Raw genomic sequence first — 144,179 nt, 5'->3', positions numbered from 1 at the left:
ACTTCATGTACAAGATGAGTCATCAGATACTTTCAAATGTTTTTCAGATGTGTCTTTTGGATATCAAAATATCTTAATGCACGCCAAATATGTATCTGCTATTCCTAAATTTCTTGCTGCTTCTACTTCACCCCTCTCGCTTTTGCATTTATAAATGGTAAGAAACTCTAGTTTGCAGGTAAACAGAATTGAATTTATCTTTTTGCATTTAATTTATCTACACCTTGAGAGCTGAATTATTAATGAGCTGAAATTTATAACCTGATTATCAGAGAAGAGAATAATTCTACATACATGAGAAAGGAGTTATCCTGGAAGAGCCATTACGGCTTTCTCTTCCTCTTTTGTGAACTCACTTTTCATATGCTCCAGGGTAGCGACCAAAGTGGAGTTTCCGGAAAGGCACAAACTTTCTGTCCATATGTTGCTTGAGCCTCAAAGGGCCATGCCAGAGGTAGTGGCCACTCCTCTCATAAAACACTACCAGGTGAATAGCATGAGTTGCCAGTTTAAAGATGTAGTGCAAGGGTATTTCAGTCCCAGAGAGGTCATCCATTCCCTCCAAGCGGGGGTCTTTGTTTAGAATCTTTAGCCATTGGAACCCCATTTTCTCAGCAGTTCTAAAAAGGTCCATCTAAAAATGAGAGAGAGAAAGAAAAGCTAAAGAAAACAGAAACAAAAATTGAATGCTAAATGCTTATTATAGACTAATGTTATTCCCAGTTTTCATGGCTTAGAGGTAAGCATAAATCACTCCAAAATAAGACCTTACATACCAGCTATAACAACCTGCAACTGCTATTTTTCCTTAACTTTTGTCCCTCAAATTATTCAATAAAACATCAAAATAAATGCTGTAAGGTTTTTTTCAGTCACTATTTTGTGTTGGCTTTGCTGAAACTCTTCATTTGATACAAAGTAGAATCCAAGATCTTTCCCACAATTAAATTCTACCTTCAGTATTCTAAGAACACTATCCATGTGCACAGATCGCTACCAAGATATTTCACTCAGATTTTTTAAGTATATTAATGGTAAAGTCAATGACACACATTACTAGAGATTCTACTATTCAATTACTCTGTACCTCCCTGAAAATCTCAAGGCCACGAGTTTTACAGTCTTTGTGACTTTGGATATTCTGTTCTATGCAGAAGTTTCTAAGTAGAGAAGTATATATTTCTAAGAAGCATTCTAAGCAGAAGTTTCTCTCCTAGATTCAGCTTCCGTCATTACTTCTTTCTGGGTAATTTTCTTCACACATGCACTTTGCTTCCCTCCACTTTCTGCCTGCTTCAACCTGGCTATACAGCAACTTCCTCTTAAACTGACCATTTGAAGACGTGCTCTTTGTCACAATACCTTTTATTTTTAGCTCAGATTTTACATTTTTGAATCCAAGACCAAAATCAAGAGTTCCCATACTTGGACTAGGTCTGCTCCTTCACAGACTACCTGTTCTCAAAAGTTATTGTTGAGTTGAACTTGGCATTTCTGAAGTCCTGGAATAGTGATACCACTAATGCATACACAATTACTGAAAATTCTTATTTTATGCTTTACACAAATACTAGTCTAAACGTCATCAACCACCAAACATTAACATCAGGTAACAGGCAAGCCAGCAGACTTCAGTATTTTCATGGAAAAGATATTGCAGACAGCTATTAAAAACTTCTGGTTATCTGAAATAACGCTTAGTGTATCCACCTTGAAGTGTATTATACAGGTCTATCCACTTCTCCTCTGGATGCCACAGGTAGGATCAATAAACCACAAAGCAATAGGGAGGTGGCATTATAATGGCGTTCTATTATACACGTGGCCTCCTTCTCAATTTAAATCCTTAACTGCTATGGGAAAAACAGCTGGTTGATCAGATTCTGCGTGACACCACACTTCACTTTAGTGGGATTGCTTCAGTAAAACAGCATTAGCCCATTTGAATGTTTCTTGCTTTAAAAAGAGTTATCAGTGTCACCTCTAGTTTGTATATATTAGTATATATTTCCAGCTGACACTTAGCTGCTGAAGTAATCTGGGATTCCATTTTATCCTGCATCATATGCTATACCTCTGTTTTTATCACGTCCATTTAAAAATCTCAGAATATCAAAGTAAAGCATAGGTCCTAACATATTAAGTGACAAAATAAAGTCTTGTAAGTACAGGGATGTACAAAATGAAGTAGTCCTAAAGCAAACGTAAGCCTGCAGCCTGCGTTAGTTTTTCTAGCCTTGTCACATCCATTCCTCTACTTCTGCTTTGATTGATTCCTTAACTCTAGACTTACTATGGCTATATCTCCATCATGGACTTCAGGTTTCCTTCTTCCTCTCTAACAGGCCACTTTAATTTTTCTTTTTGAAGGTGGCCATCTTCTTACAACTGCTTATGAATATCGCTGACTGCCTTTAAAAATTTCTGGTTATCTGAAACAACTCTTAAATTACCCGTCTCCTAAACACTTCCTTGACTTCCTTCAAAGCATCAGGGTTGCTATTCTCTTCTGATGACTCATGTGCTTCTAAAACCAAGCAGACTACTGCTTGAATACCTTTTATTCCAAAAAAATGATTAGCAGAAAAATCTTTCTCTACTCTACTTTTTTACAAGATTTCCACAGAATGTATTCAGAGTCCTTAATACAAACATGAGAGCATTATGTCACAAGATCCTACATTACAATACACAAACGTGAACTGGAGAAGAAAAGGCACTTACTTCATGTTTCCACATTTTGTCCAGTAGTGCAAATGTAGTAAAGTCTCTTGGAGCACAGAAATACTTGCATTCTGGGCTAGAGCCATCAGAAGAACTTCTGATCTGTTCAATGTCTTTACTGATCAGTCCCAGCACCAAAGGATCAATCAAATACACCGGTATATTTTGACTGGATATTAAACCTAGGAACTTCCTAACCACATGCTGTTTGATGGAAGAGAAAAAGAGAAGTTAGAAACATTTTCTTTAAGTGAGCAAAGGTTAATACCTTACAAGTATACACTGATGGACACAAGGAACTCTTATCTCCCAATAAGACTCCAAACTCTTGAGTATGAGCTTTACTTCCACAAACAGTTGTGGATAAAGAAATTTTCTCTTTCAGAAGAACGGTCTGGTCTCAGGCCTTCCAAGTCCCTAAGCCTAGAGGATAAACATTTTAGAGTGGTACATTTCCAAAAGTTAGAGAAGCACTTACAAGACTGAGCTGTTGAGCACTTAAATAAATAGAGATAATAGGACGAGATGGGATGCACCTGTAAGTGCTAAGGGAGCTGACTGATGTTGTTCTGAGGCTGACCTCTGACATCCTGAAAGGTCACAGTGATCCGGAGATGCTCCTGAAGTGTGGGAAAAGGCAAACACCATGCCATCTTCAAAAAGGAGAGGAACTCTGGTCAGCTTAATCTCAGTGCCCAGGAAGCCTCAGGAGCAAATGCCCCTGGAAAGTTGCATGCAAGCACATGATGGGCAAGAAGATTGTTAGGAAAGCCCAACAGATTTACCAAGGGCAAAATGCACCTAATCACCCTGATTATCTTTGAGGAAGAAGTCACTGGCCCTGTGGACAAGAGGAGAGCAATGCATGCTGTTCACCTTGACTTCAGCAAGGCTTTTGACCCAGTCCCCTATAGCACCCGACACCTAAAGCGCTGAGATATGGACTGGACAAGTGGACCATATGCTGCGTGCAGAACTAGCTCCAACAGGCTCACAGCTGGTGAACAGCACAAAGCCTGGCCACTCCTTGGTTACTCCCGGCATCTCAACAGTGATCAATATTGGTCAACGCTGGTTCATAGCTTCCACAGCAATTGGCAGGATGGCAAGCGCTGCACTCGCAGCAATTTGGGGGACCAGACCACACCAAACCCAGGCAGCAGGCAATATGCTGCAGGGCAGCACTGCTCTTCAGAGGCACCTCGACAGGCTGCAGAAACAGGCAGATAGGAACAGCACCAAGGGCAGCACAGGCTAAAGCAAAGTCCTGCCTCTGCAGTGGGAGAACCCCATGCAGCAGCCCTGGCTGGGGGATCCCTGGAGGAAGAGCAGTTCTGCAGAGGAGCAGCCGGCAGGCCTGCTCCACAAAAGCAGGAGGCTGCAGCACGCCCCTGCGTCCTGGGCTGCATCAGCAAGACAGCAACCACTGGGTCAACGGAAGCCATCGTTCCTCTCCTTCTGGCCCTTGGCAGGCCGTGTTTGGAGTCCTGTCTCCAGGTCTCGGCTCCCCAGGACTAAATGGACACTACTGACACACTGGAGCAAGTCCAGTGGAGGGCCCACAGCCCTCCAGTTAAGGGACCAGAGCGCAGGAAACGTCTGCGACAATTGGGTTTGTTCAGCCTCAGGGCGACAAGAGAAGGTGATCCAATTTCTGTCTTCAACTACGTAACACAAGGGCACAGAGAAGATGGAGCTGGACTCAGACTATGACAAGTTGAAAGGTGCTTGTCATGAGCAGCAATACAGGAAATCCTTATCAGATGTTAGTAAAATTTTTATGTCTGGTCAGACACTGGAACAGGGGCCCAGACAGGTTGTGAGATCTCCATCTTTGGAAATATTCAAAGTTTAGCTGGCGAAAGGCTGGAGTAATCCAGTCTAGTCATCTCTGCTCTACACAAAGGCTGGAATCTTCATAAATACATTGAATAAGGACCTCACACAGCTTGAACAGACTTTACATGCAATAGACTGGTCATGGCAGATCCTTAAAGCAGGCAAGTAAGAGCTCTCCTATCTGAACATTTTCTATACCGTTCATGCTTTAGATTTTGTTAGGCTCAACAGAGACATCTGCTGGAAAGAAGGAGGTTAGACTTTCCGGAAAAAAATAACTGCCTAACAACCACGAAAAAAGAGTAGTAAAGTGCAGAAAACGGGAAAGAGTACAGTCTTATCTTATAAAGGGGTTTAAAAATTACTACCACATCTTCAATTTATAGGAATAGTGCTAAGTCTTCATGAAACTGCTCTCAAAAATCTGAACAATGACTATATGAAATAGTCACTGTATACCATGATGTGGCTAGGCTTATACTTAGCAAATAACATGTGGTAATACACTTAAGAGGTGGATGCATCTTAGAAGCTATGTATACTTTTACAAATCAATTACTTTCTTGACAAAAAAAATCACTATTCTGATTTTATTGATGCAGTGAATGAGTAGAATAAATTTTATCATAAAACATTCTTGGCTAGCGATGTTCTTCCACAGCTTTTGCTGAGGGACAAGCAAAGTCAGCTATGTGATCTATTATAATGCTGGACAAGCAAGGAGAATTAGAAGATCAATTAAAGAACAATCTTGAGCAACCAGTATTGTTTGCTCCATTATACAGAAAGAGGCTTCATGTTATCCACAGTGTATCAGCAGTACCAGCTTTGCTGCATATGAAGGATGATCCGGTGAGAAGGTAGGAAGTGAATGCCAAAGACTGCTATCCAGTCTTTTGATATCAGTATAGCAGGGCACTCAACTGTGGCCACATTGCATAAAGAGCTAAAACTGGTAGTAAGAAGATTCAGTGCCTAGTAAGAGGATTTATTACTCAACTCAGTGGAGAACTTCAGTCAAGTACATTTAAATGTCCATGAAATACAAAATATTTATAACAGTCATAGCTGCCCTGTTATTAAAAATGTAACTGATGTATTCAAATGTAACAGCTACATTTAATGACTTAATGTACAGCTCTAATAAAAAAAAAGATTTGGTTACAATAGCACTGTGAGGCTTTAAGTTTGTTACATCTCAGGGATTCTATACCAAGTGTGATAAGGGAAAATGATGGCCCATTGTCCACTTACAAGTCCAGGAAACTGATCCTGGCTTTCTAACTCAAGCTCTGATCTTCTCCAGTCATACTCCGAGTCTGTTTAACCAGATTCCACAGGCCAATTTCTGATTCTGGTACAAGGCTTTGGCTTTCAGGAGGGTGTAAAAATGGAAGTGAAAACAAGTGGATTGACAAACAGAATTTAGGCTACATGGAGCTGAAAGGCAAGCGATGTGCTAACCTTATTTCTGTGATTAAAACAAGCAGCTCCTGAAGAGCAGCAAGCAAATCCATGCAAATATATCTATTATTTTTTTCTGTCACTTTCCCAGGAAAATGGCTCCTTTAAGCTGGAACTTAAAGAATCAGTAGAAAGAGATGGTCATGATGTCAAGCATCTAAGAACAAATTCATTCAAATAAAATATTCTGGACTCATCATGCAAGCGTTTAAAGAAAGGTGGGAGTGGAACAGGTGCCTGGCAGGACTGAGGAGCACTCTGCTTTGTTACTAATAACCCTGTAAAATCAAGTTAGAGCTTAATGAGAACTCAGTCCACGGACTGGTACACTGGAAGCTCGTTCTGGCCACTGCATGTGACACAACACCCTGCAGGCAGTCCCAAGAAGTTCCACTTTTAAGAGTGCTGAGAAATTCCTGGTGCCAGCAAGCAGTCCACAGAGCAGTCTGTTTGGATCATCCCCAAGTACAGCTCTCAACAAGAGCATCTTTCCTCCTACTCAGCACAAACAAGTCTTTTAAATGGCTATTTCGCTAACTAGCAACATATATCAGATTGCATTTAAAGCAAAGTGCACACCGTTCTTTCTCCTTAACAATCTGTGCTCTTCTTGGGAGATCCACTGACAAAACGACTTCCGTAAAACCGGTTCCAAACAAATGCTAACTACAAACGTTATAATTGAGCTTCTGATTCCCTGAGGCCAGCATGATGTTTTGATTGCCCTCAATCTTGCAAACCTTAAATAAGTCACAATAAAAATTTCCCATGAGAGTATCTAATGGCATTCTAACGCTGCTCCTGAACACTGGAATAAGGCAACTGGTAAATGCTGAAATGTAACATTTTTCCACTTGTGAAAAGCTTTATGACTCAGAACAAGCAAGTAACATGAAATATGAGTGGCAGGTCAAACAACTGGAGCTAGCAAAGAGGTATTTTGTGACCTGGGAACTGCAACTAATTTTGTTACCATGCTAACCCCTGTCAAACAAGCTGCAAGTCAAGCCAGTCAAGGTTTTCAATATTCAGTCGAAAAGACCAAAAAAGCCTTGATCAAAACTTCTAGATCAGAAAGAACAGGTTTTGCTTCTTAAAATACAAACACTACTGTTAAAGGCTGCACAGGCAAAGGCTGCAAAGCCGTAACCTTGTCTCAATGCCCTTTTAAACTGATCTTTACAAACATTTCATAGCTTTATTCAGTGAAGAAAATATCTTTTAGGCCTTAGTATTACAAAATATCCAATGAAGAGGAAAGAGAACTAGACCTCTAATTTGCAATTCTGCATGAGTTCTCTCAGATTTGCAAAGGAACCATATGAATCAATGATGCTGTACATACCCATCTAGCGCTGTCTTGACCCGACTGGCTTCCTCTGCCTTTTGAAAAAACTGCTCCATTCTATCAAAACCAAAGAAGGAAAGGAGGAAAGAAAAGAAAAGAAAAGTAAGTTTAATCTGAATCACTCTTTAGGATTTCTTAAAAAGACTTTTAGAGGCATGTATGCAGTTAGCACTTTATAATGATGACTGTGGTTTTGCCTGTCATCTTAACCAAAGTATAAAATGTGAAGTCACAGCCAACTGTTCTCGCTTAGTATATTTAGAAGGACAACACGAGCCTTGGGGACTTACATATATGCAAGGACTGCATGAGCAGGCCTCAGGTTTCTAAGCCAATATGCCACTAAGTGTAAAATAGGAAGATGACAAATGCAAATAGTGTTAGGCAAATACCATCAGCGGAAAGACATGAGGACCATTCCTCACTTTTTCCAGATGTAATCCTAGAGAATTAAATTTGAAAGAGGATATACTCATATCATGAAGCCAAAGCAAGTTAATAACTCAGCTTTTGACTTTTGAAAAATACGAAGTTTCTCATTCACAACCTTATTCATTGTTCCCAATCAGAATACACAAGAAAGAAGCCAAAGCTGATTGTGTCCTCTAGCACTAAGGACTGCCTACATTTATTAAGAATACCTTCACCAAAAAAAGGAAAGCCAGGAAACGTGATACCTACAGGTTCTTCTGCAAAAAGAAAATGAAGGCATGCACTTGCAAGAAGCTCCTTTGCTGAATCTGCCTTGCAACTGAAAAGTACAAATTCCTCAAAAGAAGAATATTTCATTTCTAATAACATTTTCCCCATTACAGAAAGATTACACTAAGCTAATCATTTTACATCACCACTAATGGTATGAAACCAGGATTTGGTCTTAAATGCCTTGAAAATTATGAGTACTGAACTACAGATAAAGCATTAAGATGATTACTAAAAAGTTGCTTCTTTTTTTCTTTTAAAAACGCTGCTACTGAACAAGATGAAGAGACTAAATTCTCCTTTCCCCGATTCCTTGGGGAGGGAACCCTACAGATAGCAATTAGTTTGACTTCAGTATCAATAAAAATCACTTAAAATCAAGCACGAGAGAATTAAATTAGGAAGGCCTATGAAGAACAGCAGTCTTTTGGCGGCTCGGACGCGCAGCCGAGGACACCGGACAACATCCCGCGCCAGAACTACAGACCTCCGCGCAGCAATGACGTGCGCATCAGGCTGAGAACTGAAATCTAGCTTTTCCCTTGCTACCAGCAGCTAGCTTGGACTATTCGGCTGTGTCACGTCAGCACTACAGGAAATGTTAACAGCATCCTGGATTTTTTTTTTTTTTTTTTTTGGGGGGGGGGGGGGGGAGCTATTAATACTCCAAACGGAGCAAGTGTTACATTTTGCCAGCACCCCGTGAAAGCCAAGTGTCTGCAGCCCCGCCCTCTTTTACCTTCTGCGCTAGGTAGAATCTGTAATAGTACAGCTGGAAGAGGAGGAAAACCAGGCTGGTGGCGGTAAGCAGAGCCAAAACCACGTTCCTGTTGATTTTCTGCATCAGTCTTCGGGGCCCTCTCGGTCACCGCTGGAAAGCAGCTCGGCGTCTCTCATCTTCCCCAGCCCGTGACCTTCCCCGCCGCCTCCCTGGCGACAGAGACGGGCAGAACTCAGCACCACGCACCGCACCGCACCCCCGCCCGGCGCGGCGGCCGCGCGGCTCCGGGGGCGGCCGGGGGGGCCCGGGGGGTCCCGGCCTTACCTGGGCTGCGGCTCCCTGGCAGCGCCGGGCCCTGGCGGCCGCCCTGAAGCTCCGCCCGCGCGCGCATGCGCCGCGCCGCCGCCCCGCCCCCGCCCGGCGGGACTTCCTCTGCCTTTACAGCTGCCGGGTGCTGGTTTTTTCTTTTTTCGTGGGGGGAAATCTAGCTTAGTATTTGCTAAATACCAGCTTTCCAGTACCACCTTCGTGCACAAAGGGGAAAAAAAATCTTACAAATCTATAGCCAGTCACAACGACAGAACCCCATTAAAAAAAAAAAATCAAAAGAAGCTGCTCATTAATTACACAACTTAGATTTCAAAGTTGTTATTTATTAGTACAAAATGCTTGCATCACATACAAGTTAAAGACATTAAAATACTCTGCGGGCTCTAAGGCACCCCTGTAATTCAGTGTGGATAGTGAGAGGTCTGCTATGCACAGCTACTTTCCAAAGAAAAGAGGAATGAAGCACTGATTACAGAATACCTGAGGTACAGTCAAAGTGATGTTTATGGAGACCCAGTGTGTAACTTGGTAAATAAAATGTGAAAACACAAGATCTTTAGCATGCTTAACAGTTTCAGCCAACAGATGATTACAGCTTTACTTCTGCAAGGCACATGCAGCAATGGGTACACCAAACAGTGGAGGAAGAAATTGTTTAGCCTAATATTGAAACACGCATAAAGCCTACTTTACAGTGCCTGGGAAAAAAAGAGAATCCCCTTTACCATGTTTCCCTTCTATCATTTTATTCAAATCAGTTTAGTTTAACAGTAAGCAAGGTTACAGGAAAAATTCTAAGTAAAATTCTGATGAAAATATCTACCAAGCTATGTTTAATATTCATAACCTATGATGCTTAGAAGAGCAGAGTATTACTTAGGTGTTTTCCCTGAGGGAAATAAGTTTCCTCAGTCTGTCTCAATGTGAAAAGGAACAAAAATTGGGGGGGAGGGGTGCAGGGGGGAGGGGGGGAATTGTATATCGTATATTACCTTCTACTTTTTTTTCTTACAGGATGGCTGAAGGAAAAACTGTCAGGCTCTGCCTTCTATATTTCACTATTTGAGGAAATACTTATCATCTGGACACTTTTAAACAATCTTTGAAAAATAATATTCCTTGTTTCAATTCATATAGCTTTCCATAAAAACAATGAAAGCCACAATTTATTATAGTAAGGACTCGGGAGAAAACTTCTGCAGTTCCTTACAATAGGTTATTTTAGAAGTAATGTAATCCTGACAGAATACCAATAATTAGTTTACTAAATAGCATTAATAAAAATTCTTGTTTTGGTAATACAGAAGAAAACTCCTGATTAGCCACCAGTCTTTGACTTAAGAGCAGAAAAGCTCAGTATTTACATCACTAGACATATTATACTAATGCCAACTATCTGGCAAAACTACAGACCTTCAGAAGGTCAAACTCATTCACAAGCAAGAGCAATCCATTCAGTCCCTGAAGCTATCTCAAAAAGTAACTTCACAAGCTGCATAAGTCTCTTGTGTAGCTGCAGAGCAAGTGCTATTTTTTCAGTTTACTTCCTACAAACAGTGTGCCAACTGCTACAGAGTATCACTAATACATTGGTACTCAATTTGAAACAGATACTAGTTCAAAAAAGTCTAAAAAAATCTAAAGTGCTTAAGGCAATTCCTCTTCTTCATGTCCCATTTACTAAAAATAATGGGACTAGCTGTTAGCAGCAAAAAATTGACATCTGTGCAAACTATTATATAATAAATCCATCCTTTAAGGGTAAAATAAGTCACACGTTAAGTTCATCTAGGATATCAGTTAAACTAAACCTTGGGAATCAAATCACAGTACGAAATACTTCAAGCTTCTTTCAAACTATGGTACTATAACAGTGTTAAAGAAAAAACTAAGTTTTTATACTTTGTGTATAATCAGATTTACCTTGCATGTTTCACTACATCTTGCTAAAACAAGTTCATAATTTAAATGTTCTTATGTAGTGTTGGAGTTTACCCATGGTTATTCATCATTCACTACACATTTCACCTTATAGTAACATTCACTTTCTTTCCAGAAAGGGAAATGCAATAGGAACTGCAGCTGAATACCCCAGATAAGCAGATGGCTGAGCAGTATGAACAGGCACTAGCCTATTTAGAATCCTGTTTATCACAGTCACTCAATATAACAAGTCTCAAAACTAGAAGCATTAGTCTTAACCCTCCTCTCTCTGACCACCACCAGGATCCAAGCACACAAGTCTCACTCCCTCACCTCACACTCAATTCATTGAAATTTGAGACCCTATAACCATCAGTCAGGTGTTTATTGCAGTTAAAAGGAAAGAAATGTGGAAGAAAGACTTAAGATTACTACACAGGCTTTGGGATAACAACATCTGTAGATGCAGTATTTGTGATAAGCAGATTCAGATGCTGTTCATTTAAGGACCATGTCACCTTCCATAACCTTTAAATTTCAAGACTCAACATTTAACTGACCAAGGAGGGTGCAGCTCAACTGGTAACTGTTTTTACGCTCCTCTGCAAAAGAGATTACAGCTAGCTTTGTTCATAATGCAAATGTTTAGTGATGTTCAAGTTTCATGTATGAAATGAACATTAAGGGCTCAAACTTACTGCCAACCTCAAAATTTCTCAAGAAGAACAAAACTTTCTAAAGCAGGTACTGAAATTAAGAATCAAATTTAATTTTCCACAGAATATCACTACCAGTTTATTACAATTTATTTCAAGCAATTTCTCCTCTTGAGAAGTTTTGATAGAGGAAAAGGACCCATTGATGTTAACAAGCTTTAACATCAACAAGATGGTCATGTTTTTATAGCCTAAAAGATATACAGAATAAAGAACACTTTGGCCCTGTAGAAAAGGAGCTGATTCACTACAGACACTATCAGCATGAATTTGAAACAGTTTTCAGGTGAGAGAATGAAATATCTTCAGTAAGGAAACACAATTCAAAAATACATCTGAAGATTACTTCTAGGCTTCTTGACTTGATTAGAGGAAAGAAAACAGACTTGAACAGTAGATAAAACACACGTAATTCTAACTGAAAAGGTTTAAGACCTTCCACAAAGAATAACATGCTATCTTTTTTCTTTTTTAGCTTTCCCACTAATGAATTATTTGACTATTACTAATAAGTTTCCAACTAAGAACTGAGATGACAAAACACTCATGCCCTGTTTCACTTGATTCAGAAAACAGCATGTATAAATGCAGTTCCAAGAGCAGATCTGATGTAAGTTTGCAAAGCACTTTGCTTTAGACTTTTCACTTGCCCTAAAAGAGGGAAAGGGGTGAAGTCTGAGTCTCTGAACAGAAACTTTAGAATATGATCCTGTGAAAGCCAGTCTCATAAGTCCACACATACACAGCATATGGTACAAGCTAGTATGTTAAGAGTGGAATGCTACAGATATGCTACATTTTTCTTAGATGAATAAATCATACAATTTTTGGTGGTCTTTGGCTGTCCAGAAAGTTCCAGTTGCTAAGCTAGTCAAAACATGGATTGCTCAAATGTCTCCCAGGGCCAAGATCACAGTCCATCACCACCAGGAGTTTAGATACCACCTCTGCTCAAGACCAGCTGTGATATTGACACAGCTGTTTAAGAAGTCTTAGCCAGCCTTGACACTGCTTGAGAAAAAGCTAGAAGACGCTTTAGCAAGAGCTTCCTCCTTTCTGGAGGGCATTATTCAAGTTCACACTCTCACCTCTGGTCCTTGCCTCAGCTGCATTGTAGTTATGCTACAGGCAGACAAGGACAAGCCGTTCAACTTGTCGTTTCCATCTGACAAACAGTTTGAACAGTGCAAACTGTTGATTATCAAAATCCAACTACAATAAACTCACAAAACTAGGAAGTCAAGAGTTGACTCAAAATTAAGGATATCTTAGGGACCACGCTGTGGCTTTAAAAACTCTTGATTAGCTATGAGGTTCATAACCAAAAAAGTACTACTTAGCTAAATAGTTCGCTATTATTAGCCTTCATGGATGACAGACAACTGTGTTTTTAAATGCCTTTAAATTTTTAAGTTTTCTGTAATTGGAGATAAACATGAGCTGAACTCACTCTTTAAATACATGATACTTAAGTGATTCATGGGAAACAAGCAGTGCTTTATCAGAAGCAGACTGCTCATATTGTTTATTCACGGCTGGCCCATAACCTCTTACATGAATTAAGGTATTCTTCCAAAATGTGTTTGTCATCTCTAGCTCTATTTGGAAGCTCAGTAGCAATAAAATACAGTCAAATGTTGCATGTTAGGACAGCTAAGAAAATAGCATTTATCATATTCTTCATAGAAAAATAAAATTTGTAACACAAAATGAATATTCCAAGTCCATAACAAAATACAAGTGCAGTATTAGAAAAGGACATAGCTACAGCTCTTGATTTTCCCACGTTTTACAAATAACAGTATTTTTCTGTCTAGCTCTGTGGATTCACAGCAGCCTCTTCCTAACACTTTAGTCCAGAACATTTTCACTATCAGTACCCTGGCCTTAAAACAGCAGTGGGTAGCAAAGCCAGTTTAATCCAAGGTTCACAAGCTTCCGTGAGTAGCAACTATACAGAAAAAAACACTCAGCAATAGAAGTGTTTAAATGGAGAGGTTATTGGGTAACATTATTTAGACTGCCAGCTGAACCGCTCAATCCATTTTCACTTTTCTGGAGCGTTTTCACAGCACTTGGCACCTGCAGTCCAGTACTCACTGTAAGCCCACCACACCAGACCTAAGGAGGGGAAAAAAAATAAATCAATATAGAACTGAAGGTCGAGGTATCCACATCTCGTTTCCTCCCCTCCCCCAGCAGAATTGACACAAAACCTCTCCTGCAACCACATTTGTTCTCTTGCTCTCTAGTCACAGCATTCTGTAGAACATTCTAATCATGTAGAAGCTAATTTTGATTAAGATCATGAAGTCCAAAATGCTTCATATAGTTGCCTTAATATCTGTCTAATCTTACAACTGTCTCTAAACTAAGATCTAACACCACAAGACTTGCTTCTATTATGAAGAATTCTTCAAGAACTGATGTGCTAGGAGCAACTACTTAGAATGACAGTTGAAAGAAATGCACATGTGTCTGAAAGCCAATGCTTAGTTCTAGTATGACATGATGGAACTATGACAATGTAGGTTCAGTATGAATAATTAAATTGAGATGCTTCAGGTACAGAGGTGCAAGTGATCCCTATTCTACAACTGAGAGAAGTTAAAGAATGGATCTCCATGTTTATGAATAAACTGGAATAGGAGCTGTATTAAGCAGTTTGTCATTTTTAAGTATTCAAGCTAAAACAAAGTGTCTGTAAGAGAATGCTACCATATTTATATTAAAAACATAAGTAACACGCTATAGTCTGTACAAGACAGTATCGGGCTGAACTGTAGTGTTTCCCTGAACACCTGGGGAATGGACTTAAGAGTCAGCCTTAGCATTATATATAATCAAATACCAGATGGATTACTAAGACATGTATTCCAACAGTTCTGAAGCTAATCTGTTCACAATATTTCAAAAAATATTAATAAGGCCACTTACTCAGTGGCCTTCAAGTAAACAGCTACTAAAATCTAGACATACTGTCAGCGTATCTAGTCAACAGCAAAAATTGAAAGGCATATTTCTGATATAATCAAAAATTCCAGGTGTTTGGATGCTAGATGTAAGGCTGCCTTGGCAAGTTACTTCTTTTCCATTCTTCCTGCATACCAGAAGAGAAGAATGTCTACATGAACTGGTTCTACCACAGTTGAAAACTACCATGCTGTATTTTCCATGGGCTGAATTAAGATTGCAAAGGGCTAATATTAAAGTTAGAGTTCAGTGCCTAGGCAGCTGAGCTGTTAGTATGAACCAGCACATCACTCTCCTTCAGATCGCTAAGTCTTCTCAGACCTACACCCTGCTCCCACAGCATGATTCACATCCTTGGCACTACTTGATGTAACTAAGGCCTCTAACTTAGTTACTTATATCAGTGATCTAAATCAATAAAGAAAATGTGTAAAGAATCCTTCTCTCATTCGTTTTTGAAAGGTTTGAATCTTTAGAATTGCAGGAAGTCTTCACTGCTTAGAGTCAGAAAAAAAGCAAGTTATGATTGGCAAGAAAAATCCCACTGAGCTTTTCAGTATTTTAAAAGCTAGAACCTTCCATCTCAGAGGGAATGCACCTGGTCTAGCTCTATCTTACGACAACAGCTCTGGAAGCTTTCAGCATCCTAGGCTCCTAGCTTCATCAGTTTGGATCAATTACTGTAGCAGACTCATCAGCTACCAGAACATGCAATTAATTTACTCTACAAAGATTTAATGACACTTTACTGACAGAAGAGACATCTACATGGAGAGATCCCCCTGTTGAAGTGAAGGGCTGTTAAAAGTACCATGTGAAGTCAAAAAGAAACAGTCAAGAAACATTTACATAGTATAAATCAAACTGTTCCCAGTTTCCTCCTTTGTTGAAGACTAATAATTGTAATTTAAAGAGAATTCAGTGCTATAAACTGAAAAAAATTTCAGATACTGACCATGAAGCCTGGTAGTAATGGTTGGGTAAATTTTGTTCTGAAGGTATATAACAGTTGCTTTGAGTTTGCGTTATAAAATGTGAGCTGACCTAAAAGAGGCAAAAAAGAAACATTTACAAAAACCTGCCCAGCAAAAATATGTAAGATTTATGCTTTTCCAGGGAAAAGTCCCTAGGATATATTAAGTACAGATCTTGTCAAAGACCACACTACTGAAAAATTCTTAGTTAGTTGCTCTGTCACATAAATAGTAGTGTCATTTGACACCACAAGCAATATTACACAAAGTGCTCAGTTCCTTATTTTTGTAAGGGACTATCAGTCAAGGAGTAACACTAACATATTTACAGGCTATTTATAACCTAGTATTGCTTTAACACGATAAAGTTAGTCAGATAACCTTTTACCTAGATTTCATAAAATCGTAATTTACCTCCATCAAAGTCGCAGTACACTCCTATTCTGTCTGGAGCAGGTATGTCTAGAGTCCTGGCTTTGTTATTATGTTTTGCTGAAAATGTGGTTTGCAGCCAGTTGTTGATATGGATGCACCAGCTCGAATTAGTCTTTCCCAGCTGGTCAAATTTCCCCAGGTTTTTATATGCTACTCCCACACTGTAGGATTTGCAGTCCTTTTGGGCTCTCACCTCCCAGTAATGCTGTCCACTTTCAATAGCAGTGTCTCCTACAAAAAAAACATTTTTAGCCATGATAATTAGGTATACCTTAGTATTTACATCCTTGCAGGCACCTGAGGTCTGCTCAGTTTCATTTCAAGTTGGAGACTTAGAAACATAAAAATATCTAAACAAAAAAAAAAAAATCTAATTTACAAGTAAATAGAATGATACAATTGTAAAGTAGAATACAGAGACAGTTTACACTCACATCCACAAAAAAGAGTTATATTTAACATGAACCCATATTCAAAGCAGTGACTGTCAGTCACCAAGAGCCTTATAACAGAGATCTTAATGTGAAAGACACCTGCTGTAGCAAGATATTCCAGTGTTGCATAGGCATAACTACATGTGTGCAGGACAGCATCAAGCTCACAGCCTTGAATGAACTCAAGTTTTCCTTCAGATTCCTACCTAAGCTGCCCTTCCACAGCACTACACACCTACTAGAAGTGAGAGGTTCACCTTACCCAACACTGTGTATGATTCACCAGTAAAACGATCTCTGCTGCCCCTCATTAAGGATCTTGAGCTAACAGATGTCCTCTTTGGAGATGGTGTACCACTTCTAAGGAGGAAAGAACATGCAAGATTTGCATGCTATTACAGAAATGCAAACTAAAGAAGTTTTTCAAAGCAAGAGTCAATTAAGTTGCAATAAACATACAAAAGAAAACACAGAAGTGACAGCCATTAGCTGCAATCAACACCTAGCAGTAGTGAGCTAGTACACATGCACAAGGAGAATGGAGAGGGAAGAGGTAACAGCCAGAAAAGATGCCAGACATTGTGGTGAAACAAGTCCAGAAGCAGTTAAGAATGGAAACAGTAATAAAAAAAGACAGGTGTGGCACAGTTTGAATGCATGTCTGCATAAAAACTTAGAAACCTAGAGAGCTCAGGTGGCTGTTTTTCTGCCTAAGACTTCTAATAAACCTTGTAGATCAGCTATAAGAATCAGGTAAGTATGAATTCACTGCAGACACTCAATGCAAAGATGCCCAATTACTTTCAGTATCAGGGAATGAGAAAAGTAATGTCAATTGTGTTCAAGGTAGGTTTTTCAGCGCAGGTATGGCTTTTATAAACAATGAATGAAATCCCAGGAAAAAAGTGCAACCCAAATAATGAAGAACTTCAAAAAAGAATAAAACATAGTTTTATTTCAAAATACACACACTGAAGAGGATACAAAAGCCAGGAGTATCAAATCCATACAAAATTTATAAGGAAAAACACAAGGTGAGACTTCTGAATTTTTAAAATGCACCACAACCCTCATTTTATTCCTAAAAAGATCAGATATCAGAAGTATGAAAGGTAGGGATTTTATTTGCTTACATTCCTATTTCTTTTAAAGATTACAGAAAATTGTGTGACAGTAAACTGTGCTGAGAAGCACACAACAGCTCTTTAAGAGTAGTTATCAAATTTAAGTACCAAATCCCAATCAAGAAAGGCTTACATCTTCTAATCCTACCTTCCAAGTAGGAAAAGCAATAGCAAAATAAATGAAGAAACACTGCTCTGGAGAATATTCTGATTAGGAATCACTTGCATAAAAGAACAATTTTAATCGAATGAGTTTTTTAAAATTTTACTTTGGTCATGGTCTCAAAAATAATTCCTAGCAATTTAATCATTAAAGAAAATTAAGGCACCTATCTGCAAATTATAGTGAAAGTTAAAGCTTGGTAGACAGAGAAACATCTCAGGTTTTTGTTTTTAAAGACAGGAACAATTTTTAACTTCTCAGAAGTGACTAAGCAGTCTACAGTTTAGTTTCATTAATAAAAATTCTAAACAATATGAAAAGCAGATATCATGCTGAAATGCACAGAGGAAGTCATTTTTAAATGCTCATCCCCTGTAGTTTATCATACATTAACCCTTGAAGTGTTACCACAAAAGCTTTCTCTCCAGCTTTTCTTAAACTTCATGGTATTACTATCATGTTACAACTACAATTTGGCAAAGTTGTTAACTTAAATGTCTAGGACTGTTACAGTAAAAGTTTAGCTTGCCTCCTTTTAGATTTATTGAACATGGATTTCAAGCCTTCTAGAACTGTTTTCAAACAGTATTTCAAAAAGAGACAAAAAAGGGCCTTTTGCCCAATACCATTACCACGACATAACATGGAAAAAAATCAAAAGCCAAGTGGCATAAAATTTTCACACAGAAGTATGCTAGAATCTCTGGTTCTATCTACATGACTAAATTTCTTTTAACTCAATTAAAGAATCCTACAAGAAATCAATGCTCTCAAAGTGCTGAAAATATTTTTACCTTAACATCCATAACTTAGCATATAAATTTGCCAGTATTGATTAAAGCCATGTAAGCTTCTAAATTGCTTCCGAGAGTTACATGAAAAGGGCAGGTGTGTACTACGCAACAATGTAGACCACAATGAATGCTTTTGAATTGTGTTAACAGGGGAAAAAAAGGGGAAAAGCTGTAGTTTACTTACCAAAAGAAAAAGAAGCAAGCGATTGCATGGAAAAGAAAAACAGCAAAGCCAAGAATTAAAGCATAAATTAAGCGAAGACACACTCATTGCAGATTCCACCCTACTTTAAATGAGCCACCACAAAGACCATTCACTTGCACTCCCATCAAAAAAACCTGAGACTTTTCTTTTAGATCAGGTACAAATGAGTTATGCAGAAAGCAATGTGGTCATTTAGAGAAGTACCATAAGAAAAAAGCAGGTGCTGTGCTAACTTTTCCACAACATTAGGAAGACATGAACAGGTCTCCAAAACCATTTATTTTGTTCAAATCATCTGTAAATGGCCACTGAGTGGGCTTTCTCCATTCAAGTCTAACAGCCTTTAACAGTTCAGGCAGTGACATTTAGCATTTGGCATAAAAGTGCAAAAAAACACTGTGTTTTTCTCAATGGTAAAGTCTCTCTTCTAAAAGAAAAAAAGCAGAAAATTTCACAGGAGTCAGTCAGTTTTGTGCTGATTTTCTAGTCTAGCACAACAATTTTCATTAGCTAGAAGAGTAAATTGATTCATTTTTTCCACTATTCAGTGACAAAATATTCTAGTCTTATGACTAGGATTGCCATCTACAGCACTGCAGTTAAACATAGTTTTCTTACCCATTTCAGATAAGAGCATACATTTTAAGCAATACGTACTCTTTCAGAGAAGAAAGTACAAGAACAGATATTTGAAGCCATATAGAGCTTTATTCCAGTATATTAGATCTGTTAATTTAGTGTTTTATGGGCATTGGTGTCTTCCCAGGCTTTGAAAGCCACACACTTGATGTTTAACATATAAAATTACACTCCAGGATCAACTTTTCATCAAGCATGAAGCTAGCATAAAGTTTTCCCTCTAATGTAAAACATTTGTAAAGATATTCTTTACAGGGAACAAAAGCCTTCTGCAAGAATGAAAGCTCATCTAAACCTCCTGATAGAAAAGGTCAGCCTGAGATGCAAAGTTGAACAGATGACTGTCTCTTCTACAGAAGCAAAGGCCATAATCAGAAAATGTCATTACTGACAAATACAATGAAAAACAAGGTGTAAGACCAAGTTTGTGGAGCACATAGTGATATACAAGACAATTTTAAAACCAGATTTAGCAGAACTGGATATGCTTCCTGAAGTAGATGATGTGCAGTGCCTTAGTTCAAGAGCTGGTTTTGCCTATGCATACAATTCATTGCTACTGATCTCTCTCAAAAAATATGACTGATGAATATAAAGAGTAAAGACAAGAAATTAGAACCTGTGCATGTGGTTTGGTTCTGCAGTTTCTTAATCAGTAATATTACAGGAAAAAAAATGAGCAAAAAGGGGAAAATAACTTTTTTTATAGAAAAGTCATGAAAAAAGTTTATATTGAAAACAACTGCACAGGAAAGAGCAGTTAAACATTTTAACTGCTTTTAAATACTGAAAACATGATTTCTCATGTTTGAGAAACAGTTGAGTCAGTAACTGGAACTGCCATGAAGTTCAGCCTGTTTGAAAGTAAAATTCCATGCTAATTTATATTCTCTCTGATGTTTAATAGCAGATATGGCAAGAGTTCATTGGCAAAAAGTATCTGATTCAAAAATAAGAAAACAATTTATACTCACAGAAAGAAACTCTTGACTGCTTTTGTGAAAAATCTAGCATGCCATTGTGTGCCAGAAGGCTGTAAGCCTCACAGGCCTATGAAGCAACAGGCATCTTCATACTGCAGCTTCAATATATAATGTACTCTTACTGCAAATCAGGTCCCATACTCTAGGAAATATCCTTCCAGGAATATTGTTTTCTAGTCACTGGAAAAGAGACATCTCCATGACTCCAAACTAAATTTCTAGAGTATTTTAGAAGCACATATGTACTGCCTTAATTACTGACAAAGGCTATTAGATTGCTTGATCTAGGGAGAGAGAGAAATAAAGGGAAAATACTGAAGACTGCTGCAAAACTAGAAGCTAGGTCCTAGGAATAAGAGGTATGTTATCACCTTTTATTACTCTTCAGTACAGGATTCTGGCCGCTGTCAGACAGAAATAAGCAGTTATTAAACAACGGTTCTGTTAGATATAGTACCTTATCCCCAGTTCTAAGATGTCACTAAAATTTTTCTACCATGCCTCTGGGGAAGTATTTGTCCATAAGTTACGCCAATCCAAGCTACCCCAAAAGGGCAAATTTAAACTTTGGGAAGTTTAAATGGAAACGGAAACTTAACAGCAAATCATGCTTGATCAATTGTCTTTGAGAAAAAAGTCACTGGTATTGTCATCCAGATTGAACGAGTGGACCGTATGCTGCGTGCAGAACTAGCTCCAACAGGCTCACAGCTGGTGAACAGCACAAAGCCTGGCCACTCCTTGGTTACTCCCGGCATCTCAACAGTGATCAATATTGGTCAACACTGGTTCATAGCTTCCACAGCAATTGGCAGGATGGCAAGTGCTGCACTCGCTGACAGGCTGCAGAAACAGGCAGATAGGAACAGCACCAAGGGCAGCACAGGCTAAAGCAAAGTCCTGCCTCTGCAGTGGGAGAACCCCATGCAGCAGCCCCGGCTGGGGGATCCCTGGAGGAAGAGCAGTTCTGCAGAGGAGCAGCCGGCAGGCCTGCTCCACAAAAGCAGGAGGCTGCAGCACGCCCCTGCGTCCTGGGCTGCATCAGCAAGACAGCAACCACTGGGTCAACGGAAGCCATCGTTCCTCTCCTTCTGGCCCTTGGCAGGCCGTGTTTGGAGTCCTGTCTCCAGGTCTCGGCTCCCCAGGACTAAATGGACACTACTGACACACTGGAGCAAGTCCAGTGGAGGGCCCACAGCCCTCCAGTTAAGGGACCAGAGCGCAGGAAACGTCTGCGACAATGCGGTTTGTTCAGCCTCAGGGCAACAAGAGAAGGTGATCCAATTTCTGTCTTCAACTACGTAACACGAGGGCACAGAGAAGACGGAGCTGGACTCAGACTATGACAAGCACCTTTCAACTTGTCAGGAGTAGCAATGCAAGATTTCTATCAGTAATTGGAGTATTCCTCTCCTCCCCAATAGGGTGGCCTAGAACAGGGGCTCAGGGAGGTAGCAGATTCTTCATCCTTCGAGATACTCAATGCTCAGCTGAACAAAGGCTAGAGCAGCCCAATCTAGCTGGCCCTGCTTAAAGCAGATTAACTTCAAAAGGTCCTTCCAACCCTATGTATTCTGTAATTCTGAATAGTAACCTTTTAGTGCTTAACACTCAAGAAATAATACTCAAGAAATAATCTAAAGAGAACTTTGTTGAAGCTACTTAAATATTTTTCCTAGATAAAAATACTTGGAAAATATCTTTAAGCCTGCAATTTTTACAGGAGTTATGTTCTATTATCACCAGCTTTTGCTATTGGTTTTTTTTTATTGTTACCTTTCCAACGAGAGCTCCGAGATAAACTCAAACAACCTCCTTTTGCACTATTTATTTTTTAACTTTAGCTTTTTGAAAAAAAGACAACAGCCATCCCATTCCTTATTTGGATAACAGAGAAGCTGCCACTCATCAGTACTGGCCTGCAACACTACTTAACACAGAATATTACAGCTGAAGATCAGTTACTCTGACATTTGCCTTTTGCACGATTTTTTTAGCACCTTGAAAAATACCCTAACAAACCTATTTTTAAAAGACTTAAATTCTACTTACTGTTTAAAAAGCATTTTAAATGGATTACATAATAAGCTTCTTGACATCTTCATTCTTTATTTCCCTCCTCTGTAATGAATATTTTTTCCAGAGAAAAACATTGGGTCACACTTCCTTTGCTGTTCCACTGTTCTACTAGTCATATGAGTAACCAGGGAGCTGAAAGCGTTTTGATTTTCCACTGCTCTCAGACCTTTACCTTAACTGCCAGGTAAGACATTCCAGGCAATAAAATCTTTACAAACCAAGTCAGAATTCTTACCTGCCTTTATTCTCCTTTCCTTTTACTTTTTCTTGGCCTTTGCCTCCAGTAGGATCCCATTCAACATAAGTATCTTCAACTTTCAAGTTCAGATGAGATGAAGTATTGTCCAAATTGAACACAAATGCTGGTCAAGACAAAATATGAAACAGTGAAAAGCTACAGTGTTCTCTTCTCTTGATGGCTGTTTATACAAAAATAGAAACATTGGAAAACTTCTAGCACAGCACTATACAACTTAACAGAAATGTCAGCTTATTTGTCTGATACTTACAATCAAGGTAAAGAGCCCCTCAAATAAAGGGCAGTTGTTTATCTTCAGCCTATAGCTTATTAAATTCAGCCACTAAACCAGTGCTTTCTGCTATCTGCAGCCTATTTATAATTGTACGAATCTAGGGAATGATTTAAGGCTATGCTCTTTTTCCATACTCTACAGCCCTGATTCTCTAAAGCGCTTAAGACTAATAATGATTTTTAAACCTGGAGAATACTAAATTGACAGGACAGTACATACATGTATACTGAACTGTAGAGCAGGCTGCAGATATTAGAGCAGTAGAGCATGCATGCAGGTAGCAGACTTTTTATTACCCGCAGCCAAATCCTTCATCCAATGAAATAAAAATAATAGCATGCTGAGTCACTTTAAGACATTTACAGCCTATTTTGTAAGTGTCCTAATATCAAATATGACAGGCTGCTGCAGAAAAAGTATATTTTAGATTTTGTGATTTTGGAGCTTAACAGTATGCAAGTCTGAAAAAAAATAAAGTAGGCACGTGGACCAAGTACAGAATTTCTGTGGGCCAAGTATTAAAGAAAGTGAACTGGATTCAGTGTTAAGGTGCACACACACACACACACACACACACACACACACACACACACACTAAAGTTAACAAGGGCAGCATGATAACCACAGAAATAATCAAAATCAGTGTTGTTTCTGATACAACAGTAAGGAATGGAGGTGAATGGAAGTATTGAATTCTGAATACCATACTGTGCCTGCTGCTTACGAGTATTAAAACAAATTTAAAATATTTTTAGAAGTTATCAGAATGCACATAAGCTCATGCAGATTTCATACAGCTTTGTTTTTAATGCAGCAGCATTTACTAGAAACAGAATTCATGTTTTAATTATCTCATGCTTAGCAGTCATCTTGCCCTTTTTATCTTGCCACAATGAAAGCATCAGGACTATCAGCTCCATCATGAAAATAGTTAAGATTTGTGTTCTCTTACAAAGCATCAGTTCTGCTTCAAGAGCAGAAAGCATCACAGAATTTTTCATCTAGTTTATTTACAAATGGATATCAGGAAGCCACCACTCTGAGATCAACTGATGTTAACACAATGGCTTAATAAACATAGCGGTGTAAGGCTGTTTATCTTTTAGATGCTGACCATGACCAGCATCTATAGCTACAGTGTTAAAAAATGCTTTCAGTACCTTCTATTTATGGAAGGCCATTGCCTGTCACATGCTAAGTACCAATCACCAGCCAGCTACACCAACTGCTTAAATGCCATAAGCATCCAACTGGCACTCAGCCACATAGTTAATCTCCTCTTGCTACATTCTCAGCATGATTTAGCGGTAGATAATCTCAAATACACAGTCCAAAATGATGCACATCAGGCTCTCTTGGAGAAAGCTACATCACTACCTCTTTTTTAGTGTCTGGATATTAAAAGAACCTGCCATTTATACCACTTTATAACAATATCCTTCCTAATCCTTTATGAAAATGGTTGCCCAAGTACTGCTGAAATACGGCCATTAACATGCAACTTCATATATGAAGGCAGGACTAAGTAACTTATGCACAAGGTTTTCAGTACATCTCAGTTTAGAGCCTTTCAAATGTTACCTTTGGTCTCTAGAGTCACAGGATCAGAGTATTCCCCTGCCACAGCCTTGTTGCAAGCTTGTACTCTAAAGTTCATGTACTTTGTATCAAATTTCAGACCTAAAAAAGTGGATGTTTAGAAAATTGAATTGAGATTAATCACAGAAAATCTTAACAAGACTAAAGTCTATTTCAAATAGCTCTTATTTCAATCTGCATAAAACAAACTAAAATATATCTGCATGAACTTCATTTATGACTTTTTTTTTTTTACATAAAAGCTCAACCTGAAAACATGTGGCAGAGCCTTAATTAAACAAAGCATTCAAGATTGATATGAAACAGTGGAAGCTTCATTAAATACATAAAAAGAGCTTCTTTTTTTTCCCCCCTGAACGTTCCAAGGGTAAACAGTTAGATGACTATTCCTGTTTTTGAAGAATAAACAATCTTTACCCGATAACGTGTATTCAGTAGTCTTAATATAGTCTACTAGCTCCCAACACTGCTCATCTTTTACTCGAGGAAGCCCATCAAAGTTGGTTTTCCTGTACTCCAGTACAAAGTGATCAATTCTGTTGTCTTCTTCAGGCATTCTCCATGATACTGTTACACAGTTATCAGCAACCAGACATGCTGCAAGATCTATCTCTGGAGCTTTAGGGACTGCAGAAAAGAAAATAGACTGCATATTAATTAGCTCTCCCTGGATCATAGAGGTCATAATTTGCCTTCAGCTCAGTCACACAATCCTTTTAGGGGATATATTCCAACAGCAAAGTCTGATAAATGACTGAGCATGTCACTTTCACTTAGCACACAGTTTACAAAACAGGGGAAAGAAACTTGCATTAGCTCTAGAGTTAACTTTCATATCACAATTTACAGCTGTTTGTGTTCTGTTAGCAAGTTGGGTTGGTCCTCTGCTGGAAGCAGTAAGAAGTACATGCTAGAGCACAGAGGACTTACAACTGCGAGCTTACATTTAGGCTAAGAATAAATATGGAAAACGTTAAGGAGTCAACTTTGTCTTTGAGTTTGTGGAAGGTATATGCAATTGCAGCCCTCAAACAGTATTACCACTTAGCTTCTTCCAGCACTATAAGCAACTCTAATGGTATAGCAGTTTCTATTAGCCAGTCAGCAGTTATCTAGTTTTCTTTCCTCCTCACTGTTCGCCTTGACAGAAAAAGAAAGAATTCCTAAGATTCACAAAAATTTTTTTTAAAAGACAAATATCTATTCTCATGAAATCACACAGCACTTAAGTCACCAGACTAAAAAAAAAAAAAAAAAAAAAAAAAAAAAAGACATTTACACACTTTAGTATCTGAAGTACAACAGGAAGACTTGTTGTTTGAAGTCTAAAGGAAATGTCTTTTTGTTTACAGTTTTTGGGAGGAAGGGTCTGCAAAAGCTTTTCCTTTGTTTCGGCAACAACTTGAAATAGATATAGAAGTGACCTCCAAGTCAACTTATCAGGCAAGAACGTCAAGAACGTACAATAGTGAAACATCTCTGCAGAACTGGTAGGCTCACAGATTTCATTTGTCAAGTATCACCACATCTCGTAACACTCAAACCCTTACTTGAATATCGTTTCTTCTCCATAGTTATCATGCTCCAGTGACCAAGTCCTAATTACAAACCTCTCACCTTTACAAGTTGAAACTACTGTTTCTTGAAGAGGCTGATTGTACAGTGATTCCTCTGCATTCAAATTAATGCAAGTCATCATAGTTAAAAATCATGTTTAGATGTGTGTAGCTACAGCAGCTCCAAAAGACACAAAAGCCTAGTTTGCTTTATTATGCACCATACTTCACACATTCCAGTGATTATTTGTTCAAATATTTTAACCTAGCACTGCTCAAGTGTATCCTTTTTTCTCCCACTTCTCTGTAGTTGAAACCAAGCAGGAAACACAAACTGGCATAGGTTTAAATGCTTGAAAAAAACTGTACAGAAGTGACTGCAGTCAAAAGCAAGTTCTAAGGAGACATTCAAGTGCATTTGTTATCAAATTTCAAAATCATCCAATCATAATTAAAGAATATCAATAATATCCCTTCTTAAGCAAAAGAAACTAAGATGAGGACAAATATTTCAGAACATATACATATAAGTTTAAGCACCTATTCCCACCATTTTTATCTGGTGCCTTACACCATGACAAAGTCTTTCATGTGTTTAGAGTGACTAAGTTTTCAGCATCACTCCAGCAAGCAGTGTTCAAATGTATATATTACCACAGCACCAAACCTGCTTCCACCTTCCTGCAACAGATCATTAGTATCTCCTGATGTATGAAAGTCTATCAGTGATCAGTACAGTTCTACCTACTATAGTTTGAGCTGTGGTAAATACCATCAGGATTCAGTAACTCGATAGCTTGGAGCTACAGTAAAAGGAATCAAGCTTGACATCATGCAGTTGATTTTGTTTATAGATCAAAGCACCAAATAATAATTTAATAGACTTTCTACGTCTTTATTAGAAGAATGCATATACTAAAGAATATCCTCATCTAGATAGAAGATTTCGTTCATGCTTCTAGTCACATCTTAACACTTACTCATATTCCTGTCAAACAGGTGCACTGATCAGCTTATCTAGCTTGTTCCCTTATCTACAAAGTGCAGAGCTGTGATTGCCATCCAGAGGCCAAGAATAGAATGGGAATTTCTGCCTGGACACACTGCTAGCTGATCACTAGGAATAACACTGCTAATTCACTAGGCCTGTTACCACATACTGTATCTGCAGCATAGAAGGTAAATGGGCAGAAGTGTAAACTGATACTGCCAAGTCCGTAACAGATTTGGAGCGATTAACATCCCTGCCAACAGTCGTCTTGCCAAGGTATTCTTAGTAAGAGTCAAGGGCAAAGTGGTTTAAATATGAAGGAAATTTGAATGAAGAGACATATCCTGGAACACTAGGTTTACTTCCATTAAACTGGTAACAAATAGCAGTGTCAATAATGATTTTGTATTATGCTAACATCACAAGTTTCACTGTTCTAGTTTATCACTGTCTTGTATTTTAGACCTCTTTATTGCCATCTTGAAAAGTGACACGTTAGCTGGCAATTTCATGCATAATATTATTGCAGATTACTGAAACTGGACTGCAAGGTATCACTAAAAGCCTGAAGCTAGTAGGTACCATCTTAAGAAACTTTAAGCATCTCCAGGAAATACAGGAAAAACTGACACCTCAAGAATGTATTTAAGAAAAATTACCTCTTCAAGACTCTCAGAAATTGCACAAGACAGCTGAAAAAACACTGTATGGAAAACCCACTCTCACTTACTTATAAGACTAATGTTTTTTGAAGTACTAATACAATGTGAAAATTAACACAATAAAACCAGAAAATTACTTAAACCAGGTATTCAGCTTAACATCCAAAATATAAAAACAAGTTCAGGTACCCTGAAAAATTTGCTAATTAGGATGTAGGAGTTGTTACTACTTGAATAAATTACTATACAGAAACTAAATCCCTTGCATACAACTTTACCTGGCAAAAACTTTACAGCCTGCAGTATCCGCCTTTCCAGGGAGAAGTCCACCATTAGATGAGTCATACTATCACTGACCTTTGGTTTCAGAGAAATACGGAATGCTGAAGCCATTGTAACTCTAAAGTCAAGAAAACAGCATTAGCAAAATACAGTTTGCATTATTTAAGTACTGTACTCACTTAAAAAGACAGTAATCAGATGATCTGTATCATTGATTTCACACTGCTAGCCAAAACCCTGCTCTCTGATCAAAGGCCAGCAAATTTTTATAATTATTTAATGTTTAGCAAAAATTCCAAACTACCAAGTTTTGCTAACGTGACTGCCTCACTAAAAGAATATGGCGTGAGCTCCCAGTGGTTCCATCTTACTAGGACAAAGATACTAGGAGTGAATGGAGAAAAGCTTTAAGCCTTGTCTCTTCAATAGCCCAGAATTTGGGTTCTTTTTCACTAGTGAAGCAAAACAAAGAACTACCATTTGACACTAAAAATCACTAAGTACGAAAAGACCAAAGCACTAAAGAATCAGCATCATGTATTACATACTCTGAAATTTCAAAGTAAAATCTTTAGATTAAATATATACAAAGACCCTCCCACTAAACAAGATCACTTACTGCCTCCCAAGTGGAATGACTAAGTGTTAGGTACTACTCAAAGGGCATTTATAAATACCAGTGAAGAGGCTGAATATTCTGATTTCACATTCACCTTTTGCCTTATTTGGGGAGGAAGAAATATTAGATTGCAGACACCATGTTGTTCTGCAATACATGCGAGTACTTGATCAGTCTTACAAGAGACACTGAAGCACAGTACAGTTAACCACTCTCATTTCCCCTTTTGAAATGTTAGCTTGGTCTTCATCATGATTACTCCTCCAATAGCATCCCCATGCTGTAGGGGCTGATCAAAGCAAAATGAGAGCAAGTCTCTTATTTAATTTTTTTATCTCCTAAGACACCAGGCCATGCAGTAGAATTTCAGTAGAATTGAGACAGCGCACAGGTCCTCTCCCTGTTTTAAAAAGATTCTTAGCTAGAAAGCAACATGCATGCCACAATAAAAATAAAATAAAAATACAGTAAAAAACCTATATACACCACACCCACAGATCGGTGACATCTTTGGAACATGTAATGCTTATCATTTCCTGTGAGCTATGAACGACCAAGTACTTCACTAGCATGTAAGAATGGTCATGTGTTAACTACAGTTATACTAAAGAACGGTGAAAAAGATCAAAATTTTAGGCAGAGACAAGCGGAAGGAAATAATATGAGGCTGGACAGCAAAGATGTGCATGCTAAAAATGATAAGAGTTACTGTTTGGGGAAATAGAGGACAATTATGAGATTGAAAGAGGCATAGAATAAAAATAGGTAGAATGGTTTCCCAAGACAGAACAGACTTTCTGCAATCCGGTATGGGCCACCTACTAGATTGCACTGTTCAGCCAGACTGTTAAAGCCAGTATTTCACCAAGGAAGAGTAATTCTTTGATTAACAGTAACAGAACATTGAGTAGTCAACTACAGATAGCTTTTAACTTCTGTTTAGGTGCAGAGATTCTACACAGCCACAGCTGGATCAATAGCATTAGACTACAGAGCATTACAACAAACTGGAAGGAATAAGAGGACATTTGTTTCTGGTCAAAATGTCTGAAGATTCCTATCACTGTCACTATTGACATGATTTGTTAAGGACTAGTTCTCTACCTATGGAGAAGCAAAGACTAATTTCTCTAACAGTTACTAATTTTACAATAAACTTCAGAAAAACTAGACAGATTCCTCCCTGAAAACCTATAAATTAAAGCAAACTTATTTGGTCAATGAGTAGCACATGCTGGAAACACCCTGTGGGCTGTCTCAAAAATATTACACAGAGCATGTAAGTTTTCCAAACTGGAAGACCAGAGTCTCAGAGCATAATTATCATTTTTCCAAGTGAGGAAAGATAGTCTGAGCATTTATTGTGAAGTAGTACGAGTTTAGCTTTCTGAACAATGCTTTGAAGGAACAAAGAAAAACAACCAGACGTAGTGAATTCACCGACGTCAACCCCAGTGATGTCACCAGAAGCATTTTAACAGCTACAAGACTTTACATTCAAAAGGAACATTAGCTAGCAAAAGCTCATCTTAAGTATTAAGAAAAGATCAAGGTTCTATCATAATTTAAAGGGATACAGTCAACTTGAAACATTATTTCATTTCAGTCATCAGATATTAACCAACCTTAAGTTTTGCTGTTTCAGAGCTCTATCTCCCTGTGTTAAAAACATCTCTCTCCTTCTTAAGGTATGAAAGGCCCACAGTCAGCAAGGAACAATACTAAAAGTTAAAAGGATACAAGTTTTCACTATTCTTTCATAAGCTGTGATGTCAACACGAACATTTAGGAAGGAGTAAAGAGTCAGAATGAATTTGATTTAAGTTGACTGTATCACTTTAAAAATACATGCAGTTTCAAGAACAAGATTAATCTAAAGAGACAAAAAGTGTAGACTTTGTACTGTACCTATCTTTGATCTGTCTGGCAGCCTTGATGCACATCAGGGAGAAGAGAGAGAAGGTAGTTAGTGTTTCCATGCAAGTCTCAGAGGCAGTAACATGCAAGAAGACTGAGAATAACCTCAGAACTGTGGTGCTCAGATTTGAAGATCAAAAAGAGTTTAACATTTGTATCAAAACAAATTTTTCTATAAAGCATGTTAATGGTACTGGTTAGAACTGCAACAGTGGATCACCTGATAACAAATAAATCTCAAGAGCCACACCAAACCAATTCCAAATTACTCCACTTCCTGAGTATAACTTCTTTGTCTTTTTACATTTCCCTGTCTCCATTAAGTTTTTTTTCCCTTCATATTTCAAAAGAGATAAATTATCAAGTTCATAAAATTTAACTAGCACAGTACTTTCAATGAAACTGTAAAATGCTTATGCGTGGCATTTCTCCATACCAACTTGTTTAAGAGGTAGGTATCTTGACAAGTGAGGAAAAAACGTGACTTGCTTTCATGTTTCCTCTGAAAATTACAGTACTAATCAGATAATGCTTCCTAAAAGGTTCTCTCCATATGTCTATATTCAAATTACAGAATCCTGGAGTCTCTCACAGCATTTAAATGACACCACCGAAGCAGATACAGAAACAGCGACGGCATAGTTCAGAGGCAAGCCTTCACCGGCATTTAGAAAGACAAAATACCCTCCTTTACCAAGAGGAACTGCAAATGTAAAACAAAACGTTATTGCAGAAAGTTAAGTGATGGCTAAGACAGACCTGCTGAATCCATGTTTGGAGTTAACATTGCTATTTGATCTAATGTGCCACTCAGCTGAACTACTTTCCCTTCAAAGAAAGGACAAAAAACATCAGGTAAGTTACAAGTTTAAAGTTACAGTACTCCAAAATATTTAATTAGCTATAAAGCACACTCGAGGAGGATCACAATTGCCTCTGCTGTAAAACCAATTTTATATTCTCAAAGCAGAAAGTGAAACAATGTTTAGAAATCATTTAGCTTAAGAGATAACTTTGTCTTAATATAAAACAAAGCTATTGTAGAAACTACTAAAGATTCTCCTATATGACAGCTGTAAACAAGAAAGCACTTCTTAGAAACTGAAGTCTTCACAATTCCTACATCTTGTGGAATATTTGATACCCAGGATTCAATGAACAGTCCCCTGCAAGACAGATCTGACTTAGGTCCTTTGAATTTTCTTTGTTTCCAAGGCCGCTGACAAGGAAGGCCCATCTCAGGTTAGCTGCACAACAGTGTCAAACTACATCCTATCTAGCCACTAAACCCTCCCTTGTGCTGGCATTCATGTTCTTTTGACTTCAAGATGAGCTCATTCAGGGAATGATGCCATCAAAAGTCTAAGAGAAGAGACAAAGAAATGAATGTTTAGTTTTATGCTAATTTCTCTTGAACTGAATTACTGCAGAAGCTAATTAAAATTGATACCAATAAAAAGGGGCTGGGGATGGAGCTGCCCCATCAGCAGCAGTTGGTATTTATATTAGTTTAGAGGTAGCTTTAGCTAGCCAACAGCCAAGGCAGTATTTTCTTAAAATGCATGACATAACTGAATTGTTTTTGTATCTTCAGCCTCAAACTCTAGATGTTAAAGAAACATTCCCCTAGCAAGAGCTCAAGAATAATTTTCCTTAGAATATTTGATTGAAAAAAGCATTAGAGATGACCTAAAAATAAACAACTTGCAACAATTCCAAAGCAACATTTTGCACAGTGCTTAAGAGCTAATTAAGTCATCATGTCACTTTGACAAGCCACAGAAGACAACTCAAACTGAAGTGCTAAGAAAAACACTTAGTTTAGAAACTGTCATTCTTCAAGGCAAATGAATCAAAGCTGAGACTCAAGAAGCAAGCAAAGCAACACAAACATGTTGCCAAAAGGTGTAATTCACACGTTAAGACAGCTTCTGCACATTAAGACACTGTTTTGAAATAATTTGTGTCCTTGCTCCAGTTAAAATGCAGAAAGCCAAAAGTAATTGGTTCTTGGATTTGGTGTGGCTGAACCTGCTACTAATGCAAGATTTATTATAGCAAGTTACACTAAACAGGGCCTACCTGTACTGAGGGAAAGTACTTCCAGAACTATTTTATTAGTTTTTAAGTATTCTCCTCCAGTTAGACACATTTTCCCTCTCATTTACAAGTCTGCTGTGGTAACATACACATTATTTGTATTAGAATCACAATGCAAGATCCCAAACAGGCTCTTGCTTTCACAGTGATAAATACATTACTAGCTTTTTGGAAATACAGAAAAAGTTGCCATGAGTTCAGCTTCATAAGATCTTTCAAAACAGCTACAGAGTTCAAAGTTACAAATTAAAGATCCACACCTTGCATAAAGTTCTGCAAAACAAATTAATCTCGTCATCTATGGATGGCTATAGACACAATATTGAGATATGCAGCAAGTGTCACGTACCAGGTTAGGGCAACCAACAGGTCATTTGCCAAAGCTTTGAGGGCTGACCATCATTTACATTGTAAGTTTTAGTTCTGTCCTATATGGATTTATTTTAGCTTCACTTCCGAGTTCACTTACCTAGCATCGACACAGAGTCACTTAACACTGATGGTTAGCTACCCAGGAGAAGGCATTTCTTTCCCTCCCCCCTCACTCTGAGTAAGTTAAAAACCCTATTTGTTAGAGATTGCATATATTAGCCACCATGAAGGACAAATTAAGTTTGGCCTCACAGTGGAGCACGTGAAGTCTCAAATTCTTTTGGTATTTGTGGTTTTAAGTGACGCTGGTACTTAAACTGAAGACTGAAACAGGCTAGCATAGTAGCCTACTTAAATGGTGACTGAGCATAGGCTCTGCAGCTTGTAATTGTTTTCCCACCACAGACTCTAAACATTCACAATGCAGCAATACGTATCTCGGATTTGGTTCCACAATGGGCAAAACTGGAAATTATCTGCTACAGGCATTCCCAAGCCGATCTCATACTTCTGATGGACTTACTAAGCCTGCAAGGTAGTACCCCGGATGCATGGATACTGCAAGCTCCTAGTGCTAATTAAACTACAAAAAACTGACTGGACTTCAGTTCAGTCATGCACACTCTGTGGATACTCAGTCGCATTAAACCTTGACTATCGTTAAAAGTTCTGTGAATACTGGAGCTACTTAGACCAGTTTGACAAAAGCTACTTTAAAACTGGTAAGACTATAGCACTTAGACCCAGTACAGAATTAGTTATATTTTTGTATGCCTCATCCTGTACTGCCAGGCTCTGCAATGCAAAGGCTATTTAAAACTGAGACAAGTACCAGTACCTGCCTTATGCACATCAGTTTAATGTTTTTTACCTTTGAGAATTCTACAGGGTCCTTTATGTCCAGTGACTGTGCAGCAAGTTCTAGCAGTTCTTCAGAACTCTCCAGGGCATTACTACACTGGCTAAGTTGATTCTGAAGCAAAAAAGAAAATACGAATAATTTGGTGTATTTGCCTTAAATAGTGGTTTGTAAGCTAGCAAGAGTAGAACTACAGGGCCTTGCTATGCCGTTGTAATACTTAGAGTTACCTTAGCTAAACAAGGCTATTACAACCGATACATACTATGTTAATTAGAATTTTACTGTGTCTGACAAGTGACTATATATACACAGTGCATCCTATAAAATTCAGGAAAGAAATAGTTGAATGGATGGAACTTACATAATTCAGATTTATAAAGCCAGATTTCATTTATAAACCTATTTCTCCCAAAAATCAAGATTTCAGAATGGCTGCTTAAGCCTGAGTGCACCTACATTAATTTGTATTCACAGAACTGCACTACATTAGTTAACTGACATTGTGTAATGTAACAATAACCTTGAAAAGGGAAAGGATATTTTATCCCCAACCAACTCTAGAACTGGTATAAAACACAATCCTAAAAATGGACATGCCAGTATAATGGACTGGGGATAGTGGGGGAGGGAGAACAGAGGAAGAAGGGTAGAAGAGAAACTTCTTTAACCAAGATTACCCAAAACCATCACTAAACTAACATTTCAGGTAAATAAAGCAGTCCAGTTTTCAACATAATTTCCTGTATTGCCTACTACTGATACTTCCCTAAAAGAAGAGTTTTGAATAAAGTATAGGGTCCTAAGCATACTGCAGGTCCAACATGATTCACATTCAAACAACAGTCCTGCCAGCAGCTTTGGTACTGCCATTCGATCTACAGCTATTTTTTCCAACCACATGATACTTGTGTACCTTCATCTTAGCACAAATTACCATCATGTAATCATTTTTCTTCAAAAAAAACCTTTTAGGAAAAACCTTCTCCTGAACTAGTCACTGTCTCAAGAGCAAGTTACATCAACTTCAAGAACAGACTGCCCTCAAGCACTTCAGAACTGTAACTAGTTCTGGCAAGACATTAAATGCGCCTCAAACTTAACACTCAAGGATAAAACAGCGGCAAGGAAAAAAAATCAAGAGCTAGAAGTTTATACACAGTTTCTAGAAGACTTTCAGAGCATGTGATTAATGCAAGCTGTCATTCATCTAACACAGCTGCCTCGTCTTTGGAGGATATTCAAAGCTGACAAAGTCAGATAGAGCATGACACTGCCAAAATGTCCCAAGCAAACATCTCAAAAAAAAAAGCAACAAATACCAGAGGCACATCCAGTTTTCCAGAAGTGACTGGTAAACAGATGCTAACATTAGCATCTCACTGACATGTGTCAGGATTTTAGAGTGAAATTAAACATTTTAGTGTCATTAAAAAGCACTGTCCTAATATGAAGCAACGTACTATCAAAGTTCCTTCTACAGGAACTGAGTATTTGAGAGACATCAGTCATAAAATTTATTCTAATCAAGTGTTATGTAGCCCCTATTTTAAAAGTTACCACTTAGCAACAGCATCTAGTCAGCTACAGAGGAATCTAACTTCGGCACAAGCACTTTAAAGGGACAATAAATTAAGAAAGTCACCTCCTTCAAACAGCAAGTTTAGACCTATACGTAACAGTTTATCTTGGTTCCCACATATAAAGTTAATTTTCAATCCCAGTCTAAGACAAGGATCTGAATAAATCCAAACCCAACACAACACAGTTTTCATCTATTGTTTGGTCTGTTAGATTCACTGTTATGAGAAGTACTCTTTGCATAGATCTGCAGTGCCTCAGTTCCAGAGGAAATTTGCTCTGTCATCAAGTAAAGAGAATGTCCTTTGGGCATGCAGTTGGATAACAGCCTCAGCTGAAAGACAAGTAGGGCTCTTAATGACTGTGTCAGTCATCTGTAACATTCCACTTGTCTTCATCCTCTTCTGATTTTAAGTAACAGCTCAGCTGTTCGGCACATGGATATCAGGCAGCAATTCTCGGTACAGCTGTACCACACAGACAAGCTTTCAGAACTTGGTTCAATCGCACTTGAATTGTTAATCTAATCTGATAAAAATCAATCTAGCTAAGAGAAAACTTCTACGCAGTCAAGTCAAATAGCCATATGAGTAAGTGTCAAAATGGTCTCCAGTTCCAGAACACTTACTTGCAACATGAGCATTATTCTTTCTTGACTATAAGGTAAAATAATTGATGCATGTCACAGTTGAATTTTCATTGAGAGTTGTTCACTAAGAACTATTTATTCCTCAAGTCTTTTAGTTCCAGGTGTCCCCACAGACCTGGGTAGGCCTCTGTCTTAAGCTCTGACCAGCCCTGGCACACTTTGGAAGGAATTTCTAGCTGAGAAATAGATCCCTACCTCTGCGAGTCAGCAATATTCAAGGCACTCTTGTGCTCAAGCACTCTTCCTATAGTTTCAGGTTATAGTTTTATTCACCAGCAATATGTAAAGAAGCAAATAAGCCTGCATATTAATTTGTAGGTTATCCTACTTAAGTGAAACAAAGGAATCCAAGTTTTATTGAGAATCGTACAGAAATTCAGTCATCATACCTCTCAAGTTCTGAAATTCTATCACTACTCGGACAAGGTCTATTTCCTTGCCTCTAGACACTCCAACAGCTAAGTCTTTTTTCTAGACTTTGCAAGACTCTTGCTCAACTTTTAAAGTGAACTCTTTAGCTTGTTCTATTATAATGAGTAGTCTGCCACTCTGCAAACATCCTCCTTCAACAGCAGCTGCCAATGCCTCTTTTCCACTGGAAAGTGTTCCTCAAACTGTAGGTACCCTGGAAATTGATTCGCCCTTCTGCACACACATACATCCCTGGCACACCACTGTTTCAGGCTGCAGGTATTTGAACAGAAGACTAAGGTTAATAGCTGTCATCTGTTAGTGTTCTGCCTCCCAGTTTCATGAAGGCACCTGCCAAACACTGTCAGGAAGCTGGTGGATCAATATACACTGGTGCATTCACCAATACAATTTGCAAAACTCAAGATAAATTCAAAGTTTTTTGTCAATATCTATGGTATAAAAGACACTACGAAGTAAAGACCAGCAAGACTTGCTGTACTCCCAGATATACTAGCAGAAACAATACTACACCAGTATGTAGATGAACATAGCATAAGGAATAAACAACCAGTGTTTTAAAATAATTTTAGCTGGAGTCAAAGCAAAACAACAACAGGTGACCAGGGCAAGGTTGGCAGAATTAATTTGGATGTATGATTAACAAGAGATGTCTAAATTAGTCAAAGTACAATAAAGTCCAGGACTAGCAACTTGCAGTGAAATAAACACTGATGAGAGCGAAAGAGCGAAAGAGCGAAAGAGCGAAAGAGCGAAAGAGCGAAAGAGCGAAAGAGCGAAAGAGCGAAAGAGCGAAAGAGCGAAAGAGCGAAAGAGCGAAAGAGCAGTGGTTGCTCCAGGATTGAAGGGTTGCATTTGTTCTAGCCAGGATATGACAGAGACCAGACAATACTCCAGGTTGCTAACTGAGAAACTCCAGAAGGATCTAAAGCAGACACAGGAGCAGGGCAGGAGTGGAATGAAATTCCAAGTAAAGTGAAATTGAACATAAACTAGAAGAAAAATGGGTAGTCGAACAGCTGTGCAAACTGTCGGTTAAACAAGAAACATCAGGGATACCTCAGTAAAAATCTATTAAGTTCTGACTAATGCAGCTCTTCAGCAATGTCACGCTGCACAGAATAGAAAGTTTGCTGTTGTTGTTTTTTCTTTCTTTTTTTTTTTCTCTTAAATCTCATGTTTATGATGTGAATTCTGTGTCAAATTGAGCATGGTCACTCTTAGAAGATGGGATGGAATATACCAAAGAACCCTCCTTAAAAGTTCAAGACGTCTATTTTACTGTAGCACCTTTGTGGGGTTATTCATCCAAGAATAAATATTCAGCTGTTATACAAATGGCATTTAATGGTTTTTTTAAACGTATTTCTTACTAAAGAAAGCCATATTGAAAGGAGTTTTCCCCACTGAGTTGTATACAGATAACAATATTTTTGATAATTTTGGAACATAGCCAAAAATTTAGGATTAAAATAAATTCATATTAGGAACAATTAGATTTTCTAGCAGCTAAAGTTAACAAGAAAAACTAATACTAACAATCACATCAAGAGATGAATTACGCAATATGAACTGTATACTGCAAAACCGCAGAGTGCTGAGGATACCTGTACAGAGTTAAAAATAAGTCTGCATACACTGTAATGAAAGAACAGTTTTAACACACACATTTAACATGACTGTCCTATGTCAGTGAATCTTGAACTATCGAAATGTAGGGCATAGATCTTCCAAAATCAGGTGCGAGGGCTAAAAAAAAGTTGCCTAAGCTCTATATTTTAAGTCATGAACTAATGAAGAGACTGAGCTACGGAAGGTGCTACAGAAGCATGTTCAGATCACCTATATTTTAAGCAACAATACTGACAAGTATCAGAGATGAGGCAGTTAAGAGTATTGGTCTGATTAACCATAAGGACTCTTAACTGGTAAAGAGTCGCTTGCTTTCATCAGCTCTTCCATTTTTTCTGTAAGCTGAATACCTCTGCGCTCCAGGAGTTTCCTCCACACTTTATCCAGAAGTAAGACACAGCCTTGTTTTATAGCTGGAAAATTGCAGCAAGAGTGTTCTGAAGGATACCATTTGTGAACAGAATTTGAAAAGTGAAGCTTAAGTCCTACTCCACAACTGTAAACACTTGAGGCACTTAGTATGAAACTTCCAGGCAGAGAGCACATCTCGCATGTCAGTCTTCTTATTCCCATAAACAAGCACTAGCACTGCTACAAGAGAGCTGGAAAGCATGAAATAAAGCACTTAGCTGCTTCAGTCGGAGGACTAGCAACTTTGCAGGAACCCTGGCATGAAGGCTTGCATATCAATACCCAAAATGCTCCATTATTTCAGGGCAGAACAACAGAGCAAACTGAAATGTTAAATCTGTTCTAATATTCACCCAGAAGTTCCAAAATGTTTTACACCCACAGCCTTTAAGCGTAGACATAAGAAAGACCTTCTAAGTAAGCCTATGGAATTTGTTTTAAGAAGCAGTTCCTAAAGCTTCTTTAACCAATTTAGAGGAAAGCTAAGGGAACATGATGTTTTCAAGAACAGATACCTTTACTGCTTTGTGTAAGTGAAAAGAATGAGGCAGAACTTAATTTCTTATACTCCATTCTAAGATGGATACAAGTAGGACTGTAAAAAGAAAATAAGCTAGAGAAATAGCCTGTTTGAAAGATTTAAATTTGCCTGTGGTTCCATGCAACAATACTAGTCTTTCTGAAAGCAAAGTTAACTTGCTACAAGTTACTGGAAAAATTACAGACCTTACACCTATTTCAGAAAGCCACATTTTTGCTTCTATTTTTCTGAAACCTATTGCAAAAGATTCTCCTACATTAAATTACAGAAATACAAAAAAATGAAGTTCATGTAAAAGGTTTAGTAGCAGACACCAATGTAACATATTCTCAAACAATTCCCAAGCGTGCAGCACCTTCCAGAGTGCGTATGTAAGTCCCTAGATGTTAAGAAGTGGAAGATGACCAGCTCTGTCAATAGGATGCTGGCCTTTGTCCTTAACATACCTGATGTTACTCCTGACTCCGAGCTCAAGCCTTAGCAAATTACTTAAATATATCTGTATGTTCCAATGCTGTTCTGCTCTAAACTGGAGAAAAAAAGAAAATTCCAGTCCAGATACCATTTCTTAGTTTGAAGGTAGTAAAGACACCCAAGGCCTGCTCCTACGCAGGCATTCTCCATTTGTAAGCTATGGATAACACCACTGCCTTTCTGCATAACATTAAGATAAACATGCCAGAGACTATGAATTACCGTAAGAGAAGGGACCACATAAGTACTTAGATCAAAGAACACACATTTAACTGGGTTGTATTTCTTGCAAACACATCCGAAATAATTGCTTGCAGTTAAGGCCTAAACTAGCAGTTTAAAATTGTTTTTATTGAGCTGAAAATGTTTACTTTGGCTATGCAGTTACCTGTAGAGCTTGAATTTTACGAGCCTCTTCTTGCTGAATAGTGTTGGTCATAGTCCCCTTCATCTCATCCAATATGGAATATAGACCATCAAATTCTTCATCCAACTCGGTCATAACATTAGAAGAGTTTGCCTAAGAGAAATGAAACTGTTGCAATTAGTACTAAAACAAGGCAGAGTAGGTAGGTTTTTATAGACAGAAAATTATACTGTCTGCCCAAACATACCTTGCCATGACCACTATGCACCTTACCTTCTTATCACTCCTCACTTTACCAAGGGGAAGAAAACATTAAGAATGATTGGCACCCCCTAACTAGACTTGACATCAGATCATTGAAGAGTGAAATCCATGGAAGACTGACAGTGATACATAGCAACCTGCACAGAATGAATGTATTTGGCAACTTTGTTCAATGCCACAAGGCCTTCATTTCTCTCTCATTTATTGCTACATGCTTGTAAAGAAGTAATTATCCAATACCATAAAAATGGTTTCATTTGACACTATATAAACCACATTGAAGAAACCACCTGAAAAGTCTGCAAGGTTATTTCCATTTCTATAGTCAGCTTGGCATTAATAAAAAAATAGCAAACCACACTGCTTATTGACAGGACAAAAACACCTAAACCTTGTTCTGGAGCAGAAGTTCTAACAATTAGATCTAACTTTGACATAAACACAACAACATGCAAGTGCTGAGAAGGAAATGAGCAAAGAATTCTCTTTAGTATTGGAACAGTCCTGTTTTGTAACCTGCCAAACAGAATAGAACTTTTAAAAAAAGAGAATACCTCCAACTGAGAGGAGTTTGAGATCTTGCGTAATAGAGAGATCAAGTCTCATGATAGCTTTTCATAAAAAAACCCACAAAAACACACACACTACTCCTTCCAACTACAGACAAGCTTCAAAAATAAGAAGTTTTTCTAGCTGGTTCCAACATGAAGATTTGCTTTAAAGTCAATTCATAAGCCCATCTCTTGTAAGTTGCGCAAAACTTCCCAGTTTTCAATCTCATAATGGTTACCTCCCCTCCCAAGTGCCACCTTGAGCCTTAACATATATACCTGAACATTTTTTATTGTATGGTTCAGCATGTCAATGAAGTTGTGAATTTCATCATTTTTGTTCGCTAGAGTAGAGACAATCCTTTGCAGAGTCTCCTAGAATTACAAAAACAAGTAAGAAGTTGCGAAAGAATCATGAAATTTTTTAACTATCACCATTTAAACATACATGTAAGTTATCACTGATTATTTCCTAGAGCAGTAAAAGAACTTCATCATACGCATTCAAGTTATCTTCTGTTCTCACATAAGAAATACTTTGTAAAAAATAAAAATAAAAATAATAATAATAAAAAAAAAGAACAAAGGCCCAAGAAGCTAGAAATCTTTGGCAGTTATTTAAGAGAAACCAGAAGTCTCTTCCTCAATACACTGCTCTTTAACCTGTTTGACAATACATATTAACACATTTAAGTCATCCAAACCAGACTAACTTTGGCTTCCACCCTAGGCCCTACAAACTTCTCCAGATGATAGAACTAGTGCTTGTGCAACTGAGTAGAGAAACAAAGGCAACATAGCAGGTAAAGTCAGCCCAGAAGAAAAGTTAGTATTTTCTGCTGTCAAAAGAAGCTAGCATTAAACAACTAAGTTGATGTTTTACAGATCACTTCCACATATTTACTCAACAGATCACAGAGAAGAGGTTTATTCTACAAGTGTTAAAACAAATTCTAGTAAATACTTCATATTCTCCAATTAAAAGTGACCTCAAAGACAGAAGCTTACCAATACCTGGAAAGACTACACAAGGTCATCTTTATTACCTCCAGTTACTAAAAAGCAGTAGAATAAGCTTAAAATATGTACTAAGCAGGCAAAGTTGTTAAGCATATCAAAATGTATTTTAAATTAAATCTGACTACCAAGTCTAACTGTGTTAAGAGTTATATGTTAACGATTCAACAAAAAAATATACCAATGCTTGGCACTAAGTCTAACTATAAAATTATGAAGTTCAGAGTACACCAGCATACATAAGTTTAAAAAAAAAAGTACAAGGTGAGGAGGTAACTAAGTATTTTATGTTATTTAGTCCAGGCTGGTTGATAAAAAGTTGTGGTAACAGAAATCTGACTATAAAATGCTGGGTTTATTTGTGACTTAAAAATAAATTAAAAGTTGTCTTAATTGTAACTAAGGCGTATTATTAATCAGTTGAGGCTTGAAGTTTCAAGTTGCTGTTCTTACATTACTTGACAACATTTGGGAATTCAAGGAGACTGGGTGAGCTTTTCAGCCCTCAAAAGCAATCAGACCGAAAAGATGTTGCAAAGGTACTCCCATTAGCCCTGTCTTAATAACCATTTACTACTTAGCTGCATTTGTTTGCTAAAAAGCAGGAAAAAAGAGCCTTTATCCTTTCACATCAACTTCTACAATAACTCTTGACACCACCTCTCAAGGAATTTCTCCACTAGTCTTAAGCCATGCTCCTACCTGCTTTTTGGCCCCTTCATCAGCAGTTTTTAAATAACCCTGTTACGATGTGTTTCTTGGTTCTCTGACCCATTGTTTGTTTCCATAGTGGCATGCTTTAGCTCACATATGAGACCACAAACCGCCAAGTGAAGTTTTATTGCTTTTACCAACATGTACCACAAAACATGCACCGTATTAAGGAAAGATACAGTACAATTGCTTGCAACAACTGAAATTAGGACTCGCTAGCAGGACAAACAAGTTGAGGTGATGTCTTTCAGACACTGAGTGTAGTAAGGCTTCATTACAGAATCCATTTGATGTTTCGTTAAAATTGTACATATTTAAAAACAACTTTGTCCACATTACACTAGCAGATGCAATGCTATAATCTAACCAGCTGCTTCTGCATTCACTACCAACCAGAAGCAATTGTTTTGCATGTCAGACAGCCCATAGTTAAGCCTTAGATCCTATAAACATAACTGTCAATTTGGATGAACAAGAAAACTCTCAATCCTCTTTCAACTAGGATTTTAGGGCTTACTCAGTTCTACCATGTGGAAAAAATTAGTCTTCTTGTACATAGCTATAAAACCCAAAAGCATTATTCAGTACTACATAAGACTAAAGGAAAAGGTCTACATTTGAAGAATGCTTAGAAAGCCTTTATACAAGCTGTCTAAAATATGACAGAAATTAGAAGATGACCAGTAAACAAGGTTTCCCAAAACATCTGAAGTTAAAGTCAACAACCAATCAAGGATCAGTAAAGCTCTTTAAGCAAGCTACCAATTTCTCCAAACAGGAATTCCACCATCAAGTTTGATCCAACTTGACGATGAACAGACATCATCTACAAATGGATGAAATAGGCGTAAAAATCCACTAACAGCACATGGACTATTTCTTAACCCCCAAAGCACATGGCACTACAACAGAAAGTCAGCTTTTAAGAACCACTAATATAATACACAGATTTTCTTCCAAACTTACCAAGACATATGACAAATTGAGGCCACTGCATTGTTTCCCATTTCTTACCATGGGAATTTCTGTAGATTCACTACAATTATGTACAATGACAAGCACACTAGGAAAATTATACATTTATAGAGCAAATGAGGCTTACACAGTAAATTACTTCATATGACAATGACTACAGCATCAAGTTCAGTAAAAGTTCTTGGTATTTATTTCCTTAAAGATCTTTAAATTCAATTCCCAGTGATGGATGTAGTACTTCATCAAACATTAACCATAATCCTATTATAAATAACTCTTAATTCCCTCTGACTAGCAGGTCTAGTAACCTCCCAGGTGTTAATGAATTTGAAACTGACTTTTAGGACCTCAGTTTTTCACAGTATTGCGGCAAGCTTATTACACAGAAGTTGAAGTCATTTTCTCCTATCACTCAGCATAATAACACTTTTCAATTTCATAACCTATTCTTATTCTCCAAACCTAAAACTTTTTAAAAGTAAAAGTACATAGCAACAGTGCTGATGTGAAAAGGATGACAAAGGTTAAAGGACAGAGCCCTACAGCACATGGTGGCATAGCAGTCTTGCCAAGAGCATGAAGGTAAACAATAACCCCTCCTTGAATAGCCAACAACTGGCATTACAGCACTCTATGGCATCTGTTGAAGCAGCTGGGCACCTCCAATGTTAAAGAGTAAACTTCAATAAATTAAACTATTACATCATTTTTATCTGATAAGAATCAAGTTAAACTGTTCAAGATCACACAAGTCTTATGGCTGGATGCAGATGTGAATTTCCAAAGTAGCCAAGTGCCTACGTCACACTAACTTTCATGAGTGGATTAAATTTCCAACAAAAAGGAAAACATTAACTTAGTCTTCTGCAGTTCTTTCACATATTGGAAATGCCAGAGCTTGAAAAGTTACTTAGAAGAAAATGCAGGTACCCTCACCCATATCCATAGCTTCCATGCTCTTATTTGTAACATGTTATTGGTCAAAAACGAGAGACCTTCCCAGTTTTAACCAAACAAGTGACACTAGTGTCAGTTTCAGTTACAGAGCTACAACATTTTAGCAGAGTCATGGACAGCAGCAAATCAGCAGCAGAAGTATTGTTAGCTATGTGATCAGTAATGATTTTGCTACTGCATTCAGAACCTCTGAGCAGCACTGAAATTCAATTACGTCCAGTGATGTCACCGAGGAATATCCATGCAGAGCATCCGTGTGACAGCTGCAGCCATCTCATTTATGCCAGCCACTGACAGGCAGATTCAAGTTCATGTAGTATCTACCAGAGGTACACTTTAATGGAAGTTCACATCTCACCTCCTAAAGCATAGATGACTATGAAGTGCCAGTAACAACTGCTAAACTAAAAAAACTAACATTTCTGATGAATATACTTCAAGCCATTAGCAGTGCCAGTTATCCAGACTATTCACAAAATGATTTCCAAGCACAGAAAAACATAGTTTTCAAGGAGACAGTAACTGGAGTAGTTCTGGACTGAGTCAGAAATTTCTGCAGAGACTTTATCATTTTTTAAAAAGCCAGGCATGGTCCCTTTACCAGGCACATCTCTGCTCCTCAGTGATTTTCCTGAGAGAACAGACAGCAAGTGAAGAAAGCAAGAAATTATAGGACAGCAGCCACATGATGATAAAAAAAAAAAAAACTAAAAAAATGCTTCCATTAATTAGGTCCCTTCAGCACCGTTTTGCATGAATGGGAAACAGAAGTGCCTATGCATGCAGCATAATTGCTTATGACAGGAACACACACTATGAAAGAGCTCTATGCCAGAGCTGTAGTTTATTAAGCTGGAGTAACTGTAAACGTAAAACCAACATCCCAAAAACACAGGCACTGAGAACTTCTCAAAACTCAGCATTCAGCCAGGCCGTTCTCCAGCCTCTCCACATCCTCTCTACAGATTAATGCTCGGCACAACACTTAAAATAGCCAAGAGGAAAAATACCTTTCCAGCACTGCTGCCCTCCTAGCAGGAATATTACAATACGGTAAGTTACTTAAGCTTCCTTAACCGTTGTCCCCTTTCCTGACTACAGCAGGCCGAACAGTTCGGGAACACCGGCCCCGTGCGGGCTCCGGAGGAGGCTCTCCGGGGCTGCTGCAGGCACTTGCAGCCCCCCGACAAAGCCCGCCCGCGGAGCCGGCGGAGGGAGGCTCCCCCGGAGGGACAGCCGCTCTCCTCTCTCGCTCCCAGCCGCCCATGCCGCCTCAGCACTTCGCTCCCCGTCGCCGACCCACCCCAGCCCACCCTCCGGGGCCGAGGGCTGCGGCCGACACTCACTTTCTGTTCGTCCATGGCGAGGCGGGGCGGGCAGGCAGGCAGGCGGGCGGGCGGGCAGGCAGGCAGGCAGGCAGGCGGGCGGGCGGGCTCAGGTGAAATTAGCACCCCGCGCACCCCGACCGTTAAAGCAGGCAACGGCCACCAACGGCCGCCGCCCGCCCGCGAGCCCGCCCCCTCCCCCCCACCCACTACTCCGGGGCCCGGCGGCTGCGCATGCGCGCTGGCACGCCGGGCCCCCTCCGGCCACCTGCGCATGCACTTCCCGCCCTCCCGCTCCAATGCACACACACACCGGCCTGAGGCACGCGCACGCCGCCCCGCCGTCCAATAGGAAGGCGCCGCCGCACGGCCCCCGCCCCCGCTGCACGGCGGCTGCTTCTGGGCATGCGCAGGGGAAGAGGCCCGCCGCGGGCAGGGGGCGGTGCTCTCGGTAAACGCGAGTTCGAGTCCCGGCCCCGGACGGAGGGTCCAAAGGGGTCACCGCCCGTTGGGGGAGGAGGGCGCGGGGGTGTGCAGCGGGGTTTGCACATAGCCAGGGCGCTAAAGGTGTTTATTCCAGCTTCAGGAGCTCAGAAAATCCCTAGCAGAGCTCTCAGATTCGTGCAGCTGGGCCTGAAATGGTTGTTCTGAAGGAAATTGAATGCTGAGAGGGGCTAGGGGAGGAGGTGTTGCACAGAGCTCTGAAAATCGGTGTGTTTCTGGGCAGTTTGAGCCCCGTGACAGCCTCTGCAGTCCTGAATCTTCAGGCTTTTCACTCGCTTTTGTGCCGCTCCTCAGCAGGAAAACCCCCGTGTCCTGCAAGCGATGCATTGCAGGAAGGAGGCAGCGTCCTCCCTTGATGTTATTTATATAGCTGGTGATCCTGTAAGGCAGCTTTGCTTTATCTCAGGTCTCACTAATCCAATTAAAAAAAAAAGAAAAGAAAAAGCAAGCTCCACAGTGCTCGGAAGGAATAGTACGTAATGATGACATTTTGCAGAGATGCAGCCACAAAACATCCGCTGGGTCGAGGTGTAGCTCTGCAGTTTTTTAGCACCTGCCTGAAGCTTTGAGCATTGCCCTGCTTTCAGAAAAAGTAGGACTATTCATGCTGGGCACAGAGCTACAGAAGCCAACTGCTAAATGTGGAAATTCACCTCCACGACTGCAGTTTTACCACCTGATGGTGAAGGTCTCTCTTTAAGGGCATTTACGTGCCTGCAAGCCCTGCTTACTCCTGGTTTAAATTTCTCGGTGTCTGGGGCTGTGGTGGGGACGTTGTCAGGCCGTGGGGAGGCGGCAGACCTCAGTGAACACCCGGGTTAACCAAGCCGAGAGCCTTCTGCGGTGGGATGACTGGCTGGTGGAGGAGGGCAGAGCAGTGGGTGTCGTCTCCCTTGACCTCCGTAAGGCTTTTGGCACTGTCTCCCATAACATCGTGCCGGGCAAGCTGAGGAAGCTGGGGCTGGATGAGTGGACAGCGAGGTGGACTGAGAGCTGGCTGCACGGCAGAGCTCAGCGCGTTGTGCCCAGTGGCGCAAAGTCTGGCTGGAGGCCTGTAGCTAGCAGTGTCCCCCCAGGGCAATACAGGTCCAGTCCAGTCCACCGAGGCATCAGTGAAATGCTTGGAGGGACGGAGCCCCTCAGCAAGTCTGCTGATGCTACAAAACTGGGAGCAGTGTCTGATACCGCAGAGGGCTGTGCTGCCATTCAGAGGGACCTGGACAGGCTGGAGAGTTGAGCAGAGAGGAACCTCATGGAGTTCAACCAAGGGAAGCGCAGAGTCCTTCCCCTGGGGAGGAATAACCCCATGCACCAGTACAGGTGGGGGCCAACCTGCTGGAAGGCAGGTCTGTGGAGAAGGACGTGGGGGTGCTGGAGGACAACAAGTTGACCGTGAGCCAGCAGTGTGCCCTTGTGGCCAAGAAGGCCAACGGTGTCCTCGGTTGCCTGAGGAAGAGCATTGCCGAGAGGTCGAGGGAGGTGATCTTTCCCCCTCTGCTCAGCCCTGCTGAGGCTGCACCTGGAGTGCTGTGTCCAGTGCTGGGCTCCCCAGTACGAGAGAGACATGGAGCTACTGGAGCGAGTCCAGCAGAGGACTGCTGAGGTGATGGAGGGACTGGAGCATCTCTTATATGAGGAAAGGCAGAAAGAGCTGGGACCATTCACCCTGGAGAAGAGAAGGCTGAGGGGGGATCTTATCACTGTGTAGAAGTATCTGAAGGGAGGGTATAAAGAAGATGAGGCCAGACTCTTCTCAGTGGCACCCAATGACAGGGCAAGAGGCAACAGGCACCAACTGAAACACAGGAAGATCCATCTGAACATGAGGAAAAACTTCCTTCCTGTGAGGGTGACTGCGCAGTGGCACAGGTTGCCCAGAGAGGTTGTGGGGTCTTCTTCCTTGGAGATATTCAAAACCCACCTGAACACGATCCGGTGCAACGTGCTCTAGGTGACCCTGTTTGAGCAGAGGGTTTGGACTAGATGATCTCCAGAGGTCCCTTCCAACCTCAACCCTCCTGTGGTTCTGTGGTGGGGCTGATCCTCTGCTCTGACCGTGGCTTACGTGAGATGACAACACATGCCCTGAGGCTCTCTGGGGCCAGCCCATGGTAAATACGAGCTGAGATGGTGATACAAGCTAAACATGGTGATACAAGCTAAACAAAAACTAAGAGGGAATAACTGAAATAGGAAGGTGGCATGACTTGCCCAGGTTGTAAAACTCCAGTTTTCTCGGATCCATTTGCAGGTCTCATGGGCGTTACCTGCCATGGGCTGGGCTGAGCTGCACTTTGAACCTTTATTGCACATTCCCAGCATTTGATCTGATATTTTCTCTTTTTTTGTTCCAAGCAACATCCACAACCTATGCTGGTAATTACCATGACTGCGTATGCAAAAATCATTCTTGTCATGGTGACCTGGTCATTATACACATAATTAGCCATTTTTCTCTCCCAAAGTAATAATTTCACACACACTTCTATGTTAACATTTGCCCCACTGTTTTACAGAATCTCTTCCCTATTAGCAGCCCGTGGGCCCGAAAAATTTATGTAGAAATTCAGAGAAAGAGCCCTCACTTTGTAAATGTGATTTTTTTTTTTTTTAAATCTCTGGGTTAGATGGATCACACCATTCATTCCTCATCCACTTATTGCCTTCCACTCATTTTATCATTCTCACAAATGGAACCTTTGTTTAAAAGAAAGGAAAAGCACATCTGTCGCCATTTCGCCATGCTGCAGGCTGAGAGAGGCAGGGGATCTCCCTCTGTGAGTCCTCTCTCTTAATTTCTCTTATTACAATAGCAGCAGGCTGAACGACGCTCTCGGTCGGAGCTCCCCAGCGGCTCTGCTGCAGCGAGCAGATCCTGCTAAGAAAATCGCTTGGGTGGGTGGAAGCAGCCTGCAGTGTGGGAGCCCAGCCCTCCTTACCCTCTCGTCTGCGCTTCCAGAACAGCATTCTGCTTTCTTATGTCTGCAAGCAAAAAAAGAAAAAAAAAGAGAAATTATTGCTAGTACCAGGTCGTACCTGCTTGCTACCTGCTACCTGCTTGCTACCCCCTGCAGAGTGGCAGGCTCTGCCTTGCGTGCCCCCTGATTTTGCTAGCCCTGAATAAAAGAAGGAAAATAAACCTTGGTTTCAGAAATCCCCTGAAATTATTTTTGGCATTTGGAGGCACAGGGTGGACAACCTCCGCTGCAGTGGGCAGTCTGCAACCACTGGTGGACACGGCTGGTGGTGGCATCCAGGCGAGCTGTAGGACTGAACGACAAGGAGGACTGCTATGTACCCTATAACCCAGCTGGCCATCTTTGCCTCCGTAGGCATCTTTCCTGCTTCATACCGTGCCAGCAGCAAGCTGTTTCAAAGTTGGACCGTCTTCATAATGATGACATCCTTTTAGAACGGGATGTTTTTAAAGCTTCTTTTAAAGTTTAAAGTTTTAAACCCATCATCTTAAGGGGAGAAACATGCTAGAACTTTTCTGAGAAGACCCACGGTACATACATGAATCTTGAAATAAACTCAGTGCCTACCTTTCTAAACACAAATTCCTGAGGGGACTGCAGACACACCATGACCTTATGGCATGTGGTATGGTATGTACTTCGCGGACCACCATGAAGTACGGATAAGAGGTGTCACTATCGTTTTCTCCAAAGAGTGTAGAAATGAAATACCAGAACTCACAAGACTTTTCAGTGACTTGGCTTGCGGTTGGCTTGGGAGAGAGGTAAGCAGCTCGGTCAGGAGTGGTGCCTGGGGTCGGACACCCGGGGTGCTGGTGACGCCAACCACAGCAAGCAGCACGTTTGGTCTGAACACCTCTGGGGGCCACAGTCTGGTGGGGCGGGCGGTCACGGTGACTTCTGAAGCCTTGGATCCGCTCCCTGATTTGTGATCTGGATTATGTGGGAAGATCCAACCGCAGATACGCCTTGTCACTTCAAAACTGAGCTAATGCGAGGGACAGCTCAGCTTTGGGAAATAGTTCTGTAGTTTTGTGTGTTCCTTCATCAATGTAGTAAGCATAAACTAACCCAGTAAATAAGTACTAAGAAAATTTCCGTGACAGATTTCCAGTGTTATTTATGTTCTTTTTTCCATAATGGGAGATTTTAAAAAGAAGGACTGATGAGAAGAAGCCTTTTGAATTACTAGAACTTGCTGTAACAGAACCAGTAATGGCCTTTTAGACTGTATTGTATAGACTAGGGCAATGGGGCAAAAAACTGCATCTCTATTAGCTTTCTCACCAGCAGGAGCAACTCCAGAAAACTCCACAGAGATCCCTTGAACTTGTCCTGGTAAATTTCAAGTTGAATGAAATGATACAATAAGTCTTAAAAAGGTGCATATTAAAGAAAAATTTTCAATTAATGTTTGCCTCAAGCGGTGTTCTTTCAGAATTGCAGGATGACTTACATTACAAAGGAAGACAAAGAAACAGAATGGGTTAAACCTTTTAATATCATTCCAGTTTCAAGGAACTAGTATATTTTCTAATTTACTGAGTTACTCCTCTGTAAAGCGGAGAATCCTTAAAAGCGTGGTGAGGCCAATATTGCTTTATTGGCCCTGTTACAAGGTTGAATAGCGGCACATGACCTATGCAAAGCCCACCGCAGCGGGATGTGGATCTTCAGCATCCCTTTGGAGCCCCAGCCATGGATGAAAACTATATTAGCCCAGTTGTCTTACAAACAGATGGTTCCTAATCTAAAGTATGAGTAGAAACTCTGCTAGAGGGGATATAGACTGTCTTGTAAGCTAAGGCTCTTAGCCTGATTTAGGCCAAAAAGAGATGTCAAGGGAAGAAGAATCAAAGGAAACAAACAATGGTGAAAAGCTGTTGGAGCAAGAAATGCTTCAACTCCATAAAGCAAGAACAGAGCAGTCTGGGTAATCAGAGAATAATCCAGATAAAGGTTGGATCTATTCTGCCTCCACGGGAGGTGGTAAATTAGAAACATCCGTTTATCATATTTGTAATAATGCAGCTTTACAGCAGAGATTAGAAAACAAAGGAAGGACTTTGCCCCAGAGCAACTTTCTTCTGGCACTGAACCTCCTGCTCGCTTCCTTCAGTTTGATGTCTTGGTCGTAGAGCAAGGTTTAGCCCAAATAGCCTGACCACCTGCACGGCACTCTTAATGCCCTGAAACTCGTGAGAATTACAGCGTGGAGATTCGTCTCTTTCTGTTCCAAGTATAAGATTGTGCTGGGTTTCGTTGTTGTTGTTTCTTCCGAGCAATAGCTGGACTGCAGCATTTCAATTCATCTGCAGCAGGAGGAGGCGGCAGGTTGTTGCATTTCCAGACGGAAGAAATGCTGCGAGAAAGGTAAAACTACAACTCTGGCTGAGGGAGCGAGCGAGGTAGGAAGCCGTCCAGGGGTGGCCTTCGTAACGGCACGTAACTGCTTTTCGCTGGACCTGAGCACTACCAGACCCAGCGGTGACTGTTAGAGATGCAGAAGAAACTGCTGCTGAAGCGGGGCTGGGCAGGAGGGTTGTCGTGGGCCTCTCCGAGGGTCTCCCTGGGGGTGGCTGCAGAGGGGCCGGGCGCTGGTGACAGTGTGCTCCTCCGGTACTGAATTTATCACTTACTCTTTGGTGAACCCCAAGGCCTTAAGAGCTAGTCCAGCGATTATACTAAGCGTAATTGCCGCAGTGTTTTTATCATGATTCACCATGAAATAAGACTGGTCACATTTCTGTCTCCCTGCTAACAACTTCTAAACTTTTATTATTTGAAACAAAAGCACATGCTAGCTGCAGTTAATGAGCCGAACTGAGTGTTTTTGATTAAAATGCCCTCCAGTACTTCAGAAGTAGTAGAGGTCTGCCTCTCTCCTTGCATTTTGATTCGTATGTGGACAGAGAAAAAACAGGCTTTCCTGCGGTTCTCTTTCAGCTTTGAATCCGCTAGTCACTGAACTGGATGAAGCACAAAAAGGTCTTATGCACAAAGAGCCGTGGCTGTCAAAACTGCTTTATTGTTTCACCAGGCTCCTGGAACAGAACTAAAATGTGCACACAAACAGTGCTTTGGGTTAAGAGCTGCTTGTTAGATGCGTATCTTAGTACAATAGGGCTGTGATTTTTGATTAATTTTCTTTATAGTCTTTCTTTTAAAAAGGGAGGGGAGCAAAATGCGTTCTGAGGCTAGATCAACTGATTTTCCTCCCCTGGAACATACATTAAAATCTACTGCATTGCTATTTTTGTGCACACTGAAGCATTCATTGGTTTGGAAACTAAAACTGAAAACGAAGCAGCAGCAAGACTTGACTTGCTCCCCACTTAGTGATGGCCTCATGCCCATGTAAAGAAGGTGTCAAATGATGTTTCGGAAGTTTTTTTACGCTGTTTTCCTCGTTTAAAGCCCTGGAAGTCAGTGGTGAGTCTGTCTTTGAAGGCACCGAATTACGAGGCGGGAGGAAAAGAGCTTGATGTGACTGCTGGCAGAAATGCTGGTGTACCCTAATAAAAACCACCACGGCCACGTGGCACCCCATAAATCAATAACCTTGCAGCAGGGTAAGATCTTTTTCGTTCCCGCTGTCACTTGACATGTTCACTCTCGTGGAAGAGCTTGGAGCCTGAACCCGTTAAGGACACATCCTGTCCTGGGTAGCCCATGTCTGTGCTGGTTCCCTCTCCCTTGCCACGTGCAGCCTGGAGTTCGATTCCTGGATGTTTCTGCAGAGGGAAAAGAAGAAAAAGAAGAAATGTGGCCCTGAGCATCTCCTTGATCCACCATAGCATCTGGATTTGGAGCTTTTACTTCCCACCTGCATGGAAACATGAGTTCTCTGAGCAAAGCTGGTCCTGCCATCCTGAGAAGACCGTGAATGCACAGTATGGTCTCTGTCCCTAGTCAGTAACGACATTGTATAGACTTAGAAAACTGAATGCTAGCAGTATTCAGTTACTTTATACCGCTTATACAGCATGTGTTCTTACAAAGGTTATATAGCACATAATCTTACAAAGGTTATTATCTGCACATTCCCCAAAACCTGTTTTGAAACACCTCTGCAGACAGGAGAAAATCACACCACAGCTACCCAGCTTTTGTTCTTCTCTGAAGTAACCTTTCAGTTTGAAATCTTGCATCTCTTTTCCTTCCCACTTACGATTCTCATAACCACATTTCAAACACTCCATACTGCTGCCATGCGTGACCCTCCCATGGGTGACACCCTATCACGTCCCCGTATTTTAAGCCAAATTCTGATTGTCAGATCATCTTCCCTTGTGGCAGGCTCCTACACCCCCCAGTTTCCAGCTCATGCCATGGGGTCGTAAGTATCACAGAAGCCTTCACAGCCAGGTCCTGGGTCAAGGTCTTGTCCAGGTCATAGCACTGTAATAAAAATGTAATTGGCTTCAGAGGAAACTGCATGGAGACAGGTCATGCAGAAATGACTGCAGAAAACACCATTTCAGTACCAAAAAACTGTCAGAGTTCATGGTAGCAAGGCCTGAAAGAAAAGATCCCTCCTTTACTCCAGGAAAGTAGCCTTATGTCAGAGAGAAGGCAGTGCAGAGAGCATTAGCGGCCATCCACTGCCACCTCGGTGGAAACATGGGTCTGGAGACTGAAGGTCAGCACCAAAGTCCCACTGCAGCAAAGCTTTGACGTGAATGTGGACGTGCAAATTACGGGGATGCACATGGGCAGAGTTACTGCCAGAGAGCTCTCACCTCAGCAATGTGACGGACAGTGATGCAGTTCACTCCCAGCATTCCCTAAAAGGAAAAATACATGAGCTGTGGGAGCAACAGAGCACCTCAGCCCAGGGAAACCCTGTGTTTTGTTAACCAAGTCCCACGGCAGGCCATTGCCCCATGCAAAGACGCTGTCTGGAAGTACGGTGATACCTCAGCGCTGCATCAAGCTTGCTCCATCTCTGGGACCCAAAGTGGCCCTTTCTGGGCAAAGAACAACTTGCGCTGTAACATCACAAGGGACTGTTTTGAGGGGAACATGTACAGTGGCAGCTGCACTTTCTGAGCAGCCCCATGCTGCCTAAAAATACGCTAGAAGGAGCTGGACTGGAGCCTGGATTTCATTTTAAGTAGCTGGAGATTGCCTTACTTTTACTAAGTCATTGCTTCAAAACATGCTGGCTCCTGATGCAGAAGCAGAGACCACTTCATTCCTGCCCTGCTGTGAATTTGTTCTCCTTCTGTTCAGCCTTTCTATCAAGCATGGTAAGTTTCCAAGTGACCCAGTCTAGTTGAGTTTGGCCTTCAGTTTAGGTTAACTACTTCAGTTTAGGTTAACTCCTTTTCTTTCTTTTTAATGTAGAAGAAATCTTTAAGATACAGGGTATACCTATATAAGTGGAATATACCTAAATACTCCACTCAAATATAGCAGAGCCAAGAGAGTTCATGAGAGCTGCTGCAAAGAAAAGAATAGCCCATTACAGAAAAACAAAGTTAAGGATATTGTTCAGGAGTCACCTATCAAGAAGATGAAAGCCAAGTTCTTCAAATCAGATCAGTTTGTCAGTCTCTGATGTCGGTCCTCTTACCGCAAAGTGCCCATTGCAACCAGCTTTGACCCATGTCTAAAAGCAGAAAATAAGTGAATTTTCTTAGCTACCACATACGAAGGCTTGGCCCAGAGTCACGCAGTCCAGAAGTCACTTCACATTTTAAAGCAATGTTTTGAAAAGCCCTGCAGCGAGGAGAAGAAAGAAGAAAGGCAGTGTGAGGAGATAAACTGGAGAGGACAGAGAGATTGGAAGGAGAAAGAACAGGGAAAGGGAGCTTTTTCACATGGTGGAAAAGCAAGCTGACCTGGGAAAAAGGGCCTGTGACTGTCTTTTTTGGTAGATGGTGAGTGGGCAGAAGGTAAGAAAAGATGATCAAATATGAGCTTTAAGCTCCAGGGAAAGACGTGCTGGTGTACTCTGGTGGAGAGATCAGCCTGCAAGTTGCAGCTTGGAAGATAGGGAGCATAATTAATAAGCTTTTAAGGCTGACTGCACTTTGCTGGGTGATATGGTTGAGTGCACTCCTTTGACCGTTACCAGAGAAGGCATACTACTTTTCAGGCTTGCCACCTGGGTGTCTCTCTTCTTTGTAAAAGGCTCTGAGATCGGATCGCGGCTTCTCACTCCAGTGGCAAATTGCCGCTGGTGCTGTCACCTCGGCTGCCCTCGGCGGGCACACAGGTGCTGGCGGATGGCGGTGCGCGCGGCGGAGGGCTGAGCTGTGCACTCAGGAAGAGCGCCAGCTTTCCAGGGCCATTTCGTAGCGGGGATTAGCCGCTGTCCCCTTAATGGGCTCCGGATCGCCTAATCCTGTTTTTGTGCTGCACGCTGGCTTGCCCTCGTCACCTACTGGGACGCAACGCTCGCCCACTCTGCCTGCACCCTCGGCACGGCTGTCTGCTGCAAAGAGCCCTTCAAACATAAAAGCTCTGCTTGTCTGAACCCGCAGCCTCCGCTGGGAAAGGCAGCTGTGCCGGAGGGACGAGCGAACGCCCAGCTGATGGCACTGTGTCTTTGAGAGTCTGCCTGCTGGGAGGGGAGCCACGGGTCCCCTGTGCGCGGTTGCTGGTTAATAGGAACGCTGTAGCTCCAAAACACGGTGTGTGACCTGCCTGTCGTTTTCAGCTCAGCCAGAAGAGCTGGTTCCACTGAACTGTGCCGTCTGGAGGCTTTGCACGGGAGGATGCTCTCGCACAGGTGGAGGCTGCAGCCCGGGCATGGTTTGAGCTATCAGCCATGTCCGGGAAGGCGACCCTGCCTCTCGGGCTGGGGGTTGCAGACGGCATGAAAGCCCAAGAGGACACTGCTGCAGCCACCCTCTGCCCCGTGAGTTGTTCTCCCGGGACTTGCAGCCACTGCGGGGGAAGGAGTGGGGCTGACGCACCAGGCACCCACTGTCTGCTGCTCTAAGGGACAGGGTTCAGGAGGTGGGAAAAGGCATGCTCGAGGGATGCCAGTGCACGTACCAGGCTTCTGCGGCCGTCGCTGCTGTCAGGACCTGGTCCTTTCGTTGATTTTAAATCACGGCTCTGTGCAGATCAGTGAAGCTCCACTGGTTTATGACCTGCATAAGCTCTTATCTGACAAGTGCTCCTCTGGCAGGGTACAACAGTTGCCAGAGACCTGCAGCAGAAAGGAAGCTGTTGTGGTCCTTGAGAAAATGTGTGTGCGCTGGGCGCTCCTTTGTCCAGGGAAACAGCTGCTTTCTGCTAGTGCAATTTGGATGGGCCTGGCTTGAAGAGCCCGCCGTTCCCTGGCTAAAAAAGCATAGCTCACTGATCACTGACAGAGGCGTGTATAATGGTGGCGTCTGCCCAGTCTTCTTGAGGGCACGTCCCCCTGTAAAGTAGCTGCAATTTTGCTCAGGCCGACTGAGTTTACCAGAGTTGCTGGGGATGTCTGGAGAACTTCATAAGAGGTTTGAAGAGTGACGACAAGATAGAGAGTGATGGAGGATGCAAACTTGTGAGCACTTTCGGTGGCTTTGCAACAGCCTGCATCTTCCCTGGGTTTCTGCCCTATCCCCACGAGCACCCACAGGCCTGAGTATCAGCTTTGGCTGCCCTGCTTCTCTGCTCTTGCAAGGAGTTCCCCCTGTCCGCCGCTGCTCCACGCTGCTGCAGGTGTCTGGCCCCATCCCTGCTCCCGCAGGTACCACTCCAGTCCTGCATCTGTGCATCCATGCGCCTGGGGTCCTGCCACCCTTGGCCGTGGTCTATCCGGAGGACACGTCGGTAACGGTGAACACTGCAAGTGGCACTATGCTCTGCTGATGTCATTAACTAAAAGAAAGTTTTAATTACAAAATGCCAGCTACTGAGAACACAAGTCACATTTGTGTGCGCTTGCATTTCAGTCTAAAGGTGCAGTGAAATCCTGCAGAAATTGATGTAAATCTCTCCGCATAAGCTGAACTGGAACCAGTGTGGAGTACACAACTTTCTACTGTCTTCTCAAAGGGAATACTTTAAATAAATTATTGTATTCAAGTTATAACTGCATCCAAGGCAGAACACACACTAGAAACAAATCTCTGGGGTTGTTTAGATCTCGATCTGAGCTGTGTTGATGAATGAAATGTAAGCAGATTGCTGCCTGTATTTATGCTTATGTTACTGTGTGTATACTGCTATGCCAGCCATGGACCTTGCATCTAGCACTTTCATTTAAATGCTACTTGAAAAATGAAGTTGAAAACCACCATGCAGAAGTGGGGCCTTGGGCTCCTTGTTCAAATCATTTTATGGTGAGACTTTCAGAAGTGCCTAGAAGTGCATTTCTATTCTCCACTCCACTTGCAGCACAGTTAAGGGGGGACAGAGCCAAGTGCTTTTGAGTTTCCACTAGTAGTATTTTGTATTGCAGTGAGAGCTGTGCGTTCTCAAGAGCGTGCAGAGAAGTAGCAACATAGCTGTCTTCTCTGTCAGCGTCCTTTAACTATGAAGAAAAGAGATTATAGCTTAATATAGCACCAGAACTGCACGGTCATCAACTGATCTTGTAAATGGCAGGACACCGATTAAAGCTGTCGTTCATCTGCCTACCTTCACTTAAGTTACTGGGGCAAGGCAGAGTTGCAGAGTGGAGACAGCTTTCATTTTCTTTCCCCAAGGGACTTTTAAATTCCAGGATAAATTCCAGGATGGACAATGTTGATATCCATACTAGCAAAGGGCAGAGGTAGGGGAAGAGGGGGAAGAGAAGAGGAGCATTCCTCCGGGGAGCAGGAAGAGGAGGAGAGGTGGTGAGCGGCCATGGCCGGGTGCGACCCTGGGGGCTGCGCTGGGTGTTGGGGAGGACACAGTTAGGTGCTAAGAGGTGGGACCCACACGTGTCTTCAGGGCTAGGGCCAAGGACCTGGTGTGGGAAAAGCACAGCAGACAGTGAAGAGCCAGAGCGGTGATCAGGAGGCACATCTGGGGCAATGCTCGGGTCAGTGTGCGGAGCAGAAGTGGGGTAAAAGGCAGCCGGGAGAAGGAGAGTGTGGCTGAGAATACGGACATCAAAAGTACAGGCTGAGTTTCACCTGTGGCATGAGGATTGCATGTCTGTTAAAAAAAAAAAAGAAAAAAGGAAAAGGACTGCAGGTGAGAAAAGGTATGGGGATATGAGCTTCGGTGTTGAGGAGGATTTAAAAAGGTCTGAGAGCTGCACTTCTGCACCTCCGTGGAGGCTGCTGCGTATGTTCTGCGTGCCCCACGGGAGAGCAGCAGCGGATGCCGCTGACCCCTCATTTCCCGCGCCTTGCGGGAAGCGTGACGGAACAGCGGAACAAGGCTGCCCGCAGGGGAAACCGTGGCACGGCTGGACCTGGTGAGCCATGACTCGCCCTCAGCACAAGAAGCTGGGCAGCGTGACATGGATTTTCTGACTCTGCCCTGTATTTACTACAGCTGATACAGGCTAATTTCCTGCTGCCTCTTGGAGCTCAGTAACTTCTGGTGCAATATGTGGGGCCACGCTGTGATAAGCTAGTTAGAGCACAGGAGCGGGGAGAAAATCCATCGCCTGATTTTGGGCTAAGCCCGTCCATGGGCAGACTCCTTATCTGCTCACGCTCCTCGCGGTGCTCATAGGCGGACATGGAAGTCACCCCGGGTGTCTGGACCACAGCCTGCAGGGGGGCAAATATTGACAGAAGTCAGACCCCTCCAGGCGAGGACAGAGATGGGGGGGGGTCTGTTAACAGCAGTCAGGGGGCTATTGAGTTGGCAGCTTTTCTTTTGCGAAGACAGCAGCAAACTGCATGGCAATCCCGGCATCCAGGTGGTTCTGCAACGCACCTACCCTCACCGGGCTGGAGCAGGCTACGATGGAGATGCACCGAGATAACAGCGACAGGCAGCCCCTCTGCCCAGCTGGGGCACAGCCACTCACACCAGCAACAGGGCTTTCCCGAACATGCGCAGGAGCTGGTCCAGGAGGTGTGCGGGAAGAGGGGGGACTTCACTGCACCAGCATGATTTTGGTGGTGAAGGACTGCATGCCTTGAGCTCACAGGAGACAGCCTGCCCTTTGGTGTTTTTTTCTACTGGCCTTCAATGGATACAAAAGGGAGCGCTTTGTTTTTCAAAAAGCCTAGAGGAGGAAAAAAAACACCTTGCGCATTTCCCTGCAGGGAGACGCATTAGTTCTGGAACCAGTCCGCAGTGGCGGCGGCAGCAGAAGCCCCACTGCTGGCGGCTGCGAGCCAGGCAGCACCACGCACCTGCACGTGCTGCAGAAGCACCTGTGCATTGCCCAGGCATGAGATCAGATGCCCTTAACACCTCCCCAAGGCTGCCTGGAGGCTGTGAGCTCCTTGCAGAGCTGTGCGGGTCCCCACCCCGCAAGGCTGCCTTCGTTCCCACAGTCTGGGCAGGGGGTTATGATCAGGTGGGTGGGAGCTGCCATGCGGGCACTAGTGCCTCAGCACCATGTCAAGCCCTCAGACCGCCCAAGGTTTGCTCCCGGCTGCGTCTCGGCCAGGAGGGCATTTCTGGAAGCACCAGTTCACCTCTCATCCTGGCCAGGGATGAACTCAGTGCTCCTGTCTCCTCTGCCAGGCTGCCAGGCAGCTTTTTGCTGCAAAGGCAAGCTGCAAGAAGCCGTGACCGTCGGCAGGGCGGACTTGGGACCCATCCCCACCGTGCACGAGGCGGGCAGCCAGGAGGATGTCCCCAGGCAGTGCCAGCGCCCTGGGGAGAGCCTTGGGGCGGGGGGAGCAGTGGGCAGCCAAAAGCCTTTGCAGCTAGTGCTCGTGAGAGCGCCTGGCTGTTGCAGGAGGTCCTGGCTGTGCCTGGGGAAAGGTACAAAAGCGAGAAAGCGTGCTCATCGACATGGGTCTGAGCACAGCGCTCTGCACAGCGGTTCCTCCTGATGGCTGTCCCTGAGGAAAATTACTTGCTGTCTCCTTTGAAACATTGCTTTATTGAACATACAGTCAGTTTTTAGGGAATATGGATTTCCTGTGATGCTACTTTGGTGTCAAATTTACTGTATCAGCAGCCTTTTTAAAATGGGGTTATGATGAAGCACCAGTCTCACTAGCTAATTGTCCTTTCTTGTCAATGGCTATTTATTTCACAGGCAAATTACAAGGGGTGGCTGATGAGCTCTGCAGTCAGAATACTTTTAATTCCCCTTGGATTTCAGTATTATTGTGACTGCAAAGGAAGGAAAGCAGATGAAGCTATTACTGTTAAAACTCATAATGCTGCTTATGCTTTGTATTGAGCTGAGCCTTCAGGCTGCACAAGTTGGTAGGGCTCATCTGGAAGGGTGAAGAAAAGAAGTATTTTCTGGGTTTATTTAAATAGAGAAAGTTAACTCTGGCTCAGGTAATGCTTCTTTTCTAAAGAACAGCCTACTTCAGTGTGAAGCACTTGTCATTTATAATAGCATTTCTGCCAGATAATCTGAACAAAGACCGTACAGAAATCTGTATGTACAGTTCAGTATACATGTTCAGTACTCCTCGTCTGCTGTGTCACCACTACCACAGCAAGGTGGTGCGTGACCTGGCCTGCAAAAGTGCAGCATTTCTCACCAGTCCTCCTGACAGTTTTCCTTCCAGGACAGGCAACAATGACAGCTTTGCCCCTCCCGCAAAAATAAGACCTTAAGGGAGTGTCTCTCCTGAAGCTCCTTCTGCTGCAAATCCATGATCCTTGGGCTGCAGGGGCTCGTCTGTCTGCCCCTGCATTCACACAGTTTTCCCAGTCACCTCTGTGAAAATGCTTAATTCAAGAGAAAGATGACCTAATTCCTTTTAATTGCCAGCAGCAGTTGTGCTCTTCCAGATTAGCTGTAACTGGTAGTGGCAAGTACTAATACTCACCCTGAAAGAAACACATTGCTGCCATCACTCCAATCATCAGGGCATGGGTAATGATCTGGGATCCCCTCTGGGCTTTCCTGCAGCCCACTTCCGAGGAGGATCTCTGAATTCTGGACATCTCTTCATCTCATTTTACCTCTTATTGCCATTTCCATATCCCATACTTACTGCCTTCAGAGTACCATGGCTGAGGCACTCTGGACCCTGGGGAAAGCTTGTGGTCTTTCACCACACTTCGTGGTCCACTTGCTTTGAACAACAGCTGTCTAGCCCACAGGGCTTGAAAACTTGATGGGTTCTTTTTACTTGTCTTGTTATGCACCGTTCCTAAAATAAACCCACCTAATGATTATGTGAAGGTTGAGGACCCTGGATTATTAACACAATGCTATGAACATAAACATCAGGTTTGTGTACAGTTCTCATCCATCCTCCATGCAGTTTTTGTCTCTTTATTATTTCTGTCTGAAGCTTAGTAGCTTTTCAAGCTGTGCATCTTCTGGGAAACCCAGACCTGTACTCTCCTGTGCTGGGTTTGTTTATCTTTTTTTGATCAAAAGATAATTTGACAAATCTCTCAAATTTTTTCTTCACCACAGAGAGCATGAAGCTCAGATTTGTTCTTCTGACACAGCAGTCCTCCACAGTCCTCCTACCAGGCTTTGTAAAACATACGCAGCAAACTGATGCCTGGAAGTCCATTTACTTGCTCTAGCAACATCCCCACTCCAGGCAACAGGAGAAGCAAGAAATGCCAAAGTGAAGTCAAGTTTTGCTGCTGTCATTAGGGTTTGTGCTATTCTGAGGTGTTTAGAGGGGACACAATGTTGGAATCACACATTTTTCCTCCTGCAGAAAGTAGGCTCTTGCAGTGGAGCTCCTGGCCCAGGGGTTGGGGTATTGCAGGGCTGTGCTTGTGAGAGAGCCCTCGGGAGCAGCAGGGAAGAGAGGATTTGTTTGGGAGACAGGCTTGGAAACAGGAGCAAGGAAGTGCTGTGGTGTTTGCTCCAAGAGCTCTGGGGAACAGGAAAGCCGGAGCATAGAGCACACTATGGAAATCACCAGTAACAGGCTTCAGCGAGGAGCAGTGGCGAGGCCCAAAGCAGACACCACGCTGCAATGACCAGGAGCTGTGATCAGCTGCGGTTCCTGGTTTATACAGAACTACTGCTGGCAGCAGCTATTCACAGCAGGCAATGGCACCACGCAGGAAAGCAGCCTGCTCCCACTGAAGGCAGCAGTGTGGGAGCACTCAGGACTAACCTGCGTTGTCCCGAGAGCCCCAAACCCCTACTGATTTCTCCTCCTGATGGAGGTAGTCCTGGAGAGCTAACCCCACAGAGCAAACAGCGGCAATGATCTCAGTGTCGGGGCTTGAGCCCCCTGTGCCATGGTGCACACTGATTTTAACCCTAGATTCTCCCCTCTTGGGATAAATGGGAGATCTTGCTCTGTCCATGAACAGCAGACTGAGGACAAGCTCTGTTCCTGGCTGTGACAAGGAGGAAGACCTGGTGGGTGAGGAGAAGTGCTCCTTCTCCAAACAGTCTTCCATACCACATGGCCAGGTACCAACAGAAAGAAAAGGCCTTTGTGTGGCAAAACAGAGCTACACTCTGTGCCAAAAAACGGCAGGGCTTATGGTTTATCTAGTACTGAAATAGCCAGGCACTGTTGTTACATGCAAGGGAGAACCACAAACAACTTCAAGCTTACAGGGAACATTTCAGCTGCAGATCTCTGCTACAGTGCAGCATCACTCTGTGCCACCAACCAGTTTCAGGACCCTGGCTCTCATTTTTGATCCCCCCCAAATTCCCTTTTCAGAAGTATGTCCAAGCTTTGCAACCTCAGCCTAATTCAATGCCCTTTGCCATTGCCAAGAGGCATTTTCTTAACTTAACACACAGCCTTACCTGCATCTATTTCATTTATTTGTCCCTCCTCCTGCAGGATCTCAGAGCCTACTAATCTTCGGTGTACTCACCTTCGCAACATCCCCGTCAGCAGGGAAAGGGAGACACAAAGACAGCAAGTGATGAGCCACAGGTTACAGGGGAGGTCTGTAGCGGAGCTGCAGTGTGTTGGCCCCAGGCAGGACCCCAAACCTTTGAGCCATCCTTTGTTTAACCTGGAAGCCCCTGGGACAACGATAGGGGATGTGGCAGGCCCTGCAGTCTGGAGATTGGTAGCCAGACTACCCTGCTCCATCTGACATTGCAAATACCTAGCAGGTGTTTTTGCCCAGAGTTTCTATTCCTCTAGGACTTAGCATTTAAAAGTGGAATATAGCTGTCTAAGGGCTCTCAGAAAAGTAATTTAGACCAAGGAACATTTTATCATTATATCTGACACTCTGGCAGAGTCTCAGGATTGTTCTTTTTTTTTTTTTTTTTCACCCCCGGCAGGGGACAAGGTTCAAGTTTGTGATTTCTTCTCCAGAGCATTATAGTGTGAAATACCTGCTCACCCACTTACTTGTCTCCCACCTGATTACTGTCAGCTGAGGTGGCTGGGTAAAACAATTTGGTAGCTTTTATCATAGGCTTTATTTCTAGCCTACAGTGCTCTAGCAAAGGTCTCAGTAAATCTGCCCTGGCACTGGAATTTCTTCCACTTTAATTTTAGTGTATCTAAGGTAAGCAAGGACTGAGAATTAGATGGAGAATATGACATTATGTGTCAGAAAAAGAAAAAACAGCTTTTTTAGGTGCTCTGTGTACGGGAGTACAAGCTTCATCCATTTCCCACATTCATAATTTAAATGGTAATTAGAAATTCTAAATAATCTCTCCCTAGGCACTAGCTAATCTTCATTAAACATCTAAATACCAGTGAGTAAAACTGGGTCAGCTCCTCAGTGGCCCCCAGTGGGAGAAAGGAGCTGCGTCAGAATCCAGCAGCCGAGAATCTTGCCTTCTCAGCCTGGAAAAGGAGCTGGTTTGCTGCACCGAGGGCTACATGCTGAGGGCCCCATCCTCGAGGCAGGTGAGCTCCTCTGGCAGCTGAGGAGCTGTGCTGCCCTGCAAGCAGGGAGACTCTAATTACTAATGCCAGGGATTTGGTCCTAAGGCTGGCTTTCAGATGTATGCATTTGTTGTGTGCACAGCGTCCGGCCAGTGGGGATTGCTGTGTTGCAGAATTCCTGCGTTTTCAGTTCTAGTCCTCTCTGTCATCTTCTGTCTGTACATCCCCGCTCTCCCTTCTGCTAGTAGCTTCCTGGGTTTTCTTGCCCACTCCCCCGCCCTCCCCCCCACTCTCAGGTTTTATTCCAGTCTCCCACTAAAAATGTCCATGCCCCACTCTACTCTTGCATGTGCTGCTCTCATCAGGCCCATCTTCAGCAACTTCATTTTCTTCTCTTTCCCTGGAAGCCACAAAGCTCTTTCATTTCAGAGCTGGAGCAATCAGCGTTTCAGGCTGTCATTGCTGCAGAGGGTGAGGGGAGCGAAAGAGGCCCTGACTCCTGACACCTGACTGTCCTCCACAAGCAAAACTCAGGCTGGAGTTTGTATAACCTGTACGGTGTGCCTCCTGCCTCCAACACATCTACTGATGCGGAAGGGCATCCCCTGAGCCTCTCTTGCTTCAGGCAAGTAAACCAATCCAGCTGAGTAGCTTCATCCTTAAAAAATCATGAAAAAGACATTCTGAATTTGCAATAAAGAATAATACAAGCAGGAAACACTACTCCATTTGGCTTAAGTCTGTTGAGAAACTGATAACAAAGAAAGTGGAAATTTGTTATGCCTTTTTTGAGGGATAGGAGAGGGGAAGGAATCTTTCTGATCACACATACCTCTGCTAGTAAGACTGTATAGATGCAACATTAGTTGCTTCTATTCACTGTCCATCTTTAGCTTTCCAAGTTCTTTAGAAGAACACCTCTGCAGAACAGGCCCAGCTTCGGAAGCAGGGGCATGTGCAGCACTCTGCAGAAGTGGGGGCTGGTCCTGCAAGAGGTGCTGCACTGAGAAGCGCAGTCTGCATGTCTCTCATAATTGAGAATGGGAGTGCCTTCATCCTTCCCTCCTCTGCATTCCTCCTATACCGTCTCTCTAAAAGGCAAAGCATATGTTATTGGCCAGTCTGGTCCAGATAGCTGTAACAGTCCTGATAGTCCTGAATCCTGGGTATGTACAGGAGAATCAGAGTGTGTGTGATGGCCAACTCCACTTCTATGGTAAGGGCTTAGCAACCTAGTCTGTGTGGGACTGACCTTCCAACACAGTGAAGTGTTATTTAGCAAAACGTTAGCACCACAGTGCTTTTCTTGGCACCTGGACAGCGAAAGAGTGAAACAGTGATGCCCAGTGCTACTGTAGCTTCTCAGCTACAGGCAGGCTGGCATAGAGCAAAGCAAAGCTCAAGCAAAGATCGGGACTCTGCTTTGATCTCAGTGGTATGAGCTGCTATTTGTAAGCGGAAGGGCAGGACTTATTAGTCCATACAGAAGAGACAAATATCTTTCTTATTAAAAAACTTTATTTTGATACATTAAAAAATCTATACATTTCTTAGACTAAAATACAGTTTTGCATCAGTATTCTGGCACAATGTCAGTTTACACAGAAAATCTAAGATTAGATCAGCACTGTTAACTTCCCTTCTCTTCCCGCATTCACAGCTTGCAGTATAAAACATTTCAAGTTCTCAGACAATAAGCAGTGTCACATTTACTTTTCCCATTCCAAAAGGAGGTGGCATTCCACTGGAAAAAGGAGCACTTGTTAATTGATCTTGATTCAGTGTAAGTCACTAACCCAATCCAGCGGGCTGACTGCTCTGTTAGGAGTACATGTAAAGGATGAAAAGCTGGTTTCCACATGATGCTTTCATGGACTATGACAATGCAAGTATTATTCGCGCTACTGCCAAGCCTTTAAAATCTATTCAGAAGATTCTCCCTCCTCCCTAGGGTAGTTAGTGTAACCAGCAACACAATCCCATAGTAAAAAAGTAATTCCTTCCTACAGGTAGAGGATTACGCCTTCTTTCCTGCTTTGAAACTCCAGAGCAAAATGAAAGCAGGACACAGTGGCTGTGGCTGCGAGATGTCAGCAAAATGGAATATGAATTTTCTTAACTGCTATGAAGATTTTGTGTAATATTTTATACCTGTGAAACCATGTTCTGCATGGCTCCAGCCAGCTTCTGGCAGCTCATTTCTGGCCTACATAAGAAACAAAACAACCTTTTTGCTCCCTCTCCCCGCCAAGGTCCAGCCACTTTCCTCGGGGAGAAGAGGGGACTAAGGCAGACTTGCTGCACTGCTGAGAGCACGCAGCAACGGATGGCAGCGCAGCACAGCTTACAAAATGCCTGGGAGCGGGAGAGAGACCCAGGGTCCTTTCACAGTGTGATATAAAAGGCAGCAGACTAGGGCAGTGTTGGTGTTGGCAGCTACCATTCAGCAGTTCCTCAAGTGTGGAATCAGGCAGTCAAGCGCCTTTTGCAAAGAATGCATGCAGGTGCATGACAGCTTCCCTCTTCTCTATCTTTCTACCTTTTGCCTTCCTGCCTGCCCTCTCAGGGCTACATCCTGAGCTGCTGCATACAGTTCTGGTTCTGAAACAAGTAAGAGATGCATTGTTTTTCACTAGTGCATCCAAGTTCCTAGTCTGCAAATACAGCTGCATGTCTGACTGCCAAGACTTCAGTAGGATTAAAATTAACATATCGGCCAGAAGTAGAGTGACAGCAAGTATCTCGTAAAAACCTACTTTAAAATGGTAAAAAGGAAGTTTTGCAATCACTTTAAACCAGCAGTTTTCAGGTTGGTTTTGTGAGATCCTAGCTGTAAAGCAAACAAGGGGAACTAGAAGTGAAGATCTCCCCTCCTCTCCTTTCCCATGGCTTCAGATCTCTGATGACACTGGTGATTCTGCTCATGTCAAATTTCATACTACAGCTCCCACTGACCAGTAGGAAGGCGCTTAACCTTGCTGATCAGGAGGAATGTGAGCGAACTGAGGGACAGCCTGAGAACAGTGCTAACCCAAGCTGTTTCTCTTTCAAGGAAAGACTCTACTGCTTACATGGGTGTCTGGAAAAAAGCTAAGCTCTGTACCTGTCAGTGATAGGAGCCAATCTCTGGCACTCACCCACTTTTATTGTTGCAAGTGCTAGTCTGAGTGGGACAAGGGAAACGGCTGACTATCTCATTGTCTGCTGCACTGTTTCGCTAATGCAGAAGCCTCTTCACGCTGAGCAGGGACCCATCCCAATAGCAACACTGGAGCACACACAGTTTTTATTTCAGGGTTAAAAATTAAGACTTTCATAGGAACTCAAGTCAGCTCCTAAATTCTGCCAGATTTCAGGAGTATTCAGCATCTTAATGTCATAAAACCTTTCTGAAATACTTACCTGTCCACAGTTTACTCAAGCCAGAGGAGAGGAGCAGCACTTTTACATTGCCAGTGTGTTCTATCACATATGTAGAGAGGCTAAAGTTATCTTTAAACATATTGAAGTTTGTCTAATTCTGCTAAAGTAAACTGGTGCTTTTGCTCTGAGCCCTGGCAACTTTGGTTCTAAGGTGAGTCCCATGTTTCTGTAAAAAGGTACTAAATACTTAAAATACCAAATCCTGCTCAGCCTATTCACACATCACTTGACTGCTGCAGTGAGACAGGTGAGTAGGATCTGATGGTGTTTGCTAGTTTTCTGCTAGTTCTAACTGACCTCTGTCAAATGAATGCTGAGTTTCCAAATAGATGTTTTCAGAAGGATTCATGTGACTTATTGTTCCTAGAAATATTTTCGTAGTTCTAGTATCACTGAAGAGCTTTGGCTTGATTCCATCAGCCTGCAAACACTGCAAGACACATCACAGCTCTGTTCTAGAATAGAAATTCTGCCTTCCATACATGACATCCACATCACAAGAGACAAGTTTCAGCTCTTCTCTGATCTCGCTAAATATATATAAAAAAATCCCCAGATCAGTATTTGCTACAGAGCACAAGAAATACAAGTTTACTAGTCTCCATGATCTCTCTTGTTACATGACAGAAATAACAGCAGAAGTGAAATAGTTGAAATAACATTTAAAAATTAAACATTTAGAGTAGACTTCTGTCGCCCCCAAGAACCAAGCTGAGTGCAAGCAATGCTTCAAACAAGTCTTTTGGGTTTTGTTCTGGGGAACAGACTTTTTTTTTTTTCCACAAAGATGAAATAGGATTTCTGTGGTGATAACGCAACACACGACCAAATTGTTCATGGAACCAATGAACTTGAGACGTTTAGATTTAGAAAACACTATCTGTACAAGCAAAGCCTTGGTTTTAAAAACAAGGACGCTTACTGGCACCTACTTTTAAACCTTAGTAAGGGTAATTCTTAAAGGACTGTGCCATATTCAATACAACATATAATATGCATTAAGAAATAAATGATCACTGCTTCATGATTATGAGTATATACGTCTGCTACATGCATTTTATTCTGACTTCATAAAGTACATTCACAGAATACATTGTAACCATTCACAGCAAACCACTAAAGTGCATGTCATGAGGGCACATTAAATATGTTTTCTCAAATATCGGCTGATTCAAGCAGGGCTTGCCTCTGCTTTGCATCCCCATTTTCTGATGAAAGAGTAAGAGCCGGTATACCCTGCTTGCTCCCTGAAAGGGAGCACTGGAGCAGGCTAATTACCTGCTGTAAGAAAAGCCCTTTCAGAAAGGAATAACCACCCTGAGAAGGTACTGCAAGGAAATGAGGGGAATGACTCTTGGATTAGCTGCTGGGTAACTGGGCCTGTAACTGAGTTTTCCACTTTCGGTTCTCCCTTTTGGGTCACACTTTCCTAATGCAAAAACTCCTCAAGTTACCATGCCAAGTTAAGGCCACCTGTAAAACTCAGTCCTGTTTCTGGCAGCTGGATGTGCTTAGTCTATCTGTGGAGCAGTGCCGAAGCTGTAGAAATGAGGGTCTGCACTCCTAATCACAGCAAGCACAATGATGGGGTGGTATCATGCAAAAACAACAGCAAGTCCTCAGAACTTCAGCTCAGCACCTTCTTCCCCTCCCATTCAGTCCAAGTAATATCCTGAATCATTGCTTTAGGAAGGTGATGAAGTGTGTGCTAAGATCAGTGCGAAAAAGGAGAGCTGATACTCTGCCACTTGGCACTCCTTTGCTGAGAAAGCAATATATATATATACATATGAGAGGAACAAAGATTCTCGAGGGCTGGAAGAAACAATAAAGACCTCACACTGCTCAGCTTACAAATAAAGTGCAGGACAAAATAGTGTGAAAAATAAGATTTGAGAATTTAAAAAATGGTGCATTTGTTTTCCTTTGAAGCCTGACTGGAGATTATGATCCAGACTGTCTGCAGGAACTGGTAATCACCTTGGCTCATTTTTTTGAGCCCAAATTATCTGGCCTGAACCACTAGCCCTCAAGCACTGCTTGGATCTGTGGACCTTTCAAGGAGATGATTTCTCTACCTTAGCTGTCTCATCTACTCCCTCTGCAGTGTTATTCCCAGTGCAGAATCAGCATTACTCTCCAGTCAGAGCTTCTCACAAAGCAATCCATATACCTGCCTAGAAAACCAGCTGGCATGTAGAATATTTAGTCTATCACCCCCAGCAGCCCACAGCACCTCTACTGCCAACCAAAGATTTACATTCAAAGTGTTCTCCTATTCTACTATCCCCATTAGCGAAGGAAAGGAAAGCATTGTCTAAATTTGTCCTGAAAAGTTCTCTCTTTGGACTTCAGTTTTCTACTTATCTTCTTGCACAAGACAGGGCTGGAAGCACACAGCTTGTAGTTTTGTTGCAAATAAGCTTCAAAGAACATCCAAAAGCTTTAAAGGGCCACTAGAAAGACTTACATGTAGATGAAATACATTTTGGTATGGCCACTTTGTAACTGACAAGCTCTGCATGCCAGGTAAATGCTCAAGAACAGTGCACAAGATTTTATTAAAAACTCCATAATGATATAGATATATCACCCAAACATTACAGCTACCCATAGAAAAGTGTTGCTTGTATCTTTTAAACACCATGTAAATAAAAGAAATTTATTTGTAAAACAGGATAAACTGTTATAAAACTGGTGCACAGTCAAGTTATACAAAAATACAAAATTTGTTTCCAATTGCTGTCCTGTTATGAATTAAGAGAAAAGCCCCCCCCCCCCCCCCAGGACTTCCAGTGAGCAGAGAAAACAAGCCTGTGGAATGTGTCATGGCAGAAATATGAGGTCAAAAATGAGCAGAATCCAAAGCTTCAGTAACTTCCAATAACCTCCAAACTTCCAAACCGGATGGAAACCACGGTTTCTCTGGAGCAACTGGGTAGGTGGTAAGTCTCCTGGCCTTGAAATCCTATTCCTAGGATTCCTCTGAGCCAGTTTTAAATTTCTGTTGCCAAACCCCACCAATCTACACAAATGCTCAGTGGCCATGGCACTCTCAGCCACTGGTACAGCAGAAATGCCTTCTCTCCACACACTAGCGGCTGCTCCAGTGCTTCTTCTAGGTAGCCTGACAGATAATCTGCATTGAGAGGCCTCATCAGTACTCCAGCTTAAATCCTAGGTTGAAGCTCTAGTCCAGTTAACACTTAAACAGATGTGTAACTTACATACAACTTGCATAAGCTCCAGACAGCTCTCCTCATGTCAGTGGAACTACAGATACTGTTCAGTTAACAAGTGCCTAAGTACTTCAAGGATTAGATCTTAAGTCCTCTTGCCCTCCCCCTTAGCTACCATTTATAAATGTATTTTTATTTTCATTATTTTCATACAGTGTGGTTTCTATGATATGAAAAGAGTAAATCCTTTTAACTGACTTACTGAAAGAAGCCTAAATAAGTTTAAGTACCAAATTACTTACAGAAGCAAAAGTGAAATATTTCACTATTGCCAAAAGTTAACAGCACTATTAGTTACATGATAAAAAAATGCTTTGTCAGTAATTTAGAAGGCTGGTCCTCTGAAAGGAAGCACATAAAGAACCACTTATTAAATCTTGATGACATGAGTGGTAAATTTCTCTACCTACACAATTTCTCTACCTAGACATACCGCTCGACTTCATTTGCAAAGTTTCTGTAAAAGGGCTTCTCTCTTTCAAAAAATTTTCTTGAATGGAGTGATCAAACCATTGAGGCATTATTTATTTGTACAGAGCTTATATTTAGTGCAATAAGTTTAAAAATTCTGCTCTGAAATAGTAACTTTACATTAACAAAAATATTTTTCTTAAAAAAATTGTAACAAAAGGAGTATATAGCATAGACAGATCATGAGTTCTTAGCAAATACACTTTTAAGCATTTACCATTACTATACACTGAACAACTGAATATTAGCATTCATATCTGGTGAGCTTCCAGAGTGAAAATAAATGTAAATATCTAAACATAAAAAAAGAGCATGTTCCCCTGTGGTTATGTGATAACTTTAGGTAAATATTCCGGCAGTGACACTTTCAAAGAAATGTTTCTCTGCCCTTTCCTGTTTTACCCACCTGTACAGTACACACAAATATGGATGAAAAACAGGCAAGGAATGGCCCCTTCCACCTCCCAAAGCTCTCCAGTATTAGATGAAATAAAGCATATACAGTACTTTTTTTGTACAGTAAGAGAGTTCATCTCTCTTCCAATCCCCAGTATCATTACATCTAGTCATGAATTAATCATGAGTATGGCTAAGACTGAGCTTTAATAATCTGTTAATTCAACTGCTCATATGGAAAATCCATACTTTTCAAAAGAGCACTGCTGAAGTGCAAAGGAGGCTACTGAAGTGAGGGTGGGGGGGAGAAGGTTAAGTAAGGTAAAACAGGAAAAAATTGCATATAAAACTGATCCCCATTTTCTAGTTTCTGTAAGCAAGGGCTCCCACACACCTAAATACCTGAGGAGTTGGTTATTGTGATATATGATACTGAAACAAAACTACATGTCTCCCTTTGTGCCCCACCAGGGCTGTAAGGTAAAATGTCTGCTTAAAAATCAATTAGAATTGAATTAACTCTCACTGAAACCATCTTTTAAAAACCTAAATTTGATTTTTTTTTAATTTGAAGGTTTTACTCATAATTGTCCTAAATTTAATGTAAATTTAAACAAATCAAACACAAAATTCTCAGCACATTTGCAGTTTCATGAGAAATCTGATATTTGATTCTCTGAACCCAATCATTGTTTAAGATCATCTTTACAATGATACCTCCTCCAGATTGTAAAATATCAAGCAGATAAGAATCAACATTTCCATGACCACAATGAATAATTAAAAAATGATAAAGCTGCTTGTAAAAGCCACCCGTATGAAAAGAGTACATGTTTCACAAAAATAATTGTTAAAAAAAGTATTAAATCCCTGTTCCTTTTCTCTGATTTTGGCTGTTTTTATATATATATATATATATGTATATATGTATATATATTCTGTTTTGGAATGTCAATGGGTTCCATAATGGCTGGCTAGTTTCAAGATGAACTTGCTCCAGAGGCCTAGAAAACAAAGTCATACAGTACAGTCTTAGACAAATGCGAAAGGATAAGGAGAAAATGAGTCAAAGGGGTCACTGCAAATTGTGAAAAAAGAAGTGTGAAAGATTTTTTTTCTTGCACCTTGACAGTCTCTTTGGAGACAGAAGGTCCTAAATGGAATACTCCTAAATGGTTCCTCACCTGTGCTATTAATACCTATTTAAAATACAACTGTATTTTGGGAATTTCACTTTTAGAACAAACTGTCATGCCTAAGAAATATCCGTGTTTAGAGAACTGAGGCAAAACAGGACAGACTCACTTTTTAAAAAAGTTTCATTTAATCCTAAGACACCTAATTTTGAGATCGTAGGCACTACTATTACAGAATATACTTATGATGACCCTATTCTGAAGGTAAGAGAGGCCTTTATCAATGCTTCAGGAAAAGGTATCAGAAATTGCACAGAGGGAATTCCTGCTACCTACATTGCATCCAAATCTTGTCAGGAAGCGAGGTCCCAAAATTTCAGACCCTACACCGTGGGAGCTGAACACCCCAAAACTGAAGACCATTTGAGAAAATAAGGCTCATCAGTTCCAAAGATGACTATTGAATGAGCAGAACTGTGAGTATGTCAGCATGTGACATTGAGGCTGAGTGTCCCAAGGGCTCAGCATCCCCCAGCAGTCGTAGCAGGACTTCCAGTCATTGCCAGGGTTGTGTGCCTAGAGTCAGGTTTCTAAAAGAACAAAAAGACCCCTGACTTGCAATTGCTTGGTTTGTCTTTTTGCAAGTGGGATGGATAGATGTTTTAATATCCAAGCTTTAGGCAGTCAAGTACAAAAGCTTGGGTAGCAGTCTGTGCTAGCTGAGGAGAACATGAGTGGGAAACCACTTAAGGTAAGCCAACTTTCTGAATTAGAGGTTAAGATAAAATTTTGAGGTGAGATTTTTTGAGCCTATCACTAGAGGATGTGCAAACCCAATTCTCAATCATTCTAATGGCAGCTTTACATTTACAGTGCTTAAACCACTCTGAAAATCCCAACATTAGTGTCTCTTTGTTCAAGCAGAATTAATCCCTGAAGGAAACAGTAAATGAGCATAGAACTATTTTATAAAATTTAAAAACACAGCAGCATTTAGGCATAAGCAAATCTAGAGACTGGTATGTTATAATGAATAGCAAAACACGCAAAGCTAAACATCTATTGTTTCTAAAGCAGGAACTCATTCCAGCTAGGTCAAAAAGTGCTCATGCAACATGGCTTCACATACATCATAAAAAAAAAAGTCTACTATTAGCATACATTTGGATTCCATGAGTTGAAAAAAAAAGGTTGTCCACTTGGTAAGGAACTGAGTCAAGCCCCAAATATTCTGAGAAACTAATGAAGGAATACTATTTTATTTTACAAATCATATTGCAGAATGACAAATCATACCTTGCCCAGCCTGGCTTCTCATCATAGGCTCTCAGTTCTCCACCTTCCAAACTCATTCTCCTATACTGATAACTGTATTATCTGTACCATTTACAGCTGTTCCTTATTCCAGGCTACTCAGACATGCAACGCCTTCCTAACAGGCACACCATAAGTAAAACAGGCTGCAGAAGCATAAATGATGCATTGTTCACTGTCTCTGTATCTGACAGTGTGAGATGGAAAGAGCACACAAGAGACAAGCAACATAAGTAGTTGGCAATAAAAACAAACAACTAGGAGAAATGTCATTTAAGCAGGTTGAAAGGAATCACTGTATCCAACCCCTTGGCACTGTATAAAATAATTTGGTGAGAGCTTAAATGCCTGGTCCTACTTTGCAACAATGGATGTGCCCAGTAGTGTTCTTCAGGCTCTTACACTGAATGCAAGATGAGCAAGAATTGTTTAGTTCAGCACTGTAAAGTAGATTAAAGTCAGAATAGACTAATGAATTCCAGAGTCATCTTATTCTGAGAGTGCTCAGCAGTGGGGGCTGTCTGTGTATATCACCTAGCATACACTACTAATCCTAATGAGATGATACTGCTTTTGTTTCATATGACACAGTTCCTTTCATCTTACTTTTACAGGAGATGGTCTCAGCTGTGACAAAAACTCTGCCATCCAGGTGATAGGCAAGCTCACAAACAGAAAAAGCAGAACATCTTGAGTGATACAGAGAACAAAAACTTCTCCTGAAGAAGTGCAGTCAGTAAAGACAAAGAGGGAGAGGAAGTAAAAGTGAAACTCTTGGAGGATCGCCACCTCCTCATCTGCACCTACCATTGGTTTTAGCTCTCTGCCCTCAGCTCCACCTCCCCGGCCAGTTTCTTTCATAGATTTTCTACTATTCTCCACAAACTCCTGAAAAACAATAATAAAGGGATATGCAAACATCTGCTCTAGACACAAAACTTCACAAAGATGCAACATGTGAACACAAATGTGAACATGCTTCTCCCACTTCTTTTGGTCAGACTTCTCCACAAAATATCAGGAGCCAGACACAAGGGTCTCCCTCACCTAATTCCGAAGAACTGGAAGCCAGACAGATTTTTGTGTTTCACATTTATCACACAACACTCTCCTTTATGGGAAAGAGATGTAGGAGTGTGACTGTCACAAAAACAAAGATCCCAGTTACTGCATCCATCCTGTGAACACTGTGGAATGTGAGAACTCCATTAAACAGAAGAACTTGGAGTTTACTACTTGCAAAACATTGTTGATTTCCCTAACTTCTCTCAATGTGGCCGCTTAAATTTTTTCAGATCTGAACAACCAATTAATTATATACTCTTCCACTAAAGAGATTAACAAAGGTGCTAATTTTGCTTTTGCCTTTTATTGTTCCCTCTCTTAAAGGCAAGCATTCTGTAGCAAATTTCAATAAATTTTAGGCTGACAGTGTTTTGTGATCCTTTTGACTAAAGAAACCTGCAACGCTTTTACGATTTATCTGTGTTCTCTTTCTAGACAGGATGCTTCATTTTACTCTTATTCTGTGCTAAAAAACAATTTGTCAGCTGGGATCTTCCTTGTTATATATTCTAGATTCTGTAGTGTTTTACCAGAATTTTAAATTTAAATTCTTATGACACTTTTCCAACAAGAGGGAAAAAAAGATGTTAAGAAGTTGTAAGAGTTTTCTTCTAGCCTACAACACTGAGGGGTACATTTTACAGGGAGATCTTCTGTGGTTGCCACTTAAAATAGAAAAAAATAGATCAAGAAAATAACCAACTCAGCAATGAACTGTCAGCCTAATGATGGCCTCAGGAGCAGAATTTTATATCTTGATCTCTAACTAGAATGAATATGGGATAAAATGGAATCAACAAATAAGAAATGAATTCTGCAAAGGGCTTTTATGTAGTATCCAGGCTCCAAAACTGTAGGATGAATGTAAAAAATCTCTTGTTTCAAAGTGACACAGGCTGAGAAGCATGCTTGGGTCTCTGTCCTTTTAAAAGAAGAAGAAGTCTAATGTGATTACTATTTACATGTGTTTGTGTGTGGGGAGAATAATCTGCTATTTGCTCTCTTCCTCTTCCCACGAGGAGGTCCTTCTTAGGAAAGTGAAAAAAACAAACCCTTTCCCCTGGTTTTTCTTCTTTCTTTTTGGCAAAAATACGTTTACAATAAATGATACCTATGGTAATGATTCTGTAAGAGGACACTCCATCTGACAGCCAGCAAATAGAAGCCAGCAAAAGTGATGCTAAAAGGGGGAGGCATCATTGCTTACCTGATACTCACACTACTCCCTTTGCTTATATCAAGTCATTAACAAGACAGAAAGGTAACCCAGCTAAAGCAAATGACAGTTTTCCGCCCAGCTGGAAAGCCCATCCCACTCTCGAAATATCCAGCTTATGGAAGCATATCCTTAGATTTCAGGGAGTGCTGGGAAACTTACCATGAGAACTTTATCCATGTAGAATTCCCTACCAGGGCTTCCATCATTGTATTTTGTATCAATAGCAAAACATAAGAAGAGGACATCAACAACCATTTCATAGATGGAAAGGAAGCAGTGAGCAACCAGGAATGCAAAGAGGCAGACAATGATGAGTGGCAGCACCCAGATGGTGTAATCTCGTTGGTAATTTAGCAACATAATCCCTGCCAAACCTGTACTGCAAACAATCAAGACCTGAAGGGGAAAACAGAAAACAATTCTAATGAACAATTCTAATGTCAGAAGCCCTTTAATTTTTTTTTTTTTGACCTATGCACTTCTTGTTTTGCCAGGGCTAGGACTGAGGGTTGTAGGTGCTTGTGGAACAAAACCTTTACCTCCTCAACCTCCTGTATCCTTTTGTGTAAATGACACTTTATCAATGGCCCAGCATTTGAGTATCAGACTGATTTCAATCACATCTTCAATGTAAGAGGCATCGTTCAGAACTCCAATATCATGCTGTCATCATTCTAGTGTTATAGTGCCAATTATAAAAACACCACAAGCAGATGCCACTAACCAACTAATGTGTTGTTGTTTGTGGTTTGAGGTTTTGGGCAGGGAGGGAGAGAGTAGGTTTTGGGCAGGGAGGGAGAGAGTATTTTTCATTCTGCTGGAGGAAACAACTTAGCCAAAACATCTCCTGAGCTTGTGTTATCACATTCTCATCTCTACACAGAGAAAGTAGATCAAAATTAATGTAAGGCACTTACATTACACACCGATGTGTAATGTACTAAAACTACTGTATGTATGTCTGTGGCCCTAGCAGATGTTTCACTGGGTACCATTTTGGTCTTTGAGAATGACAAAGAAACTAAAACAACTGCCATGACCACTCAGCATTTTGAACATTTTCTGAACCTTTTATTACAAACAGAAACTAAACCCACCAAAACATTAAATGCACCAGCTTTATTGTATTATGAAAATGCTGGATTGGACTGGTAGCACCACCAGGCTGGCAGCCTAAGGACTGTTTAGCTGATACTATTTTTGGTATGCTGCACTCTTCATTTAAACACTTCTGTCACCCTTGCATTTCTCTAATAATTGGAAAGCCATCTTCTCAGAGATGCGTTTCTGCACTGTGCATTTTATGATCTCCCAGCCACCTTTATCTTTATTAGGTGTTTCTTTCTCCTCACATTTCATTGATTTAATTACTGAATTAGAAGTTCAGCCCACAGTAGTCTGACTTAATAGAAATGTATGAACGCTGGAAGGAAAACTGTTCAGTCCAAGTAGTGTCCAAATACTTGGGAACAGGTGATTTCATGGATTGATATTAAGTATTTCAGTACATCCTCCTTCAGGACAAAATCCTTCACTGGATAAGAATAATTCATTGTTTATGTATGTATATCTCCATCAGTTTTTGGAGACAGAAAAAGCTGACTGACCACAACAATTACTCTAGTTACCTTTTAATTCTCAAAGTAAAGGTAACTTATTTCCCTGAGCTGACAGTTCCTCAGAGCAGGATCCTGTACTATCTTCCAGTCCAATTTTGTCAATAACGTGTCAATTTTCTTCGAAGCCCTGGAGATTCCTTACTAAATAGAATTCAAGAAAATGTCTCCTTTCCCTAAAATTTTAGGTTTTTAACAACAGATCCAATCCAAAAGTCAAGCTTCTGGTCACTTGTCTCTTGACTCTCTAAAAATAAACACATGCAAAAAAATTTTTTTTTCCTCTAAAAAGTGTCAACATCTAAAGCTTTCTTCTGATCAGTTTTACTTAATATAGGCAGATCATCTGTTTATCCTCCCCCTTCCTGGATGGCCCCTTCCTGATAGGATGCAACTAGACGTGACAAAACTGTATGCTAGGAGAGAGGAATTAGAAGGCATTTTGTATCTGCAATGCAAGCCATTACTGAGGAAAGCTTGCTGCTTGCAACCCACTCCCACCCAAAACCTCCCAACAACAAACCACATACTTTTCACATACCAAGGTCCCTAACAGTATACAGTAGACATACCTTTCCTAGAAACAGCATGAAATCTCCCACTGTATTTATGGCAGCCACTCGCAAAGCATTCTCCACTAGAATAACAAAGGCATCCTTCGCTGAGGTGCAGAAGTTAGTACTGTTGATAGCTGTGGCTGTATATGCATTCTGGGACAAGCAAAATGAAGCCTTAATTACAGATCGATCAGACATTTCAGACCTCACACTCTAGAATTTTTGTTCAATATCAACTAGGAGGGAACTTACAGTGCTACCTACCCCTTCCATAACAGGGAGTGCTGTGTTCCACAGCAATAGATTTAATAACAGACTTAGCTACTTGAGAAGTATCAATATGACCAGATGATGCCATTAATTTCTACACAATATACTCTTCCTTAGAGATAGAAAACTTAAGACTGGTATTCTGAAAAAAGTTTCACAGGCTTGGGAAAGAGGAATAAAAATGGTTTTTTGAATAGGTCACAGTAAGTCATGTGACTTACTACCATACAAATACAACTTACTAACATATGATATATGACACAGTAAGTGATGTTAATGAATGCAGATTCCCTTGAGAGCTGCTAAATCAAGCAGTAAGGGCCATCTGACAGAAGACTGTATGAGGTACAGTTACCATTCTTCTTGCTTGCTTTTCATTTGCACATTAACAAGTTCATTTCAAAAAACTAATTAAAACAGAATTTGTAATTTCTCTGCAGGAGTTGGAGGTGAGCAGCCACATTACTACAACAATAAGTAGTTAGAAAAAATAATCCAGCTATATTAAAGCAGTTTGATAGTCATACAACTCAAGTAAAATAATCTCCAAACGCTTCAATAGACTACATTTCTAATTCTGTCTAGAATCATTGAATAGTAATGTCAAGGTAAGCCAGGACAATGTTTAAGGATTACACACCTTTTTTTTTTACAAATATTTCCTCCTGATTTTATTGCAGATCCTATTTCTAGCTGAGATACCAAACCTCAGCCTTGGCTCCAAGAGAATACCAACATTTCTGCCTTTGCTTCCTCTCAGTAATCTGGAGTGTTGGTAAGATTCGGTGAGGCTTACAAGGGAGTCTAAATACAGAAACCCATTATATACAAGCATAGCAAGATTTACAACCTTTCACCTTCTTTGGGGCAAAGTCACTTCCAAAAACCTATCTTAAGGTTTTATAAACAGCGGCTGTCCCCTGACCAGAAGAAAAGTGTTCCTGTTAACAAAGATGGCTGGGTAAACAAACACTTATGTTTATAAAATTATATATTACAGAGCAAAATATTTATTTCTACTTCCAAAAGCAAAAAATTGAGCAACAGAAAAATGAGTTAAAGGATATATATTTAACATAGGTGGAAATGCAGCCTAATAAAAAAAATCTGCTACAAAGGGGTCCGATTAGTCACTGTGACATCTAATATTGCAACTATTACACCTAGAAAAGGCTCCCTGTCATGTTCCAGCAAATGTGTTTTCAAAATCAGATGTACTCTGGCAGACTGGGCATAAGGGAGAACACCTCTGACCATTTAACAAATCTGTTATAGTGTTGAGACACACCATGGATAAAAATGAATACTGGCAATTTTTTACCTTCGTATTATAAATGAGCACTACTGTAGTGACTTGCAGTGTAATTTCAGTAAAGGATACAAGACTGAAGTATCTTGATTCATATCAGTCAAGTTCCAGAGTACAATACATTATGTGTGAGCCTCAGACTGCATTCTGGGAATTACACATAATATCACCCTTCTACATAAAGCTTAAAATATTGAGAATCTTACCTGATTTAAGTAGGTCAGGCACTTTTCTAGACACCAAAGGCAGCAGATGCAGGCTTTCAGCATACAGCGAGCACAGGCATTTTCCTAGGGCAGCCACAAAATGCAGGATAACAAAGATACACAGTCAAAACAAAAGATGTTAAGGAAACAATATGCCTTCCTGTTTTGGTAACTGATACTCAACTTGATAACTCATGCAGTCCCTGTCAGTCCTACAGTCCTTTAAGGACCAAATATTCCAAAATGAGACTACAAGTCTCCCACACAGGTGAAATAAGGTTAAACTGTAAATATGTCAAGCCTTGAGTGTTAGTAAGAAGATAGGATCTACTTCTCTTACTTTTCCTTTGAGTTGCGTATGAATATACATAAGAATCATTCGTGGTATCTTCACTAGTGTGATAATGAAAGACCCTTTTGCCACTGTTCCTAGGTGGTAACAAATAAGGCGATTAACAGATGCCAGAATAGGAGTAAATGGCAGATTCCTTTTCTCCCTGTGGAAAAGAGAAAAAGACTAAAGTAGAATGATCGATATGGATTTAATGACATCAGATGAAATTGATACAAATCCTCACTGAACTAGCAGGCAAAAGAAATTTCCTATTCTCATTCTAGTGAATATTAGTCATACTACACAAAACATTGAACATCTGTGCAAGTCATAATTTTAGTTCTAATGCAATCATAGCAAAAGGATAAGGAATCAGCAGATCTTAAGGGTACTCTTCCTAGCAGGTGACTGCATTACAGCTATAGCCAACCACCAGTTCCTTCTAAACTACACATACCATGTGGTGTGTAATTCAAACTCTTAAAAAAAAAAAAAAGTAGGAAACAATGCAAACACTTTTCAACCAGCCTACTGATAAACTTGCCCTTCTCCTCCCTCACATTCTGCTTGAGGTCTTCATGAAGACTGTCTTGGAGAAGACACAAGGAGGAAAACTTCCACCCTTTTATTATGTAAATTCTTTTTTCCAATGTTTTGTATTTCTGATCTAGCTACTATATCCTCAAGGAACCAAGTATTAAGTCTTAAAACAAGCTATTATATTGTAACACAGCTAGAACATTTTTAAAAAAGTCAGATGAATACTCAGTTTCACACAGTCTTGAAGCAATTACCTCTTAGAGTTCATATCTGTATTTTCTATCAAGCAAGCTACCTCTATTTCCCTCGCAAAGCACAGTTCAATTCAACATTTAGAGAATGGCTGTTCTTTATTATAAATACAAATTTCATAATAAATATATGAAAGAAGAAAATATTAACATTCTGAGCATAAAATATCTCCCCAGCTTGGGAGAAAATTTTCATGTGAGTTTCGTTCAAAAAAGACCAAAAGGAAGGTCTTAATTCCATGAAACTAACCCTCTGCACAACCTAATCATGAGACATTAATGATTAAAATATGTTTTTATTATGTTTTCTTCCCACTAGCAGTCAGAGTCCAGATGGAGGAAGCCAAACTCTGTTCCTTCTTTGGTACAATCACATAAAAGTCTAACCGAATTTTGAGTTCTCCACCGGGGCAACCCAACCACTTCCTCCTTTTCAAGTGAGTGTAACTGAGGGCAGACTTTATACTGCAGAACCTTGAGATTTGTTATCGCCTGAATCGCAGGGAACCCATCTGGCTGAGGTGAATGGACAGTGAGCATATGTAAAACATCTCTTTATCGCTAACCTGATCACATCTGAAGTGAAAAGCTGCTGACGGGCAAAACAATGGGAAACTCCAAATTAATGTCTTTTTCCTCTTTTGAGTCAATTTTCAAAAAATGCAAGAAAGAATAGCAATGGAGAAAAATGGATATTTACTAACTTAAAATACAATTCCCATTAAGGAATGATAGACAACGTACAGTTAAAAGCAAAATCATTTACCTTCAGGTAATGGAAAATACATAAATTTACAGATGAAGCATGAGATAAAAAAACTTTCTAAGCCACCTATTTCAATGCAAAATCATCCTTTCTATTCCATATTTTTCTCATTCTTCACTCAATCTAGTTTTATTATTTACAAGATTACATCCCTGTAATGTCTTTTAATAGCTTCACTGATGCATTTAGTTGTTATACTGGATGACTTTATTATTAATGAAACAACAGAATTTCTGTCTGTGCAGTAAATTAATTCTATGCTGTTGAGATACATGTAAATATTTTTATATTATATATATGTTATATATATATATTTTAAGAGATTAAGGCAGATAAGCAATCAAGTGTAATCCACATAACAGTCTCAGCTACAAAGACAAATCTGTTAAACACTTGTGATGTGAATAAAGCACTTGAAAAAAATATCTGCACGCAATAGTTAAAAACCCAATATTTTTAAACAGACTAAAAAGCACATGACAGGAATAGAGTATGGTTGCTGGATATCTTCATTTAAAAAAAGGACTTGTGTCTTGTCAACATCCTCTATTCATGAGGCTCTTTACCCAGAGGGGCTGCATCTACATTGTTTGGAAAATATGTTGAGAACATTGGAAATAAAATTCTAATTAATCTTCTAGTCGCTGAATAATGACTTTTTTTGTTTTTTTGTTCTTAAAGGAAATGTATCATGAACCGCTAACATCTAGGATTACATCTGGAGCAGCTTCATTAAAAATCTGCTTTTACAAAAAGCTAAGGGGACAAACAGTGTACTTGATTCTTTTTCTCACAAAGCATATTGCCAATAATTCTAGGTCAAATACCAAAATGTTACAATACAGATCACTGAGGTACCGTTTATTCTCATGGAATACTAACAAAGCACAGCATACCACTTTTTTCCCCAAACCCCAAGTCGTAAAGTGCTAAAGCAAGAATTCAGTTTTCACTTGAAGGTAAGTTTTGAGCTGTAATAATGAAAAATTTGAAAACATAGTATTTCTGCATTCTAGAGTTTAAAACCCAAAAGCTGATATTCATTCATTTCAAAAAGCTTGTAATTCTGAAATCAGTCTCATGTCTCTGTGAAGTCAAAATCCTTGTGCCTGAACATTGGTAAAACCATTATTTAATCATTATCATCAGCAGCATTGCCTTCTCAAAGAGCTAACGGATACACACAGAGCGGCCAGGGTACAGTATACCATGATAACACAATTTGGGACTCAAATATAGCAAAAAACTACGGAGCTTTAATGCATACATATTTTGTATTGTATATTTGTGAATGATCTTGTTAGAATCTGCGGGAAAACAATGAATCTAATTAGACCTTGAGCAATCTCGTGTAAGAAAGATTAATGAAGAACTGTGAATAATTTAAGTGTTTTGCAATTAAAATCATCATAATCAACTGCTGTCAATTATTTTTTAATTTCTACAGAGCTTATCAGCATTAATATTAAAAAAGATGATCTTCCAGGTGCTTTCCACTTCTGTCAACAATCATTCTTGTCTTTACATTGTGCACAGGTAACAAGACAAAAAAGACTGCAAGTCCATAATACCAATACAACAGTATACAACCAGTAAAACAGATTTTAGGACTTGATATGATTTAAAAAGGGTTAATACAATTCTATTGCTTTCCAGCTTCCAAGGAAAAGCTAAGTACTTCCCCCAAAAGCTCTGTCCTTCATTACTTCTTCTGTTTCCATTTCCAGGCTACTCACAATAGAGCTGTCTAAGAAGTCCTTACCTTGTAAAATAGTATGTCACAACAGCCCCTGCTACGGTCATCTGCTGACAGGCTAGGATAAACTCGCTGATCCAGATCAGCCCCACCACATGGTACCACCACATGTATTTCAAAGGGCCTACCATCTGAAATTCGACAAATCCTTCTTCATTTGGGACAGGACTACCTGAGAATAAATCAGAGTAAAAAAAAAGGAAATAGTCCTTATTCAGCACTTATTCTTTCATCAGCTCAGAAAGAAGGAAGCATATGGCATTAGTAGTACATAGTCATTTACAGAAGAACCACTCCAGCTTCTACTAACCCACAGTCCTCTTACAAAGATTATTCATAAGTAAGATACTGTTTTTGGAACAAACAATAATGGCAGTTAAAAAAATAGTTTTTTGAGAATACGCAAAATCGAGCAAAATTTCTTTCAATTTGTAGCCATAGGGTTAAAATTTCCAAGAATAACCAACAGCAACAAGTAGCAAGAATTCTTATAACTAAACATAATAAAAGGAAGTTTGCTGTAGCCATTCTTAATTTTCTGTCCAGTGCTCTGTTGATACAATTTACACAGTGAGAATAAACATTAAATTTGAATTTTGACATCAACATTAGTAATCAATTTTCTTTCCCAGTGTTGTAAGTACCCATGCATGTATTTCAACAATATTTGTGGTTTAAAAGGCATTTACAGACATGAGCAGTTGCTACAGAAATTACAAAAGTAGGTTTTCATACATCCAGAAGTCCAGAGACTCTTTGTTTAATCTGAATAGCACTATCATGTATGATGACCGATAGCACATGTCAGAACCCAGCAGGCAAAGCTCTATTTCAATACGTTAACACACTTTGAAAAAATTTCATCTTACTCAACACACTGATGCAAACAGCTGATGAGATTCAGAAAAATACAGGGAGTGAGGACATACCAGGTGTACAGAACAAGTTTGACTTGAAAACCATTGTTTTGACGTAGCACTGCAGTACCTTCTACCTTCTTAGATATACTTTCATACTTACATAAAAATAACATTTTCTTGTAAATAAATTGAACTATCAAAATACTTTTGTCTTAATGAGCTAATTTTCTCTTCAGAACTGTAGGCTTATTATGTTATTAGATAATGTACACATTTTTCATTCTGCTGGTTTGGATTGAAAAGATCTGGCCTTATTTGTGCAAAGATTATATCTAACTGACATCAGTGAAACTATTAAGTGCATATAAAGTTAAAAGCATAAATTAGTCTTAGCAGAATCAAAGTCAATTTAAAAGTTCTGTTATTAAAATATACATATCAGTCTAAATTCTGTAACTAAATTCACCTCTGTGCAATGATCTTAAGTCACAAACCAAAATGTGGGACTGGGACTTCAGTCATTTTCAAAGGCAAATTTTTCTTGACTTCCTGTTCCTTAGATAATAGATATAGCACATCATGTAATGAAAACTAAAATTTCAACACTAAAGTAATAAGAGCAACAACATATGAATTCTATTACCTCTGCACCTAGCTAACAATTCAGGCCAAGAATTCCAGAAGATTTAACTTGTACTACCATGAAATAGCTCTGTGATCCAAAATGTTGCTACTTTTGGATTAGCAGTTAACAATCAATTTCAAAGTTCTAAGATTTTAGTAATGAATGATGATCTCTACTGGCCACAGCTTGCTGCAAAATAACACATATCTCCTATTTTAAAAAGCGGTTGCTAGATTTCCCTACTGAAATAACTAAGATTTTGACCAACAGGATTGACTAATTCTAGAAGCTCTTGTCAAGCCATTAGCACAAGCAAAGCCCTCTCAACTTTTAGGCTCTCCAGCATGAGAAGAAACTTAGAAAATGGTGGCTGCTCTCACAATACAGTGTACAAACAGCTGAAAAAAAATAAAATAAAACAAGAAAATCAAAGAACATCTCACTAATAAACCTGAAAAATACTGGAATAATACTGGACATGTAAATTATGAACAACTGAAAATTGCTTCCAGTATATTTACATTCTGGGAGACAGTCAATGATGCAACAGCCCTTTCATTACTATGTCTCCATCTGTGTGAGAACTTGCTAAAATACACTACCTTCTATCTTTAGATGAAACTAGCTGTTTTTAACTTATGGAAGTCTTAAGACTAATGGACTCTTGTGGTTAGCAACATGCCAATTTGCATCAAATCAAAAAGCTGGCCTAAGACACAAAGTAACATACAAGGGATGCAGATTCACAAATGTGCAATAACTTTCCAGACATGCACTGAAGTCACTGAAGCAGATGAAAACAGAGCACAAAAGTTTTTTTGTTTGTTTTTTTCAGAGGTTCCACCATGCTTTTTAACCAAATCCATCTGAAACCGTACAAAAATAAAGTGAAATTTAAAATAAGCCTGTTAGTTGCTTACCTGTAGTACCAAGGAAAAGCAGGACGGTGATCCAGTATGTCCAGAAGAGGATAAGCGCAAAGAATGTCCAAAATGGCTGGAAGACTAGCAGTGGCAGGTGAATGAAGACCTTGCCGGCCACGTGGAACAAGGCAATGGTGAGAGCTACTCGTTTGCGCATAATTAACATTATCAAGAACAAGATAACCTAGAGGAAGAAGTTTCCAAATGACATTTTAGAGAAGTGAAAAACAAGCCAGATATAATTTTGTGCAACTAAGATTTTCAGACACAGCAAATTAACACATGTTCCTGGTGGCTGATATAGCTATAAGCTTACAAGATCAAAATTAAAATCTTCTATCAGCTTCTTCGATGAGAAATTACTCTTCAAATTCTATTTCTGGAAATTCCAATCTCTTAATTTATTTGGAAGTGATCTAAGATTCAAGTGACTAGGCCAGATGCCACCCTTATGTTGTACGGACCAGTGAAATCAAGAGGACTACAAAGATTTAACGAAGAATACAGTTTAACATTTATTTTTGGACAAGGTATGGTGGACTTGTCAGGTAAGTCAGTTAAATATTGTCAGTTTTTAATGAAGTCAGTGATTCTGAAACAAGGAATAGCAAAGCCAAAAGAAGCTAAATTGTTTCAGTATTGTTAGTATTTAAGTTTACAATAATCCCTCTGTAAGTGGAATAAGTTTGGGAATAACTGTTTTCAGAAGTATGAATGGTCTAAGGACTGCTAAATAAATTGAAATGATGAAGTACCTCTGAAATGGAAATCTAACAAAAATCTTGTGAGTGCATTTGGATGGGGGATCCAATACTGCACCTATTCATGGGTGTCCCTGTGGACATTTTAGAGTAGAGCAGAGTAGCTGCAGGGTCAGGAATTCTCTCCTGACACTAGAAGAACAGGTGTTACAGTACAACGCCTGGAAGTTAAAAAAAAAAAAAAAAAAAAAAAAAAAAATCCACAATCACAGCAACTCAGCTTGTAATAGAAGTAGGAACTCTTCAAAATCACAAGCGCAACATAAACCTTTCACCTGATTTTAAAAGAAAAGGAGACAACCAGTAAGAGAGAAGAGGAAAATAATGTAGTCATTAGCAAGACATACCATGAAGACTGTTGCTGAAATGGCATAGATCAGAAGAGCCTGAAGATTGTCTTTGGCTATTTGAGTCTCAACAGCACTGGCAGATACTCGTTGCTTAGCATAGAGCCACCACAGGACTCCTGTACCACCTATGTTTTGGAGTAACAAAGAAAAATAAACGATTTTTTTCTTTTATGGGACACAGTCACACTACCCAGCACCAAAAAAACAGACATTTTTTTTTTCTTTTAGGTCTAGTCTGGTATAGAACACTCAAGGGCACTGATGGCTAACCCAAAAGGAATTTCTGAGGATGGAGAAGTACTTGTCTCCTCTGTTGCTCTCTTCCTAAGTGGACACTTTTCACAGCCTCACTCCACTATGTCCATTTAAAACACCTGTAGTTCTTTGCATCTGTGTTTTAGGGTGAAGCGCATGAAAGGACTGGTCCATAGGGAGTCCTAGAAAAGGTTACAGCTCCCATAGGTGGCAACAAAAGTTTAAAAAAAAAAAGAAGAAAGAAAGGGTGAGGGACAGAAGACTGAAATTGCATGGTAGAATATATTTGGGAAATTAGGAATGGAGGGAGAGAGGAATCATTGGATGAGGATGCAAAATAACAAGAGAAACAAAAAAGGAGATGCTATAACTCCTGAGAAGGCAATGGAAAAGAGAGGGGGCATCCCAGTGCTGGAAACAGCACCTAAGGTTCATGACAGATAGCTACACCTGCATCAAGAAAATGTCATTCAGGCACTGGAAATACATTAATGAAAACTCAAGGAGGACAAAAGGAAGTACTTTACAGTATACTAATCCCTACTATGAAATTCTAGCACCCTATAGGCAGAACTTCATTCTCATATTCTGGCTACCATTCTAAGACAGGGAAATTCTCTTAAATACTGGTTTCCAACTCCTCAGTGAGTTAACCTATCCCTTTGACAGGCTTTTTCTCTTTTGAGTTCCCTTCTCTGTTCTGTTTGTATTTCTCAATCAGCTGCATAAGCTTATCTAAAGAGCACAAGTCTTTGCAGAAGGTACTTCTTTCAGGTCTAAAACTCAGGATACTCTTGGTCCCTCCTAAACAAACAGCTAGTACAGAATATGCAGCATGTCTCACAGAAGGCATGTTCTTGTTCAGTCTGTGTAACAGATGTGATTTTTCAGAACATAACAACAGATGGCAATAAGACAGGTCATTCAGATTTTTCAATCAGCACAGTTATTCAGCTTCTGAACAGAATATAAGTGAAAAAAATCTATTTTTCCTTTTCCTTTTTGATCACAAATCTTGGGATCAACAAGCACAAAAACTAAGTGATCCTTAAGAATTTAGCTGGTCTGCTGAATATTTTCTAGCCTTTGCAGTCATGAATTGCAAGAATTAAATTACAAGTATTTGCTAATTAAATCATTCCATCTTTGTTCCTTCCCTGCTCTTATCTGCCTATATGTTTGGCTTTGTTACTGAGTATCAATAATAGAAAACTTTAGTTTCACAAACGTAAAAGATGATGTAATGAAGTAAACCTACTTTCACAGGAGTTGAACCATTTCGGGTAACAAAGCTGGCATGACTGACTACCTTTCATACGTATCCTAGGTCATATAAGACTTCCCGGGTCACATGGAAATATGGAAACTTGATTTAGAGATGATAGAAAACCACCTAAAGGTCCTCACCTCAGGAACAGATCTTAGACATGCTTAGGGAGCTACTCAGATGGCTGACGGGGCTGATCTGTCTGACAGGGTTAACATATCTACATAGCATCCTAAAGCCCCCTGAGGTTGTCTAAACAATAGTTGCCAGTTGATGCCTGCATGCTTGAGTATGCCCAACAGGCTGTTGTGCCATCGGACACACCCAGACTGTTGGCCTGCTGACATATTTTGAAGACAGGAGTTTAAGAAGCAAGCCATGTTAAGGGCTGTATTACAAGAGCTGTGAAGAATACCCTGTATTGCATAAAAGGACTCCAGTGATTCAGGCTGACAGGAAGTTTCCCTGCCAAGCAGGAAGTGCAGTAAGTCTTTAAGTAAGGAGCAACATACAGTCTGGCAGAAGACTGCAGTTACAAAGGTGTCATTTTCAACAAATGTCTTGAAGGGGTTCAAAGGAAAGCAGAAGTGAGGGCACGGTCCTTAGACCTGTGCAGGATGTAGCTGAACTGTGGACTGAGAGGACAAGGATTAGAACTGGGTTCTCAAAAGCTGGGAGAACAACAAGACTTACCGAGTGATCCCAGAATGACAAGAATTGTTAAAATCCAGACAAGTACTCTTGAAATGTACCTGATTATAACCATCAAAATCATGGACAGCACTGCAAAAAAAGACAAATAAAATAAGCAGAGCAATTATTTCAAGAAGAAACTAACTCCCCAGTTCTCTCACTCCACTAGATAACTGCCTTTCCATGAAATTTTTAGGCAGAGAGTTATTTATTTTCCGTGGCTTACAAACTCACTGCTCAGATAGGAAAATAGGCACTTCTACAAATCCTGCTGTGGTGCTGCCAATTAAAACAAAAAGAGCATAAACACATTTACATGGCATATTACATACAAAACATAATGCATACATACAGAGATGTATTTAGACAATGACAAAACAAACAGCAAGACATGACAGAACTGTGAGTCTAGTAACATGAGCACACCTACTGAGGAACAGAGCAGAATCCACATTTAAATACACTTGCCAAACAAGTGCAGGCAATGTGATGTCTACGTATTCCAAAAATGACGTAGTGGTGAAAAGTAAAATATTACAGCTTTGTTCTTTATTTTCAACATTCAAAGTGGGTTCTATAACGAGCTTTGCTGATATAGTTCTACTGCCATCCAGGAACAGCGTGTTAAAAACCCCTCTTCAAAGTTATATGACTAAGATGTAGTGCGTGTGTGCATGTGAGAATCTTCCCATATTTGCAAACATTTGTGTACAGCAGTTACACTTCCATATGAAAACAACTGGAACCAGGCTTTGTGAATCACACAATCTTACAGACTGAAAATAAAGATATTCTGTTTAACTATGGGAGTAAGTAAAAAATGTGAAAACTATCATACTTTTTCCTCGTTCAAATTAAAATTTATTGTATGTAGAATTCTGTACTAATTTCTAACACTAGCCCAACAGTAGCACTGCTAATTCAGCCACTAGCTGTCAGACTCTGAATATTCTTTTTACCATTACAGCAAATTACTACAGCTGTTGGTATAGAGGATTAAATAGCTCGCTAGTTACAGTTAAAAGAAACTCAATGGTCTGACTTTTTTTAAACTGGTACCTATCATCCTCTTCTTCACCACAAAGGTAGACTAAAAACAAGGGGATTTCTTTTCCTGGAGTAGCTTTGCAGTGGTTTTTTTTTTTTTCCTAAACTGCAGATTGTTCATAAACATGGCTAGTATCCAAAGCTTTTCATTTTAAGATTAAAGATTTTATACTTAGGAGTAAATTCAACTTATCAGGAAAATAATTAATGTGGGTGAATGGCATTCCACCTTAATTCATAAGACTTTATTAAAATAGCACTTCAGCCTGGTGCAATATAAGCGATATGAATTATCATTCTATAGTCCAGAAACAGATATTTCCCAAATGTAGTAACCACGCAGCATCTCTGTGCTGCTGGAAATTTCCTGCTCTTCAGACAAAGCCAAGATTTTCAAAGGTCTCAACTTTTTATCTTCCAGTTTGTGGGGAGGGGACAAACCACACAACAAACGGGCATCTAACTTTCCTTGTTTTCCTTTTAAAGTTCCCAAATCCCTGTAACAAATAGTTAAATCAAAACATTTTAGAAAAGTGTGTTACTGTGCACTTCTTGCCCAGTCTTTTCTATTTGGAAAGGGATTAGGATTGACAGAAGATGACTGCATACTATAAATGGGGAAGGTGAATATTATAAAATGAGGACAATGGGGACGCTCTGTTAACTATGCCAAAAGTAATAATGCCTATTCCTCCGGCCCACAACCTCTATCTCAGATCAGGGAAGAGGAGGAAAACCAGGAAGGCGCATTTATACTACTTCTGAAAAAGTTTTCGAGTTGTCAAATAAAAAAGCATTCTGAATAGTTTTCTAAGGGCTTATTGCTATTATACATGTTTTCTGCTCATATTGTGCTTACAGGGTGTTAACAGTCTCCTACTGCAGTACTATGAAATAGCTAATAATGAGAAAAACAATTACCTAGTGATAACAAGCAAAGTCCCATTATAATCTCTTTGCTGGTCATAACTCCACTAATCAGCCTGTGTAAGACACTACTGTCACTGACAAAGGTGATCAGGGCCTCTGCAAACTTGGCATAGCAGGAAATGTTCACAGGAGCACAGCGATGGAAGAATGGAATAGGTGCACTGGTGACACAAGAAAAAAAAAATCAGAAAAAAAATTACTCCTACTTAATATAAATGTCACATCAACACACAAATGAAAGGTGAATAGATGCAACCACTCCACCCTCATAACATCATAACCAGGAACTGTGTGTTGAATGCACAAGTGCTGCTGAAATGAGGATGATCATAATGGCATGTGATGCAGTTCTTACAAGTAAACCCTGTGAGGGTGGAGTGCACATTCCAATAGGATATTACCCTCCCATCCTTAAGAAACAGTAAGGATTATAAAATAAATGTTCCTATTTCAGCTTAAGCATCTCTTATTGAAGTGATGAACCAGCAGCTGAAACAATGCCTTTCACTCATGTTGGAATACTGGCCCATATCTGTAGTGATAGAAATCCAAGAATGACAGCTCTCTACTTGGAAGGATACATTCTATGCTTAAAGAAACCAGCAATTACAACTATTGCCAATTTATTTCTTCATAGTCTTCCCCAATACTAAGCTTGCTCTGTAATCAGAAGATTACAATAACAGCGATTACTTTCACTACCTTTGCTAAAATTACGCACTATATTCTTTGTAAAACAGGCAAAGATGTCTGTAATTGTTTCACTGTTCTTGAACTGTTTTGGAAGCGTCCTCTCCAAAATATTGATGTTATACATTAAACTTCTCATAATGCTCAACAGAACCTGTTATGAAGACCATCACAAGAAGATACAAGACAGTAAAAACTTCACTTTAGAAGTGAGTAAAGAAGCTGCCTTTCTTGCTCATAAACTATGTAAGATCTCAGAGTGACTTATTTCATATTTTGATCAATCTTCTCAGTTGCACTTAAGACATGTTCCATGAATTATATGTTCTTTGCTGCAATTGGATCCAATGAATAAAGTGTCTTTTGTATTAAGCCAGGCTTTTCTTTTAAACTATAGGTTTGTTTTCTCCACCCCAGTCTTATTTAAAAGATTCCAGTGGACTGCAGCAGCAATGCACATACTCTTTTCCAGTTTCCCCACTTCAGCAACGACCTCCAAAACCAATGATTTTCTGTATTCAGTAGCTCTTTATTAATCCCAAATCCTTGCAAAATTCTAACCCTCATTTAAAACATGTAGTGAGAAACCAGCTGCCATAGGCACGTTACTTCTTGTTTGGCGGGAAGAGGGGGGAAGGTACCATGCTGAAGACAATGAGTGTGTAATTATTCTACACAGAAATGTGGAGAAATTACGATCATCTGCCATACACAGATAATTAATAGATCCTAAATTGCTGTGTGAAATGACAGACAAATCTGAATTATATGGTTTTAAACTCACTGTGCTAAGCAGGTAAATGCATTTGCAGATGCTCATATTGATGCTCTACTTTTGCTTACTGATGAAGACAGCAGTTAAACACAGCAAGTAGCGTGTATTAGTCACAGCTGTTAAAAACCAAATTAAACCCCTAATGACTGCATATTTAAAAAGCAGCCCATATACCCTCTCAGCCTTTTACAACATACCCAATTTTGGCATATGCAGCATACTGCACTTATTTATACACAGTGAGACTGGGAAACATTGAAATTGAGAGTTTTATCTGATTTTTAATTATTTCAATTTTGCAGAAAGCCTAGAGCATATAACATGTTTTCACTATCAGTGACAAAGCTCAGTTTTTGAGCTTCAGGTAAGCAAAGAACTCTATTTCCTGTGTCGGAATAAGCAAATGGCCATTTTGAAAATGGAAACGAATAGGATTAAAAGCATGCTGTTCCAAAATAAATGCTAAAAAAGGAACGAATGCTTTTTGTGCAGACTTGTATTCTCTCTCTAAAATCCCTTATGCTGTAGCAGTTTCACTGCACATTTTAAGTTACCTACTTTTATGCACAATAATTAATTTCTAACTTTGTTGTAATTAACAAAAAATGATGTTAGTGGTTACTCTGAGCTTTCTTGAATAAATGGGACTCCTGAGAATCCACCTTTTGAGATCTGCTATTTCAGTGGTTCAGACTCAATGAGCAGGTTAGGTAAGATGTCTTGATTAATAAAAAATGAAACAGATCTATTCCCAGTGACCTCTGCTACTTTATATGGTCTACTCATTATACCTTGAGATACTATATACCAAAGTGGAATGGCAGGTTTCTGAAAATGATCTGATACTTAATCATGACCAAGAGCAGCAAATTTCAAGCCAGAAGATGATGATGACAAAAGCTGCATTTTTAAAGCAATATTCAAATGAACACAACTCCCATCTAATTGTTCAAGCACTGGCGTTCACAGGAGAGCTGTCTTCTCTCAGAACTACATCCAGGTATATACAGAAACACGAGTGTAGAGAACCTGGATGGAATGCCACTGTTGTCTGCTCTTTATAACCTCTATGAAACAGCTCCTTGGCATAGCTCTGCAGAGTTGGTTGACAGACAAATGCTGCAGGGAAAAGCTGGACAAGTTTTTTTCCAGAGTTCTCTATTCCAAAACTAGACAATGAAATCATGCTCTATTGAGGGTGAGAGATTCTAGGCAAAGTTACTGGAAGAAAAACGAACAGCAAGCTCATCGGCTAGGGAGACAAAGTTGGACACAGTGCTTTGAAGCTGAAGGATCAGAGTCTCTTGAGACATGGAGCCTCAACTGTAAGGCACGAAAAAGCCTTGTCATCAAATCAAAAAGTAAGGGACAGTCCTCATGGCATAAGCTATCACCATTCCATGGACTTAATGGAAGTCACGTCATAGTTCATAGCTCTGGCAGATCAAATCTGAGATAGGGAGTGTTAGATAAATTCTCCCCAAATGCCTCAGCCCATAGGGTGTGGATTTTTAATTTGTCTCCACATGATTCAATTTCCCCTTCAAATTATACTAACTTACTCAAATAATTTAGCTAGAAAAATCTCAAAACCAGAGTTGTTACAGATAAAATATTGGCCTTTGTTTTCCCCTTTCCTTTCAGGCTTTTCAATTTCAGAAAATTTTCAAATGCATCGTACATTTTATTCATACTAAATAAAAAAGGGGAAACACTCCACTGATGTAATAGCTTTTTCAGAAATAACCCATGAGGTAGTTTTTGTGCAGAATTTATACAGTATCATTAAAGCTATGAAACAGTGTTCTATCTGCCTGTTTTCTTATTAAGCTACATTTATTCAGACCAAATGACATGGGAACACACAAGAAAAGTTAATACAATTCGGGCAAAAATCAAGACTGACAAGCCTTTTCAGCATGCAAGCTGGCAAAGAAGTTTTCATTTGTTTTTGTATTATAGCTATAACAGCTAACTTAGCTGCATGGAATATTGATTTGCTGTGGGGAAAAATAAAAAAATTATTAATATGCCAGCTGCTACTTATTGTCACTACAATTTAAAAAAAAATTAGTTGCTGAATAGACTACTGTGCAAAAAAGATATATTTAAAATCAGTTTCTACAACTGACAAGTTTATAACACTTAATACAGCTGTAACAGAAAATTGTGCAAAGGGCAATAAACTACAATTCAAGCCTACCACTGAATGTCTGAGAAGCCAAAAAAAGAAGAACATGATTCTTGCTGAGTGAGTGGTATTATTGAGGGGGCTTATTTCGGAGCTATAATTCTTTTTCTCTATTTAAAAAGAAAAACAGCCTAGGCTGGTATTTTAAATAATAATATTCGGCCAATATCTTTATAAAATACAGCTCTTTTTCATGAAGCTGGTATTTGAACAGCAACGTATTGGTCATTTGGGAACTGAAAGAAGCAAAAAATGAAGCAATCTGCTAAATCTCATTGTTTTAGGTAAGCTGTAAGAGATGAACACTGCAAAGAATATTGTTTGAATATGTCATTTTTCACTCCCAAAGATCCAAAAACCTTCAAAAACTGTCCAAACTGCAGCCCTGATGTGCATCCGGTGGTAGGGTGAAAGACTGCAAACCAGCTGATACTCAGCACAAGTTATATGAAATAAAACAACCTGAAGATGACGGATGTCAGCTTAATACTTAATCAATAACATAAGTGTGGATAGTTTGGGGTTTTTGTTGAGTTGCTTTGATGATGTCTTTATAAACTTTTGGCAATAAAACACTAAAACATCCACCTATGAGAGAGAACCTATCTATGCTTCATATTTTCTAAAGAACTGTCATGAACAAAAATCTCTGCTCCTTCCATCTCCACCCGCAATTAGACAAGAAGTTAAAATTACCTCTCTGGAACAGGGTACTTAGGACACAGCTTGGCGGCCCTTGGGTCTGTAGTGTATTCTGATGGCTGTAGTTCATAGCTGCACAGAGTGGATCCTGTTGAGAGAAAAAAAAAGATAGAAAAATTAAATATTTTTACTTTTTGCAAATCATATTAAAACTGATATCGGTCCTGATTCTATAGCTCCTCATGTTATTACTGCTCTTTTTACTTTGCAGATGTATACTATAGTTAGTCCTACAGTGGAACACTGAATCAAGTCCAACGTATGTTCTCTTGTAACAGAATGATACTTTGCATCTAGCATTGGGTCTTTACCTCCAACATTTGAGTATTCAAGTGGAAAAGGCTAATTCACAACCAATTTGAAAAAGTAGGACAGTTCTGGGCACTATGATCTTTGGAGTCACCCCTCCCTCCCACTCTGCCATGCTTTTTCCTGATCATTTTTAGCGCTTCAAAATTGCATAAGAAAACTTTTTTTTTTTTTAAACACTATATAACCACAGTCTATACACTTCAGAAAGAGAACAAAGAAGCCAAACTGCTGAGGTAAGACAGCAATCTGAAGAATAATAAACACACTTGTGTATACTCTCACTGCACTAGATGTCCAGTTTTTTTGACAAAACACCATGCTAGTGCAAAATTCTTTAATGTGGACATCTTACCGTAGATACCCAAACTTCCAGATAAAATGTGGGTATAAACAACTGCAGAATTTTATGGAGGGGCAGCAGAAGAAAAAAAGTTCCATGTTTATCATTACTTACAAACACAAGGAGAAAGGAATATTTGTTTACTTTGTTTTGCTTTGAATATAGGCAAAAAAGACCAATTTTAAAGACAATTAGAGTAAGAATTCCTACAGTAAGTAGTGTGGTGGGGGCAGGACTGTGCACGGACAACTGCAAACAGGTTCACCATACAGAATTTTTTGTACAAGTTTTGTCATTTTGTCATTCAACACTACAAGCATTTAATTACACTCCAAGTATCTTATGCAGAAGCCCACTCAACCAATAAACCAAAGAGAAAGGGCTTATCTGCGAAAGGCCAGGCTCTCCTGTGACTTCTAAGAGTTCTGGCAGAAAAGAAGAAAGGAGTGGGATTTGCTATTTTTTTTTTTTTTTGTAAGGCAAGAGTGGGGGTCATGAATTGCTCTGCCAAACCTTCCATCTTGTGCTAGTTATTCTGGGTTAGTAGAGACTTTCTTAGCATAACCAGTCTTACTTTGGCTGTTTGAGTCTACAAGCCAGCAAGAGCTTAAAGCACTCCAGTTATCTACTTTGCTGAGATAATTTATTTACTAAGGACACTACCAATATTTTTAAATTATTATCATTCCCAAGTGCTCCAAAAATATTACGGGTAGAATCCAGCAAACAAACTGAAAAGTCATTAAACTCTATTGTCTTCTATAGATGTGTACATATTTCTTCCAGTGAAATCATCAGGCAAAAACAAACTGTCCTTGAGAGAAGGGATCTGAGATCCCAGCATGTTATAACCTTGAAGAAAAAATACTTATAACTATGTGGAGCAATGGTTAGCAGGCCAGTAATGAGCACAGACTTTACTGGTCACACAGTACTATATTTGGTGCCTTCAACTCCTAAACTGTATTCTGGACACACAACCTGGCTTCTGTCCTATGGTTTCTTTTGCATGGATACAGTTGCTTCGGTTGTTAGAAGAGTATTTGCGGGCATGACTGGTGCAAAGTATCTCAAAAGATAATCCTTCCTTTCAATCATAACCTAGACAACAACCATTTCCTTTAAAAGTCTTCTTTCTGTTTTGGTTAGGCTTTGATTAGCAGAAAGCTGAGCAGTCATTATTTCTGGCATTCTTAAAAACACAGCTACAATTAACATAAATTACGTAAAGATGCTAGAAAAACATCAGGACAAAGATGGAGGGAGCTTCAAGTGGTTATGTCTTGCCATTCTGTACGCTGTGTTCTCTGAGTGCACAAGATCTCCAGTGCTTTGCCTTTTCATTTAAAAAGAAGCTCTGTAACAGTAAATAGAATATTCTGTGCTAAGCTGAGGTAGATTAACTAAAAATATTCTGAGAGTGCAAAGCCCCGGTACAGCATTCCTTCTTATATTTACTTGGTTATAAACACACACACACCCTGCTACATCATAATCACTACCAATATCAAAGTTTTACAGATTTAGAAATGATAGACTTCATTAAGTTATCTGCTCAGAAGACCAGCCCACAGAGGAAAAAAACAGAAACACAATACTGCCTGAGTCATAGTGGTAGAAAGTACACCAGTAATCTTGGATTCCCTTCTAAGCTGCACAGTAGTGCATATCCACCTCTTTATGTTCTTAGCATGAACTGAAAAGGCGACTTCTGGATCTAAAAACATGGACTTTCATAATTTAAGTATTTTAGCAGAAAAATACCAAAGTATACAGAGATATCTGGGTGAGCTTGCTACCAGCAACAGAACAGTCATTTTTAGCAGTCCACTCTGCTTAAGCTGGGTGTGGTTCCAAGCAGCATATCCTTTCTCATAGGCAGATGGTAAAGAACACCCGGAGACACTAGAAGCCACGGCTTTATTAAAGTCATTTTTACGTAATCTTTGATGTATGGTCTCACCCTTAGGAATCTGACCTCAAATAAACATGTCTTGTGAAAATATGTGATAGAGCCAATTTCCTCTAAAAGACAGTACAACAAAGTAGAGATTATGGTTGGAAAAAAACTCAGTATCTTATTCCACCTTAAGCATTCTCTTTCACAAACAACATCTTACTAGTCCATTAATAAATTAAATCCTCTAGCACAGTTTTCAAACTCTAGGTAGTGAGGGATACACAGTGTGCAGAAATATTAGCAAGAGCGAGACGGTTTAAAGTGTAACTACTGGGCTCTGTACTTACAGCCCAGTACTGTTTCCCCCTGGATTCTGGATATTTTATGAGCAAGTTTCATCAACTGAAACATAGCTAACATTGTGAATGCATGACTCACACATAATTGTGCTTAATTGTGCTTAACCAGCCTACATAATACAGCTAGAAGTATTGACAGCTGGATATTGACAGAGTTGGAGTTCACTGATATTCAGGAAGGACAGGGCTTGTAACTTTTATGAGTCTGAAATTCTTGTCACCTTTGACTTTCTTCACTCCAGTACTTGCCTTGTGTCTATTTGTTGAACCATAGCCGCTCTACACTGCTAATGCAACTTACATTTCAGGTCCAGAGTTCCAAACTATGAGACAATTTGGTACACTACTATTAGTATATTACACAGTTGATTAATATAATATGGACTAGCGACATGCATAGGAAAAGAAAGTTTAAGTCACTGGCTCACACATTTGCAGGGAATTCTTTGCAAATTCCACAGTCACAGAACCAGAGAACTGGAGAACAGGATGCCAAGCAGTGCTTCCACAGGAGAAGATAAACTACCATCCGTTGCTGACTTCTGCCAGTAATAAAAGCAGAGAACAGTATTGCATGACCTTAGCAAAAGTGTGTCTATTGGCAGTAATAACAAGACCCTTCCTTCATGAATTCATGAAAGTGCAAAATGGCTCAAACCATCACAAAAGGAAATATATTTATGCTGAACAGACTTTATCTGTTCTTTGTCTGCTAGATCTGACAACTGTAATAATATACTGTCAACAACTATGTGAAATAATTCTACTCAGAACCCAAGCACTAGGAGTACATAAAATTTAAACTTCTTATGACAGGTTCCTATTTGCTTATGGGTTTTTAGAAGAATGAAAACTCTACAGAAACAGACAATTGACATTTGATGCTTCATTTAGAAACAAAGTAGCATTTAGATGTGCAGAAATTACCATGAGACCAGTAAACTAGTTTGAAAACAAGATTTCCACTTCTTTGGCCACAGATCTGAATACAGTCTGAGGCAGCAGCTAATATGGAAGCATCAGAGGACAAACATATCCACATATCACAGCTACTATATTTACAAATCATGCATTTACTGATAAACAGGAATAGAAGCAGAAGGCCAAACAAGGATGGAACTTTAATCTAACACATGGGCCCTACCAGAAATTAGGAAAACAGTGATGTCTTGAGACAAACAAGGTGGCATAGGACAGACCACCTTGTGGTCAGAACTTCTTAGGTTAATATGACAGATTTGCATTCAGTGAATAAAGCATACATCGTTCTCCATAGCTATCCATTGATGCCTTTCAGAAACGTGTTTAAAAGGAAGGAATGTAGGGATTCTGTATGCACAAACTTTCCTAAATTCCTAGTTGTTGCAGAGGGACATACCATCACTACTTTAAAAGACTGAGAAGCAGACTCTAAGAGAAATTAAAATTTGTTTTCCTGTATGAACATGGGACCAAAATTAAAGGAGGTATCCTCCAGAGCTTGCACAAATGTCCCCCCCACCCCTCCACAAAAAAAGGCAACTCCCTCCCAAACACTACTTACATATTTAAAGACCTCAAGATATTTAAGATCACAAAAGAAAACTACTGACATAGCCAACCAGTTATCATTACAACTGGATTAATAAAATTAATGTCTTAAAGACAGAATTCATGTAGATGTACTCTCAGTTGTAATGAAAAAAAAGCTCAAACTAGCCTCTCTTCCTCGTTCTTAGCAGCAGCACAGAAACTTGAAAACAAACACAAATTTACTCAGCATTCCTCCAATTATATTTCTCACTGTGCTAAATAAAATCAGCTATTCTGGAATCAAATTAAATCAAGTCAAATTAAAAGTCATCTAGCCCAGGAGCAAGTATTTCTTCTTCTAGGTCTTCAGCTTTCTGCTACCCATAGCTCAAGGACATCCTGAACTAAAAAGTACTAACATCATATTAAAAATCCAAATGCTTTTATTATAGGATTTTATCTTTTGGTGTCTAAAATATTCTCATGGCAATGAGCTTTGTAAATTAATCATTACTTGTGTGAAAAAAGTCTATCCCTTTGGCACCCCATAATTTCATTTTTGCCCTCTAGCTTCTTGTCACTCTAGTTAAGAGATGAGGGAACAATACTTTTTTTTCTTTTTCTTTTAAACCCTTTCTAGGCTATTCCTGTTTTCAAAGGCTGTACTATCCCTGGTAGTTTTCTCTTTTTCCAGGCAAAAGAATCATTAATGTTTTCTTGTGATCTTGTGATTTTTTTGTGTCTGCCTTCTCAGTATATATATTTTTAAACATTCTGTGATGCAGGAACCAGAGCATAGTCTTGATGTTGCCAGCATAACATGAGTTTACACAAAATAATACAGTCCCTGTTCTGTTCTCTGTTCTTCACATTCATAAACATTACACTTGGAACAATGCTGAGCATTCACCTGATCCTTCCACTACTGTCAGCAGCTCCACAATATCTTTCCCAAGTAGAAGTAACCAGTTTACAGCCAAAATACTATATTTATAACAGGTTGTTTTCCTCCTCTTCATTCCACAGGCATTGCTTTGCATTTGACATTTTAATTATACCATCACTGATTTCAGACTTTTTTTTCCAGCAGCAACAGCCAGATTTATTGTCTAACTATTCCTCCCCTTTTTCAAATAGTTTATGAATGTATTCAGTAACACAGTATTAGTATAGACTACTGAAGGACTCCAAGGGCAGTCACTTTCTGTTGTGAAAACTGACCATTTGTTCTGACTAAAGGGTCTATTTTTAATGCAAGACAACACTGAAAGGCAGTTCTAGTAACAAGGCAAAGTAACAATGGATCCCCCAAGACTCAAAGCTACGTATAATGTACCTTTATACAAGGCTTTCAAAAAATGCTACTCAAAAATAATATACCCAGATTCCTAAAGATTCAATGATGCAGAATCACTTTTTCCATAATATGCCTCTAACTAATCTGATACAGTTAGCTTCAGGAAAATCATGGGCAAAGAAATAAGTTTTAATTGGTACACTTCCACAAAAAAAGGCAAGAAGAGAAGAAAAAAAGGTCAAAAATTGGCAGCAATTCGTGTAACTATTTCTAAGGCAAGTACCAACAATACACTACAAAGATGTACTTTCATTACCACACCTGAAGATTACATTGTACTTCAGACAAAACAATCTCTTGTTTTCCCATAGCAGAGAGATGACCTACACTGACTTAGCCAGCTTGATTTCCTCTATTGATTTCTTTCAGGTCAGCCCCAGTAGCAGACTTAATGCAGCTTTAACCTCAGGCTCTAAGTCCACCTGGACCTCTGCTAAGTCTCTGCTACAGAACTCTGACAGCTGAGGTGTCTGACAACACATTTTAAAATAGGAATTTTATTTTAGTTTTCTAAAGCAGCAACTAGTCATCCAGAGAATAGAGAGACGGGAATACTAGTTCCTATAAAGACCCATCTAGTATAATTGCTACTGAGTTCAAGATATCTCAAAAGTTATGGCCATCTGTTTAGTGCTTCTTTTTAATAATGACACTATTATTCATTTGGCACAGTCACATATGAATTACTTCTTTAATGATGTTTAAAAATGCTTTGGCAAGACTCTGAAATGGTCATGGCAATGTTTCCTGGTCACTAAGTTTTGAAGCATTAATTACCTTTCTGGAAAAAATAGCTGTCAATCAGATTATTCAATATGTACCATTTTTTAAGTGCCAAGACTAACAAAAACATTGAATCTTAAGTACTCCTTGTTTTAAGCATCCTGCCAGGTGACAGCAGGTAGGTAGAACAGCAGCAGCCAGTTTACAACATACAACATTCTCAATTGGATCCAATTCATAGTTTTACAAATTTAGGTATTAACAAAGCACAGTTGTGTGCAAATAGCATTAGAAAATGTTCTCAGTCAATGCTGCACATCTCTGCATCAGCTCCAGGGGCTGCTCCAGAACTTGCTCCTATGCTTTTCAACTTGTATCTTTGTTAAAGCTGAAGATCCCAGAAGTCAATTGCCCAGCTTTTTCCCTTCCATCTATCTCTTTCTGTAAGAAGTCCAAGCCAGTTCCCAGTATTCTGTGTGTCAACCATTCTGAACATATTAAAGTTACACATTTTCTTGTTTTCTTCTGATCTGTCAGGCTTTGTGAGGGACAGAGCGCTTTCTCTGAGGCTTAACAGTTCTGCCATGTTGTGTATAGGCAATCAAGTGCCTATCTCACTTTGGAAAAGATACCATAAATGCTAAGCTAGGTGAAAGACTGTACTCTGTATTAATTGAATCATTAACCAAAAAATGATGTTGCATTATGTTTTACTGATATATCTTTTGATAAAGACATTTGCATAAAGTGCTTTATTTGAACTCACAATTCCATCTCTTGACTGATTGAAAGAGCACAGGATTTCTTTGGAATGGAAGGGTTCCTAAACAGTAATTTAGGAAGGAACTCCAAGGTGTATACAAAGTAAGGTGATTTCAGGGATCAGATCTGAGCCAGACGAACATAGCTAGTTCACGTACACACACAACAACCTGAGCAGACCCTTCTCCAGCATAATTGCTATTTTTAGCATGTAAGTAGGAAGGGTTAAAGCTGTCAGAAAGACTCAGCAGTGCAAAATTAAAAGTTGCCTGCATACTATACCTATGCATTTAAAAAAAAAACGTTTTAGAAGCTGTAAACCTGGAAAATTCAGCATTGACTATATAAAAATAGTAATCACAAAAACCTAAACACGTCACTTGTCTTCCCTCTTACAATTATAAAATTCTAATTATATAACATCATAGCAATTGGCTTGTAACTGATTTGTGTGTGAACACACTTGTGTTCAAAGTTCTCCGCTTTCCTACTTATTCTTCTTACAATAGGGTTTTAACATTCTAAGATCACTTGAAACACTGTCAAACAGAAAAATACTGTATGTTAATATGAAATTTTAATTAATTTAAGCTCAAATCCATTAACCAAGTTATCTTGTAACTCAGAACAGTCATTCTGTTTACTGAGTACTATAATTTTGATATGACTTCACTGTTCTTGCTCTACAGTAAGACTGAATCATGCTTTAATTTTTACTGTGTATCTGCAACCTGTGTTGCCATAATATTTACGGTGTTTAATATTTAAACTGTTCATTTGCTAAAAGCTATCACTTTTTGGAACCTATACAGGTTGGTAAGCATTTAAACAGAAGCATAACCATGAGGATGACAGTGTGGTTCAGACCTGTGTGGTTCCAGTCTTGCACGGTGTTCATCCACAATAGGAAAGCTCAGTTCAGCACCCATTTTTTGACAAGCCTAAGGTCATATAATGAAAATTCGGACTAGAACTCATGAATGAGTCTACTCATTGATTCTACTCAATGATTCTATTCATACATACTATAACAGCAGGTTTCATACTTTAGTCCATTCTGTAAGCCACAACTATTAGCTTTAACGGCAATTACAAAAAAGTCAGAAAGATTTATTGTAAAGCACAAAATGCCAGGGGAGATACAGTTAAAATGGAGGATCGTGACAAAATGTAGTACATTTTAGAAAAAGTGTGGCTTTCAGTGTATTTTATAAGATGGTTATGCTGAACATATTTCAGGCACAATTAATAAGAGACTTGACTTACAAACACAGAAACGACGTTTGTGGAAAAACAAGGCTTACATGGTTGCATTTCATTATTTCAAGAGGTACTCAAGAAACTCCCCTACTGACTACCTTGGTTTTACAGAAGCACATAATTGGTCTGCATTAGATAAGAAAAATACAGCAAATATCGTTAAGGGGTAAAGTATAAAGCCATATTCCAATACTGACTAGTTTCATTTGTGGGCTTGTATTTGACAACAGTGCCTAATCACATAAGGAAGCTGTTATCCCCAGTATAGCCATCGTACCACGTTCACACAACTGTTTGAGGAGCTACACTCACAAGCAAATTATATTCCAGCCTGTTCAGTTCCCTGACTCAGTTGGTCACACATCCAGATGTGCTACCACACTACAAGGGCAGAAACACTTCAACCAGTGTTGCTATCATGAGAAGTGCTCACATAATCAGTGCTTGAATAGAAATCAACATTTCACTGACTTGTACAAAAAGTAAACAGTTCACTGCTTTGAATCTGGTCACCCAGACTGACTCACCGTTAGCCAATATCTTGCAAAGAAATCTTACCACAGCATTCAAAGAGATCAGCTGGGAGAGCTTAAGATAAAACTCCTCCCATTCGAATAGCTGAATAACACAAATTTCTTCAAATCATTTTAAGTTTTTATCTTTACCTTCTTTTGGAGGGACCAAAAATTGCCCAGCTTTCATTGATTTTATTCCATATAGTATTCAAATATGGATTGAGATCATCACTAGAAAGAAACAATACTGCTCCTGGTGATGGGGTAAAGTGTTTCATTTGGTACTGCCGTTTCCTTTACATTTCTAAAAAAAAGTGCAAGAATGCCAAAAAAAGAAAAGAAAAAGGGCCTGCACACCGGCATTGAAAGAAAACAGGAATATTTCTTTTGCCCAAAGACAGGCTCCATGCTCCAGTGCAGCTCAATAACAGCACTGCTCTCACTAGCCCAGCATACATGAGGATGTTTCAGCAGAATTACTGTTGAGCAGGAAACCTCAGAATGTTTCCATAAGAGTTGGGAACAGATGCTACAACTACATATTCTACTAGTGAAATTCTCCTTACACTTTGCTCCCCTGTTTTAAGAATGAGCTTTCAAAACTTCAAGACATGACAGAACACAAACATATTAATACTGTAACATTCTTATGAAAGTTTTAGTTTAATAAAAACATCACAGTTTTATTGATATTTCTTTATATTTCATTTTTTGTTCAGCTAAATAAGTCTTTTTTTAATCCTACAAAAATAATTGGTATAGGAGCAAAAACAGACATGCTTTTTCCATACCATTAGTTTCTGCGAATTTCTGAACATCAGCCAAAGTTTTTAGCTCTTTCCTTGGGCAAGCTGACACACACAGAGCAAGTGATTTGATCTTCTGATGTACTAAATCAATATTGCATGGATCCAAAAAGAACACATACCTAGGGAAGAAAAACAGGTGAGTTATTTTTATTTTAATGATCAGTCAAAAGAATTCATGTAATCAACATATGCACTACAAAGATACTTATATTTACAGACATCTGAATCATAGCAAAGATACTTAACTTTACCAGTCTACTGGTAACTTTTCCAAGTCTACTCAAATGGTACTGTTTAAGAAACAGCAGCACTTCTTCATAAATGCAGGTCTTAACATTCAAAAATAAAGCTTCACTTCAACCTTAAAGTCTTCTTCACTTCCAAGACTGATTTCCCCTATCACTGGCCCATAGATCATTTTGGTATTTACTCTGAAACAAAAGTTGGCTACTTTGGGTGGGACTACCTACTGTGATAGTGCAGCGTTTTAAAAAATTATATTTGATACATTTCCATGATGTTCACTGTCATTTAAAAACACAAATTATGAAGTACGCATTGTAACCTCTTAAGATTTGTTAACAACTCCTCATAGCTACAAACATCTTATCACAAACACTAGCTGCAGTATTGTCCATTCATGGTAAAATACAGATGGGGGAACCCTTTCTTTCCTGAAAGCTAAACAAGTCTTTCATAGTCCATTTTTTTGTGATAGGCTGTGCATTAAAATACTCTTTTCATATTATCTAACATCATGATGGGAAAGCAAGACAAAAGTCGTTTATTCATGGATCATATTAAATGATATTTTTTGGTTATTTTAGTAATTCTCATGGTGGGAATTTATTCCATAATCAATAAAAATCCCTTTTCATCCCAGAAAATTTCAAGCTACAATATAGTTACACAGCATTAAGTTTACTAGCAGAGATATTTGCAGTTGCTGCAACTCTCAGAATACTTCTTTCCTAGAACGCCAATAAAAATAAAATACAGTGTTCGAAGAGATTAAAGCTTTATTTAGTTCCTTGTATTGACATTTTTAAGAAGAATCTCCTTCTATGACAAAAAGTGTTACAAGGAAAAAAGGCAATGCCCCCAAATGTTTGATGCTACATGCTTTAGAGATAACACTTTTAAGGCCACATTTATAAGACATCTCCACAGAGAATGTAAAAATGTCAAACCATAAATCTATTTTTAAACAACCAGAACAAACCTTGTTCAAAATCACAGCACAGACACTAGGAAAAGATCACATATATCTCACAACTTGGCCATGTACGTAATGGTTAGCATTTACTTCCTGCCCATACATTTTCAGCCTATGTGGTAATTATGGTCTAACCTTCTCCCACAGAAAGACTGCTCTATTATCCAGCCTCAGCGTACAAGAATTATTACTATTTAGCTCAATTACTCAGTTCTTAGCCTCCAAGCTGTCTTACTTCCCGAAACTCCATCAAACCCAATGCCATCCACATGAACTGCAATAGAGTAACAGACTTAAGCAGCATTTTCTAAATGACAAAATACTGTCAATATCTCTAGGAAGATTATCCTGTACTATTTCTGTTTTTTTTTTTTTGTTATTGTTTTGTTTTTTTACTTGATAAATAATACTAGAGAACTCTGCAAACCATAAAAGTCCAGGAAGCAAACACAAAATAAAGATGATTATCCTTCAGACATAGACAAGATAATTATGTTAGTAACAAACCATTCATTTCCCTTTAAAAGCCTATGTTTTCCCTTTCCCTTAAGGTAAATACCTTTGTGTTGATATTAATCTATACAATACCAGTGATGACCAGACCAGATGTTATAGCCTTCTCTCCATGAAAGCAAATTCATACAGATGCTGCTTCATACTACTGACAGTAGTCCAAGGAAACCAATGTAGGATTTGGCATTAACATGTTAGATGCCAAAACATCCTCTGAAACATGGCATAATGAAAATTACTTGAGGTAAAAATAACTGCATGCAATTTTGAATATGTCAATTTTCTCTAGCCATAATAAATACCTGAAATGCTAAGCTTACGTTTAATTTTAAGCTGATTCCTATACTTCTAGCGAAAGGGGGAAAAAGTTTAACTTTTCACAGGTCAGGGTATCAGAATACAAGGTTAGCAGCAAGTTGCCCATCCTGAGGCATGTAATTCAAAACAGACTTTGGTATAACTTTTCAAAAAGCATCACAAGAAATATTTTACAGATGCATCAGATAACCTTCCTTACACTTAACTACTGTTTCAAGTTTACATTTCAAAATGTTACTTTTTAAAAAAAACTTCTAAAAGAAAAATCCACATTTCTATGGAAGTAATTCAAAATAAAATTTCAGTACAACCAGAGGTAAAAAAAAGAACAACGGTTACCACTCTTGACTAGTAGCTTACTGAACAAGTGCACAACTACTTATCCATGCCCATGAGAAATACAGCAACCTCCTCTACCCCTGCAAGAATAGGAAGACAAAGCATTGTTTTGTACTCCACATACTCTCAATTCTAGAAGCATGAACAGTAAGTTTAGGCAACTGTGGCAACTTATTATATGCACAATCCATCTTGTCTTCAACTATTTTGTATATTCTTGTATTTGCCAAAGTCATTGATTTTTCTTTCAGCCCTCAAGGCACCTCTTCATAGTCAAATGAGCAATCTGCAGAACAGTTGTTCAATGTGATCTATAGTCATCTTATTGCAATAATGGAGAAGTGAATTTAATGATCATCCAGTCTATACCAGCTATGTGTAGGGCATATAGAGCTTGACCCACCCAACTTCTCTGCATGCATGCTGTAAACTCTCTCTGAGTTTTCCTGCTACCTGAAATGAAACCTTCTCCTGAGTGATCAAAGGCATTTATTAGGGTTGAATGCCACTAATTCTTCTCTATAGCGGCACGTGCATATCTTTTTGTACTTGAAGGAATAATACAGACCGAATTCTGTCCAAGCAGCAAAATATCACTGATCAAAATCCAGACTGAACTGGCTTTCATGAACTTGTATTTGGCTGCTGTGGTCATCATTTTTATTTGCAAAATACTCCATCATGTCAAAGGCCATTTTTAACCCCTTGTGCTACCAAAACTTGAAAAGCAAACAGCCTACCTAAAGCAGACAGGTTTAAGAAGAATGTGTTACCAGGGCTAGACTACACTTCTTGTTCCTATTCCAGAGTACAGCCTATTAAACTTGTACTGTGTTATCTTAGCAACAGAAAAACACAGCTGATTCACCTTTTGTTGATGAGATCAAGTTGTAAAACCCCCCTCCATAACATACAGTCTCACTAGTTTCAGCAAAGCTGATGTACACTTATCAAATCATGCCATTGTGAGGACTCTTGCTCCTTGCCTTCCCACCCAGATTTTCCACATCCACAAAGATCATGTCAATTTCACTTCAATACAGTTCCTATGGCTTGCTGTCCTGTACAAGGAAGAAAATGATATTTTTATAAAGGATTTAGCTTTTCTGCCATGGACTGGGAAATTAGTTACCCTGAAAGCAGAACCAAATGAAAATAACTCAGGTTTCTAGAACTGCATTTGCAGAGCTTAAAGCCCTCCCTTTCTCTACAAGAGCTGAAATAATGGCAGTAAGAACAATTTATTTTTTCAGGCCGTCTATAAAAGCGCTCCTATAAAGTAACATGAACTAGTTCCGTGAACTGTGTCTCGGACTCTGCAGGAACTTCATCTGCTGCAGATGGATGCTAGCACTCAGAAGTTCTTCTTCTTCTAAAAAAAAAATCCACAAAAATTTAAACCAAAAGTTGTGTAAGACTAGGGAGGATCACCCACTTTACATAAGAAATGTCCTCTGTCAAAGCTGGTTACCCTGGACTGTACCAGACACTTCACTGTGAACACCTACAGAATAAACTGCCTGGGCAGAAGGCTTCCTCTTGCTCTCAGCCAAATAAATGAGCATATCCATTCATTTGCTCACGTCACGTCTCAAAGCAAGATACCTTTATTAGAAAATAAAATCCTTTGAAAACTTCTTAAGACTTTGGCTTAACAATATCTTCCGGCAACAAGTGATATGTTAATTGTTGAAGACATTCTCACTTTTTATTTGTTGTTTTTCAATCATGCCTTTACAAAGTGAAAATACTTCGCAATCCTAGGTGTATCCTCATGATAGCCCGCATTTTGGTCACATGGGTATTCTGGAGTTTAAAGGACCAACTGTTACACTACTATTTGATAGGTCTGAATGAGATGCCTTGAGTTTTTTGTTACTTCTTGGAATCCTTTGTCTCCACATGCAAAAATCAGGCAAGATTCCTTTCTAAAGGTAAGGAGGATTAAAACAGTAATTTTAAAATTTGCATTTCCTCTCACAACTCAGTAATGTACTGAATATGGTTGATTTTTAAAAGAATTGAAAATGTTGGTATAGAAAAACAGGCATCTTATCCAGCATGATTTTTAAGGTTTTTCATTCTTATGAAGCTATAATCAGAAAAAGAAAAGATTCTTTTCACAGAAGAAATCTGTAAAAGTTTCTGGCTACTTTATTTCATTCAAATTCTTCTGATAACACACCAGTTACCTAGTCACATCACATCTTAAATCAGATACTTAGGAAAATTCTATAATGGCAGTTCAAAATAAATAGATTTTAGACAAGTGTCCTTCCAAATAACCTGCACATATTAAGAATTTTCTGCTAGTCAAAGTAAAGTGTGAAGTAAAAGAACATCACCCTCAGGAGTTAAAGACTTTTAAGTTAAAAGTTAATTGCTTTCAAGTAACAGATGGTGAAAGAAGCATCCTTTTTTGTAAATTAATACCTCTATGCTGTTCTAAGGTTACAGATTAAATAGTTCGCTTTCCAAAGCCATTCGAATTGTACAGATGTATTCTAAACATTGACTGGCAGGTAGAACTTCAGATCTTTACTAGGTTTTCAATCTTTCAGTCCAGAATTCTTGTTATTCAGCTCCAATACTAACTACTACACTTAGCAGAGCATGTCATTTCTTCCACACCGTAGACAGGGAATACCTGTGCTGGTTTAGACCTATAATGGTTAGGTCTTACAGGACACTGCTTAGTAAGAGTTATGCACTGCTTCAAAGTTGTATGTGTTTTCTCCAGAAGCCACCTTTATATAGCCACCTATACATTTACAGTTCAAGTTGTAAAGTCTCGTCTTCATGTGCTGGATATATCCCAGATCCCACTAAACTCAGTGGAAGAAAATGAGCATAAAATCAAACCATTTCTACATAGACAGAGGTCTACAGAGGCCTGCCTGCAAATTTGAGAATATTTGTCATACCTAAAATCCTAACAAAGTTCTTTAGTGGTCTGGTATAGTTTCTTACATTAAAGCAGATGTTAAGAAAGGGAAATTCCTCAGTGACCTAGTATCCTCAGTGTCCGATTACATATCTATCACCATACCTTCTACAAGTGCCATTGTTATTATCTAGTTGAGAAGAGTGGACAAGGACCAACAAGGAAAGTTAACATATTCCTTTTCTCATGCTATTGTAAACTTCTCCCAAAAGAAGAAAGATTTTGCCTCTCCTAGCCTACAGAATGATGCAATAGAAGCATATACTTACTTCTTCTGTGTGAGGTCCAAACCACTGTTGACTATTCCCTCCACCTTGACATTTTTTTGTCCACAGATATTTCCATAACTGTCATATCCCGACAGCAGTCTTGCAGCTGCTCCTGTAGCTATTGAAAAGCCACAAATAAAACCCTGGTGGAGGAAAAACACAGTTTAGTAATACTTTGTTTGTCATTAGGAAAAAGTCATCTTAATTCATTTGTTTCTAAGCACAGCTTCTTCAAAAAAATCTCTCATACCAAGGAAGGAAAGACAAGGATGATCCACCACGAACTATTGTGCAATTATGAATTTAAATACAAGGCAAACCAAGGATTCATATCTCTGACATTACATATTATCTAAGCAGAGTTAAGAATCTTCTAGGTACTTTTTTGAGAGTCATCATATCCTAACCAAGTGGTGCATGAAGCAGCAAAAAGGCCAAGGACAGGCAGTGAAGGAGACCTAAAGCAGAGCTAGAATTGTCAAGGATTAGCATGCATTTGAAAAGATTCCAGAAAGTCTGAATTTTCTTGCTTTAGGACTTTTTTTTCATTCAAAATAAGTGCTTACAAAGTTGAGCTAGAATGAAGAGGTCTGCCTAATACAAATGCCTTTTAAGGAAATCCTCTAAAGCAAAAGAAGGAAGTAGCCAGGTCAAGGCCACTAAAGTTCCAGATGCCGAAGCTTAAATGAATAAAAGAGAAGAAATAAGGAGCTGGAAAATGGAAAAGGCCATAGACAGAGCAATGTGGGAAATGCCCCTTGTCAGGTATGTCTCACCATGAACTTCCAAAGATCTTACACTAGCAAAACCAGGTTCACGGCACCGATGAGATGACCAGGAGAACGTGCCCCCAGAATATCATTAGCTCTCTAGCAATACTTCTGACAGGGAGAAATGAATTGCAGGCTTGCTCCAGTACCCTCACTGAACTGCTTTTAGAGATGAGCTGCAAGCTAAGACTTGAGAATGGGAAGCAGAGTAAACGGTTGAGACAAACGTGTGGAGCAACAGATGGCAGCAAGAGGATCGTGCAAGATGGCAACAACAGGTAATAATCAGCACGGAACAGTCAAAGTGTGGGTAGTTTTAAAGGTCTGAAAATACAATAGGGTGACCTTCTAAGATGGAAATACCCAAGATTAGGTTATCACTAGAGAGACATTCCAAATAATAAGCTGGTTATTATCTTTTTCTTGCCAATGTTCTAATGTCATTATAGACTTAACTCAAAGTGAAAGCAAGGGCAGGGGGAGCAAAAGGCGCAAGTAATAATTAAAGCTGATTTACAGCACTCACTTTCAATTTCTTGGATCTCTGTAAAGGACATACTACTATGCATTTTACACACGGTAGTATTCATGTTCTCAGTTTGTTTGACAATTTCTTTCCTGCATACAGGGTAGAGTGAAATCACGTGATTCTTCCCTCTTCTAATCTATTCTATTCAGTGCTACCACAGCCTCTTGACCCATGGTGCTACCTGATCCTTCAAGTGAAGTAATCTAGGACAGTAAGCAACATCATATTTGACTGAGTAGCATGATTGCTCTGCATATTATATTGCTTAGACAGGAAAAATCTGGGACATTAACTCACAGCAGACAAATATATAATTGTGGCAGCAGGTAGGCATAGACTGAGTTACCAGAGAACATCAACAACAGTGGCAGGAAAAAGCAACCACAAAGACTGCATATTTCAGGAAATACTGTGCATTTTATGACTTTAATATATTCACATGTTATAGTGAGAATATAATTAGTAAGATTTAAACACAACATTAGCATCTTTGCTTTCAAAGCATAGCCAATGACAAACACTTTGGGGGAATGAGAAAGGAAAACCATTTTAGCAATGGAATAAGAATTCCAAAAAACAGAGACAAAGGGACAAGAGAAAGAAAGCTGATAGCATAAAAATTCCAAATTCTTTAGGCCTACCACTTGCAACACAGCAGTACAAGACAGCGTCAGACGGTCTGCATTTAGGAAGAACAACATACATAGGTCCAATAAACAACACAAGACAAAAAAAACCTATGGTAGTCTATTTCTAGCTTTCACTAACCTGTAGGTCTTGGGGGCTTGTTTGTTTTTTAATATAAAGCTCATAGTGTTGTGAAATTATCTTGAGAAAGGTCAGAGTTTTAACACACAAGGCAGAGATATCTCAGATGGAATGGGAAGCACCTGACCATGGGGAATAAGGTTGCTAATAGGAGGTGCTTCTACTGAGCATCCAAGCAGAAAATGATCAGCAGTTTGATGTTTAAAATCTTTGTTTCTGAGCTACAAGTCTATTGGTACTAACGCAACTGTTTACCAGGCTCAAAGCTATCATTTTCAGGACATCTGCAGTTCCATGAGGAACATAAGCCAACTCGTACCTTGTATCACTAGAAATCACTTCAAAATAAAACTAATGTTTCAGGGGAATGGGAGCTGGAGCAAGAAGTGGCGCAAACAACAAATTCTGAATCCCTCCCAAAGGTCTTTGATTTGTACACACTACTAAAATAAAACCCCTTTCTGTTTCACAGCTGACAGTTCCTATACTAACATACCCTGACCTTGACTAAGTTACTAAATACACAGTTTTAAAACCTCTTTCTAATGAATGCAAACTCTCCAACTACATTTGCAGAATTCTTTGTGTTTTACTCACCATTCCTATACAGAAGAGGATGAAGAGGAGTAGCCACGGCACATCTGTGCAGCTGTGATCCTCCAATGGTTTCCACTCTCGCTTGGAGTTCTTGAGTGAGAAGAGAGAGAGAGATGGGGTTAACATGTTTATTCAGTTCAGTGTCTTCTACCCATATAAGAAAAAAAAAACGCAGAAAATGGTTCCCCAGGACATTAACATAGAGCAAGAGTTCTCTTTAAACTCAGATATACCTGAAAAAGTTTATCTAAAACATGTCATGAAAGACAATTCAAAAAAGGCATTCACTGGAAGCTAGATCAACAAAAAACATGTATCCAGAAAATACACAGGAACAGTGAAGGTTCATTTCACTTATTTTTCTAGTTTTAGCAGAAAAGAGAAGCTAAAGACACTGAATCAACAATAGCTGTTATTGCACTCTTCCATAGCTACCTTCCAGTAATCTGCTTTCCAAGAAGGATAAAAGGTTAAGCTTTGCAACAGCTCATAAGTTTAAAAATATTATTGGCAATATTAGCAACTATAGTGCATGTAGAAAGGATGAAATAAATTCCTGCTGAAATAATAGTTCTCTGTCTGCCAGGAAGAGGCAGTTGAGTTCAACACTTTAGTGAAGAAATCCTGAACTGGTATTGCTTAAGTGCCAGAAAGGAGTCTTGTACTTACAAGGTTAAAAGAATGAAGGAGCAAGGTTCTACTGCTGAATATAAAGCGGTGGCTATAAGAAATGCAAATAGTCTGCTGCTTACGACACAACATTTCTGAAGCCTGTTTATACTGCTAAAATAATTAAAGTCTACTAGAAATGGTCATTTTGCCATCTAGGAAAGGTTTTGAGGCAAGAATGAACATTGGCTGTGGAACTAACCACTGCACTAAAAATTGGTAACTGTAATGAAATTCTTTATTAGAGCTACTTATATTGCACAGACAAAAACTTTTAGTTAGTTTTCAGATACTTACTATTCATATATTTCTACCAGGATCCTCAAAAGGTGCACATGTTTTTTGTATTTGGGGAGGAAAAGGAGATAGATGTGGTGAGGATACAGAACATCTGTCTTCAAGACAGAACCAGGAAGGACAACCTATCAAATTTTTATATTTCTTTTTCCACTCAAGACTTTGAAGCATCCTGAAAACTTAGTTGACAAAGTGGCTAATATCAACAGCTTTTATTTTAATTCAGTACTGACATTCCATCCAACCACTATCTCCAGCACCTATTTTTTACAATTTTTTTAAAATCAAAAAAACGCTACAGTATGTAACTCTTGTGAAGTTATCAAGCTAGTTTTGGGTATCCATAATTGTTTTTAGTTAAGTCACAATCATAAAGCAACTTTTATAAACAATACCATTAGAAAACTACAAGCTAGATACAACGTAAATGAAATCCTGCATGCACCTTGTCTCATGAATTAAAACTATAGTTGCAGACTGGAGTTTCACTACATTGGTAATTTCTCTCTCTCTCTTTTTTTTTTAGGTTTTTTTTTTAGTTTTTCCTATATTAGTCCAAGCTGCACCTACAAGGCCTCTAATCAGTGAAGGATGACCAAAGAAAAAAAAAAGGGAAGCTCTCCGGGAATCAGTGCTTTTTTGAAAGGTGTTGGCTGGCTGACCCTATTCAGCTAGAGTCTGAGCCAAGAAAAAGCAACCGAACAATTTAATTTGCAGACAAGAGCTACGGCACTCCCAGGCTACAGGAAAAAAACAAAAAGAAAAAAAGAAAGAAAAGATACACAGGAAGAATATTTCTGTACATACTGAACTTATTATGTAGAGGATACCCACACCAGTTCCAGCCACTGTAAAGTATCCTTACATGCAGGAAGTAAGAAGAACAGAGAATGTTCTGAAGTCAAGGTGCCAACAGCACCTCTTTAATTTGAAAGGTTTCTAGTGCAAGAAGTTGTTCTGGTTGCAGTGGTGACAAAATGACATCAAAAAGCACAGTTTTCCAAGCACTAGGACTTTGTTTTAGGGAATTCCATGCCACATTTGCAGTCTTATATTAAGGAGGTCCCATTTAATATTTTTAATTCCAGTTGCACAAATTCACTCTGGGCTCTGAATAGTCAAACTTCTTTTTATTTTACTCATTAATCACTAGAGAGAGGTGCTAAAAGGTCACATTATGCACTCTGCTACGCTCATTCAACAAAACTGTCTTCTGATCCTGGCAAGTTCGCACTTAGAACTAACACACTGTTCAAACTTAACATTTACAGCAAGATTGTGACATTTATATTGTTATAATTAGCATAATCAGAATTGCACAAGACGTGTAAAGCTTCTTGGAGTGAATTTAGGAATATTGAGTAAGAAGCCTGGATTCATTAGAGATTTTCTTTTATTTACAAACAGCACAGAGATAAATTTCAGCTATAACTGCACCTTAAGAGTAAACTGCCCTTGACAGAAGAGGCAGCAATAAGATGCGTAGGGTGGTATGTTTTTTTTATCCTCTCTGTACCATCTGCAAATAAAATCTTTTAATAGGATTTTTAAAAGCCACTGGACATCCTCTGGAACAGCTCTGACAAGGACTTAGGATGTCTGACTAGTCAGTTACCATAAGTAATCCATTTCATTTACTAAGTCAACTGCAATTCATATTCCAAAAAGAAACTTGAAAAGACATGGTGTAACAGGTAGTTAGAAGGTTGCAGAGAGGGGAATTCAATCTATGCCCATAGTCTTTACTTGGCTCCAAAACATAGGTTTTTATTTCCAGAAAAACAAAAACATTAAGGAAGATAGTCTAAACAATGAATACTCTTCAAGCCAACTCAAAAGTGGTTTCACTAGATAGTTACCAATCCGTATTTTAACCACCCAGCATAACAACAAGATAGAAAGTGATACATCTTTATAGCCATGCCCTATTCACTCCAGTAGGCTCATGACTTCCCTCCAGACCTTGCTACAACCGAAGCTAGCTGCCCATAACTACTTGGTGTTTTCTTCTCAGTCATTTCCTCATACTCTGGATTCCCACTTAAGTTTCCTCCCTGAGCTTCACACCCCTTCACCCTCATGGGACCTTTGATGCTGGTGTCTGTCTCTCTCCAGTAGCTTAGTCCTACTCCCAGCCCACTCTACCCCCTGAGATCCTTACTCAGAGCTTAATATTCATGCTCAGGCAACACAAATTGTTAATCTATGGTTAACATAAGGTCTAAAAAATGTAGTTTGTTTTGCAGTCTGGAAACTATGCTTTGTTTCCATTGTAAACTGAAGTACTATCAAAATTTTAGCTGACATGCTTTCCCTACAATCCTTAATCGGCAGTTCGGATGTTGGCCTTTCCTCCAAGCAGATTAAGACTCCTTCAATATTTGCTGATGAAAGCAGCATCTGGATACAATAGAGGAAAATATATTTATTTTTAATTTTTAGATTCAATATAAGTTTTCTCTTAAAATAGAGCTTTTGTAGCATACTCTATGCTACCTGTTGATACTGTTGCCACCAACAAAGCACAGGGTCTACCTGTGCACAGTCACCGCAGCATAGAGGATCAGGAGCACTATCAGCCAAAGTGGAGAGCAGGCAACAGAACACTCTCCAAGATAGGACTTATGGACAGCAAAAGAGTTTCTAGACTCCAACAGCTCCAGGGTGCTGATTTTAAGAATTATTTACTCAAGAATCCAAATAAATGTGTTCAAAAACACACTGCACATGTTCAGTTTCCCATCTGTATAACCGAGTTTTCAGAATGAGAAGCATTGAGTCTGCAGAGCAAAGACAGATCAGAATTGCTAGGTGCCACATAATTTTACAATTACACCTTAGTTCCATATCAAGAAAGTCTGGTATCTAAACTTAAGCTTTACAATTGAAATCTAAGGTATGAGTTTGGGAGGACAGATGTCCTTAAAGAAAGCTAATTTTTGCAGAAAAGTGTGAAGAATGCCAGAATACTAGCTGTTGGCTTTTTTAGTTTAATTCAGAGCTAAGTGGTCTCAAGTGAGTCCCTAAATGAAAATGCAAAATAAAAAGGGACCATATTCTTCGTATTCATTGCATCCAATCCCTGAAAAATCTAGAAAAATCCTCAGATTGTCTCTCTCCCCTTCTAAAAAATACCTTTGCAGCACCAAGCAGTGGGCCTGAATTTAGATCTCTCCATATACTTTAAAACACCATGCTTTAATCATTGCTTTAAACAGTTATTAGCATAGCACAAAACCAGTAGGTACTTTCATTGTCAGCTGAAATAAGAGTACAGAAGACAATCATGCAAGCATTTACCCACCCCAGCCAGAGTGCAACTCAAACGTAAGTTTACGAAAAAGTACAAAGATATGGCATGTAAACAGAAGACTACAGATGCAAAAATGAAATTTCTGAGCCAAAAATAAACCTCAGGAAAGACCAAGGATGGAGTGGTTCCTTAGAAATTCTGCAGGAAGATTCAGTAGTCACAAGGAAGAGCAAATTTCCAAACTACTGACCTAATTCCAGGACCACCAAACACAGTGTTAAGAAAACCATGGAAAGACAAAACGTTAATGCACTATCCACTTTCAGCAAAGTCAAGCTGAAATAAACTTCATGAGATATCAAATACTGAGCTATGCTATTCTGACTCAAGAGAAGGCTTCCAAACAAAAATGCTCAGAATTCCCGGAAGGTCCAAAACCAGGACATACTGTTCACTGCTTCTTGTTAATAATATCACATAAGACATTATATGCAGATGAAACAGTGACTCAATATTCTACTTCAGCGTTTAATGCTATTTCAAGTAAAAAGTACCAGAAACTAAGACAGAAAAGTTGAAACACTGAGATACACACAAATCATTTTGATATTCTCTCTTAAAAAGCAATCAATTCTTTTATTTGCAACAGCTTCCTTTTTCTTTCAACCTGATTCTAACATAGCATTAAGATGTTGCAAAACATCCAGTTACCCATTTGCAGGCCTTGAGAATGAGCAAACACATTTTATACACTTAGAAATGACCACTTTTTTCTATTCAATGCTGAATACAAAAAAGGTATTTTTACCCATCTCTATACAAAGACACAGGCCCAGATTTCAAAGGTTTTTTTTTTTAGAAACTAGCATAATACAGCACTTATGCAGTTGGTCCATTCCCCCTGTAGCAGCTGTTTCCATGCTTTAATAATGCGACTTTTCAGACCACTAATGATTTCACTCCTCTTCTGAATGGTCTGGTAGACAACTCCTGGGTCACAGTAGAGTCAGGAACATATCTGGTGTATGGGAGCTTCACCATCTGCTTTCACCATGTTTTTATTTGAAATTCAGTAATTGTTCAACCTTTTCTAAAATACTGCATACTCCCCCACTAGTCGGCCCTCATCAACACATGGCGCATGCCTCATCTTTTAGCCCTTATCCTCCCTTCTATATTACATCCACTTTCCAAGCTTCAAATATCTCAGTCACCACAGGAAATGCAAGCCCTTTACAAGGATCTTTCCTAAAAGCATTAGGATGTCAAATTAGAAAATTTAAGAAAATTTAAGATTCAGCTTCCACAGAACCCTTGCTTTCCTCTTGTTATGATGTCAATTACAAACACTGGGACAACATGAATAGCTGAATTCCAGTTTGTTCAGCAAAACTGTTTCTGTATAAGATCTATAAACCTTTATATTAGAAGTCACCTTGAATTCCCTGGATGACAAAAATTTGTTTCAGGTATTCTAAATCACATTTACACAAGACCTCCGATAGCCACTGATGAAGTTAGATTCAGAAGCTTCTGTCAAAGTGACTATTCTTTTCAGTGGATATAAGTTCATTTTGTTTTTCCAAGCACAAAATCCAGCTTGAAACAAACAGTTCTGGAAGCCATGGAACTACTGAAGTTCAGTTTTCTTTGGGCTTTCTACATACTGCAGTTAGATTCTCACTTCTAATGAAGTGAAAGTTATGATCAGAATTCTTCAAGCAGTAGAACAATTCCTGCTGGTTTCTGTTCCTTAGGTTCTCTGATAAATAAGAATAATTTAGCTTTTGCTCCAGCCCCTTTTTTGACCTCATTCTGACCACTTACTTCACTAAGCTCATAGGAATGCAATAGCTTTGAATTAACTATCACTGTAAAATCAGCTGGTTAGATATATGAGTTTAAAAATTATTTGGAGAAAGACAAGTAGTTTCCTAAAGAAATGAAGTGTGTGTGATCTGTGCCAAAGAATTTTTTTATGTAAGTTACTAGCAGTTTGAATTATTATAAAAGGATTACATAACTAAGCTTTTCAAATAGCTTAAATTCATTTATTTTTTCCTCTCTGCTGAGAATCACAAAAAAAAAAAAGCTTGGAGTATTCATTCTGTTACCAGTTCTAACCAATTTCAGTAATGCTAAGAGTACTGAAAATTTGGGATAGCAAGCATTTCAGCTTTTTTTTCTAATTGAAGGATAGTTTTTATCGTGCTTTTAAAATTCTCAGGGACACTGTCACTGATGCAGCAGTTTAAGATCACATAAAACACCCTCCAGAGAACCACATTCATCTCATTATGTCCCCTTTAAATTCCTCTTTGTTCTATGACCTTGATCTAATAGCATCTGGATTCAGAATGTATGTGACCATAGCTGAATGTAGGAGAGTAAACAGGAATGACTCTTCTTGGAAACTATGCATGTATTTGTAACTCAAGGAATTCAGAAATGACTGTGTAGCTATTTGTCTACATAGGAGACAGCGCAAACAGTCACACTGTACACATGGCATTAATATACAGTGCTTGGAGGCAGAAAAGGATACTCATTCTGATCATGATCTTTTGCAGGAAATGGCCATACCTTTCCTAGGAAGAAGGCTGACTCTGATGACCTTCCAAAGCACCAGTTATTCAACTGATGGCATTCAGTTCTATAAACACCATGACCCAGTAATTACTTCATGAAAAAGAGTATTTGTCTACATGCACAGATGATTTAGTAGGTAATGACTGACTTGACCAAGTGTTTAAGACATCAGAATATAAAATTAAGATCTAACACATTGTTTCATGTTTTCAAACAAAAACATTACACAACTCTTAGCCTGTTAAAGAAACACCACAGAAAAACTTATACTGAGGGAGAGAGAAGAGACAGGGGCATTTAAAAGCTTCACTAACAACACACACAGGCTAGGGTTCCTGACAGTGCCAACACGAAGGTCCTGTTTGTTACTTCTAAAGAGAATGAAGTCTGTAATTATTCTACTATCTTCTACAACTCTGAAGAATGGATGACAGTTCCCCTAAAAAAAAAATACTCACCTCCGCACATACATACACTTGTGTGAGAAAAAAGAAACATCGCAAGTAAACTAGCTCCATATATAAAATCTTCACGCTGTGAATGCAGCATGTTTAAGTGCCCAAAACAAAGTCCTAAAGCTCTAAGACTATCTGCAGTATATGACCTCGAACAACCTCAATCATCTCATGATTTGTTAAAGAAGCCCTTCAGTTTATTGCATCATGAATTCTAGGAACACTGTGCAAACCTGCCCTAGTTAAAACACTCAGCATTACCTACAGACTTCCTATCTATTACTCACTGTTGTTTAGACAAAATACCGAACAGCAGCTTGCTGCAGGCCACACAACATGGATTCCAGTTCTAAGGTTCACATTACAATTGATTTATTATAAATCAATTTATTGGCATTCCTCCATTATCAGGGCAGAAACATGCACCAGCAGACGCAGACTTCTACAATACTAGACCAGTTCCCTAGAAAAATGAACCCTACTGTACCAATAAAAATATCTTCATAACCACACGAAAGAAATCTTTAGCGTAGACTTGCCCTGAGCTGCCTTTGGGGAAGAGAAGTACTGCTCCTACTCCAAAAAGCCAAACATCCTCCCGATTTAAGAATTCTCCTGGGAGGTAGAGAAGGTGCTTGAAGTCCCCCAGACTTGTAGGATTGAAGCTACATCTCCCACTTCCAGGCACAAGTGAGCTCATGACTGTAATTTTACTAAAGAGTTAGGAAATACAAACACAAGTGGCAGTTATTTCTAAAAATAAAATTAAATAAAATAGACTGTTGTTTGCATGGGCCCTCTATTCCATGCTCTGGATAGCAAATCGACATGAACGTCTCCAAACCTTTCCAAAAGGGACAGTATTTCAGAAAATGCAAAACACAGTGGAGTCTAATGCCCATTTTCATTGCATTTCTGCTTCAATTATCATTCAAAAATGCTTTGTTTTCCAATATACTGCAAAGCAAGCATCAGTCAAAGTTCTACATTCTACTCAGAGCCACACAACAGAACTTTACATAGGTCCCCAAATCCCTATCTGCTTTAGCTCTAAATGGGGGCTACACACCTACATCACCACTTGTTCTCTGAGGCCTTCTCCACTGGAAAGATGCTTCTGTTCTTCATAAGAACAAAAATCAGAGTTCCTGCTGGGAAAAGAAGTTTTCTGGTGGTGTAATACTACTTTGAAGTTATTCACAAAAGGATAAGGAATTTATGCTGTGCTTCTCTTCAGAGACTAAGCGCACTATTAATGCAAGGCTTCCACATCTGCTACTTCACTTATGTTCTTCTACTCTTCACACAATATTTATTAGTTTTCAACATTATTTAAATAAAATTTAGAGCACACAATCTAACACTTCCAAGAATTAATATATTTCTTGATGGTGTAATAGAAAGATACTTACCTTGAAAATTCACACTCAGAGACTTCACTTCTGAATATGCCATATGGTTAATGTGTTGCATACCACCTTCCACTCATCTTTTCAGTCAATTCATATTAAATATTGTTTCTAAAATGCCTTTTTTCCTTTGCTTCCATCATAAAGATCCTACAACTTCAATATTTATCTTGAAACATAGCACAGCTGATTAAATCAAAAACAGACATGATCAGCACACCTGATATTTTAAAGCTAACGAAAAAGGCCATCTGCAGAGAAAAGCTCAGTCTTTAACCCTGAAAATGTTTCTCTTTTCATTACCTGTCATACCTCAGCACCTATCATAGGTGCTTATATGAAAGCAAGAATAAATACAGACATTGCACATAAATATCACAGTAATATTTTTCAGGTGGTCAAAATAACTATTTCAGTGTGTGTTTGGTATTTCCATGGTTCTTAATCTTTAAGACAAAGGAGCCACGCCAAAAGAAACAGTTCACTTTTAAAGACATTTTGCATCTACAAAGTTATTTCATCTATATTGAATCTATTTGTGCATCAATCTGCTTAACAGATTCTCAGATTCTATTCTCACTATGAGATTTTGCAAGTCCTAAATTACACAGTACTTTCAAGACTTGTACTAGTAAAACATTATCCAACTATAACATGCACTTAACTTCCAAATATATGTTAGCTTTGTCACAATATGACATTAGCAGAGGAAAAACAGCACAACAGAACCCTCAAATTAGAGGTTTCCACAGAAGATGAAGGACATTCCACAGAAAATGCTGCCCCTGCTTCTGTGAGCTCCCTTCATGTGTGATGAGTAATTTTCTCCAGATTATGATTTTTTTCATCCATTTAAAGTTTCTAAAGTTAGAATTCAAAAACAACATCACAGTTCTTGTAAGACCTTGTGGCCAGCACAATACTGCTGTGAAAAATAAAGATCTTGCCATATACTATAGGCATCTGCACCATTTTACTAGGTAATCTTTCAAAGAGCATCCTTCATTCAAACAGGTCTGTCAATGGAAGTGAGTACTACTGAAAAGAAATAAGTAAAAAGAAATAAGAAATCCCATCTAGACTCATAAGTTTCCTATAAAAACATCCTTAGAATGTTTTGAGAACTGTCAGTTGTGTTCCAAAGGAATTTAATTACTATGCTTTATTGCTTCCACTATAAGGTTCCATAATTTCTTTATTCTCCCTCTTGCTGAGCTGATATTGGTTCAAAAGTCACAGAATGACTAATATCCAGTATCAGAAACAATCCCACATCCCTCAAGGATGGTGCACTAAACAGTGCTAAAGACTAATAAGGAAAATCTACCAAAAAATACACAAAAGCAATAGAAAAACATTAAATCATGCATTCATCTGGCATTTACAATCTTTGCAGAAAGGCTTTCTACCTTTCAAAGGCAAAGGTCTTCTACTTGGCTGAGAGTTCTATGAAGTTAGCTCATACTAGCATGTGTTAACACATACACGGTCCTGGAGAAAACTTGTGACAATACACTGGACACTGGGGAAACAACTCTTGCACACATTGGTCATACAAAGCCAGAGCCATGCCAAAAACTGAGAAACCAATAAACATATTCAACCATATTTAAGGGCTGTCAACAGCACTAATAAAACTACCCAGAACCTCTTCTGTTTCCCCAGTGACGATCAAGACAACTTTGGTCTTACCTTTTGGGGGGAGGGGCTTACATGCCTTTTTAAATAAAAAATCCTGACTTGTAGGTCTAAAATTCTAGCATGACAAGAATAAAAACTGCTCAGGATTATTATAAGAGCACAGTGCCTGAGGACACTGAAAGGGTATTAGATTAATAAGAACCTACTCTTAAGAAGGCTCTGTCTGCTTTATAGAAGAAAGGGTAGGAGCAGAATAGAAAGGGAAATAATGTATCAAACTCTTAGCTTATTACATAAACATACTTCCTTAGAAGTAGGCAATCATTTTGCAGTTCCTCATAACAAACTAGGGGGAGTCTGACAAAGCATTTTGATGACAAGATTATCATGACCTTGAACAAAATATTTTAATGGCTCTCTTGTTTTGCTTTTACAGATCTGAAAATGATATTCAGAGTCCTCCTCTCAGTCAAACAATGTAGCTGGAAAACAGCAGGAGCAAAAATTTCAATTAAAAAAATCATCTCAAGGCTTAAATTCATACTCATGGTAAACACAGGCCTGCTTAAGTACATCGCATTTATTAAAACAAGTCATCAAACATCATTTATGTAATTTTATCTGCCTTGACAACTCACTTTACTCTAGCAATACAATCTTTCAAAGCTGAACTTCAAAATGAAAGATTTTAATTTTTCCTCTTTTTTTCTTCTCAAGTATGTATACAAGCATTCTTAAGGCTATCTCCATACTATTGTACATTGCTGTTCTACATTAGAAACTTGGAGCTGCTCATCTAGAAGATAAAGAGAGGGTACGGGACTGAAGACAAATGTAATGAATATTCTTTACCTCTTAAGTCTGTGAACGTCTAACGTCATTGGAAGACCTAGAAAAACTGTCCTATATTCACCAACACATAATTGTTCCCTAAAATGTACACATAAAAAAGCTCTGTGTACTGCTTCATCAAATAGAGGTGTAAATTACCAATTGGTTTAGTTAGTGGGTAGAGCCCATTTGGCAACACTCTTCATAACTTGCTTTTAGGACCAACGCATAAAAATTACATAGGATTTCCTACCAGCTTCTTGAAGTGAGAAAGATTCAAACACAAAACAAACATACAATTTCTGTTGAGCTGGTTTGCAAGTTCTAATGGTCACAAAAGAAACAACTGAAGCAACTTCAAGGGAACAAAAATCACAATTAGTCCAAAAGAGAAAAACACATGCATAGCAGCAGTCAGTACAAAGCTTGCCTTTAGAATAAACAACTGCATAAAGAGAGCTGAAAGCTTCACTACATCACAAAAAAAGGTATCATTTTTTCACCATGAGAAATAAGTGGTCAGTTTCACGATACTGATCTTTGGTTGACAACATTCTACATACCAGTTAGATTAAAATAGCATAAACTTTTAATCCAACATTCACTTTTCATTATGCAAGATGATTTAGATTTTTTTTTTAATATTCTCACTTTACAAAAAAAATCCTCTGATAAGAAAAAGCATTGACCACTATATCCTTAACACAAACTTTGTTTTTGAAGTGCTAAAAAGGTCACCCTTTGAATTAGCTAAGAAAAGGAAATACTGTTAAAGCATTTAAGACCTGACACATAACTGAAAGATAATCTAAACTATAGGAGCTAGAGCTCAGTGGGAAAAACCTCAATGAATTTGAAAAAAATGAAAAAAAATTACAAGTAGCTATGTAGCTAAAGTACCTCTTCTACACTAAGAAGAAAAGGAACTATTTGCATAGGTTGTGCAGTTGCCTGTAACAGCATTTTTAAAAAGTATACCCAGTGCTTCACAGGGAGAGAATGGGGCTCACAGATCAGAAACACCAAAAAAATGTAAACACAGCAACTTAGTGGGACACTTGACTCTAATACTGTACTTGGACCCTGCTTGTATGTTTCATCCTTTATATTTGGATTACTTGCCAGAGACGAGAATGGCAGCTTCATCTACTGTTAAAGTGTTGAATGGGAAATTCAAGATTTCAAGTTCCTGTCACAAATGCCCTGGATTAAGCTAATAACCAAGAAAGCTGCAAAAATAAAAAAGTATATCACAAGTTTTCTCATTTCCAGCACAAACAACAAGAACTCAGTAAACTGCTTTGTTATCTATAATGTCATGCAGAAGCAAATGCCTTTTAACTGTAATCAACAACTTCGAGAGTTCTGTCAAAGGATTCGACTTCGGAAGAACAGGAAGGGAGGGAGAAGAGACTGCATATTAAACTATTCCAAGACAAAGTATCTTAAGAAGGTCTGCTTCTTCCCACAGCTTGGTCCCTTTCATGAGCCACAAATATGTGTCCTCCCTGATATTACAATGGAACTTCCGTGGAGCTGAGCTATAAACCTGATACAAACCAGTGGAGCAATCTGAATTAAATTGTAAGAAAAGTTTGTTTGCTTGAAAAAAATCAAAAATAACAACAACAAAACCCAAACCCTGCCTGGATTACTTCAATCAATCAGATTTCCAGCAGAGCCACACAGTTACAGTGATAGGGGAGTGATGAACTCTTACGGTGTCTCCTACAAAGCCAGTTTATCATGGACTAGTACTGCGAGATAGCAAAAGATACTACTGAAAAAGGAGAGAAGTGGAAAAAAGGGAAAAAGAATATTGCCACAACCGCAAACTCCATTTTTCTTCAAGTAAACACTTAAAATTAATTATTCTATCAACTCTGAGCTTCAGTGCCATTTGCTCAAAAGACCTTAACATTCAAGAAGTAACAGTCACTTCTGAAAGAGAGAGAGGAAAAAAAAAAAGTTTTATAAAAATCCAGGGAAAACTTTAAGCTTTGGTGCACTGAATGAATCTGAATTCACCTACTTACAGAGAGTTTCTGTGTTACTTCTACTTTTACCTTTAGCATTCTTCCCAATCAGCAAAAGTAAGCAGAATCCATGCAGTGTTTTTTTATAGCTTCACAGAAGAGCCACAATATAAGAGATGCACGCAAACAGAAGCACCCACCTTAAAACCTGAGAATACAGACACGACCATGGAAGACAATGCACAGAAACCGACATTTAGGTATTAAAAAACAGCATAGCGAAATAGACAGAGGGTTTTTCCTTTTTTTTCTTTTTCCTCATCTCCTTTTCTTTATAAAATTTTCATCTCAAATAGGTCACTACACTTCAGCCAAACAACTGCAGTGGCTCTTTCAAGGAAACTGAAGTTTTAGGAGGATCAGTTCATCATAATTAATGAAGCGTACACAGGCTTTTCTTAGAAAAGGAAGGTGTAGTTAACTTTGCATGAGGTTTTGCTGAAAAGTTCAAGCTTCAAGATGGAGAGAGTCAAGGGAAAGCAAGCACAAAAAGCTACAGCAAAGTCTGCCTAAATAAGGAGGGAGAACATGAGCACCTAAAGAACAAAAGAGGATGGCACAGTTGTACCAGTGAGAGCATACAACAGCTAAACAAGAACTTTGGTTGTAATGATAAAGAACATGGAGAGAAAATTCCGTGCCAGAAATGAAATAACTTGGAACAAGCAACATCAACAAAAAAACCCCGCACACACACTCTATTCTTCTGGATTAAAGTCTCAACAGGCAAAATGACAGCAGAACAACAGCAGAGAATGAGTACATTCAAAATAAGACAGCCTGGTATGGTTGTACTCAGTTTAAGTTAACATCACTCATAACAGTTCAAGGTGAAGAATTTGGTAGAATAGGAGAAAAAGTGAAGTTAATGAAAGAAAAAAACACCCCAGAAGTACAAGCACAGACAGCAATACAGAAGAAAAAATAATCAGAAAATAGAAGGCACTGAAGAATAACAAGAGGACAGTATTACAGAAGCCCAGTGAGAATAAGACATCAAGATGTAGAGGATTACTGACAGTATCAAAAGCAACAGAGGCCAAGGAGGGTAAAAAAGGAGCGGAAGCCTTGCAACTTGGCCAAAAGAAGCCTGCAGAGGGCTTAATGCAGGCCATTTCAGCAGAGCACAGAAACTGAATTGGAAGGAATATGAAGAAGAGAATGTTTGATGACAGATGTATATTTTCCTCAAATTTGGAAAAGAAGGAAAGCAGACTAGGGTGACTGTCAAGTTTTAAGTCAGAATAAAACTGGAAAAGGAAAAAGATGGCAGCAAGAAGTTAAAAATGCACACGGGGGTAAAAAAAAAAGAAAAATATAATGAATGGGACTTTGGGGGCAAGCCAAGCAGTTAAAGTAGAAAAAGCAGGCAGCAAACAGCAGAATCCACCACTGTAAATAGTAGGCAAGAGAAAAGGTAAATATGTCAACTTTAATCAGTTTTTTCCCTGAAAACTTTTCGATTCTGCAGGGAAAGAAAACCAGAAGGAGCTTCAGACAAAGCTGCAGACAGACTGCAAAACAAAGAAACTGGGAAATGCACTGGGGGAAAAAAAGAGGGGGGCAATTTAGGAAGAAATAAGAGTTAGGAGGGAGACATGAGAGAAATTTACCTGATTCAACAACCAGTCACAGGTAGATGCATTATTATAAATAAGATGAGGTGACCGTGACGAGAAAGGGACTTGGAGATACAGTGAACACATACAGATATGGCTGGCAAAGTCAAAGTAGAAGCAACCACTGTTCTCAGAAATAGAAATGAGGATTAGCAGATGCATATCAAACAGGCAAGAGAGCTGAATAATAAACATAATGAGAAAACAACCTGGAAAACAAAATGATGAGGAATGAGGGTGAGGAGTCATGATAAGAGGAGAGACTGTGTGTCAAAGTCTGAGATTCATCAAGCTTTCTGTGCTTGCTGTCTCTTGACTCTCTCCATCTTGAAGCTTGAACTTGTCAGCTAAATTGGAAAAAATAAGAAGCAAGTGAGGCAACATGGAAGAAGAGGATCTGATGAAACCCTGCTCAAGGAAAGCTTAAGAGGGAATGATGGAGGGTGATAGTATAAGACAAGGGTAATGAGGAACCCAACATTTATTGTTAATGGTAAAGGGAGGATAAGAGAGACATTAGACTCTAATGCAATACTGTACTGTTTGATAACAAGGTTCTTGCAATCAATACACCAGACAAAACTGTTGCTGATAAAATATTCAGCAGCTAGCCTTTGATTTGGATTTCCTCAAGAGATACACAATTGCTCATGGTTAAGGAATTAGATAATCAACCATTCTTTATACTTCAGTTATATATAAGGGACACTATCCCACATCCCACCGCACATAAGGAAGACAAAAGAAAGATTCAGCAGTGTACTATTAACATCACAAGTCCTGAAAGGGGAACATAAATTTCACTGAAAAACAGAATCAGTTAGTTGAAGCCTATGAACAAACCAAATATTGTAAACATCTAATCCTCTATTTCTTTTGCTTTCAGTCTAATGCTATCCAGAGATAAGGCTGTTTTTTCTTTAAAAAAAATAACAACAGGGAACAGCAATACAAATTCATAAAGAACCTGCTATAAAGAGGCTATTAAACACCTACAAAAAGCAATTTGTACCTTTACAGAAAATGAGGCTGGAAAAGACCTAAAAATATCACCAACTTAACTCTCAGTGCTACAAGTCTGTATCAGCTCTACATAAGCCATTCCTGACAGATGTTCACCCAACACGTATCTTAGCAAACCTCAAGCAATACAGACTCCACAATCTCTCTCCTAGCAGTCTACTGCAGTGCTTCACCAACTAGAGAATTTTAAAATTTTCCCCTAACATTTGGCACAGATCTTTTTCTGAGATTCAAAACCCTTTCCCTACGTATTCAGATCATTCCCTTCCTCTCTGCAGCAAAATTTGCCGTATGCAACTGGACTGCTCTCTGCAGTGTTTAGCATCGGAAGGACAGAATCCTTACAATAATAGTAGTAGTAGTAATAATAATAATAATAATAATAATAATAGCCTGCCGAAGGATGAGCTACAACAACTCATCTCTGTGATGAGTCATCTGGGACAGCAGAGACGGACTTTCCCGCATAAGCACTCTGCTGGAAACTGGATTCTGCCACCACACAGCCAAAGGAAACTAACATTCACAAGCAAACAAGGCACAGCCATAGTGTTAGTCATGACCATTCCACATAGTGCTTCCAGAAAGCAGCCAAGCAAAGAACAATACCGTCCTTGTTGTGTTGTTCAAAGGGAAAGTTAAAATGGAAAGGAGAGCTGCAAACTGGAGCACTGGCAGAGCTCCTGATTGTGCCTTTTTTGGCACCACCACTGGAGGGGGGGAGGGAAGGAGGGAAAGAGAGTCGGTAAGGGCAAAGGAGAGCAAGCAGGGAGGGGGAAGAAAGAAAAACTTAGCTAGGAAATACAAAAGCAGAGATGCTTATGGGGGCAACCACAATCGAGGAAAAGGATGCAAGGAAGCATCTGGGTTTCATGGGGGTGGGTGGGGAAGAGGACTGGTATTAGGACCTTCTTTTCCAGAGGAAGGGGACCTGGGAGAGGCCCTGCACATGGCAAGTTTCCTCCCAAGAGACAGCTACTCTTCCCGGAGGGAGCAGGGAGATATTGCAGAAGGCGCCCTGCAGAAGCTACAAGGAAGGGCATGGGGGTGGGGGAGTGCAAGGAGGCAGGGCAGGGGGTCAAGGGAGCGCAGAGCCACGGGAGGGGTGTGCAAGGCACAGCCGGCACAGCAGGGCAGAGGTGCGCTGCCACGGCGGGGGAGCAGAGCAGGGCTTCGCATAGCGAAGACTGCAGAGCTATGGCGGGGTGCAGGGGGAGATGGGGTGGCAGGTGGTGCAGAGCCATAGGGAAAGCAGAGCTTGGCAAGGGGTGAAGAGCAATGCAGAGGATGGAGGGCACAGTGAGGGGGGAGCAGGGCATGGCAAGGAGGAAGCATGGGTTAGGGGTGCAGAGCCATGAGGAATGGGGCTTTGGTGGGGGGCAAGGGGCGCACAGCCCCAAGGGGGGGCAGAGCTATAGCAGAGAGCAAGAGGATGCACAGTTATGGGAGAGTAGGGCGGGGGGGCAGGGGGCAGGAGGGCACAGCCACAGAAAAGCAGGGCTTGGTGGCTGGGGGGACATCTACGGCAGAGCAGGGCTATGGGGGGGGGGATCCACGGCAGAGCAGGGCTATTGGGGGGGGGAACATCCACGGCAGAGCAGGGCTATGGGGAGGGGGGACATCCACGGCAGAGCAGGGCTATGGGGAGGGGGGACATCCACGGCAGAGCAGGGTTATGGGGGGGGGGACATCCACGGCAGAGCAGGGCTATTGGGGGGGGGGGGCAAGGGGGGCACAGCCAGGGCAGAGCAGGGCTACAGCGGAGCAGGATGAAGGCGGGGGGGGGGGGAAAGGGGGCTACGGGAGGGCAGGGGGCGCAGCGCCACGGCGGGGCAGGGGGTGCCCAGCTCAGGGAAGCGGAGCTGAGGCGCGAGGAGCAGCGCCACAGCGCGGAGCCACCGCCGGGGCCGGGAAGAGGCCCGGAAGCGGGGCCGGGGTGGCGGGGCGGCGGGGCCTCCCCCCGGGCGCGGGCCGCTCACCTGCGCGGCGGAGCTGCAGCAGCCCATGGCGTCCGCGGGTCTCTGCCCCGGCCGTGCGCGCTAGGCGCCAGGCGGCGGCGGCGGGCAGGCGCTGGGCATCCACCCGCCGCGACGGCCCGCCCCGAGGCGGCGGCACGGAGCGAGGCGGCGCGGGGGACCGTTGGGGAACCGTTGGGCCCGTCAGGCGCGCGCGGCTGCAGCGCCAGCCCCGCCGCGGCGCCCCCCCATCCTCCCCCCGCGGAGGCGGCGTTGGGCGGGGCTGCGGGCGGAGGGGCGGGGTTTTGTGGCGGGGGCGGGGTTTAGCGGCGGAGGGGGCGGGGACTGCGGCGATGGGGCGGGGCCGCGGGACCGCGGCGCTGCGGGCGCTGCGTGCCAGCCAGGGGGACGGGCCGCGCCCCCCCACTTCCGCTCCGCCGCTTCCGGTTTTCCCGCGTTGCCATGGCAACGGCAGAGCCCGCGGGGTTGCTCAGTCCTGCCGTTGGCAAAAAATGCTTCAAAGCTCCTGGGTGAGCGTGGTTGTGAGTGGCAGCGAGGGCAGCAGCTCTGCTCAGTGTGAGAAAGGATGCTCTCTGGGAACTGCCAGGCCCTGTCCAGGTAGGTTTATCGGCCTAGTAGTTCTGTTCGAACAGAGCCCAAACATCTTAGGTGACGCTTTAAATTAAGAGGAAAAAAAGAGCAGTTCTGAGGTTTGCCGATTCCACAGCAGGTTTAACTCAATCAGCGTAATAAGAACATCTCTGACTAGGCATAACACCACAGTGGCTTAAGCCTAAACTGATCCTTTGGCAGGCAGGATGAGGCGAAATAGGCCTTCTGCCTGGAGACGTTAAACAGACTTCCCAAATAGGAGTAAAACCGGCGTGTGTGAATCATGAATCATATTTTTTCTGTCCTCAGTGTGATCAGAAATGACAACTCACAATTTTCAGGTCATATTTTCTAGTGCTTGATTAAAATATCTTTTTACCATTTACCTGTACATGGTCATTATTTCTGATTTTTCCACCTCATTCTATCAAAATACTTCAACTGATCATAATCAAAAATGTGACCATCAAAGAACTCTTTTTTTGCTGGAAAAACTCTTAAGGAGGCATGCTTCTTTTGCGATTGACAAAACAATGGATAATAAATTAACTAACTCACTTCTTGTGTAACTTTGAATGTGTCACTTGCATTCCTCTGCACCTCAGTTTTGCAATTTATAAAATAAGATTGACCATGTTTGTTCCAGCGTTTGTCTCTTTCATTTCCTTCAGTGGCAACTGGGTGATTTCTCTGCCATAAATGTGATTCAGTCTGTCTGTTAAATATATCAAATTGAATTTTTTGAGGTAGTCCTCATGTTTCTTTCAGTACATCTTAATTGTTGTCATAATAATTACATACTGCCTCCTGTTTTCCATACACTTGCAGACTGCACATGTTCAGCATGATAATCAGAAGATAGTAATTGAGTAAGTACAGTCCCTGCCTTCAAAATTTATGGATGCTTAAAAAATCATTTTAGCCAATAATCAAAAGCTCTGTGCAGCTATGTAGGGAGAATGGTGGATTTATAGTATCCTAGTTCTTCATTGGCTGGAGGAACCTTTGTGGAAAAGCTTGTAAAGGTATATCAACTGTAACATAGATAACTGGAGTTCAGTGCAAGTTTTTCACAACTGGAAAAAGTATTCCAAGAAATCTCAGCATTAGAAATAATAGAATAATTGCCCGTATTGTGCTTGTGCCCAAGGAAATTAGTTGCCTTTTGAGGTGGATGCAGTACTAGAAGCAGCAACAGCAGCAGTCTGGCTTTCATTAGCATAACTGTGCTTTGTTTGGACAACCACACAAAGGTAGAAGAAAAGTTAAAAGGTTCTATCTTACTCATTTTTGTACTTGCTTTTATATTCATTCAGATTAGTATTTCTGGAAGAAAATGGAAGGGATTGAAATGGGCAATGCTGAATCATAGTTCAGAAGTAAAAAAGTTGAATTTAAAGCATATGCTTAAGTGCATTTTTTGAATTGTGCTTTAGGATTCCATTGTGAACCTGATTATAATCTGCTCTAAGGCACCTTTACAGCACAAGCTGTTACAGGGTAAGTCTGACTGTCCGGAGTTAGTGTTAAAAAGAATCTTGCTTTTTTCCATAACAGATTTGAGTCTGCCCTTCTCCCCTCAGCCAGAAAGGATCAGTTTTATCTATATTTTCATTTCATTGCTACACTAAAAATGACACGTTAGAATTTTTCAAGCACCATCTGGCACTGAGAAAAGGAGAAGGCAACAGAGAGAAGGCCCTAAAATGAAAAAATGCCTTCAGTACTCAAGTTAAATAAATAGTAAGCTTATATCAAGACTGTTTCCATTCCAGAAAGTGTAAGAGGACAAGAAATAAGGTAAGGAAATGTTGCAGAAAGCATGATTTATGTGAAAATATTTACCTTTCCTCACAGATACAGGATCCTGACCTTAGGCACCCATATTTAAAACACCTACAAATTTTCCAAAGATGCAGAGCAACATACAGCTTCTGTTTCAAATTGATGAGAGAAGTGCCTTTAAAATAGCAGTAAATGAAATTCAGACATTTTGGATGTGTTCCTAAGAACATATTTTTCAGGTGGGATTTTTCCCTTTTCAAAAAGGAAATCAAGATTGACAGGAGTTGATGGATGCATGGCACTTCTGTAAGTCTCTAGCTAATCTATGGATACATGTGTAGGAATTATGCAAACTGGGATCCTCAATTTCAAATGAATCTTGATGCCTGTTTATATATATTGGTGCTTAATTTTTTAAATATGGGGCAGGCATTGTGTAAAAATAAACTGCATTTCAACTTTTCGATATACTCACTTTAAAGGTGAATATGATCAACACAGAGAACAACCATAAGAGATTTTTTTCAGATAACCAGTTATAACCAACAGTGAGGCTGGGACCTTTAAAATGCATTATACAGGAAAAATGCCCAGTGAAATCCAGTGCAAAAGCTCTCCTACGTATTTCCATTAGCTGTCACTGCCAGCTGCACTGGCTATATATATACTGCTAACTGAAGTATGAAATGAATTATGTTGAGCTCTTTGATAGTCCTGTCTTTCTATCTACCTTGCTGGCATAACTCACCCTCAAAGTTTCAAAACAGTATTTTCAAGGGATCATGCATAGGATACCCGTCAGTGTTTCAGCTTCACCAGTTACTGCTCACCTACAGTACCTGAATGAGGATTTATATCAACGATAAAGCACCATGTTCCATCTTAAGCCTGCACCTGAGTTGAATGCCAATTTTGCGTCTACTGTAGATGTTATCATCAACTAATAGCCTGGACTTGTGCCAGTTTAGCAACCTCTTTTTGGCCATTACTATAGCTAAACTGTAAAATCCATCACAGCTTGACTCACCTTCTGTAGAATGATGTCTCTACTCTTTCCCTCACATACAAAGTGCTATACAGAAAGCCAGAGTCACACAGCACATTGAATATATGTTTCCTCTCTCATCTTACTCCCAGAATAAGCTGAATTTTTTCTGATGAATGTGTCCTTGCCCGATGTTAAGAAGTGAAGAGTGGAACAGTGTGTCCGCTCACAGCTTCTCTTCCCATCTTCCCTAAGAAAACAAATGACAGGTCCCTTTCACGTAGTTTTTTTATGCAATGATTCTTCTCTCGGAGATTTACTGCAGCAGCTTTACAAGAGATTTGTGGCAAGCAGTGCTCCGTCTGTAGTCTTACATCCCCAGTGCCAGAGCCATAATTCTCCAGGAGTGAAATGACAGAAGATCATAATGGCTAATCATGTATTATGATGATACTGTCTCTACAGGAGAAATTGCACTTGGCTTTCAGTGTCTCATTTGGGAAAAAAAAAACCTTTCTTACAAAGCTGAAACGAATTATATTTTCCTGGTTGGGACCATGACATCAATTGGAACCCCCCACCATGCATCAGGAGTGTCCCACCCATTTTAAAAAATGTTTTCTGAAAACTGGATTTCTCAAGGGGTTGGATATGGGATATGGAAGCTTTCAGCTGCAAATTGCTAGCATGATTCTGTCTTAGGTTGATAAAAATTTAAATGTCTGACAATCATTTGGCTTGTGTGAAACGCATCTCTTGATGCACAGGTATCCAACACCAGAATGAAACCTAACTGGTTTTAAATGGTGCAAAACAACATTATACTGTGTTTTAATGCAGAAAAGATAGATATTTTACTTTCATTATAGCATAAGTGGAGTACGGTGGGCAGAAAGCCTATGCTTAAGTAGGAGTTTTTGCCAATACACTAGTATTCATGAAAATATTCTTCTTTTTAAGAGTTTTGAAAGTTTTCGATAGCCATCAATGGCCACCACCTCCATTGCACCAAAAAGACAGTATCTCCAAGAGCATAATGCACCGAAACCTTGATTGATAGTTGTGGAAGAAAGATTTCACCTTCCTGATTGATTCAGAAAGCTTTCTGCTGTTCTTTTTTTTCACCTGGAGTCTCCAGTCTCAAAGTGAAACAAACTTAGCCTGATTGATTTGTGGGGCTGCAGCAAAAAGCAGAACCACAGCAAGCTTTCAGCTGACTTACCCAGTAAGTTCACTGGACTGATCTGTTCCTCTGGGGTCAGACAGGCAGCAAGAAAATAATCTTAGCTTTAACTTGTGAGAGCTCAGACTTCCTTAGCAACATGCAACTTTTCTTGGTCAGGAAGAATTCAATAAAATTCCTTCCACTCTAATTGCAAAGCAGGACAATTCAAATGCTTTAAAAATGTCTGAGTTAAATTTATAACTGACATAATCCTCACTGTACAAGCCTGGAGTACATGAGATACAGGTTCAATTCTCTTCTCTGTAACTGGCATCCTTACACTCCTATCACTCCTAAATCCTGCATTGTTATCAGTGGATGAAGGATGACAGCCTGTTTGTTCACAGGCCAAATTATGGAGTTGCAAAGAAAAAATGTGTGATTGTGTATTTGAACAGATGAAGAAAAATCAGAAACATTGAGGCTAGGCACATAGGATGGGATCTCTAAAAATACACAGCACTGCCAAGCATTCATGGGTGTAAATTTATAGGTAGGTGGAAGAAGTCAGCAGTCTCTTAATAAGCTGAGCTAGTCTATTAGGAGAGGGAGGACTACATATGGGTTGTAACGCTTATTCCCTTGCTGGTGCAAATTTTTAGTTTGCATGATCCAACTCCTCACTTCCAGTAACAGCAAGGCTGGATCTGCACCCACTTTTCAGTGAGCAGTTAGCCCAACGCTGAGCTCACTTGAAAGTCACATTGCTTACTTAAGAAAATATTTTCATCTTGGCATCTTGGCAGAACTTGTATGGCCTAGCTGGTCCAGTTGGAGGACTTACATCCTAACTGGTCCTTTACAGCCGTATGCTACTGTGAGCAATATATATGCCTCCAGCAGATGCAATAGGTTGAATGCTCAGCAGCATTAGATACCGGGCCACTTGTGTTGCTAAAAACAAGCTTGTGCCTGCTGATTTCAGGGGTAAAGTGTTCATTATTTAATTCACTTCCATTGCAGCTCTATAGAAGACATTGATAATGTTAGGAATCTCATAGGTGAAAATCTTTTTCTTTAGGAGCGAATTTAGCTGCCTGTCCCGATGCCACCCATGGAAATAACGGATTTAAAGTGTTCTGACAGAGCACATATCAAAGGAATAGCATATATAGTTTCCTCTGGGATTCCTGGAGTAATAAGAAGTGATATTTCAGTGATTACTCGAGCAAAACAGCACTTGTTTTTCTAGAGCAATATTTGCTAACAGGAAGTCATTCCGTGATTATGCAGAACTGAGGCCTAAGTTTAGCAAGACATGTTTAACTGTAGTAGCTCCACAAAAGTCCATGATATTATCTGTATGCTTACCTTTAAGCTCGTGTCTAAGTGCTTTGCTAAATGAAGGCCTAAAAATGATCATAAGAATTGTTTAAAAATCTGATCTAGTGTTGCACTGATCTTTCTGCCTACTATGATTTTCAAGATGAGCAAAATCTTAAATTTGTTCTCTTCATTTAGATGCCTAGATAAAACTCTTCTAGAGTTCAGGTCCCAAATATTCGCATTGCTCCATTCCAGCTGGATCAGATTTCTCTGTAATACCTATTGTTTTTGAACTGGACTGTGGCTTGCAAAAGGCTATGGTCAGGGCAATAACATGCTACAGTGACACAAATAAAATACATCTACTGTGTACTGCACTGCGATAGACATCTGTCTCATTGAGTAATTCCTATAACAACTTTTTTTCTCAACAGAATAGCATTGAAAAGCTTGGAGCTTTTGTGCATTGCATACAAATTACGCCAGAACCGTGAGCTGCAGTGGCAATCCTGGCTCCTTTTCGCTATGAGCTGGATAAGCTGAGATGAGATGAGATTTGACAAAAGGCAAGATGACCACAACTGCGTTATAGGTTGTGTACCATCAACTCCCTACAAGAAAATCTGTTGTGAAAAGAGTGAGGGGGAAGACGAGTAACGGGATTGAACCACACAAAGTCCAGCAGCATAGTCTTATCTGTTCCCTCAATGTGGGCTAGTAAATGGATAGCGCTGTGTGTTGTTTGGTAGATCTTTGGTGGTCAAGAGAGCTGTCTGTTTCAGGATCTGCTGATGGCTTGCGTTGCTAGCTTATTCCACCTCTGCAACTGCCTCTGTTATGCCTTTAACAAAATGAAATAGGATAGCAACATTACTAAATGCCTTTAGAGAATGCTTTGAGGTCCTCAGGAGAAAAGAGTTTTACATCTGTGAACCAGTAGGACAAGATTCTCAGCTGGCCCACATGCCAGCCTTGCTCATACTAGCAGCTGTAAAGTTTAGGGCCACAAAAAGCTGTGGTAGAAAAAAAAAATCCTTGTTTATCTGTAATCTTCACTGTGGTATAAACTCCAAGAAAAAATATTGATGGCAGAAAGATGTTCTTGAGAAGAGCAGGTCCTATTAACTTTGAACCTTTCGTCTTGTCAGCATTTTGTCAGTCTTTTTACCTGGAGGCTATGGCAGGCCTGCAGAATTTACAGGGATACAGTTGCTTCTGACTGTTTATTCAAACTCACAAGTATTTCACATGAAGATGATCAGTTAAAAATTTTGTTTTGTTTTGTTTTGTTTTGTTCTGGCTACGTCTGTTTCATTTGGCAAAGTATTCCACAGAATGCTGGAATAGCATCCATATTTTATAATGTGTAGAAAGCTAGGATTTGTCTGTGGGGATGCTTTTTCTTTGCCTTTTCCATAATCATTAACTTAACAGTGCTCCAGAATGTTTTGGTTTCTCTTTCTTTGATCCTGACGCAGCTCAAACTCCAGCCTCCAGTTACCTGCACCAACTTTGCCTGGTATTAATGTTTCCATGGGCTATTGTTTAACTCCCTGGCTAAAAGCAAGAAAATTGGCTGTAGACAATTGGCTGACACACCCAACCTGGCATGGCTTCTCTTAAAGAGGCTACGCTAAGAAATAGCTCTCATGCTGTGACATCATCACAGTCATGACAGACACAGGCAGAAATGTTTAACTTTAAATTTTGCAGAATTAATGATCATGCAATTAGTGATGCAGAGCTGAGACATACAGGGTGGGGGAACCCAGGCAGCCCTAAAAGACCACAGGGGAAGATGGGACAAGATCTAGTAACTGACTGAAGAGAGTCTCTTTCTTCCTTCTGTCACTGTGCTGGTGAAATTTGACATTTGATAAACGAAATAACCCACTGATTACATTTCAGAAACCTGGCAGAAGCAGCTAGAAGGGCGTTGTCCATAAAGACTCCAGCAGGTCCTGTATAGAAATAGTGCAGCTTTACCAGTGCTCAAGGCACACTGAAAAACCTGCAGGGTAGAGAGGGCAGTGACCAGTGTGGCTTTCTTATAGCTGTCTCTGGTAGGAGGATTGGGGAGGAGTAAAAACAAGTGTGTCCATTTGTAATTCAAGAGATCTGGTGAGATAGTTTTTAAGCTGAAAGATGGAAAATATTTAGAGATGGAAGAAGTGACTTTTTTTTTTTTAAACAGTGCTGAAGCTATGTCATTTATTTTAGATAGGTGAGGTCTGTATGATGCTTGTAATATCTGATTACCAGAAAGCCTCTTGCAAGTTTTAGAAGTAAATGAGGAAACCTCTCTTGTCTTGCTCCAGATCCTCCACGATCCCACCCTTGACCCTGCCTTGCCAGTGGAACTGCCCGGACAGACCTTGGACCTGTCTCATCGCCACGGGCCAGCTGGGTGCTCACAGGCTGCATCTGACCTGACCACTGCCTCCGGCCCTCGGCCTGGCCCAGCCGGGCAACTCTGTACCCGGCTCCTTGCTGGGGCGGTCACTGCCTGCGCCAGCCTTGCTACCAAGCTCGTCGTCCTTGTGGAGCATCCCGCTCTCGCTGCACCCTGACACATGGTGCATTCTGGACAGGTTTACAGTATGGCAAGTCTGTCTGTGGAAGCAGAAGCAACAAAGGAATGAATGCACTGAGAGGCAGAAAGATTTGTGAGTAGATCAAGGAAATACTGGTTCTCAGATACTCACATGGCTTATGTTGGATGTTGGACTTTACACGATAAAACCTGCTTACCAATGGGAAACTATGGCCATCCCACAGGGACAGAGTTCAATAGCTGTATGTTCTGCAACAGGATAAAATGGAATTGACTCCAAGATTTTTCTTTTTAAAAAAATAAAAAAGCTGCTTTATGAGTTGATCAGCTAATTGCTAAGTTTTTTTAGAACTCTTTCTCTGCTCTTCACTCATTTCCTCAGTGGATACCTTGCCCATCGCACAGCAGGTTATGTTAGAGTTAATGTCCAAAGGCGTATTCTAATATAGATCAGACATTGCACTTTAGGCATGGAAATTGTTTTCTGAGCGATTTATGTCAAAGTATACCCACAAGAAGTTTCAGTTTCAAAGAACTTGGTTTTCACTGAAAAACTGCGCAGTTGAAAGATTTCTTACAATAAGAGAATTGCAGTAAAAGTGATGTAAAATAGAAGTCTCAAAGTGCTGCAGTTGTGATCAAGAGACTTGTGTTCCTTTTAGCTTTTATTCCATCAAGCATTTGCCAAACAGCTCAGAGGCTTTCTCACTGTGAAGCTTCTCTGATCAGAGCTTACAGTTCAACAAGTCTCCAAAGTGGGGGAACTGCCCAAGTTTTGCTATTGCACTTCAGGGACTACATCCTCTAATGGGTGGATCTAGCTTTTGGGGATGGGGGAGGCTAAACTGTGAAAGGTTAAGATGAGCTGCCCACATTTGGTCCTTCTTTAAAACAACTCCTTTGTTATACTGGGCTGCCTGTGGAGTTTTTTCCTGAGACCGTTCTGCAGCTGCAGCTTATGCTCAGAGGAAAAATACCCTCCCTCTCAGCATACTACATTAGCATGAGGGAGCACACTAGCTTCACAGTGCAGTTTCATTCTGCTGTGAGGAGGTTTTGCTTTACCAGTGCTTTACCATCATGAAATCCATTAAACGGGTGTTACATAGTGTGTGTGATATAATGCTAAAGAAGAAGCAGAAGAGCTTCCCCCACTCTAAGTAGAGAGGATATGAGCTCCTGCTCTTCTTGTGTTTTCTTTGACCCAGGTGTGAATGAATACCTCTTGCAATAGTCATTCCTCCCTGTGAGATTCTGGGTGGGCATGAGATATTAACTGGTACTTCATTAGGTTCCTTATGGTTGCCACTTCAGTAATACGTTATCCAGAGCTGTCTGATTGTGACATTCGCTTTTGAGCTTTTTCCCTTTCTACCAGGAAAAAAAAAAAGGAATTCTCGGAGGGAATAAATGTATAGCTCCCTGTCTATGTCTCTCTGTTCTGGTGTGCCTCAATGCTCAGGGGTAGGAAAGTTGTACCCAATTCTGAGTTGCAGGCTAGTGACACTTTTAACATATGAAGAACTGGAAATGCTTTTGTTCCAGGTTCAATGCGCAGTGAACGTCAAACCGACTTTTCACCACATGCTTTCTGGAGGCCTCAGTGCTTTGGTTCTGATTTCCTTTCTTTAAAACAAACACCATCCCCACCACCACCACCACCACTCAGTATTAGCTCTGAAAATCAGATCTTTTTAGGGCATCTCAGTTTGGAGAACCAACATCATGAGTCACTCAGAGACCACTGAACATCTGTAGTGTAGATCCAGGAATACCCAGGCCAACTCTCAAATTTTTAAACCTGGGATTCGGCATGTAGGACAGTATGGTTCAAAACACCTGTGTGGCCTGTGCATCCACATCTGGAAACAGTCTGCCCAAAATAATAGGACAGCTCAGCTGACTTGAACCTTTTGGATTTACCACTTCAGAGATCTCCATTGTGCCCCAAAGAAATAGCTGCTGTCTTTACAAAGTGTGCCCACTGAGGTCCTTAGCATAGATAATTAATAACCAAAGCATGTTTTGACTCTCCTCTGGTAACCCTTTAACTTCCCACTTTTTCCTCACCATTACTTTCTGAAGCCAATTTGTTATTGAAACAAATGCTGCCTTAGTTGTTCAGCTTTCAAATTGTAGCAAGAATTCCCTATTCCCTGAACAAAAAAGGGCAAGCTGAGAAACCAGAAGGAGCTACAGGAAAAATACGTACTGTGGAATAAGAATCTGGTATCCTTCTCTCTCCTAGCAGCATCTTGATGTATTTAATTGTTCTAATACATGATTTAATCACCAAGAATGTAAAATTTCAATTTTGCATGAGAGTATGGAGAAGAAAAAAACAAAGCGTTTGGGTTTCTGTTGATTTACAAACACTTCTTCACATCCTTGTGATAATCCCAGGTACCTTGAATTCAAAGTTTTAAAAGCATGCTCTACAGAAGGAGAGAATGTCTTCCAAAGATGTTAGAAATAACTGCATGACAGGAAATGCCAGTCAGCAGAGAGAGTAAATACTTTTTGTCTTACTTCCTTGTTTTTTCAGTTCACAATTGAAAAGACTCTTCACTCAAAAGCTATTGCTTCAGAGAAGAAACCAGCTAAAGCTAAGTGTATACTGAAGTACAATTGAAATGCTCTCCTGAATAAAACTGTTTTCCTGAGACAAGGCTGAATGGCTAAAAGGCATGGAGTTTTGAAAATGTTGGACCAGATCTTCTGCTCACCTTGTTTTGGTTCCACAGATTCTGATGAAATGTACTGAGTTAAAGCTGTATAAGAAGGAACAAACCAGCTGACTAAAACCAAAGCCCTGTAGCTATTTCTACAGCATTGTTACTAAGGATGGAAAACAGATGCACAGCTACCAGATTTTCTAGTAGTTAAAGCAAGGAAGAGGTAAATAGCAAGTCTGGATTCTATTTCCAGCTCTTGCCCTGCCAAGTTTTCAATGATAAATTGCATAGTTCATTAATTAGTAATGCAGGCCTGTAGGCAGCTCATCTTTTTGCAACTTTAGTTTAGCAAGGTATAGATATGGAACCTGTCTTTTCAACTGCAGTTTTGTACCTATTCGGCATACCTTTTACAAAAGCCTGAAGAGTGTTTTGCTATAGGCAAGTATTGAGAAGTGCAGCAGGTAGCAATGAGTTTATCGCTGTCTGCCCTCTGCTAGGAATGCTTCCAAGGCAGATTTGTAGAAGCTAGTTGTTTCAACACAGGCAGTTTTGTTCTCAAAACACAATTCTAAACACCATGTTCTTTGCCATCTTCCTTTGTAACAGCAGGCACAGCTGCCCTTTCCACTTGAATGTTTTATGTCCTCCTGGAACCATTAGCAGATAGCACAGGACATTGAATATAAAGTCACAGAATCCTGGGCAGAGAGGAGCATATACATTTTCACTGGTTGCAATTGATATCCTGCTCTTGTATTGCTCAGATGACTTCATCTGCCATTGAGTAAGTTGTATTGAATCACCTCATAGCCAGCATGTTTCAGAGACAGGGAGCACTGGTTGCTGGAAGTTCACCTGGAGAGCAGTTCTGCAGAGCTGTACGTTGAGTGCGTTCCTTAAGGGTGCCCTGTATGAATTCTGCACACAGGAAAACCCCACCGAACTGCCACCATATATTCCGGATTTGGGGCCGAAATCAGGCTCATTG

The 144,179-nt window shown here is 39.9% G+C and overlaps 3 protein-coding genes and 1 long non-coding RNA gene across 9 annotated transcripts in view; 1 reads left to right on the top strand and 3 right to left on the bottom strand.

Moving 5' to 3' along the window:
• The window catches only part of FKTN (fukutin), a 21,447-nt gene extending 12,240 nt beyond the window's left edge, over window positions 1–9,207 (bottom strand). The window contains exons 1-5 of one of the 2 annotated variants that reach the window (XM_026098319.2): window positions 9,123–9,207; window positions 8,817–9,007; window positions 7,373–7,432; window positions 2,725–2,928; window positions 357–634 (exon numbers count right to left, since the gene is read on the bottom strand). In XM_026098319.2, the coding sequence (XP_025954104.2) occupies window positions 357–634; window positions 2,725–2,928; window positions 7,373–7,432; window positions 8,817–8,921 (647 nt within the window). In that variant the 5' untranslated portion in view covers window positions 8,922–9,007; window positions 9,123–9,207. The remainder of the gene's footprint in view (window positions 1–356; window positions 635–2,724; window positions 2,929–7,372; window positions 7,433–8,816; window positions 9,008–9,122) is intronic. The other variant, XM_064502754.1, reaches the window with a different exon arrangement.
• Window positions 9,208–9,430: 223 nt separating this feature from the next.
• Window positions 9,431–46,010, bottom strand: FSD1L (fibronectin type III and SPRY domain containing 1 like). Of its 4 annotated transcripts, none has more exons than XM_064502730.1 (14): window positions 45,972–46,010; window positions 41,242–41,337; window positions 40,169–40,300; window positions 34,073–34,174; window positions 30,721–30,743; window positions 28,190–28,311; window positions 25,120–25,329; window positions 24,685–24,783; window positions 22,806–22,932; window positions 20,863–20,895; window positions 16,846–16,943; window positions 16,129–16,380; window positions 15,696–15,784; window positions 9,431–13,888 (listed from the first exon to the last, which is right to left on the bottom strand). In XM_064502730.1, exons 1-14 carry the CDS (start codon window positions 45,984–45,986, stop codon window positions 13,766–13,768), a joined length of 1,521 nt encoding a protein of 506 aa, XP_064358800.1. In that variant the 5' UTR covers window positions 45,987–46,010; the 3' UTR covers window positions 9,431–13,765. The 4 variants fall into 4 exon arrangements, with proteins under 4 accessions (XP_064358800.1, XP_025954117.1, XP_064358801.1 ...); XM_026098332.2 differs by lacking the exon at window positions 45,972–46,010 and adding an exon at window positions 40,421–40,548 and having other exon boundaries at window positions 41,242–41,327; XM_064502731.1 differs by lacking the exon at window positions 20,863–20,895.
• Window positions 46,011–65,760: 19,750 nt separating this feature from the next.
• Window positions 65,761–132,390, bottom strand: SLC44A1 (solute carrier family 44 member 1). 2 transcript variants are annotated; one of them, XM_064502348.1, is made up of 16 exons: window positions 132,111–132,390; window positions 114,310–114,399; window positions 111,646–111,788; window positions 106,029–106,165; window positions 96,192–96,285; window positions 91,831–92,000; window positions 89,863–89,952; window positions 87,645–87,772; window positions 86,534–86,720; window positions 84,135–84,300; window positions 80,822–80,978; window positions 80,482–80,565; window positions 78,712–78,849; window positions 76,683–76,919; window positions 75,047–75,127; window positions 65,761–72,793 (listed from the first exon to the last, which is right to left on the bottom strand). In XM_064502348.1, the coding sequence occupies exons 1-16, from the start codon at window positions 132,135–132,137 to the stop codon at window positions 72,770–72,772; spliced, it is 1,953 nt and encodes a 650-aa protein (XP_064358418.1). In that variant the 5' UTR covers window positions 132,138–132,390; the 3' UTR covers window positions 65,761–72,769. The 2 variants fall into 2 exon arrangements, with proteins under 2 accessions (XP_064358418.1, XP_064358417.1); XM_064502347.1 differs by lacking the exon at window positions 65,761–72,793 and having other exon boundaries at window positions 73,876–75,127.
• Window positions 132,391–132,444: 54 nt separating this feature from the next.
• Window positions 132,445–140,837, top strand: LOC112982056 (uncharacterized). The gene is made up of 2 exons (XR_003258897.2): window positions 132,445–132,704; window positions 140,278–140,837. It is a non-coding gene; the product is annotated as an uncharacterized LOC112982056 (long non-coding RNA).
• Window positions 140,838–144,179: the final 3,342 nt, after the last annotated feature.

Source organism: Dromaius novaehollandiae, chromosome Z, assembly GCF_036370855.1.
Source record: "Dromaius novaehollandiae isolate bDroNov1 chromosome Z, bDroNov1.hap1, whole genome shotgun sequence".
In the NCBI taxonomy this organism is placed as follows: domain Eukaryota; kingdom Metazoa; phylum Chordata; class Aves; order Casuariiformes; family Dromaiidae; genus Dromaius; species Dromaius novaehollandiae.
This window is presented reverse-complemented; position numbering and strand designations above follow the sequence as displayed.

What these genes read in the sequence shown, in the direction of transcription:
- FSD1L (XM_064502730.1), bottom strand. An exon ending in GTAAAATTCAAGCTCTACAG is followed by an intron (nt 34,175 to 40,168) that starts GTAACTGCATAG and finishes TTTTTGCTTCAG; the next exon opens with AATCAACTTAGCCAGTGTAG. An exon ending in GTACTGAAGAGTAATAAAAG is followed by an intron (nt 16,944 to 20,862) that starts GTGATAACATAC and finishes TTTCCTCCTTAG; the next exon opens with AAGTGGTACACCATCTCCAA.
- SLC44A1 (XM_064502347.1), bottom strand. Translation starts at nt 132,137, where the DNA reads ATGGGCTGCTGCAGCTCCGCCGCGCAG. An exon ending in TCCTCTTCTGTATAGGAATG is followed by an intron (nt 111,789 to 114,309) that starts GTGAGTAAAACA and finishes TTCCTCCACCAG; the next exon opens with GGTTTTATTTGTGGCTTTTC. An exon ending in TTTCAGCAACAGTCTTCATG is followed by an intron (nt 86,721 to 87,644) that starts GTATGTCTTGCT and finishes TTCTTCCTCTAG; the next exon opens with GTTATCTTGTTCTTGATAAT.